General features: G+C 40.5%; 4 protein-coding genes and 1 non-coding gene across 6 annotated transcripts; 4 read left to right on the top strand and 1 right to left on the bottom strand.

Annotated features, from left to right (window-relative positions):
• The first annotated feature begins 55,303 nt into the window (after positions 1–55,303).
• Positions 55,304–86,842, top strand: sdr16c5b (short chain dehydrogenase/reductase family 16C, member 5b). 2 transcript variants are annotated; one of them, XM_060933083.1, is made up of 6 exons: positions 55,304–55,843; positions 68,261–68,392; positions 68,534–68,633; positions 68,718–68,862; positions 75,137–75,262; positions 86,208–86,842. In XM_060933083.1, exons 1-6 carry the CDS (start codon positions 55,544–55,546, stop codon positions 86,302–86,304), a joined length of 900 nt encoding a protein of 299 aa, XP_060789066.1. In that variant the 5' UTR covers positions 55,304–55,543; the 3' UTR covers positions 86,305–86,842. The 2 variants fall into 2 exon arrangements, with proteins under 2 accessions (XP_060789066.1, XP_060789057.1); XM_060933074.1 differs by having other exon boundaries at positions 55,304–55,864.
• A 1,597-nt stretch (positions 86,843–88,439) lies between these two features.
• On the bottom strand, positions 88,440–120,496 carry chchd7 (coiled-coil-helix-coiled-coil-helix domain containing 7). Its single transcript, XM_060933094.1, has 4 exons — positions 120,394–120,496; positions 105,036–105,124; positions 99,543–99,641; positions 88,440–88,909 (listed from the first exon to the last, which is right to left on the bottom strand). Exons 2-4 carry the CDS (start codon positions 105,093–105,095, stop codon positions 88,805–88,807), a joined length of 264 nt encoding a protein of 87 aa, XP_060789077.1. The 5' UTR covers positions 105,096–105,124; positions 120,394–120,496; the 3' UTR covers positions 88,440–88,804.
• A 345-nt stretch (positions 120,497–120,841) lies between these two features.
• Positions 120,842–129,928, top strand: plag1 (pleiomorphic adenoma gene 1). The gene is made up of 3 exons (XM_060923374.1): positions 120,842–120,970; positions 125,789–126,127; positions 126,574–129,928. Exons 2-3 carry the CDS (start codon positions 125,892–125,894, stop codon positions 127,499–127,501), a joined length of 1,164 nt encoding a protein of 387 aa, XP_060779357.1. The 5' UTR covers positions 120,842–120,970; positions 125,789–125,891; the 3' UTR covers positions 127,502–129,928.
• A 4,835-nt stretch (positions 129,929–134,763) lies between these two features.
• On the top strand, positions 134,764–143,649 carry rps20 (ribosomal protein S20). Its single transcript, XM_060933051.1, has 4 exons — positions 134,764–134,874; positions 139,091–139,190; positions 139,364–139,437; positions 143,396–143,649. Exons 1-4 carry the CDS (start codon positions 134,872–134,874, stop codon positions 143,576–143,578), a joined length of 360 nt encoding a protein of 119 aa, XP_060789034.1. The 5' UTR covers positions 134,764–134,871; the 3' UTR covers positions 143,579–143,649.
• Positions 139,230–139,298, top strand: LOC132896791 (small nucleolar RNA U54). The gene has a single exon (XR_009656170.1). It is a non-coding gene; the product is annotated as a small nucleolar RNA U54 (small nucleolar RNA).
• Positions 143,650–144,179: the final 530 nt, after the last annotated feature.

Raw genomic sequence — 144,179 nt, 5'->3', positions numbered from 1 at the left:
GTGAACTATGAAGTGTGAACTATGTGAACTAGATCATCTTAATCTGTGTGAACTGAACTTTGAGCTAGCTCTTGTTAAGTATGAACTTGCACAACACTGAATAGATCCATCCCATGCTTACTGTAACAGTTGGCAAGGTGTTTTTTTCATCCAATATTACTCCTTTTTCTCCAAACATATCACCTTATTGTGGCCAAAGTGCTCAAATTTTTTATTTTACTAGCCTACAGCAATATTTTCCAAAATACCTCAAGCTTATTCAGATGTCGTTTTGCATACATCAGACGTTGAGCTTTGTGATGAGGTCACAGGTTTCCTTCTGATGACTCTTCCATACAGATCATGTAATATTAATAGTATGTACACGTCTTATAGTGTTGTAAGCATCAATTAGATTAAATTTCAGGTCCTCAGTTAACTGCTTCGAGGACAGATGATTGAATGTTAGCGTGATAAAAACAACAACAACAAAAACAACAACTATAATAATAATTATTATTATTATTGGATGGCACGGTGGTGTAGTGGTTAGCGCTGTCGCCTCACAGCAAGAAGGTCCGGGTTCGAGCCCCGTGGCCGGTGAGGGCCTTTCTGTGCGGAGTTTGCATGTTCTCCCCGTGTCCGCGTGGGTTTCCTCTGGGTGCTCCGGTTTCCCCCACAGTCCAAAGACATGCAGGTTAGGTTAACTGGTGACTCTAAATTGACCGTAGGTGTGAATGTGAGTGTGAATGGTTGTCTGTGTCTATGTGTCAGCCCTGTGATGACCTGGTGACTTGTCCAGGGTGTACCCTGCCTCTCGCCCGTAGTCAGCTGGGATAGGCTCCAGCTTGCCTGCGACCCTGTAGAACAGGATAAAGTGGCTAGAGATAATGAGATGAGATGAGATTATTATTATTATTATTATTATTATTATTATTATTATTATTAGGGCAGCACGGTGGTGTAGTGGTTAGCACTGTCGCCTCACAGCAAGAAGGCTCTGGGCTCAAGCCTAGTGGTGGATGGGGGCCTTTCTGTGTGGAATTTGCATGCTCTCCCCGTGTCTGTGTGGTTTTCCTCTGGGTGCTCCGGTTTACCCCACAGTCCAAAGACATACAGGTTAGGCTAATTGGTGGTTTTAAATTTTGTTTGTCTCTATATGTCAGCCCTGCGATGATCTGGCGAGTTGTCCAGGGTGTACCCCGCCTCTCACCCACAGTCAGCTGGGATAGGCTCCAGCTTGCCCATGACCCTGCACAGGATAAGCGGTTACAGATAATGGATATATATATATATATATTAGGTGGGTATTGTTGTCAACTATTCATAATAGTTAGCTAATTTGAGGAAGCACCACTGGGCACAATTATGAACTTGAGTGATGTTACTGAGGTTGAGGACTTGAATAAAGTTATGTTCTGCAAATTACTAGTTGGTACCATGCTATAGTGATCGAAAAAAGTTCTTGTTTAGGTCACACCCAATGGTTCAAATCTGAGACTTAATTTCTGGCATGGCTAATGGTGCCATACAGGCTGGTTTGTGAATTTTAGAAACTCTTAATTTCAAGGTATTTTCATGCACAACAGGCACTATTTTACATAGAATATAAAGAATATAGAATAAACAAACAAAACAGTGAGCCAGGAACAGGAATCTGAGCCTATAGTGGAGAGTTCAAGATTGGAAAAACCTTTTCCAATCTTCAACTGAGAGCTGAGGGCCACGAGCTCTGGGCCCAGGGCTACTTATTTGTGAGGCGAGAAGGTCATCTCAGGATGTGAAAAGGCAGAGTAAGAAGGTAACATTTCAATCTACTTGTATTTCTAGAGCATGCTTATATGATAGTTCTACTCACCTCTATTGGGCTAATTTCGTAGTTCATGGGGCTGATCCATTCTGTGATAGTGTAGAGAAAGGTAAAAAGATGTCTTTGGAACCTGATCTGTGACATATTACTTCATAGTAATTGCTTAGATAGTACTTCATATTCTGATTAAAAGATTGCAGGTAGACTCAGAATTAGTCTTTATTTATCACACATACACCCAAGCACAGACTTAAGCATAGTGAAATGTCTCCTCTGCATTTAACCCATCTGAAGCAGTGAACACACACAAGTGAGTAATGAGCACACACACACACACAAACCCATAGAACACGGCAGCTATGCTACAGCACCCAGGGAGCAGTTCGGGGTTAGGTGCCTTGCTCAAGGGCAGTTCAGCCCAACCTTCAGGCCATGGCTGCCCCATATTAACCTAACCATGTTTTTGGACTGTGGGAGAAACTGGAGCACCTGGAGGAAACCCACACAGACATGCCGAGAACGTGCAAGCTCCACACAGAAAGGCCCCCATCGGCCACTGGGCTCAAGCCCAGAACCTTCTTGCTGTGAGGCGACAGTGCTAACCACTACACCACAGCCAATCCATCTGCAGGTGATACCCCAAGGTTTGTATGTGACTTTCCTGGGGTTGCTAACACAATTATTTCACCAGTGACTGTACAGTAGGCTGCCCCAGAATAATGGCTTGTCTGTCCAGGATTCTCTGAGAACAAGGCACCAGTAGTTTTTCACCTTCTCATTGGTCTTATGCTAACAACTTTGGGAAAAAATAGCAAAGAGGGTTTGTATCTGTCAATTTCTCACCACATACCATGTCAAGGGTACTTGTGTGGCTCACACATCTTGTCAATAGTGTAGCCGCTGTCCATATTACTGATCCTGGGCACTTCAGTTATGACAATGCTCTACGTTAAGACCTGGCATCACATGTGTATATATATATATATATATATATATATATATATATATATATATATATATATATATATATATATATACACCTCACAAATGTAACTTGCAACACATCCCATAAAATTTGCCTTTATCTCGAGGTGTCTTTGCTCTGGATAAGAGCCTCTGCTAAATGCCTTGTGATGTAATGTCTTGAGTATGTTAGGTAATAAGGAGTCATGGTTTCTATACACTTCCCAAGCTCTCTACAGGTATATTAACCTTTGTACTGGAGGGGAAAGTGTGATCAGAATGAAGACCAAAGGTCAATCATCATTTAAATAAAGAGGAAATGAAAAAGCAGCAGCGCGGCACAGTGGTGTAGTGGTTAGCACTGTTGCCTCACAGCAAGAAGGTCCTGGGTTTGAGCCCAGCAGCCGCCGGGGGCCTTTCTGTATGGAGTTTGCATGTTCTCCCCGTGTCTGCGTGGGTTTCCTCCAGGTATTCTGGTTAGGCTAATTCAGGTTAGGCTAATCGGTGGCTCTAAATTGACCGTAGGTGTGAATGTGAGTGTGAATGGTTGTTGGTCTCTATGTGTCAGCCCTGCGATGACCTGGCGACTTGTCCAGGGTGTACCTTGCCTTTTGCCCATAGTCAGCTGGGATAGGCTCCAACTTGCCTGCAACCCTGCACAGGAGAAGCGGCTATAGACGATGGATGAAAAAGTGGCAATAGCTAACTCAACTTCTTGAAATTGCAACAGACTCTTTAGTTTCAGAGTCTCTCTCTCTCTCTCTCTCTCGTTATCTCTGTATATGTAATAATAATAATAATAATTTGTATTTGTCGAGCGCTTTTCATGATACTCAAAGACGCTTAACAAGCATAAAATAATCAGTAAAAGAATCATAATCAAGAAAAATCATAATAGTGGGGCTGTTAAGCTCTGATTATCAGAAGAATTGTGCACAAAATGAAAAAAGCATGAAACTTTCAGTTTGTTCTTGAAGGCATAAGCTTTAATTTGGGACGTGGAGGCATTCTCAGTTTGACCTCTGGGGTCAGCTAGAGGTCATTGACCTCCATGATGGCACATTTCTATGCATGAAATTAGAAAAGGCTGTATTTTAACACCTAAATGTGATGTAAATATAAAATAAATGTGTTTTTCCATGTTACTGGGCATGAAAAAATCATATATAATACTGATATTCCTCTTAGGGGTAACTTCAGGGGTCAGGTAGAGGTCATTGACCTTTGAAATTTGAAGTTTCTATGCATGACATTCTAGACGGGTGTATCTTAGGATCTAAATGTGATAGAAATGTGAAATTAATGTGTATTTCCTTGTTTCTGACCATGAGAAACCCATTTTTAATACTGGTATTACTCTTACAGGTCATCTCTGGGGTCAGCTAGAGGTCACTGACCTCCAGCATAATGCATATCTATGCACGAAATTAGAAACGGGTGTATCTTAGGTTCTAAATGTGATAGAAATGTAAACTAAATGTGTATTTCCATGTTTCTGGCCATGATAAACTAATTTCTAATACTGATATCATTTTTATAAGTCACCTCTGAGGTCAGCTAGAGGTCACTGACCTCCACGATAATGCATTTCTAAGCATGAAATTAGAAACAATCTATCTTTGGATTAAAATGTGAAATACTGTAAATGTAAAGTAAATATATGATTCCATGTTTCTGGACATGACACAACTCATTTCTGATAAGTAAAACATCTCCAGTGGTCACAAACTATGTCAGAAGCTGAACATAGTTGCCCCATTTCCATTGATAATTTCAAAGTGAGTAATGTTTTGGAGCATTTGCTCTCATTTGCACTAGAGTTGAAGAATACAGTATATTGTAGTTTAATTTTCAGTCATTTTAATGTTGGACATTGATAGGGCAATTCTAAATTCACAGGAATAACTATATGTCAGTCTAGCAGAGGTAGAGATTCAACGGAATTTTCATGTTCATGTTTTGTGTGTAGCCCATTATTTTCCCGCGGTTCAGAGTGGGGCAAGGGGTGTGGTTTTCCAGTGTTCTGTTTTCAGTGTTTCTGTTTCATTGTTCTGTTTTCCAGTGTTTTGTAGTTACAATTTGTAGGCCAACATTGTAATCCCCAAAGGTCAAGGCCCTTAGAATAAATGTAGATACTATAGTGATTTTAAAATGTTCTTTATGGAACCTGTTCAACTGTTTACACTGCATTTAGAGTTTTGATTGTAGTTCAAGTTTTTGATTAGTTAAAGTTTATAATTTCTGACAAGTTGAAGTATATTTCTGTCATGTTCATATTCATATGGAATTGTTTCTTACAATCCAAAACACATGAGATTTTTATATAGATTTATCAAAATGTGGGATGTTTCCCAACCTTGCCTGTTCTCCATGATGTTGACCTCTCAGAATGATATCAGTATCAAAAATGGGTTTCTCATGTACAGAATCATAGAAATACAAATTTAGTTTACATTTCTATCACATTTAGAACCTGAGGTACACCCGTTTCTAATTTTATGCATAGAAATGCATTATGCTGGAGGTCAGTGACCTCTAGCTGACCCCAGAGATGACCTGTAAGAGTACTATCAGTATCAAAAATGGGTTTCTCATGGTCAGAAACAAGGAAATACACATTAACTTCACATTTCTATCACATTTAGATCCTAAGATACACCCGTCTAGAATTTCATGCATAGAAACTTCAAATTTCAAAGGTCAATGACCTCTACCTGACCCCTGAAGTTACACCTAAGAGGAATATCAGTATTATATGCGATTTTTTCATGTCCAGGCACATGGAAAAACACATTTATTTTACATTTACATCACATTTAGATGTTAAGATACAGCCTTTTCTAATTTCATGCATAGAAATGTGATATCACGGAGGTCAATGACCTCTAGCTGACCCCAGAGGTCAAACTGAGAATGCCTCCATGTCTCAAATTAAAGCTTATGCCTTCAAGAACAAACCCTGAAAGTTTCATGCTTTTTTCATTTTGTGCACAATTGTTATGCTTAACAGGCCCACTATAAGAGAACACAAGAAAAATAAAATAAGAATAAGAGTCAGAGGCACTTGACTAAGGAGAGAAAAGTCATAAAATCAATGCAATAAAAAGGTAGGTGTGATCAAAGTGAAGACCAAAGGTACCAAATGTAGCACCAATATCGTTATCTGTGGTGCTATCTTAGTCTTTGATGCATACTTACCTTAGGCCATTTTCTAAATAAGGACATTTTAGAGCCATTATCCAAGTGAAATGCTTCTGTTATAGCCTATGGTAACTAAGTTACAAATCTTTCACCTTTGGTTGTTGTAATCATAAATCATAAAACTTTTAGTAATGTCACCTAAGGACTTTGTATGCCCTTACACATAACAACAGTACGTCATAACACTGACATGGTCTAATTTGCATGGCATAATCCAGTAACTTTACAATCTTTTTCCTTATGCAGTTTAAAGATAGTAACAGTACTGTGTAAAAGCCTTAGCACATGCAAAAGAATTCTCTCAAGCAAAGATGCCTTCAAAATAAAAGTAAACATGAAGGTAAACATTTCTACATGAAATTAAGAAGAACAGTAAACTGTAATAAACTAAACAAAGGCAATATTTGGTGTAACAATGCTTTGCTATTTAAAAACGCATCAGAAGTCTCAAGTGCACTTTATAAAGGATTATAAGGAAATTGGCTGGTAAGCATTTTAGAGAATCTGCTACAGTTCTTATGGACATTTTGACTGTCACAAGCTGATGGTTTTGTTTGTTTGCCTTAAAAGTGGTCTGTGATGTTAGTTTATTTACTGCCATTTTCTCTACTGTAACATCTTTTTGTTGGAAAAGTAATGCTTGGACAGCAACATTATTTTTACTGACTTAATGATGCAAAAGTCATAAAATAAACATCGATGACAAAATTAGTATTAAAAAATTAAGGTGCCTAAAACTTTAGTACAGTACTGTACTTAAGACAATTTATGTTATCCACAAAGAAATATTTGTGTTTAATTATATATACACCGCAATAAAGCAGTTCCCAAAGATACATAATGAATATGAATGAATTAACATAAATCACTTTATCCCACTCTATGTCATGGATAAGGAACCTACCTAGATAGAACTAGGAACAAAGTGGGAATGCACCTCGAATGGAATGACAGCTTTATAAGGAAATGGGCTGAGAACTTGTTCGAAGCATTTTGGAAACCTTGGACCAGTTCTGTAGGTAAAATCCCAGAAAGTCTCAATGGTGTTTTGAATTAGAACTGTGGTCTATGAATTAATCTGGTCCATTAGTTCATAAAATACAACAAAAATCTCTGTAATTTTATTGATTGAATGATTGATAGATTAATGTTTGGAAATCAAAAGGCTATGTACAGTGGATATAAAATGTCTTCAGGCCCCTGTTAAAACTTCAGGTTTTTGTGCTCAGAAATAACCAATCACACTCAAACTCCTGTTCAGAAGAACCATCCACCATGAACTATTTCAAGAAATTTAAGCTGAGGTTTTAGAATGGCCTTCAGTCCCGTGACTTGAACATCACTGAAACTCTGTGGGTAGATCTTAAACATACTGTGCATGCATGATGGCACAAGAGTATTTCAGAACTAGAAATGTACGGTGGCTGGGAAGTACAAAACAAAATTACAAAATGTGAAACACTTTTACATTTTATAAAACAAAATTACATTAGGGCGGCACGGTGGTGTAGTGGTTAGCGCTGTTGCCTCACAGCAAGAAGGTCCAGGTTCGAGCCCCGTGGCCAGCGAGGGCCTTTCTGTGTGGAGTTTGCATGTTCTCTCCGTGTCCGCATGGGTTTCCTCTGGGTGCTCCAGTTTCCCCCACAGTCCAAAGACATGCAGGTTAGGTTAACTGGTGACTCTAAATTGACCGTAGGTGTGAATGTGAGTGTGAATGGTTGTCTGTGTCTATGTGTCAGCCCTGTGATGACCTGGCGACTTGTCCAGGGTGTACCCCGCCTTTCGCCCATAGTCAGCTGGGATAGGCTCCAGCTTGCCTGCGACCCTGTAGAACAGGATAAAGCGGCTAGAGATAATGAGATGTAAATTACATTAGCAAAGCACTTTTACCAAGGACAAAACAAACTTACATCTTAGAAAACAAACTGACAAGATGCAAAACACTTTTACGGGTGCTGAGACAAATTTACAAGTGGCGGAACACTTTTACCAGTCCCGAAACAAATTTGCAAACGAAAATCTTCATGGAACGGGAATGTACCAAATGCCTCAAGCGACCCGGAAGTGATAGAGTGAGCAGTCAATTCATGTTCCCTCTGTCCAAAATTACTCACTACTCACTATATAGTCCTCGATATAGAAGTCCCTATATAGTGAGCAGGGAGTATGAATGAATGAATGAATTTATTTATTTATTTATTTCGAACATGTATAAAAATGTATGTAACTATTTGTACATACAAAAGAAAGAAAATGAAAAAAGTGACAAAAAAAGAATAAATAACATAAAGAGCTAAGACATTACAATACACCGCACATTGTTCGAAAAAGGAGTGGGAAGAAGTACAATACTTTTTTTTTATTTCCCACCCCTTTTTAACTACCCCAAAATCCAAACTACATTAATACACCTATAAAAATATATACCATATATACACTTCATGATTATCCATATAAATATATAATTACAAAAATAAATATATACTACATACCATATCCATATATATATATATATATATATATATATATATATATATATATATATATACACACACACACACACACACACACACACACACACATATATATATATATATATATATATATATATATATATATATATATATATATATATATATATATATAAATCTCCTTCTCACCCCCGGCGGGGGGGTGGTATCCATGTCATCCTCAAGCTCGGGTCCTCTACCAGAGGCCTGGGAGTTTGAGGGTTCTGCGCAGTATCTTCGATGTTCCTAGTACTGCACTCTTTTGGACTGAGGCTTCAGATGTTGTTCCTGGGATTTGCTGGAGCCACTCTCCCAGTTTGGGGGTTACTGCCCCAAGTGCCCCCACCACCACGGGGACCACGCAACCCTTGACCTTCCACATCCGTTCCAGCTGCTCTTTCAACCCTTGATACTTCTCAAGTTTCTCATGTTCCTTCTTCTTGATGTTGGCGTCAGCTGGGATCGCCACATCTATCACCACCACCCTCTTCTGCTCTTTGTCCACCACCACTATGTCCGGTTGGTTAGCCAGGATCTGTTTGTCAGTCTGGAAGCTGAAGTCCCACAGAACCTTGGCCCTGTTGTTCTCAGCCACCTTCTGTGGTATGGCCCATTGGGACTTGGGTACTTCTATTCCATACTGGTTGCAGATGTTCCTGTATACTATCCCAGCCACTTGGTTGTGCCTCTCCATGTACGCTGATCCAGCTAGCATCTTACACCCTGCTACTATGTGCTGGACTGTTTCAGGGGCTTCTTTGCACAGTCTGCATCTTGGGTCTGATCTACTCTGGTAGATCCTGGCCTCTATGGCTCTTGTGCTTATGGCCTGTTCTTGTGCTGCCATGATTAGTGCCTCTGTGCTGTCTGTCAGTCCTGCATTATCCAGCCACTGGTAGGATTTCTTGATATCAGCCACTTCCTCTATCTGACGGTGGTACATGCCATGTAGGGGTTTGTCTCTCCAGGTTGTCTGTTCCTCCTCCTCCTCTGCACTCTCATCAGGGTTCTGCTGCCTGAGACACTCACTTAGCAGTTCATCCTTTGGGGCCATCTTTCTGATGTATTCTCGGATTTTCGATGTTTCATCCTGGACCGTGGTCTTGACGCTCACTAGCCCTCGGCCTCCCTCTTTCCGCTTGGTGTATAGTCTCAGGGTGCTGGACTTGGGGTGGAACCCTCCATGCATGGTGAGTTGCTTTCTAGTCTTGATATCTGTGGCTTCTATCTCCTCCTTTGGCCAGTTTATGATACCAGCGGGGTATCTGATGACTGGTAGTGCATACATGTTGATGGCTCGGACCTTGTTCTTACCATTCAGCTGACTTTTCAGGACCTGCCTTACTCTCTGGAGGTATTTGGCTGTGGTTGACTTCCTTGTGGCCTCTTCATGGTTTCCATTAGCCTGTGGAATGCCAAGGTACTTGTAGCTGTCTTGGATATCACCTATGTTGCCCTCTGGTAGGTCAATCCCCTCAGTCCGGATCATCTTGCCTCTCTTTGAGACCATCCGGCCACACTTGTCCAATCCGAATGACATCCCTATGTCATCGCTGTAGATCCGGGTGGTGTGGATCAGCGAGTCTATTTCTCGCTCGTTCCTGGCATACAGCTTGATGTCATCCATGTAGAGCAGGTGGCTGATTGTTGCCCCACTACGGAATCGGTACCCGTAGCCGCTCTTCGTGATGATCTGACTGAGGGGGTTCAGGCCTATGCAGAACAGCAGTGGTGATAGCGCATCTCCTTGGTATATGCCGCACTTGATGTTGACTTGGGCAATGGGTTTTGAGTTGGCCTCTAGGGTTGTCTTCCACATTTCCATTGAGTTCTGGATGAAGGTCTTTAGGTTCCTGTTGATCTTATACAGTTCCAGACATTCCAGTATCCATGTGTGTGGCATTGAGTCGTAGGCTTTCTTGTAGTCAATCCAGGCAGTGCACAGGTTGGTCTGTCTCTTCTTACAGTCTCGGGCGACTGTTCTATCGACCAGTAGCTGGTGCTTGGCTCCTCTGGTGTTACTGCCAATTCCTTTCTGTGCGTCGCTCATGTATTGAGCCACATGCTTACTCATTTTTGCCGCAATGATGCCTGACAGGGCCTTCCATGTTGTGCAGAGACAGGTAATTGGCCGGTAGTTGGATGGGATGGGTCCCTTCTGGGGGTCCTTCATGATTAGGACTGTCCTGCCTTGGGTTAGCCATTCTGGGTGGGTTCCATCCCTCAGCAGCTGGTTCATCTGTGCTGCTAGGCGTTCATGGAGTGCAGTTAGCTTCTTCAGCCAGTACGTATGGATCATATCGGGGCCTGGTGCTGTCCAGCTCTTCATCTTTGACACTCTTTCTTGGACGTCTGCCATTGAGATGGTTACTGGTTCTTGTTCTGGGAGGTTGCTGTGGTCAGCTCTTAGGTCCACTAACCATTGGGCATCGGTGTTGTGTGATGCCTTTCTTTCCCATTTGTCTTTCCAGTATTTTTCCACCTCAGCTCTTGGTGGGTCTGACCGGTTGTTGTTCCCCTGCCACTGAGAGTACACCTTGGCTGGTTCAGTGGAGAACAGCTTGTTTATTCTCCTGGCCTCTCCCTCCTTGGTGTATCTCTTCAACCGGGTGGCCAGAGCTGTTAGTCACTGTTTGGCAGTTTCGAGTGCCTCTGGTATGGAGAGTGAGTTGTACTTCCTTTATTCACCATGTTCCCTTTCTGTAGTTCAGCTAGCTGGCTAACTTCTCTCCGTGCTGCCTTTATCTTGGCCTCTAATCGTCTCTTCCATGGTGGATACTGTTTGTTATGTCCCGAGCCCACCTTGTGTCCAAGCATCTCCATGATTACTGTTGCTGTACTGTGTATCAGCTTATTGGTCTCAGTGATGGTTTTTGTGGAGATTGTCTTCAGAGCAGCATTCATATCTACTAGTAGATCTTAGGCAGGTAGAAGGTACTTAGGTACCTTAGAAGGTACTTGGCAACTCAGCTTCGGTATTCGTCGGGGGCTCCAGGTTTCCAGTTGGGTCATGATCTTCCTTCTCAGGTCAGCAGCTCTTGTGTTGAGGCTGTTAGTTGTTGGGGCTTGGTACCCAATCTCTGGTTGTGGGGATGATGACATCTCCCCGCTGACCTGTCTTCCTGGCTCCCCCTTGCCATCGTTGTTGTATTTCATTAATCTGTAGTGATAGTAGATTTCGATTACGGATGTTGGAACACTGTTTCTTTGTTAGCCTTGATTGTGGGTTTCGAAGTATCCAATGGTCCCACATTCGCTGCATGTATCCCCTCTCTCTGGGATTTCTTGTATAGTAGCATTCCAGCAAATCCGTATTTTCTGTCCTCGTCCATCGATGTCTTGTTCCAGTAGCCCATTTCTCATCAGTTTGCCCTGGTTCCCTAGCAACTGACGCAGACCTTGTTGACCCGGGCGACCCTGTTGAGCCTGTATGACTCTATCAGTTATGTCTTCACTCATTCCTGAGGTAGGCTGATATATCATGAGGGGTTTTTGCCTAAGAACCCTTACTGGATGATGTTTTGCCCCGACCGGGATTCGAACCCCGATCTCCTGCGTCGTAGTCAGTGAGCGTTACCACTGTACTATCCAGTGTAATACAGTGTAATACAGTGTGTATGTGTATATACACACATATATACACATACACTTCATAAATATCTATATAAATATATAATTACAAATATATATATATACTTTATACCATATATACACTTCATAAATATCTATATAAATATATAATTACAAAAATAAATATCTACTACATACCTATCCCTGTAAATATGAAGATATCTATCCCCATAAATAAATATATACCATATACTAAGTTAGTTCTAATATAACAATCAACCCCATTCTATTTATCCCTCATCATCCTCCATTAACATACTTCCTCTTCAATATACTTATTTAAAAATATTTTTGTACCTTTTTTTAAACAGATTTATATTTGCACTTTGTTTTATTTCTGTCTCCAGTCTGTTCCATAAAGTCACCTCACAGCTCGATACGCACATGCTTTTCATATTTGTTCTAACCTTTGGTTTTTTAAAATTTAGGTCTCCCCTTAGATTATATCCCCCCTCTCTCTCACTAAACATTCCTTGTATATTTTTCAGCAATAGATTATTTCTTGCTTTGTACATTATTTGTGCTGTTCTGAATTTGACCAGATCCATAAATTTCAACGTGTGATTTTATGAATAGTGAGTTTGTATGTTCTCTGTATCCTGTTTTGTTTATTGTCCTTATTGCTCTTTTCTGTATTGTACATATCGGCTGCAGAGTGGTTTTGTAGGTGTTTCCCCAGACTTCGACACAATAGTAGTGAATGAGTGAGTGATTTCAGATACAGCCGCTGTCTTGTTCCCTGTGCACTTGGTCCTTCTGTCTGCTCCGTGTCCTTTAAAAATTCTAGAGACTGTCCACATGAACCAAGTTAAGCAGTTCAAGTGTTTTCCACAAAAGGGGCAAAACATCATTTGGTCACAGTCGATGTTCCGTCACCATAAACTCCACAGAAGACAACACAAATTGACCGCTCACTCTATCACTTCCGGGTCGCTTGAGGCATTTGGTACATTACCTTTCTGTGAAGATTTTCATTTGTAAATTTGTTTTGGGACTGGTAAAAGTGTTCTGCCACTTGTAAATTTGTCTCAGCGCTCGTAAAAACGTTTCACATCTTGTCAATTTGTTTTCTAAGATGTAAATTTGTTTTGTCCTTGGTAAGTGTTTTGCTAATGTAATTTTGTTTTATAAAATGTAAAAGTGTTTCACATTTTGTAACTTTGTTTTGCACTTCCCGGCCACAGTAGAAATGTTCTGCAAAGAGTAGTGGTTGAAAATTCCTAAAACAAGAATAGAAAGACTTCTATTTGTCAACAAAAAGAGCTTACCAGCTGTGATAGCAGCCAAAAGGAGTTTTAAGTGCTGACTTACTCAGGTATCCAAACTTTTACACATGCCAAAATTACTATTTTATTTCTAAGTTCCTGAAATACAAAATAACTGTGCATTAACATCTGAGTGAGTGATAGTTCTGTGGGTGGAAATGCCTTGCTGATAAGACAGATCAGAGGAAAACATCCAGATTGTTTTGAGCTGCCAGGAAGGATATAGTACCACAAATAATTACTCTTTACAGCTGTGGTGAGCAGAAAAGCATCTCAGCATGCACAAAACCTTGAACCTTGCAGTGGATGGGCTACAGCAGCAGAAGACCACATTGGGTTGTACTCCTGTTAGACAAGAACAAGAATCTGAGGCTATCATTGGCAGGGCCGCGTTAACCCTTGCCGAGGCCCTGGGCAGACACCCCCCCCCCCCCCCCCCCCGAGGCCCCCCCCCCGCCTGTTGTCAACTGCGCTCAGCAAATTCACCCCCTCAGATGTGCCTGTCTAACTAGACACAGAAACTTAAATAATGACAGTGGCACAATTAGAAATACTACTGAACGATAAAACTTTATATCCATCAACACCTATTTAATCGAGAAAAAGCAATGGTGAAATAGGCAATTGCATGGTGAAAAAATCCTTCAGACATCATGGTTAACAAGTCTGGTTAACTAAAGTTTAGCCTCAAGAAGCCTTTGAATGAGTGAGTCAATGAACAACATGTCAAGAACATAACCTCGGCCTACAACAGTTTCTTTAGTATTCAGAACAAGAGCATTCATTTGGTATATAACCGTTCGTTTTCATTTTGGAATCCAGGCGACTTTTAATTTGTGAAAACAAAGAGCGATAACAAAGAAAGAAAAATATCTTGCTTCTCAGAAATAAATCTCAAAATGTTAGGCTATGTGAAACATTTCATCCTTTCACACACGTAATGTCCCAAACAGCAGTGGCACACAGCTTTCCGCATTCAGTTTGACAGCCATGGGTCAACTTACAAGGGCACTTTCCTACTTTTCTGGAAAGTGAAGTCATTAATTAAATCATTGAACTCAAGCTGGCGTAGCGTGTGAAGACATGGTGGACAGTGATCATATTGACAATGACGGGTGATTTTTGCGACGGGACAAGGTGGGCTTCCTTACGGGTGGCGAAATGCATCAAAAATGTTATCAATATGATCAAAACGTCTGAAAATATCGTTTCATATTTTCCGATCTCGCTACCTCCGAGGCCCCCTAGTGATCGAAGCCCTGGGCAGCTGCCCATGAAGCCCATTAGGATAACACGTCCTTGATCATTGGTGCTTTCTTAGATGCTTTTTTGCTCATCACTTTTCCAACAAGTGATTATTTGAGTTACTATAGATTTCCTGTTTCACTCAGTCTGACCATTCTCCTCTGATCTTTCTCATCAGTAATGTGTTTTAGCCTGCAGATCCTCTGCACACAGGATGTTTTTTGTTTTCTGCACCATTCTGTGTAAAGTCTAGAGAATGTTGTGTGAAAATCCCAGATCAGCAATACTCAAATCAGCCCATCTGGTACCAACAACCATGCCACAGTTAAAGTCACAGGCATCACACTTCTTCTTTATTCTGATGTATGATCTGAACATTCCCGGAGGTGCTGGATCCATATCTGCATTATTTTAGGCATTGTCTGGTTGCCACATGATTGGCTGATTGGATAACTGCATAAAATGAGCAGGTGGACAGCTATTAAAGTAGACAGTGAGTATACATACACATTCTTCATTACTTATTTCTAAGTAAAACAAAATATTTGGGTGGGCAAAAATGGATGTGAAAATGGCATTCCAAAACTGACAGTTGACTATATTTTAAATGATTTATATGACCTAATAACAGACATTGATATAAAGAAATTTAACCAACAGAATAGGACTAAATTTATCAGTAATTATTTCCCCACCAATGTAGCACAATGTATACATTTCATTTGCCCTATCTATTTTAATCCCATCTCTAAATAGTCTTTTAACCTGTTGGATTACTTTAAATATGAGAGTCACTGTTTTTCCAGCTTGGTTTGTAGTTAAAAGAATAACACAATTAAGGTGACAGGTTTCCAACCCCATATTTGGGTCCAGTGCGTTTACTGGATGTTAAGAAATTTGCATTTGCCACATCTTGAACAGTTATATGCAAATGCACTGTAGCTCTTATGTGACAGAACATTTATTTCACTCCTGTAAACATGTCTTTAATGTTTATGTCCTCTAGGCAGGAGCAGCAGTAGGAATGTTGGGCCCCCGACAGGTTAATGGACTGCCCTCCATCCCAACTCCCCCAGGAAAGCTTTCATACCAGGGAGGCACTCTTGGGCCACCTGTAACCTTGGGTCAGCTTCTTTGCTCAAATGGAATTCTCTCTGTTTTAACCCTAGACCATACTGCTGGGTTTCACGTGACGTCACATCCGCCTCATTAGTTATTCAAAACTTTAGCTGATGGTCTACCAAAGCTCAGGTGACAAAACATTTGTATGGAGAAGGTGCATTACTCGCATGAAAAATGCCTTACGTTTGCATTGTTTTAGGTTGTTCAAATTGATCAAACCATGAAACTGATAAAAGTTTCTTCAGGGTTCCCTGTGAACTAATAAAAAAGGGAGACTGAACACAGGATTTCACAAAAAGACGTTGAGAAAGGTGGCTTTCGAACCTCACACTGAAATCGAAGAGAGCCGAGTCGAAGCATGCTCGAGTTTGCAGTGATCACTTCGTGAAAGGTTTGTATCTCCCTCTCAGCTACATTGTTAGTGTTTTCCAAGTACTTTTCTTGCTATCTGTCATTATTTTACGGTACTTTTTTTAGTCACGAAGCGCTAAAGTCCCCAGCTGTTTCTTTGTTTACTCCTCACGCCTCACAAAGTCCATACATATGAAGGTCACAACAAAATTCTTCCCCAGCCATACAGTTACAATGTACCATGATCACTTCTCCATCTTGTTTAACTAAGATCCAGGTCTTTAAAGGGGTTTCTGATGATCTTTGTGGATTATTTACCTGAGAGATAAGAGCCAACACAAGTGAGAATCAAGTGAACTGTTGTTTGTTTACACTTCAACTTGCAGCGCTTTTTTGTAAAGACGCAAATGAAAAGATAAAAAAAACAATACAGGATTCAATCGGCAGCGACTTGATACCGAGGTCCTTTACCCAGCCACATACAAAAAAGTTGTAAGCCTCCATACTCTTTCATACTTTCATTTCTTTTGTGGTGTAGAAGGACGTCTGCAGCACCAGATAGTTCGAGATGTCGGGGAACTCGATGGAAGGGTAGTTTTCGAGATCGTATGACAAATCCTTCTTTCCCAGACTGTAGGGGTCGATTCCGTTGCACATAGCAATCTTCTGAATATATCTAAAGCGAGCAGTGGCTTCTAGATTACGAGTGTACTCTGATAAGTTATTGCTAGTTGTTTGCACTACAGCAGCTATTTCACTTCTGGTAAAATCGCTAAGAAAAGTCACGTGACTAAAACCCAAAGATAGTTTAACTTACAACGTACTTAATACTCTGGGGTGAAGTAAGATCATTTTGAATATTTTACAAAACTAAAACGATTTAGTTTTACAGTATTATACCTGTTACCTACCGTATCTGCCTTTCCTGTATCCTGCTTGTTCCTTCCTCAGCCTATTACCTACTCCGCCTCTTATCCCATCAGGAATAATCCTGCCAAGTTGCTTTCCCACCATAGAGATTAGAGTGTTGCCTCTTGAATTCTTGCATGCTTTGAGATCCCCTTTCTTTGCCAGCTTGATGATAAGTCCTTTCTTCCAACTATCTGGGATTTTCTCATCTCTCCATATTTCCTTCAGTAGTTCATGGCTCTTAGTTGCTGAAAAGTCTACGTCTGCCTTCAGTAGCTCTGGCATGATGGAATCAATTCCTGCTGATTTTCCATTTTGTAGCCATTTTATAACTGTTTTTACGTCTCTTATAGATGGTTCACTGATTGAAATGTCCTCAATCATTTCCTCTACAGTGGTATGCAGAAGTTTGGGCACCCCTGGTCAAATTGCTGTTACTGTGAACAGTTAAGCAAGTTGAAGATGAAACGATTGCCAAAAGGCATAAAGTTATTCCCTTTATATTTAAAGCAAAAAAATTTTTTTATTTTCACCTTTTACATTTTCAAAATGACAAAAAAGGAAACGGGCCCAAAGCAAAAGTTTGGGCACCCTGCATGGTTAGTACCTAGTAACACCCTCTTTGGCAAGTATCACAGCTTGTAAACACTTTTTGTAGCCAGCTAATAACCTTTAGTTCTTACCTGGGGGATTTTCCCACATTCGTCCTTGCAAAAGGCTTCCAGTTCTACAAGTTTCTTGGGCTGTCTTGCATGCACTGCTCTTTTGAGATCTATCCACAGATTTTCAATGATGTTTAGGTCAGGGGACTGTGAGAGCCAGGGCAAAACCTTCAGCTTGTGCCTCTTGAGGTATTCCATTGTAGATTTTGAGGTGTGTTTTGGATCATTGTCTTATTGTAGGACCCATCCTCTTTTTAACTTCAACTTTTTTACAGATGGTGTGATGTTTGCTTCTAGAATTTGCTGGTATTTATTCAAATCCATGCTTCCCTCGACCAATGAAATGTGCCCTGTGCCACTGGCTGCAACACAACCCCAAAGCATGATCGATCCACACCCATGCTTCAGAGTTGGAGAGGTGTTCTTTTCCTGGAATTTGGCACCCTTTTTTCTCCAAACATACCTTTCCACATTGTGGCCAAAAAGTTCTATTTTGATTTCATCAGTCCACAGGACTTGTTTCCAAAATGCATCAGGCTTGCTTAGATGTTCATTTGCAAACTTCAGACGCTGAATTTTGTGGCTAGGACACAGGAAAGATTTTCTTCTGATGACTCCCCCATGAAGGTCATATTTGTTCAGGTGTCGCTGCATAGTAGAACAGTGCGCCACCACTCCAGGGTCTGCTAAATCTTTCTGAAGCTCTTTTTGCAGTCAGACGGTTTTTATTTGCCTTTCTAGCAATCCAACGAGCAGTTCTTTCAGTTTTCTTCATCTCCCAGACCTCACCTTGATCTCCACTGTTTCTGTTAACTGCCATTTCTTAATAACATTACTATCTGAGGAAACAGCTACCTGAAAACACTTTGCTACGTTCTTGTAGCCTTCTCCTGCTTTGTGAGCATCAATTATTTTATTATTCAGAATGCGAGGGAGTTGCTTAGAGGAGCCCATGGCTGTTGATTTTAAGGACAAGTTTGAGGAGTCAGAGAATTTATACAGCTTTGAAATCTGCATCATCTGACCTTTCCTAATGAAGAATTTGAACAAGCCACAGCTCAATAAGCTAATTAAGGTCTGGAACCTTGGTAAAAGTTACCTGAGAACTCAAATGTATTGGGGTGCCCAAACTTTCACATGGTGTTCCTTTTCTTTTTTCACTCTCTAATTGTGCAAAACAAAAATAATACACAAATCTTGCAGAAAACGCTGAAAAGAAATGTGTTGCCTTTACCTTTATGCCTTTTGGTGACCAGTTCATCTTCTGCTCACTTAACTATTCACAGTAACAGACATTTTCAGTAAGGGTGCCCAAACTTTTGCATGCCACTGTATATGTATCTTTTTGGCTCTAAAAAGGTACACATGGTTACCTTGAGGTCCAATAATGATCCCTGGGGGTACATTAGTGTAAATTGTATCCTGGGGGACAGAAATGGACTCCTACGGTACCCCTATTTCTGACAGTGTACATGCCCCTTAAATAGTTTATGTGAAGATATCAATAGTCACAAGGCCATCAAAATTACATGAATAATCAATTGAAATCTCATTTCCTGAATGTGATTTATCCTAAGATGCCATTCTGACACTTTGTACACTGTAAAAAAAAATCCGTTGTTTTTACGGAAAAACACTGGCAGCTGTGGTTGCCAGAATAATCCTGTTAAAAATACAGTGAAATGTAAACAACATTACAGAATAACTTGTACATTTCACTGGGATTCCATGTACAATTAATGATAACTAAATGTAAATTTTACAGGTATTCAATGTACAATAATCAATACATAACTGTTAATTTTACGGATATTCATTGTACAATAAACAATGATTCAAAATGGTTACAAGCAAGGATCTACAGATATTTTTTGGGGGGCTTTTTTCACCTTTATTGGATAGGACAGTGTAGAGACAGGAAATGAACTGGAGAGAGATTGGGAAATGACCTTGGGTCGGAATCGAACCCGGGTGCCCGGATTCATGGTATGGCGCCTTAGTCGACTGAGCCACGACGGTGGCCATTTTTTAATTTTTTTAACAGGGCAATGATGTAATTTTAATGATCACATTCTGTTTTAGTATTACAGTTTGTCTGTGTTTAAACTACAACAATTTGTAAATTCTACAAAAAAAATATGATCAATTCAACATATTCTTACTGTTAAATTAACAGTGGTATTTGGTTAGGAGTTTTACAGTATATTGATGTAAATTACACACTGCTTCATTGTTTTTGTATTTACAGTTTTTTATGTCATGATTTTACATAAATTCACTGTTAATTCTACGGACATTTTTTACAGTGTAGGTTAGATGTAACATGCTGGCTTTTTTTCAGTCAGGTTGAATCTGACAGGGTCTGAGAGGAAAGCAGACCTTTTAGTTTAGAAAGCAAAACTTTTAGTTTGGATTGCAAGACCCTACAGCGGATAGTGAGGGCAGCTGAGAAGGTCATCTCTTCCCTCCATCAAGACATTTACACCACACGCTGCATCAGAAAAGCTACCAGCATTGTGGCCGACCCCACACACCCCTCACACAATCTCTTCACCCTCCTGCCGTCTGGAAAAAGGTACCGAAGCATTTGGACCTTCACAGCCAAGCTCTGTAACAGTTTATTTTCGCACATGCCATCAGACTCACCAACTCTGAGGGACTGGACTGATAACATGGACTGTTGATCACACCACTCCCACTGCAGTCTTTGCACAGTGAACAATAATGCACTATCACTTTTTACAATGTTTACAATGCCTATCACATACACAGTGTTGACATCGATTTATTTCTTTTTACATATGGTGTAGTGGTTAGCACTGTTGTCTCACAGCAAGAAGGTTCTGGGTTCGAGCCCAGTGACTGACGGGGGCCTTTCTGCGTGGAATTTTCATGCTTTCCCTGTGTCTGTGTGGGTTTCCTCCAGCTACTCTAAATTGCCCATAGGTGTGAATGGTTGACAGGAGAAAACCTCTATAAAAATCCAGTAGAAGGCAGTGGGAAACCAGCACTGTAATTCTTCTCTTTGATGGCTGGTATTGTCAGAGCGGACCTGCCATCAGGCAGAACACTAAAGAAGACCTCAACTTTCTGCACATTAACAGTTGGCACTGTCTGTTTGTGCTCGTTGTCATTTTTGCACTGTCCTTGCTGTCTGCACTTTATGTTGTGTGTAGTTTATTGTCTGCAATGTTTGCACTCGCTGCACTCTTGCACTTTATGTTGTTATATGTAGATTTGTGGTCCTGAAGAAACGCTGTTTCGTTTTAACTGTGTACTAGAGCGGCGGCTACAATTATCGACACCTTAACGATCTTTTGGCTATTGCAAAAGTAGAAAAGACTTTCAATATGTAAATTGTGCATGAATAATTACTCAAACTTCCACTGGAAAAAAATGAGTTGATTCCCGATTACTTAGCATATCAGATCACGTGAAACCGTTCCACAATTATTGACACCTTTGTCCACAATTATCGACATCCAATTGATTATTTATAAAAAAAATTATCAGTATGTGGTATTAAGTTAACAAAACATAGTTTTTATTTAAAATTTGTTTTACATACTTATATATAGTACATAATATCTTTTATATAAATATATCGATGTCTGTGCTTACGTAAATGAGGAAGTAATTCTAATGTTTATAAACAAATGAACTGATAATGTTTAACCTGTCAGAAAATCTTTTTGTTCCACTTTCTCAGTATTTTCACAGATCACATTCTGTTAATCATTTGTTATTGTTTATATTAATTTCTAGTTTTGTAGTTTACCAATAAACGTCAACAGGCAACTGACATTGTAACCGCATGGAAATCCAGGTCAAAGGTCGCATGTCATTTCTTGAACCAAAATATAAAATGTCTGCTGATATTGTAATATGTGGTAGATGTTTACAACAAACTGAAGAAAAAAAATCTGAATGGAAAAGAAAAATCTGAATATTTCAAGCCTATAATTTTTTTATATGCTAGGAATGTAATTCTGTTCTAATTCTATTTATTGCAATCGGATTCCAAATACTCTATAAACATTCCATTCTGTTATGAATCAGAAAAAAATGATTATAAATCACAACACTTTTATTTTTGTAAAGTACTTCATCTACTTCAACAATGTTACACAAAGTTCGATCCATAACAGTTGTAAATGTCTCTTAATTCCACAGGGTGTCAATAATGGTGGACACTGGTAAAAGTGATCACTATTATCGACACCTCACATGATTCTCAAATGCACGTTTAGATACAAAATGGCGACTGTCAAATGAAAGAGTAAGAAACAAAGTAGGTTTCGACAAGATTATGAAATATTGGTGAATTTGAGAAGTAAACACATGTCCATGATCTTTCCACCATGCTTACCTGCGATGATAACGTCTGGATTTCCTCAATTTGGGCAATTCCATGTAAATGTCAACCTCACCATGCAAAAATAAAGCAACATGTAATACATCAAAACCACTCCCAGAGATATCACCTAGGCCTGTATTTTACAGATGTGAACAAGCTGAACCAATTTGTAACCAACCTAATATGTCACTGTCAGTCTTTCTTTCTTATAATGTAAACCCCAAGCTAAAATCAACTTTGATCATGTACAATTCTATATTATTGCCACAAGCCACAGAAATGTATGCTAAAATCCACAAAACAGCAAAACAATAGCCATCCTAAATATTATTTAAGAACTTTGATAGTTTTAGCTGATATTTAGAGAGTTTTTCAAAGGGTTATGGTGGTTAAATTGCTGATTTTCTAAACATATGCCATGTCTATTTCAGACGCGTCACATCCATAACGGAATTTCATCACATCCATAACGCTGACTTTTCCTTCCGAAACTCTGCATGAAATATAAAATATTTTAAACAAAGATTTTTTAATATTCACCTTGGACCCCTCTATCAAATGGATATCTCCATTTCGACATTAGGTTTACGATTTCACAGAGTTTGATAAAAATGTACAGTCACCCAAGAAAAGTGATACTTTTTCTGTCACATCCATAACGCATCTTTTATTGGCGTTTTCTGGCATGCCCTAGATGTACTATGGGAATTGTTCTTGTTCTATCACTTCTCCAGTATGGTACAGCCTTAAAATATGCAACACCTGTTTAAATACTGGGAGACAATAAAACATGCACTGGGTCATTTGTTGCCATTTTGAGTTCAAGTGTCACTTCCATAACGCTGGAATTGCTCATTTCCTGATTGTGCTGAAAAAAATTCCATCTCCGGTAACGAGCTGTGTCATCAGATGACAAGATCAAAGGGTGAGGCGGGTCTTCCAGTTGATTAATTAACCAATAATAACTGTTGTAACTGAAACTCACCTTTGTAAAATTGATTTTTATTGGTAAATCTGAAAAGGTGTCGATAATTATGGACTGTCGATAGTTGTAGTTGCCGCTCTATACCAACTGTATACGGTTGAAATGACAATAAAAAAGCCTTGACATTGACCTTTTTTAACTTTTAGTTCTTATTTAGTTATAATAGTTTTCTCTGTTGATAAATTGCATTCATAGCTTTTCATTCTGAAAACATACTAAATAAAATAGTACACAGCTTTGTTTTATAGCTTCTTAAAGCAGTATCCTTGACTTGCAAGTGACGTCAAAGCAAATAGAAACCCAGATGTCGGCCATGTTGGTGGAGATACAAATGCGGGGTAAAGCGACATTCCATACAAAACATAGTCACGTGTGCGCAACTCTCTTTGTTTTTCCACTGCTTTAAGCGTTCTTTTAGCTTTGCCATATCTTTGTGCTGTATATGGTTGTGGTCACAACAGTACTCGTGAACGTGGCACATTCCGATTTTTTAGAATTCCATCCGTGATTCAGAAAGAGGGCAAGGAAACTCTGAGGCTTAGTACGGAGAGGAGACGAGGGGATCAGTACACTTCATCCGATGACCATTTTGTCCAACAGTTAAGACATTCAGTCCAAAGCCTTTTTCAGACGCACGATCAATTATTTTATATTTCAGGTATTCTGGTGGTCACGAACAAAGCCCTCATGAGAGCGCTGCTCTGTGCCTAAAGATTTAACATGATCCAGCCAGCTTTAAAATTAATAACTCGGCCACTGGAGTTCACAGCAAAGCCAAATTTTACAGGCACCTCCCTCTAAGCCTCCCCCTTGGAAAGAGCATGGTCTCGGGTCGGTAGAACCGCGTTTTGGCCTGGGATTCGCAAACAAAGCCCCTGTGAGAGCGCTGCTATAATAATAATAATAATAATAATAATAATAATAATAAGTTCAATTTATATAGCACCTTTCTCAAAACCCAAGGTCGCTGTGGCAGTGGGGGCATGGTCAAGCATCGGTCTGTGACCGGAGGGCGGAGTCAGGGAAGGTAAGTGGCAGAATCACTGCACCTGATGTCTATTAACATGTGTTTGTGTGTCTTCCCAGTGACCGCGCCCTATTTAAAGAGAGAGAGAGAGAGAGAGAGAGAGCAGAGGAGGAGAGCTCTCTCCCCAGCCAGACGACCTGTGTGTGTGCGTCCGTGTGTGACTGGGAGACAATTAGATAAGCTAAAAAGCTGAATAAATATTTTTTTTCTGAACTCAGGTCTGGCCTGCCGTCCTTCTGTGCTCCTCCCACTCATACGAACTGTCACAGTCACTTTACAATTATAGGAAAAAAAAAGAGTCAACCAAATAAAGGTCAGGATGTCGTTCCACTAGTGTAGCAGCCAAAGTCCCACCAAAAAGCATATAAAAACACGTCCCACACCGCCAGCACAGCCGCCAAGACGGCACCAGGCAGCATTGCTTGGAACACTGTGCCATGGATCCACAAAGCCAGCACAGATGCACCACCACGCACAGTGCTGGTATGTCCCAAACCACCCTGCACAGCCACCACGATGCCACCGAGCAACATCGCTCGGAACATCACGCCAAGCACTAAAGCACCGCTGCACAGAGCGCTGGACAACCGTGATGTTAAAATGAGCAACGAGCTCACTGCAGTCCATAGCGAGGAGCACAGGCATCACCCACAGTTAACCTAGGCCTGGAGGGAACCAATGCCCAAAATTGGGTCCAGAGCTACACCACAACCGGCGGACAAAAACACTCAAACAAAAACAAACATCAAACTACACAAACACAAAAAAGAAAAACAAAATAACAAATAAAATAAAAATAAAAAGCTCCGGTGAGAAGCGGCAGCCAGAATGCGCACGGTGTACTCTCAACTGGAAATGGAAATGAAAAAGACCATATTAAATCTGCGCCTAAAGATTTAATATGATCCATACTGTGGCACTCATTTGCTTTACAAAAATGTGTTTTGCTTCGGGGCCTTTCTGTGTGGAGTTTGCATGTTCTCCCCGTGTCTGTGTGGTTTCCTCCGGGTGCTCCAATTTCCCCCACAGTCCAAAGGCATGCGGTTAGGTTAATCGGTGGCTCTAAATTGACCGTAGGTGTGAATGTGAGTGTGAATGGTTGTTTCAGCCCTGCGGCGGGGGATTCAGAATGACCAATTCTAAATTGACCGTAAGTGTGAATGTGAGTGTGAATGGTTGTTTCAGCCCTGCGGCGGGGGATTCAGAATGACCAATTCTAAATTGACCGTAGGTGTGAATGTGAGTGTGAATGGTTGTTTTCAGGAACCTGTGGCAGGGGATTCAGACCATCACAGACTACAAGCCCTCGCCACAGACCTGTGATAACTCCACCTCTCTGCTGAATCAGTTGAATGACTTCTTTGCTCACTTTGAGGCAGACAACAGCACCACGGCACAGAAGACCCCACCACCTCCCGACGACCAGGTGTTGACGCTGTCCCCAGACAACGTGAAGAGAGCTCTCAGGATGACAAATGCATGAAAAGCCCCAGGTCCTGATAACATTCCTGGTCTTGTCCTGAGAGACTGTGGCGAGGAGCTCACAGATGTCTTTACAGACATCTTCAACATCTCATTGAGCCAGGCTGTTGTCCCCATGTGCCTCAAAGCTGCCACCATCATCCCGGTCCCGAAGAAGCCGTCTCCCTCCTGCTTCAATGACTACCGCCCGGTCACACTCACTCCCATCCTCATGAAGTGCTTCGAGCGGCTAGTCATGCGGCATATCAAGTCTGCCCTCCCCCCCCACCCTGGACCCTTTCCAGTTTGCATATCAGTCCAACCGTTCGACTGATGACGCCATCTCCACTGCCCTCCACTCAGCCCTCACCCACCTGGAGACAAAAGACTCGCATGTCAGAATGCTGTTCATAGACTTTAGCTCAGCATTCAACACAATCATTCCTCAGCAGCTCATTCATAAACTGGACCAGCTGGGACTCAACACCTCCTTATGCAACTGGCTGCTGGACTTCCTGACGGGGAGACCACAGGCTGTATGGGTTGGCAGCAACTCCTCCAGCACCATCACATTGAACACGGGGGCCCCCCAAGGATGTGTGCTGAGCCCCCTCCTCTTCACTCTGCTGACCTACGACTGCACACCAACATCCAGCTCTAATCTCTTCATTAAGTTTGTGGATGACACAACTGTGGTGGGTCTCATCAACATTGGTGATGAGACAATCTACAGGAGTGAGGTGAGCCGCTTGGCCATGTGGTGCAAGGACAACAATCTCCGCCTGAATGTGGAGAAGATGAAGGAGATTGTTGTGGACTTCAGGAGAGTGCACACCCAGCATGCTCCACTAACTATCGACGGTGCTGCAGTGGAGAGGGTGAGCAGCACCGAGTTTTTGGGTGTGCACATCTCTGAAGAATTGTCCTGGAGCAAAAGCACCGCATCACTGGCCAAAAAAGCCCAACAGCGTCTGTACTTCCTCCGCAAACTGAGGAGAGCAAGAGCCCTGGCCCCCATCATGCACACTTTCTACAGAGGCACCATCGAGAACATCCTGACCAGCTGCATCACCGTGTGGTACGGCACCTGCACCGTGTCCTGCTGCAAGTCTCTGCAGCGCATCGTGAGAGCAGCTGAGAGGATCATTGGTGTCTCTCTCCCTTCTCTTATGGATATTTATAACTCCCGCCTCACCCGCAAAGCCATCAGGATTGCAGGTGACCCCACCCATCCATCTCACAGCCTCTTCAGTCTGCTGCCATCGGGGAGGAGACTGCGGAGTCTCCGGGCCAAAACCAGCAGGCTCAAGGACAGTTTCTTTCACCAGGCGGTCAGGAGGCTCAACTCACTCCCTATTCTGCCCCTCTGCCCCCTGCCACAGATTCTGCCTGCACACCCCCCTGCCCCCCCTTATCTGACATGTCACCCTCTCAGTTCCCCCTCCAACACACACACACACACACACACACACACACACACACACACACACACACACACACACACACACACACACTCTCTCAACGTTCATTCACACACTGAACTCAGGGACTGCACATTTCACTTTACCTCGCTCATTTGCACTATTCTGCACTACCTCACCTTAACAGCTATTAGTTTATTGTTTATACTGCTTATTTCATGTTTACCTGCTATACCTCATCTGCATATCTTTGAACTGTGGGAGGAAACCGGCGTGCCCGGAGGAGGCACAGGAAGAACATGCAAACTCCACACACACAGAAAGGCCACAGTCGGTCACAAGGTTCAAACCCAGAACCTTCTTGCTGTGAGGCGACAGTGCCTCTAACCACTGCACCACTGAAAGTGGCAGATAATTATTTCTAATTTTAGTTATCTATTTGTATAAAGAAGCAAAATTTACTTCCAACAGAATAAGAACATTTAAAAGAGTGAAATGAGTAAAAGCATCCAAAACCCAGCTGAATAAGCTTATATTTGATTTATAACAATGTCATAATGAGAACATTAGCTAAATTTCCCCATATTCCAGACATTTTCTTTTGTTACAATGTTTTTGCAGCGTGTGTATGACCCTGCAAGTTAGAAGATCAGGCTACATTGTGCCTGCTCATATTAATGATCATGCATCCAGTGGATCCAACCATACATTATCCATACCACTTATCTGTCAGGGTCGTGGGGGAAGCTGGAGCCAATCCCAGCTGACTTCTGGTTAGAGGGTACACCCTGGGCTAACCAGGTTTACCCTAATCCGCATGTCTTTGGACTGTGGGAGGAAACTGGAGCAAACCCATGCAGGCACGAGAACATGCAAACTCCACACAGAAAGGTCCTGGTCAGCCGTGAGTTTCAAACCTGGAACCTTCTTACTGTGAGGCGACAATGCTAACCATTGCACCACCATGCTACCTACATCAAGTAGATATATTCATTAAACCATGGTATATCCAAGACACTGCTGTGAGATACCTTCTTTATTAGAATGCATTCTAACAAAAAAGGGTAAATCAAGAAAACTTAAGACAGTGTGACAGTTAAAGGCCGAGAGAAATGCATTTTTTTTTGTGCTAAAACAGAATAGCAGTTAAATTCGGCGAGGTTTCTTGAGTCCCTGGACAAAGGCAATTGTTCTTTAAACCGCACGGTAGCGGATGTATTCACAGACAAAAGCAGAGTAAATTTAGCCCTTTTATAACCACCCGGAAGTAGCAGACGGGAGCCGCGTGACGTCACGGTTGTGTATCGGCCACGAACAACAACATGAGCGACCAAAGCGAGCAGGAATTTAGTGAGGGAGAAACTTTAAGTTTTAGTAGTTTTTCGTCAGTTCAAGTTGATGACAATGTACTGACAGAGGAAGAAGAAGTGGCCAGCAACAGGGAAGAAGAGAGAGGTATCGAACCATAACGATTCGAGCCAGAATTGTCCGATGAGAGCGGGGTCAGTGCCCTTGACTGCTTATTTGCTCCAATTTATGTGTGTGTGTATATGTGTATGTATATGTGTGTGTGTGTGTGTGTGTGTGTATGCCTGTGTGTGTTTGTGTGTGTATGCATGTGTGTATATGAGTGTTTAGTCTATGTCTAGTTCTTATCTAGAGTGTTTATACTGTTTATATTGTTAATTTCAATTATTCTATTTTTATTTGCATTGCCTGTTTGCACCGTGGGTCAGAGAGGACTGAAATTTCATCTGTGCTGTATGTCGAGCATGTATAGTATATTTTTGCAATAAAGTTGACTTGACTTGAAATGTTTTCTATGGGTGAAAGATCTGGACTGCAGGCTGGCCAGTTCAGTACCCGGACCCTTCTTCTACGCAGCCATGATGCTGTAATTGATGCAGTATGTGGTTTGGCATTGTCATGTTGGAAAATGCAAGGTCTTCCCTGAAAGAGACGTCGTCTGGATGGGCGCATATGTTGCTCTAGAACCTGGATATACCTTTCAGCATTGATGGTGTCTTTCCAGATGTGTAAGCTGCCCATGCCACATGCACTAATGCAACCCCATACCATCAGAGATGCAGGCTTCTGAACTGAGCGCTGATAACAACTTGGGTCGTCCTTCTCCTCTTTAGTCCGAATGACACGGCGTCCCTGATTTCCATAAAGAACTTCAAATTTTGATTCGTCTGACCACAGAACAGTTTTCCACTTTGCCACAGTCCATTTTAAATGAGCCTTGGCCCAGAGAAGACATCTGCGCTTCTGGATCATGTTTAGATAGGGCTTCTTCTTTGAACTATAGAGTTTTAGCTGGCAACGGCGGATGGCACGATGAATTGTGTTCACAGATAATGTTCTCTGGAAATATTCCTGAGCCCATTTTGTGATTTCCAATACAGAAGCATGCCTGTATGTGATACAGTGCCGTCTAAGGGCCCGAAGATCACGGGCACCCAGTATGGTTTTCCAGCCTTGACCCTTACGCACAGAGATTCTTCTAGATTCTCTGAATCTTTTGATGATATTATGCACTGTAGATGATGATATGTTCAAACTCTTTGCAATTTTACACTGTCGAACTCCTTTCTGATATTGCTCCACTATTTGTCGGCACAGAATTAGGGGGATTGGTGATCCTCTTCCCATCTTTACTTCTGAGAGCCGCTGCCACTCCAAGATGCTCTTTTTATACCCAGTCATGTTAATGACCTATTGCCAATTGACCTAATGAGTTGCAATTTTTTTTTTAATTAAGTTTTCTCTGCTCGGGGGTAGCACACAATATATACAGATTTCTTCAGTTAAGTCTTTGGTCAATCAAAAAAAAAAGAAAAAAATTATAAAACTAGATATGCTTCAAGGGTTGAATGAGTGTTATAGCTTTCAGTCCCATTTCTAGTGGTATCTAAGCAATACCTGTACATGCATCAACAGTCCACACATATATCACCATACAGTATGAATAGGTGAACTTACAAATGTCCAAATTATGTCCATCAACATAATTACTTAAACAAAACACATAATTTATCCATAATTTAGCTGCACAGATTCATACACATACCACCTTTCAAGGCCCTGTTACATACACACATATACCCCCCCCCCCACACACACACACACACAAAATGTACATCCACATATGCAAACCCTACTGTAGTATGAAATATAAGGGTATTCCTCCAGTAATACTACTTATTAGACAAAGTTCTGTCTGCATTATCCCATTATCTCATACATTAACTATAAACAAACAAAATTACCATAGATATGCTGTTTAATTTTTTGCCAAACGTTGGAGGTGCCAGTGTATATGGAGTTTGAAATTTGCTCTAGACTCAACATTGACTCAAAAACTTGTAACCAAGTTCTCTCATTAATGTTGGCTGTGTTCTTCCAGTTTACTGCTATTACTTTCTTTGCACTCATTAATCCTATGGATATTGCTTTCTTCTTAAAGGGTGGCCATTGCATATTGTCCATGTAGTTAAAAATGCATAACATGGGGTCTATGTTAATCTTCTCATTAGTAATTTTTGACAGGTTTAACATAACTTTTCCCCAGAATATTTGCAGTTGAGGGCATTCCCATATCATATGGAAGTAAGTTCCTTTACCAATATTGCAATGCCAACATATATCTTTATTTTGTGGGCCCATGAGAGCAAGTTTTTTGGGAGTATAATATATTCTGTTAATAAACTTATAGTTTATAGTTTTATTACGTGCAGAATTTGATATGTTGTGCATTTTCTGCCAGATAGATTTCCAACTGTCTGGTTCTATGTTTGTCTGTAGGTCTTTCTCCCAAATCTTTTCCAATGTTACAATAGCAGAGGTTTCAGAGTTGCTTATCATCTTATAAATTTTACTAATCAGGTGTGTGCCCCTTTTCATTATGTCCATTAGGTGTTTTTCTATATTGGATATTTTTGGGGGTTCTCCGTGTTGTCCAAAGATTTTTGTAAGTTGTGATCTAATCTGGAGATATAACCAAAAGTCTTTATTTGTTAGTGCATACTTCATTCTCAACTGTTCAAAAGATATTAGAATACCATCAAAAAAAAGCTTCCCAGTGAACAAAGCCCCCTTCTTTCCCACTCCTTGTTTTGCATTGGTTTCTTATCCACAGTAAAAGTATCATTACCCCATACTGGAGTGTTTGAGGAGAGATGAGGTTCAAAATGCAACTTATTGTGTAGGACTTTAATTATTTCACATGAGAATTTTATAATTGGACTGTCTTCATTTTTCAATTGTTTGTTATTGAACCACACTGACTTAAGAGACAATTTATGGTTATCTAAGGCAATTTTCATTTCTATATCTTCCCAGCTTGTCTGTTCCGAGTGACTATAAGCCCATTTCAAAGGATATCTAGAATTTATAGCTAAATAATAGTTTTCTATGTTTGGAAGACCCATACCACCTTTATCATGAGTAATATACAATTTATGTGTACTAATTCTTGCTCTCTTGTTGGTCCAAATAAAGGCAGATATCAAAGAGTTAATTTTTTTAAAGTATATTTTATTAAAAAGTAAGGGGAGAGCACTAATAGCAAACATTAAGCAGGGGAGGACATTCATTTTAATAGTATCTACTTTCCCCCACAGTGAAAGTGGTAGATACCTCCATCTGTCCAAGTCCTCCTTAATGTCACTCAGGATATTGGAAATGTTTACTGAGACTATCCTCTCAAGATCAGAATTTAACATGATGCCTAAATATTTGATACCTTCTGGGGACCATTTAAAAGGCAGATTTCCAAAGTCTTCCTCATGGCAGTATTTATTAAGAGGCATTGCTTGAGACTTTCCATAATTAATTTTATAGCCAGATAGCTGACTAAAATGTTGAACTAATTCTAGAGTATGTGTAAGTGAGGTGACTGGATTAAGTACCGTTAATAATATGCCATCAGCATATAAGAAAACCTTTACTGAGATGTCTCTAATAGGAATCCCAACAATTTCTTTACTGGATCTAATCTGACAGGCTAATGGTTCTAAAGAAAGAATAAAAAGCAGGGGTGAGAGAGGGCAACCTTGTCGGGTGCCACGATGCAAAGAAAACCCTTCTGAAATCAAACCATTTGTAGAGACCTTTGCGATTGGATTACTGTATAGCAAAGAAATATATTTAATATTTGAACCAAAACCAAACTCTTCTAAAGCTTTAAACAAAAAGTTATATTCAATTCTATCGAAGGCCTTTTCAGCGTCTAAAGAAACTGCGACTGCTGGGTCAGTTAAGGTCTTGGCATAATGAAAAGTATGCATTAGTTTCCGCATGTTATCTCCAATTAATCTATTTTGGACAAACCCTATTTGATCTTTATGTACTAGACTAGGCAGGATTTCTTTAATTCTGCCTGCAATTATTTTCCAAAGAATTTTATTGTCTACATTTAGCAACTGAATAGGTCTGTAACTTCCACACTGCAAGGGATCTTTTCCCGGTTTACATAGCAGTGTTATTATTGAAGTATTCATGTTGCGTGGGAGGGCATCATATTGTTTGGATTCGTTATATACTGTAAGAAGTTTATCTGCCAAGAGGTCAACAAAGGTCTTATAAAAATTTGTAGTAAATCCATCTTCGCCAGGAGCTTTATTGCTGGTTAGTAATTGGATTGCCTTTATCACTTCACATTTTGTGATATCTGCATCTATTTTATCCTTTTGATGTTTAGATAGCACCGGTAAATTTAGTTTCTTACAGAAACTTTCTAAATCTTGTTGAGCCGCTGTGACTTCACTTTTATAAAGATCTTCGTAAAACTCCTTGAATCTTTTATTGATACCTAGTGAGTCAGTTATGGTATTGTCGTTTAATTTAACAGCTTGAATAATTCGAGAATTTCTTTGTTTTTGAAGTTGTCTAGCCAGTATTTTCCCAGTTTTTTCTCCCATTTCATAATTTTTACTATTTAATTGGTACAAAGTAAATTTAAGTTTCTCATTCATCAATGTGTTTAATTCCAATTTAACTGTCGCCAATTCCTTGTATAGCTGGTCATTGTTCGGTGATTTTTTATGCTTATCTTCCAAATCTTTAAGAGTGGCTGTCAAATTTTCCATCTGATAGTTTGCCATTTTTTTCTTATAGGATGAGTAATTAATTATCCAGCCCCGACATGTTACTTTGTATGCTTCCCATATCGTACCAAAGTGTATTTCTGCAGTCATATTTTCCTTTAAAAAAAAGCTCTGTATTTTTGGTTATCATGTTCTTAAAGTCTGGGTCTGAGAGGAGAGAATTATTTAGTAACCATTTTGGTGATTTGAAGTTATTATTTGTGTGACAAAAAGACAGAGATGGGTGCATGATCTGATAGTATTATATTGTGAATTTTAGAATCACTGGTATTGCTTAATATATCCTGGGTTACCCATAGTGAGTCTATTCTTGAATAACTTCTATGAACATTCGAGTAGAATGTATAGTTTCTATCCTCACTGTGGGTAACTCTCCAGACATCAGCAAGTCCTGCTTCTCTACACAATTCTAGTAAAGCTTTAGATGTTTTCCAGTCATATTTGGAAGGTTGACTAGATTTATCCATAAAGGGTTGAGGGATAGAGTTAAAGTCTCCTCCAAGTACAGTTGGAATGCTATTATACGTTGTTAGAAGTTCTGAAATTGTGTGAAAGAAAGGGAGGTGATTTTCATTGGGTGCATATATATTCACTATTATTATGGATTTATTAAAAAGAGCTCCTTTTACAAGAATATACCTTCCTTCTGGGTCTTCTACAGTTTTTTCCACTTGAAATGATATATCTTTGTGGATTAATATGGCCACACCTCTACTCTTATTATAGCCAGCAAGAAAGGCCTGTCCCACCCATTTTTGCTTTAATTTTGCAGCATCTTGTGAAATTAAGTGAGTCTCTTGTAAAAGTGCTATATCTGTACTTAAGTCAGCTAGGCGTGTCAGAACTTTGCCCAACTTAATATAGTGATTGAGACCCTTGGTGTTCCAAGATACTAAATTAGATCTCTTAACATATGATTCAACCATTCAAAACAAACATAAAAGTAAACAATTGACCCTTTTTTCTTTTTTTAACAGTGTTCCCCGAGCATATTAAAGGAGTGTGAAAGCATGGCAGAGAGAGTAGAAAAAAATAAAAATAAAAAACAAACAAGAAAAAAACAAAGTGGATGTAAATTAATGAAAAGGGGAGGGGGTAAAATAAAAAACAAAAACCAAACCAAAAAGAAAACATTGAATAAAATTGGTCATTTTCATTGGCCTTGTTTCCAATACTCAGTTTAGAAGGTTTATCTTGGAGAGCTAGCTTATTTTATTTGCCCCCATCAAAGTATTAGGTTGTCTTATTCTCCATTTATTTTCAAACAATTAATATTCATGAAAAAAGGACTGAAACAGAGTCAAACTTGTTTCCACAAAAATGCTTGTAAAATCGTAGATGGAACTGTATCTTTTAATTTATTATTAGCCTATTTGTTTTATTTATCGGCCTGTATATTTAAATTGCTTTATTGTATTTTAAAGTGCTGATGACACGAACATGACTCTATGCAATTTCTTAAATAAACTATACAACATGGCAAACATGTTAGATTTCTGTTATAATTACGTGAAAAGAAGCTGTTGTTACGCAAATATCTAACTTTTAATTGCACAGCGCAAGAAAACTGGGTCCGTGGCTCGCGGCCATGCTGTGACGTCAGCGGAAGAACACGCTGCGGTTCACTGGCTGTCTACTCAATGGAAATGGCGCATGAAAACGCCGGTGAACTCTCTAGCTCTTCCTCTTCTGGGAGTCTAGAATTGTGTTGTGAGTGGGATAGATCGGAAGAATCAAGTGATGACGAACACGGGTGCATCCAACCGTACAGGTTTGAACCTGTTACTGTGCAATCTGAGAGCGACTCCGACCCCGAGATGGACAGCGGACAGGCAGACAGCCCAGCATTGAACACCACAAGGTTGGATAACAAGGATTGGTAGGTCAACCCGTATTTGTTCAAAATGTTACGGAATCAATATTTTAATATTGTGTATTGTTGTCTTGCATGTGTAAACACTGCTTATATCATGTAAGCCGTATGCTACACTGAATACATAGTTCCTAATGGAGCATGCAAACGGCTAACATAATAAGCTTACGACTATGCCTGATCCGTGATACATTTAGGATAACATTGGCAGGCACGTCTTCTAGTTTATGGCTTCTTAGTTTTATCCTTGAATGAAGCAAAATATTTGATAACCTACATCAGCGTAAGCAAATGACAATCTGTAGCCTACTTGTCTGGCTAAGTTAGCTTTCCCTCAGTGTTTGCTTTGAGAAACAAGCTTTCACAAGCAAATACATGACTGATATCACGCCGACTTTATGGTTACATTTATGATTATCATGAATGTGTACTCTATGATGTGTACTCGATGAGCGCTCTGGAGCGAGTCACTTCCAAGATGGCCGCGCAGACCGCATGGTTACTATTTTTAGCATCATGTTGGAGCACTCTATAGCTCTACGTACCTTTATCTTATGTCATTTCTCAACACATGTTCTGACAGTTGGACTGTCTTTGGAGGAGTCGCCTTGTCCCAGGCGACTGCTGGATCCGGCATAGCTACTAGTAGACCCCCTCCGGAATACTGTAGGCACTGCTGATGGTAGCAACACATGTTTGTGCTGAACTGAACACCCAAGAGATTCCTTTAAGCTGGGAAGGGTGTCAAAACAATCCAAATCGAAGTGTTCAGAGCACAGGACGGATGTTGGTGAGGGCTCCCACTTGTCACGAGTGCGCCTGACTTGCTTCACCCACTTCGCATGCAGCTCGGGATCTCTGGGAAACTTGAATAAACTTACCCCATCCTTGTGGGTTTTGGAGCAAAAGCCGGCAACACAACGCGAAGGCATAATAACTATATATATATAATAATGTATAATAATGTATAATAATAATACTAATAATGATAAACTGAACACCTCTCGCATCAACAACAAACTGGTAAGTTAGGAGGAAGGTTCTTTCGCTGACGTCATATAGCTCCTCCTCCTCTGTCTCCTGGGTGCTGCAGCCCTGTCAAATTTGCCCAAATAGCCGCGTTTTTTATCATAACTTGTAAAATAGGCGCCTTCGTGAATTAATATATGGATCATCGGGAATTACTTTTTATGTTATAAAACATCGCCAAAGATGTCAAAAACGTGTTATCAGCACTTTAAATTAAGAAGACAAGAAGAGAAAAAGAAAAAAGAAAAGTAGGCCTAAATAAATACGTAGACAGAGAGATAAAGAGAGAGAGAGAGAGAGAGAGAGAGAGAGAGAGAGAGAGAGAGACGAAAGAAATATCATAGATTGGCCAGTAAGACTTTCCATAATAAGTAGACGTCATGGCCAGTAAGACTTTCCATAATAAGTAGACGTCGTAAATTGGCCTTCCCCTTTAAACTAATTTATCTTTAAACAAAATTTAATTAATTGCACAAAAAAAAATTTTTAAACAGAAAAGACCAAGGCGAAATCGCAGATTGGGGCCTATAAGCCTACTTTTTCTGATTGATTTAGTCCATATTGTCTCTTTTCCCACCACACACAGTCTTATAGTTGTAGGCCTTGTCTCTCAAAAACAGTCACTCTCAAAAGTAAGCGTGAAGATCCTTTAACGAAGATATGAAGTCTACTAAAAAATTTTGGCGGCTCAAAGTTCATTCAAATGAAGGTTGTATGTCTTGAAGTAATACATCCGCCCGCGATTAAGAGGAAAAAAGACGTGGGGGAAAAAAGAGAAGACCTATAGGCCTACAGTTCCAGTGGGAATTCAATTGCAGTTCCCTTTTCTTTTAAAGTCATTTTTAGCGTGCCAATACAGCGTTTAAGGGCCCAGATAAAATAATAATTGAAAGGATATAGGCCTACCGGTTCTGTAGTCTTACTTGACCTTTAAGTCGTTGAATTTCTCTTTCATCTTTTCAGTTGCGTCTTGAACATTAGAGAAGTCTTGCCATTCATCGTCGATCCATATTCGAAGTATTGCCGGATCTTTCAATTGCGTCTTGATATCTCGTTTATGTAATTCTTCTCGAAGTGGCCAGAATTCCTCTCGGCGCAGTTGTGTTTTCCGCAAAAAGTCGGGAGTGATTCTCACGGTGTTCTCTTCAATGGTAAATCCCCTAGCAGACCTTGAAGCATTCAGGATGTCTTGCCTTTTCTGGAAGTGCAATAATTTCATAATAATACTGCGTGGTTTTCCCGAAGATTTTTCTTCTCCTATCCGACGTGCCAGCTCAATATCCCCTTCATCCACTTGGATTAAGTTTTGGGACAGAGTCGCGGCCAGGTAGGTGATCATCTTGGCTCCTTTGCTCTTTTCTGGTATATTATATAGTCTCAGGTTGTTCCTTCGTGCTTTATTTTCGATTTGATCTAGGTCATCTGTTAATTTAGAGAGTTGGTCTTCTAGTTGGTTTATTTTTCCCTGTTGTTCACTTAATTGCGTTGCCTGGTCATGGACATCTGCCACTATCACCTCGTATCGCCTGTCTATCGAGGCAATTGTTTGAGCCATCTGGTCAACTTTATCCGAAAGTACATCTATTTTCTCGATTTTCTTTGATATATTAGTTACCTCAGTTGAAAGTTTTTTGTTAGACTCAAGTACTTCTTGCATCATATTTTGTAGTTTCTCCATTTCTTTTGAACGCGACGAGGTCATTGCAGGTGAATCTAATTGTTTCCGGCGTGGGTGCGGAGATCTCAAGTTGAAAGCTACTTGTCTTCTTATATCGATACAGCTCACACCAAGGTTATCTTCCTATATCATTCCTTTTAGTTGTAGGCTACTAGAGTCTTTAATAAAAACGGAAAAATCATGGAATCATGGATCAAACATTTAAAAAGTTTCGGATGGGAGATAAGCGGCCCACCGCTACTCTCTCACGTCCACCATGTCTCCCGTCTCGAGACCTCTCTGTATCTAATGACGAGGGGAGACGAGGTACGAGAGATGATATGTTCAAACTCTTTGCAATTTTACACTGTCGAACTCCTTTCTGATATTGCTCCACTATTTGTCGGCGCAGAATTAGGGGGATTGGTGATCCTCTTCCCATCTTTACTTCTGAGAGCCGCTGCCACGCCAAGATGCTCTTTTTATACCCAGTCATGTTAATGACCTATTGCCAACTGACCTAATGAGTTGCAATTTGGTCCTCCAGCTGTTCCTTTTTTGTACCTTTAACTTTTCCAGCCTCTTATTGCCCCTGTCCCAACTTTTTTGAGATGTGTTGCTGTAATTTCAAATGAGCCAATATTTGGCATGAAATTTCAAAATGTCTCACTTTCGACATTTGATATGTTGTCTATGTTCTATTGTGAATACAATATCAGTTTTTGAGATTTGTAAATTATTGCATTCCGTTTTTATTTACAATTTGTACTTTGTCCCAACTTTTTTGGAATCGGGGTTGTAAATGTTCCCTAAAGTGGGAGATGGAGAGTTGGAGCCTCTGCTAGTTGCTTTTGATATTTTTTTTCTCTTTTAAACTTTATTAAGTACAATTAAACAGAGTGAAATCAAGAGGGAAATACAGATATGAACAAGACATTCCAAGAACAGACTTAAAAAAACAGAAAAAGAAAAAAAAAACAGAATCGACAAGAGAGTAATTAAGTGTGCGAGAGCATATTTCATGTAAATAAATGTAACGATTGTCCTCATATATTGTTCAAGTTCTTTTTTCAGTACAAAAAGAGTTCAGGCTTTCTGTTGATGAATTTGCACTTGTGTATGTGAAACGTTGCTAAAAATAAAAACATGTTTATAAAAAAGAATGCAACTTTATCTTTGTGATTAAAATTATGAAATCCAAAAATAACATTCTTGGAATCGGGGTTAAGGTGAAAATCAGAAAAGACAGAATCAGCAACATACCTGTGGAAGTCCCTCCAGAATTTATAAGTGAATTCGCATGACCAAAATAAGTGAGTATATGTTTCAGGATGCTTTTGGCAGAAAGAACAGTTAACATCAATATCATTCTTAAATCTTGATAAATATTGTTTTGCAGGGTAGAATTTGTGTATCAATTTAAATGAGATCTCTTTGACTTTGTTTGATAAAAGAAATCTTTGTGGTAACGTCCAAACTTTTTTCCATTCAATATCAGACACAAAATTGGCCCAATAAAATGATGCTGGTGGGACAGAGACTACCCTGGTGAAAAATAAATGTGCTAAGTGTACTAAAATTTAGCATACTTTTGTGTACTTGAAGCCACACTAATCATCAATATACTTCAAGTGTGTTTATGATTAGTTAACTTGAGGCATGCTATTTTGGAACAACTAATTTTGTACTAAATATATTTTAATTGTAATTAAATTGTAGAAAAGTGCAACTTGAAGTGTATTTAGTGTACTTTTATGTGCTAAAGTGGAACAACAAAGTATATTTTGTATACTTTAAGTATATGACTTTATATGTACTAATAAATGCTTAATTAGTACTTTGTATTATAAGTAGGGGAGAGCGGGGTAAGATGAGCCAGGGGGTAAGATGAGCCACCCCCTGTTTCTAAGAAACAGTAAACAAATGTGACCATGTGACCACATTCAAAGGGGGGCGGGACCATTTACTTACACTTGTGGAGAGGAGCACCACATGTCAAACTAGGTGAGGGACATATTTATAAAAATGTGTTTTTGTGCTTTCTAAGTCAATTCCATGTTTGTCCACAGTGAAGATGATTTAGAGAAGACAAAAGTAGAATAATATTTAGACACATTAGGGTTAAGTTAGTGGCTTTCTAAGCTATGATATGAATGCTAATAAAAATAATTTTGATTAGCCTAATCCCCTTTATTAGCATTTTTCTACAAAATGGTGGCCACGGGGTAAGATGAGCCATTAGATGTGGGGCAAGTTGAGCCACTGGCTCAACTTACCCCATTGGTGGCTGAGCTTACCCAATATGGATGACACTTAAGTTTTCACATTTACTGGTCATATATGACAACAACATATATATAAATATATATATATATATAAATATATATATATATATATATATATATATATATATATATATATATATATATATATGACATCAGATGAGGAAGACCAGTTGTTAGATGTGGAGGATTATGTTGTGGCAAAATACACAGGGAAGAAGAAAGTGCATTTCTTCATTGGCCAGATAATCAAATTGGATGTCTTCGAAATAGAGGCAAGATTTCTCAAAAGAAGCCGGTCATGCCATGGCTCTGCAAGAAAGCCAACCTTTGTCTTCAAAGAGAAAGATGAGGCTGTCCTGTCAAGACAGGATATTGTGAAAAAATTGCCCCGCCCCTTTACTGTTGGGGGGACAGCACAGAGGGAGAGGCAAATGGTGTTCCCTTGCGATTTGAACGCTTGGAACATTGAATAATGATGAAATGATTGAATGATTGATGGAATGATTGCTGCATGTTTTAGCAATGTTTTAACCTACTGAAAGAAATAAGATTTTTTGGCACTGTTCTACTGTTTTAGTAATTTCTATAATATAGTATATCTCTCATTCCCTCTCTAACCATCCCTCTTTCTATCTATCTACGCATATCTCTCTCTCTATCCATCTATCTATCCCTCCCTATCCCATCTCGTTATATCACCTCTCTCTTCATCTCCCCTTCTCTATGCAACGGCCCTATCCCCCACTTGATTGACTTGACTTGATTCATTGATTGCATTTCTAATAATAAAAGTTGTTTACTTTGTTAACCTAACATGTTTTGTGTTGACTCAATTTACCCCACACAGTGGCTCATCTTACCCCGTGCATGGGGTAAGTTGAGCCACTTGACATTTTTTTTTCAAGAGGTAATATCACTCTAACCATAAGAGCTTATCAATTATGTTTTGCTCAGATAGTAACAGTACACTTTGAAATTTGGTATGGTGTGTAGACTGGAAGCAAAAATGGCTTTAACATGTAGTTATGATGAAAAATGTAAAAAGTGGCTCATCTTACCCCACTCTCCCCTACCTTAAAAATTAGTACACTTTAGAAATTACACATAACTTTCACTTAAAGTATATTTTAGTATAATATATTTCTATAAAGTGTAATACAGCATAATTATTTTAAAGTGTGTTAAGTGCAGTGTTGTATAGTAACGAAGTAAAAATACTTCACTACTGTACTTAAGTACATTTTGGGAGATTTTGTACTTTACTTGAGTTTTCAAATTTTTGAGAACTTTCACTTTTACTTCACTATATTTTTTAACTTAATTGCATACTTTTACTCCGATACATTTTCAAAGAGCTGTTTAGACTACGTTCAGACTGCACCCTGAAACGACCCATATCCGATTTTTTTGCCCATATGCGACCTGTATCTGATTTGTTATTGACAATCTGAACGACACAGATCCGATTTTTTCACATGCGACCCAGGCCGCTTGGATATGTGGTCCTAATTCCGATGCATATCCGTTATTTTCACATGCGACTGCAGTCTGACCGGACAGGTCGCATTCATGCGACCTACACGTCATCAACAAGAGACAAACGTCACTATTCTGCGTTGGCTAATCCCGCCTCTTTGGTGGAAAACAACAACATTTGTACAGTTTTCAGAATTTAAATAGACTTTTATAGAATTGATCAAGCTAATGGTGGATTTGGTAGGGACCTGGATGTTGATCTGTTAGCCTGATTAAATAAAACAGTTTCTATAACTGATTTATAACTTAAACCATCCTGTATTACAAGATTATAAGATTGTTCTGGAAATTTCCAGTAATTTGACACCTTCGGTCTCATTAGTCTGCTGCCCACATTAATCAGATTATTGTGTGAGTTCCGCCGCCGCCACAAAAACCACATCGCCAGGTCTCGCCTCATCTCCATGCTTTACTTGCAAACTTGAAGAGTGCGCTTTTTTTTTGTTTACGTATTACGTACCGTAGATGTGCTTATTACATGTCAATTTGCGCATGTGGGACACTTTTGGGTCGTTTTCCGTTCATATTGGAGATCGCATACAAGTCTCATATAATTGGTAATGTGAACGGCCTAACAAAAAAATCGGATTTCACAACAAATCGGATATGGGTCGTTTCAGGTTGCAGTCTGAACGTAGTGTTAGTTACGCGTTACAAAAAAAGAAAGGAAAAAAAAGTGTTTTAACCCCACTGACTGCAACGAAGTCAGGACATGCCTGGGCTTGTTCACCACTTGCGCATGACAACCAATAGGCTATACCAGCTGCTTTTGAAGATGAACAGAAGTGATGGAGGGGGTTATGTGCAAGGATGACCTCAAAGGAGGTTTAAGTTAGAGGGGAAGAATAAAAAGGTCAAGGGCAAAAGTGTGTACTGGGGATGGGGAAGTGGGGCTTGAATGTGCAAAAAGAAAATCTGTTGGTGCTATGTTAAATGTTAAGATTTAGTTTATAAAGTGCAATAATGGTAGCAGCTCTTTTTTGTTTTATATTTTGTCTTGATGGTGTGATGTACGCCTCATTTTCAGTACTATTTTATTTTTCAAAAAAAGGTTTCAAACTGTGGTCACCCTCTTCAGAGGCCAGATAAGCTTCAGTTTTCTCCAAATTACTTTTTTCTTTTGATTATTATGACAGCAATTGGTCATGTATGCACCTCCATAGTTTATAAAGTGTAATAACAGTAGCAGCTTTTTTTTTTATGTTTTTTTCTTAATGGTGTGATGTATGCCTAATTTTCAGTACTTTCTCTTAGTTTAAAAAACAAAGGAAAAAAATGAGAAAAAAAGTGTCAAAACTGTTGTCTCCATCTTCAGATCCCAGATAGGCAGCTTCATTTTTCTCCCAATTTATTTTTTTCTTGTTTCTAATGGTTGTGTGTGCACCTCTATTTTCAGCAGTGTAATTGCTTGTCATGAACCATTGGTGACAAATTACCTTCAGTTTACCAAAATATTAAAAATATTACAAATTCAGATTGCCTTTGCTTGTTTACTTTTACGTGTACTTTTAATTACATTACTTGAGTACATTTATTTTTGCATTACTTGTCATACTTAAGTGCAAGAAATGTCAGATACTTTAAGACTTTAACACAAGTAACATTTCAGTCAGTGACTTTGACTTTTACCAAAGTCATTTTTTGGAAGGGTACCAATACTTTTACTTGAGTGGGATTTCCCAGTACTTTATACAACACTGGTTAAGTGTTAGGGTGAAAGCATGATGTTAGTATACTTTTTATATATTTATAAAAAGTACAATTTGTGTAAGTACATTTTCAATATACTATTGAAAATATGAATATACATTTCCAAACTAAGAGGACTTATGTCAAAAAATGATCTGGAAAAACTTATACATGACTTCATCTCCAGTAGGGTTGACTACTGCAATGGCCTTTTCACAGGCCTGCCAAAAAAGACCATCAGACGACTTCAGGTGATTCAAAATGCAGCGGCGAGGGTTCTCACACGAACAAAAAGAACAGAGCACATTACTCCAATTCTAAGGTCCCTTCACTGGCTTCCAGTAAGCTACAGAATTGACTTTAAAGTATTGCTGCTGGTGTACAAATCTCTAAATGGTACAGGGCCCAATTACCTCTCTGATATGTTGCAGCGGCCTAACCCAATCAGATCTACCAGATCGAAACAGAAAAATTTATTATTAAAACCAGTTGTTAAAACAAAGTGTGGTGAAGCAGCTTTTAGCTACTATGCAGTACAGCTATGGAACCAACTCCCAGAGGACATTAAAAATGCTCCTGCTGTTGGCAGCTTCAAATCTAGACTAAAGACCAAGCTGTTCTCAGATGCTTTCTGCTAACTGATAAATATCATCTTTACATGTTTTAAACTTTACTTAACTTTTACAGTCTTTGCATGTTTTAAATTTTACTTAACTTTTATTCCATTTTATTCTGCTGTTTTTTTACTGAACTTTTACTTCATTTTATTACTTTATTTCTACTATTGTTTAATTCTCATATTATTTTTATTTTTCTCTCCTCTTCCCCCTTTATTTTATGCAATTTTATTTTTTATTGTTTACTGTTTTGCCTTTACCTCTGTAATGCACATTGAACTGCCACTGAGTATGAAATGCACTATATAAATAAACTTGCCTTGCCTTTAAATACAATAAAGTACTTTTTTTTTTTTTGCCAGGGTAGGCCATCCTGAAACATGGCTCTTACTTTGGGGTTAAAAAGCTTACCAGATGAAAAACAAACCCCACCAAGAGAAGACTGTGATACATCAGGAGGATTGAATGATAAGGGAGGAGAGCTGTAAGAGTCCCTGAATAACATACACAGACCAGAAAGTAGTTGCTTTGGATCAGGGGCGTAGCCATCATTTTATAAGTGAGGGGGACAAATTGTTCAGAGGTCTATTGATTGATTTATCATCCTCTCACATTCAATTGCACCTCTCCTTAGCAGCTAAAGAACCACATCACCACAAACAGCACAGCACCGGGGAACCGACTTTAGTTCTTTAAAATGATATACTGTCAAAATCTATAAAGTAAAATTTATAAATAGAAATAGTAGTAGTGACATAGCTAGTTATATTCTCTTCTCACCTGTGACCCTGCATAATCATCCCCGTTGGCCTCTGGTCCACTGTCGCCTCTCTCACCCTGCTCTTTCTATTGTGGCAATAAAGATTAAAAAATATGTGGAAAGCAACATTTTGAAATAGAATTAGGAATACAGTAATAATAATCAGCAAATTCATGGACTTTAAACTTTAACTACCGCAAAAATAAATTAAATCTTTACAAAAATAACAGTCAAAGGAACACAAATACATTTATATTCTTATTTTCTACCCAGAAGTGAGTAATCTTAGAGTAGCCAAAATAGTAACGTTACTCAAGTAAGAGTATTGTTACTTTAGGATAATATTACTCAAGTAAAAGTAAAACAAATTTTGCAACAAAACAACTCTTAAGAGTACAATTTATCCAAAAAGTTACTCAAGTAAATGTAACGGAGTAAATGTAACTAGTTACTACCGCCTCTAAGTTAGCTAGCTAGCTTAACTAACTAAATTGACATCTATTTGTCATCTTTTCGCTAAACATTATCTACATTCAACAGCATTACTCAATTTACACAGTTTGTTTGGAAAAAACTGTCTAAAGTCTTTAGCCTCTTGGCTGGTTTGCTGAACATACAGAAGTGCTGCCCAGATCTGAATCACACCAAAGATACTCGTACGATATTTTCTAAAGCGTCTCTGATCACACACCACAGTGGGGTTTGTTTACCGCCTGAGCGCCGCCTGCTCATGATGCGTTTAGAGGCGGCTCGGAAAAACCCGTTTCCACATGTTAAAAGGCAAGGCAAGTTTATTTATATAGCACATTTCATACACAATGGCAGTTCAATGTGCTTTACAGAAGTAAAAACAAAAACAGTAAACAATAGAGAGATAAAATTACATAAAATAATTTTATTTTTATTCTTAAACAATTAATTAAAAGAATTAAAAGAATTAACAGAAAATAATAAGAATTAAACAATAGTAGAAATAAAATAATAAAATGAAGTAGAAATAGGAGGAGAAAAAAAGAAACCAGCAGAATAGAATAAAGAATAAAATAGAATAAAGTTAAAATTAAAGTAAATTTAAAACATGCAGAGAAAGTAAAAATTATAAAAAAAAAAGAAGACAATATTAATTATTTAACAGAAAGCATCTGAAAACAGCTTGGTCTTTAACCTAGATTTAAAACTGCCAACAGCAGGAGCATTTTTAATGTCCTCTGGCAGTTGGTTCCATAGCTGTACTGCATTGTAGCTAAAAGCTGCTTCACCATACTTTGTTTTAACAACTGGTTTTAATAGTAAATTTTTCTGTTTTGATCTGGTAGATCTGATTGGGTTAGGCCGCTGCAACATATCAGAGAGGTAATTGGGCCCTGTACCCAGGGCCGTCGACAGGGGGGGACAACCGGGTATTTTGTCCCGGGCCCAGGCATGAGGGGGGGCCCAGAACTGGTGATGAAGATGCCATTAATCATTCTATTTCATTTCAAAATGTGTTGATTTGGGGGAGAAAAATGTGCTATATTTGCATTCAATGAATGATTTCTGGTTCTTTTGCCTTTATTGTCTTCGAAAATAGATTCAAGAACCCACCTACCACCCCTAATGCAGAAATGGTTTGGTCTTTGATTAAGGCGCCAAATAACACGGCACTATTCCATCATAACGCTTCGACAATAAGCGTGCGAGCCCATTTGCCAACATGCACAACTCAGGAGCAAAGAAAAGAAAAGAGAAAAAGAGATGAAGAAGCCAAGAGCCTCAGGGGCTCACTGCATAGATATTTTAGAAAAGATTCAGATGATGCAGTGGGGCAGCTGAGCCAGGTAAGACACAGATAACTTTTTTCCAGCCCCGTAATGTAACCCCAGCACGCGCGACGCGCCATTCATAATTATAAAGTAGGGGATAGCAGGGTACACTAAGTGAACACTGAAATGCACAGGGCATTGAATTATTTCATAAACATATCGGTTTAATAACACTGTGTTGCATATATCTCAATGAAGCAAAGAATAGCACATTGGCCCGCAATCATATCCAAATGTTTTAGGCACGCTTGCTGAGCTGCGCTGAGCTGGACTCCGGTTAGCTGAAAGCCCGTGGAACGCTGCCTCTTGTTAATTAAACCTTATTTTGTTGGAAATCATCCCGTGTAGATACAACGGCATGTGAAATTGCCAGCTAGATAGAGTTTAATGTAACAAATGGGCTATAAATGGGGTGTTTTGAGGTTAGTCTGTTGCAAAACATTAAACTTTCGCTTAGACTGGATACTCTTCAAACAATTCCCTTGCTCAAGTGAAAAATGATAGGCCTGTATGAAAAGCGCAATTAATGAAAGTAGCCTAATAAGCCCTAAATGAATAAAACAACCTCTGTTTTATTGTTGTTGCTTACACGTTAAGATTTTGAAATCTTCTCGGTCCAGTTCTATATCCAGGGAATGTTGTAATCCTTTTGGTTTATCCGTAATAAACGTGTCAGCCCCCAGGTCAGATAGGCTAATGTTACGTGGTTGGGAGGGTGTCAATTTTTTTTGTAACTAAATGGGCTCAGGAATATTTCCAGAGAACATTATCTGTGAACACAATTCATCGTGCCATCCGCCGTTGCCAGCTAAAACTCTACAGTTCAAAGAAGAAGCCGTATCTAAACATGATCCAGAAGCGCAGACGTCTTCTCTGGGCCAAGGCTCATTTAAAATGGACTGTGGCAAAGTGGAAAACTGTTCTGTGGTCAGACGAATCAAAATTTGAAGTTCTTTATGGAAATCAGGGACGCCGTGTCATTCGGACTAAAGAGGAGAAGGACGACCCAAGTTGTTATCAGCGCTCAGTTCAGAAGCCTGCATCGCTGATGGTATGGGGTTGCATTAATGCGTGTGGCATGGGCAGCTTACACATCTGGAAAGACACCATCAATGCTGAAAGGTATATCCAGGTTCTAGAGCAACATATGCTCCCATCCAGACGACGTCTCTTTCAGGGAAGACTTTGCATTTTCCAACATGACAATGCCAAACCACATACTGCATCAATTACAGCATCATGGCTGCGTAGAAGAAGGGTCCGGGTACTGAACTGGCCAGCCTGCAGTCCAGATCTTTCACCCATAGAAAACATTTGGCGCATCATAAAACGGAAGATACAACAAAAAAGACCTAAGACAGTTGAGCAACTAGAATCCTACATTAGACAAGAATGGGTTAACATTCCTATCCCTAAACTTGAGCAACTTGTCTCCTCAGTCCCCAGACGTTTACAGACTGTTGTAAAGAGAAAAGGGGATGTCTCACAGTGGTAAACATGGCCTTGTCCCAACTTTTTTGAGATGTGCTGTTGTCATGAAATTTAAAATCACCTAATTTTTCTCTTTAAATGATACATTTTCTCAGTTTAAACATTTGATATGTCATTTATGTTCTATTCTGAATAAAATATGGAATTTTGAAACTTCCACATCATTGCATTCCGTTTTTATTCACAATTTGTACTTTGTCCCTACTTTTTTGGAATCGGGGTTGTACCTCAAGTGCCCTTGACTGTTTGGTTATTTGAACCAATTTGTGTGTGTGTATATCAGTGGCGGCTGCTGGTTTTTAAAACGGGAAGCCCATTTTACGCATTCATCGTAAAACCTGTAGGCGGGATATCAAAGCATAGAAAGGTGTGCCCCATTAGCATAGTGAACTAGACAACCCTACCTAGTGGCAGAAAGTATTTTTGCTTGTACATTTCATGTTATAGTCTGGCTTGCCAGGCTAGTGCCTCATATCCTTAATCAAAAATATCAAACATCCAAAAATCACTGGCTATTCAAGGAAGAGCCTTGAACATCATACCCTGATATGCAACACAGAGTCTTTAACACAACACCCAGCTGTGCAACACATCCTTGAACATCTTCTGCAACACAGTCTGGAAATTCATAACCAGGTAGGCTATGCAACACACAGAACCTTGAATATTATACCCAGGTATAACCTATAACACAGAGCCCACCATTCTCTTAACATTACTGAACAATATACACACTTCAGATCAAGGGCGTAAAAACGGTGTTGATATTGGTGGGGACATAATTTGGCCAAGCGCCCCAGTGCACCATGGTTGTCGCACGAAATGTGGCCTACACTGTACAAATGATTGGTTGTCCATTCCTTTGTGTTATTTTGATTTTTAGCACCAGGTACACTTAGTCTTAGACTTAGGCTAACATCTGCATGTATACGGGCAATACATTATCACACAGAGAAAGTGGACATTGAAGTTGCTGTGAATTTCGCTGTAGTGGATGACCTACCCAAAATACAACAATACAATCAATCAAAATTATGTGCTGCTGCTTCATTTTCACACAACTTTTACTATTTTCACACATTTGAAACATCATGTGCTTCCTTTTGAGTTACTGCAATTTCAGAATCTGGAAGTAATGTAGGTATGGGTGGTAGAAGTGTGAAGAGTTTTGGTAGTTGTAGTGCATTTTGCAAAAATGTTTATTCATTAAGTCGAAAGGGTTAAGTGACAATTGTTTCACATTTTTGCATTTTCACATTTTATTGCAGAGGTTACATACATACGCATATACACATGCATATACATGCAAACAATGAGCAAGAAAAAAGTAAATATAAGTAAACATTTAGCATTGCCTACAAGCATTTATTTGTGTGTGTGTGTGTGTGAGAGAGAGATTGCAAACAGAAACTCCTTGCTGTTACAGTAAATATAAGTAAACATTTAGCATTACCTACAAGCGTGTGTGTGAGAGAGAGAGAGAGAGAGAGAGACGGTGTATACAACTGCTAGATGTTAAGGTGTTTTTGCCTTCTGAGGCAGAAGCTAAACAATTGGAGTCGAGCGCTTGGCAGAAGAAAATGTCACTGTCTGAAGAGGTTCTCTAACAAGGCTATTTTGTTTTGAATAGCTTACCGTTGACTCGGTAAAATAATGTCTTATGTCCTCCTTACATTTTCTTTTATTGCCCGACATCACTGCCTGTGTGCTGTTTTGCTGTAGCAGCGAGCTGGATGCTGATTTTACCGCTTGCTACTGCTTACAGCCAATGACAACAAAAAACCATAGCAACGTCAAGGCAACGGGAGGTGGGCCAATCAAAAACCATAGCAACGTCAAGGCAACGGGAGGTGGGCCAATCAAAAACCATAGCAACGTCAATGCAACGGGAGGTGGGCCAATCAAAAACCATAGCAACGTCAAGGCAACGGGAGGTGGGCCAATCAAAAACCATAGAAACGTCAAGGCAACGGGAGGTGGGCCAATCAAAAACCATAGCAACGTCAATGCAACGGGAGGTGGGCCAATCAAAAACCATAGCAACGTCAAGGCAACGGGAGGTGGGCCAATCAAAAACCATAGCAACGTCAAGGCAACGGGAGGTGGGCCAATCAAAAACCATAGCAACGTCAAGGCAACGGGAGGTGGGCCAATCAAAAACCATAGCAACGTCAATGCAACGGGAGGTGGGCCAATCAAAAACCATAGCAACGTCAAGGCAACGGGAGGTGGGCCAATCAAAAACCATAGCAACGTCAAGGCAACGGGAGGTGGGCCAATCAAAAACCATAGCAACGTCAAGGCAACGGGAGGTGGGCCAATCAAAAACCATAGCAACGTCAATGCAACGGGAGGTGGGCCAATCAAAAACCATAGCAACGTCAAGGCAACGGGAGGTGGGCCAATCAAAAACCATAGCAACGTCAAGGCAACGGGAGGTGGGCCAATCAAAACTTCATAAAGTTTTTTTACCTGCTGTCCCCACCAATAGTCAGCCGTCTTTGAGAGGTCTGTTCACAACTGAAAATCAGCTGGAAGCGATACCGCGTTTGGTGTTTTTATTCAGCGTTTCCTGCATCGCGGCTTCTCCATTCAAAAATGGTATGGACATTTTAAACTCAGCTGAATATTGGTATGGACGCGTCCATACGCATTTTTACGCCCATGCTTCAGATTCATGAACATGAACACTATTTATACACAAATTCTGCCCTCCGCTCCTTTTCCAGAAAATGGTCTGTGACCCTGTCATACCAGCTGGTTGTGCTTTCCAGAGACTTCACCAATTTCTGTTATCAGCTAGCACTGCAGATCCCAATAAGGCTCAAGCTAGCCTACAACCAGATTGAACTACAAATGAAATAAACGAGTGAATTCACGAATGATCAAACTGATAGAATGGATGAAAGTCAACGGAGCACAACGAGTAATATTTACATTTATTTACAGAGTAATGTACAGAGACATCAATGAGAAGAAACGTTTATATGAAAAGAAATTCGGACAGCACTTAGGCACACGACTGCACTTTCTCAACATCCGCTAGGGACTGACTGATCATGCTTCTGTGTTCCTCGCCGAAGTACCGCCCTCCTCATGTCTTTCAAACACTACCTCCAATAATCCTTCATCAGCCCGGCTTCTTGCCCCTCCCACTGTCTCGTTTAGTCCCAGAGAAGCCCGGCTTCCCTGGAAGTGACGATTTTGTTGATTTTAACCAATAACAACTAGCCGAAATTGGCTGTTCAGAGCCGTCTCGTAGACTGCAACGGATACCCGGCTGCCAGTCAGTGTTGCCAGATACTGCTGACGTTTTCCATCCCAAAATATGTTCAAAACCCGCCAAAATGCACTTAAAACCGCCCAATCTGGCAACACTGCTGCCAGTCCATAGAGCCCATTGAAATAAGAAAGGTTACAGCCTGGCAGCAAAGGTGATTCTCATAACGAACTGCAAGTTCGTCAGACATCACTCAAATAAGTTACAGGATAGTTATGAACATAAATACAATCTTGGGCATATATTATGTTATGCAAGTTATTGTTTTAATGAGAATTCAACGTCGTAGACGCCACAGTTTGGGGAGAGAATTTTAGGGGAAGCTTGGCTTCCCTTGTTGTCTCTGAGAAATCGCCCCTGGTGTGTGTATATATATATATATATATATATATATATATATATATATATATATATATATATATAATCTCATCTCATTATCTCTAGCCGCTTTATCCTTCTACAGCAGGGGTCACCAAACTACGGCCCGCGGGCCAGATCCGGCCCGCCACCCCCCTTTGACCGGCCCCCCCAGCCCCTCTGCCCCCCATCACTTGAACCGGCACTATGAGGCAATCCCCAAAAGTGGTCATGGCCTATTTTTTTAAATTGCTTTTTGGCAAATAATAACATGTCTGCATCTTGTATTTTGTTGATTTTATCAATTAAATTGATATTTAGTTATAAAATGAACTATTCATATTTTCCGAATTTTCGTCATATGCTCGCAATCAAGCAGTGACAGGCAGCGCATGCGCAGAGAACTGTCAGTGTTCAGGACAGCAAAATGGCGAGCGGTCAGCGAAAAGCTGACAGAGAGTGCAGAGTTTTTAAAGAACAGTGGACCACCGATTATTTTTTCGTTCAGTGTAAGCAGGGTTCGAATTATAAATTTGACCCTATGGGGGTCTCTATTTAAAAAAAAAAAAAAAGCAATGCATACTCGCTCTCCTGGACCAGCGCACTTTTGCGCACTGCAGTGCACAGCTTTCACACACAGGCGCGCGCATGCACGCACGCACACACACACAGTGTTGCGCATATATATATATATATATATATATATATATATATATATATATATTAGTTAAACAAATTATATATATTATATATATATATATATATATATATATATATATATATATATATATATAATTATATATATTGTTAAACAAAGGAAGATCGTTGTGAGATAGAGGACAAGTCTTCTTCGGACTTAACTTCACATTCGATTTCGCAGGCTGCAAATTTCAGTTTGCGCGCATAGTGGTGTGGTGGTGAAGTACAGCCGTACATGTTGTGGTTTAATAACACGTTCAATACAAAGTTATGGCTGCATGGTGATCGGAAATGAAATGAGTTTTATTTATATTTATATGGTGATATAGGCTATTCAAGCTTATTATGGTGATATATGACGTATTTGAGAGACTTCCACAGAAAATTAAGTTTGCTTCTTTCATGGGAGCCTGAGGGAATGGGAGCTCAGCTCCCATTGGCTCCCACGTAATTCGAACTATGAGTGTAAGGACCGTGCAGTTTGTCTTGTATGTAAAGAAAGTGTGCCGGTTTTCAAAGAATATAATCTGCGTCGTCACTACGAAACCCGCCACAAAGAGTATGCTAGTTTGTGAGGGCAAACAAGAGAAGACAGGATTCAGAGGATGAAATGCGGACTGGCTGCACAACAGAATGGATTCCTTCACCAAACCCAGATCAACCAGGCTGCTGTCCAAGCTAGCTATAAGGTAGCTCACCTACTAGCTACCCATGGAAAGCCGTTTACTGATGGGGACTTTGTTACAGTATGCATGCTTGCTGTGGCCGAGGAGGTGTGTCCCGACAAGAAGGATGCGCTCGACGCAGTGAGTCCCTCCGCACCTACTATGACCAGGCGAACCGAAGATTTGGGGGACAACGTGTATGACCAGCTGAATGAGAAAGCGTCAGAATTCGAGTTTTTTGCTTTGGCCATGGATGAGAGCAAATGATGTGCAGGACACAGCACAACTGCTGTGATCTATTGCTCATATTATTATAATTTCACTGTTTTTTAAAATGTATTTATTTTATAGGCCTATTTATTTGACCTTTATTAAGTGCTGCATACAATTATTATTTATATTATTAATAATATCAACAGGCCTACCTACAATTTATAATTTTCCACTCATCTTTGCCAGTGTCAATCACCTCAAATAGGCAGATGTTTCTTACCTTGACAGCTTTGATGTTATTTTTATTAGAAAACAAATAAATGGAATATCTGTGGTATTTCAAATTAAAACAAAGTGTGAAGACTCAATTACTACTTTTGCAAACCACTAGTAAAGATAAACAAATATGTGCCAGGAATCAAGTGTTGATATAGTAGTGGGGGATATAGTAGTGTTGATATAGTAGTGTTGATATAGTAGTGTTGATATAGTAGTGGGGATATAGTAGTGTTGATATAGTAGTGGGGATATAGTAGTGTTGATATAGTAGTGGGGATATAGTAGTGTGGGGATATAGTAGTGTGGGTATAGTAGTGGGGATATAGTAGTGTGGGTATAGTAGTGGGGATATAGTAGTGTGGGTATAGTAGTGGGGATATAGTAGTGGGGATGGCTGTGCCAGGCTAGTAATCTCTACTACACAATGAGGCCTGCTGGTGGTCATATTTGTCTGGGTCATACAATTCTATGTGATATAGCTGACCCGACCCCGGCCCCCCATCACAGTCAGGAACGACAATGTGGCCCCCAGAGAAAAAAGTTTGGTGACCCCTGTTCTACAGGGTCGCAGGCAAGCTGGAGCCTATCCCAGCTGACTACGGGCGAAAGGTGGGGTACACCCTGGACAAGTCGCCAGGTCATCACAGGGCTGACACATAGACACAGACAACCATTCACACTCACATTCACACCTACGGTCAATTTAGAGTCACCAGTTAACCTAACCTGCATGTTTTTGGACTGTGGGGGAAACCGGAGCACCCGGAGGAAACCCACGTGGACACGGGGAGAACATGCAAACTCCGCACAGAGGGGACCTCGCCGGCCATGGGGCTCGAACCCAGGACCTTCTTGCGGTGAGGCGACAGCGCTAACCACTACACCACCGTGCCGCCATATATATATATATATATAAAAGTGATTCCACGCTTATGGGTACTGAAATGGGGACATGAACTTATTTTTAAAAATTCACCTAAAACCATTTCTTTTTTTACCATCAGGTCACAAAACATGTAATCTTTAATGAATGATATGTTAAAAGATAACTTTAATTTTCTGAGATGTAATAAAAACATATTTATATGCCAAAGTCAGAACGTAACAGAAGTGTTGTGGACATATATATTCTCAATTTTAACAATGTAGAATTACTTTTTGAAACATAGGAAGGTGATGTTTTAGCAAATATAATTAATAAACATGTGTAGTAGAATAAACATACACATTCTTTCAATAAGATTAACATGGTATATAGCTAGATTGTAATTAATTTGTAACAGACGCGAGATGGACAATCGTAACAGAAGTAATGTAACAGACATCATTTTGGAACTCATAGGCTTGACTTTGGCATATAAATATGTTTTTATTCCATCTCAGAAAATTAAAGTTATCTTTTAACATATCATTCATTAAAGATTACATGTTTTGTGACCTGATGGTAAAAAAAGAAATGGTTTTAGGTGAAATTTTAAAAACAAGTTCATGTCCCCATTTCAGTACCCATAAGCATGGAATCACTCATATATATATATATATATATGTGTGTTTAGTCTATGTCTAGTTCATATCTAGAGTGTTTATACTGTTTATATTGTCTGAGTGTTTAGTTAGTGTTAGTGTTTAGTGTCTATTGTTAGAGTGTTTAGTGTTTATTGTCTGAGCACGGTGGTGTCTAGTATCTAGAGTGTTTATACTGTTTATATTGCTTGTTTTTTTTTCAATTATTCTGTTTTTATTTATTGCATTGCCTGTTTGCACCGTGGGTCAGAGAGGACTGATATTTCATCTGTGCTGTATGTCGAGCATGTATAGTATATTTGACAATAAATTTGACTTGACTTGACTATGCCGCAGCGGTGCAGCCGCATGGACTCTGGGGCCTGTGATTGTATTGCCCAGGCCAGTTGGTCTCCTAGTGGAAAATCCTTAAAAAATGTTCTGCCCTGATTGTAAAACAACCCTTCTGTTACAGTAGCACATTTTGATCACGTGGTTGCAAGTCAGGTTTAGAGCGCAGTGCGTTGTGGGTCTTAAACAGTTAACAGTGAGGCCCCGCCTTCCACATCCTGTACCGTTACAGAGAGCCGCATCTCCGACCTTTGTATTGGAAGTAAACACGAAGGTTTAGCGGATGAGTGAGCGGCCGAAGGTCAGCTGTGAGTCTGCATAAAGGGAGCAGACTCATCACCTGTCCTCGCGCCTGAGGTGAAGCTCATGACGTTGCGCTTTTAGTGTAAACGCGCTGTTATTCATTGAGACTCGGGTTGAATCTCACTCCTCGTGTCCAGACGGTCGCCATGAACTTCTTCTTGGAGACTCTGAAGGTGCTCGGGTTGTTGGTGGTCTACTCCCTGGAGGCGTTTTTGCGGCTGTTTGTCCCGGTGAGGAGGAAGAGTGTTGAGGGAGAGCTGGTGCTGATGACCGGTGCCGGGGCGGGACTGGGCCGGAGCATGGCGCTGGAGTTTGCGCGTCTCGGCGCGCGCCTTGTGCTGTGGGACATCGACGAGACGGGGAACCTGGAGACCGCGCGCCTCATCAAAGAGACGCACGGCGCGCGAGCGCACACCTACACCTGCGACTGTAGCAGCAGAGAGGAGGTGTATAAAGTGGCGGACAGGGTACACACACACACACACACACACTGGCGGTGTACATGTGTATTACTGCAGCGACTAAGCTTCTCCAACAACCCTACACCTGTTGGTCTGGAGCTACACTACCGTTCAAAAGTTTGGGGTCACTTTGAAATGTCCTTATTTTTGAAAGAAAAGCACTGTTCTTTTCAATGAAGATCACTTTAAACTAATCAGAAATGCACTCTATACATTGCTAATGTGCTAAATGACTATTCTAGCTGCAAATGTGTGGTTTTTGGTGCAATATCTCCATAGGTGTATAGAGGCCCATTTCCAGCAACTCTCACTCCAGTGTTCTAATGGTACAGTCAGTGCGTTTACATGCACATAGAGAGAATCGAATTTCTGCCGTTGCTCGACTGAAATCGAAGTTCAAAATGCCATGTATACACCTTAATTCGGCTGAAATTGAACCGAACTTGATTTCTCGGAATCGAGCTACACGACCTAGATTATGCGATTTCTGCCGAGCTACTTATGGCCCTTTTCCACTACCCTTTTTCAGCTCACTTCAGCCCGACACAGCTCGCGTTTCGACTACCAAAGAACAGCACGACTCGGCTCGCTTCAGCCCTGCTTAGCCCCTAAAACTCGCACGGTTTTGGAGTGGGGCTGAAGCGAGCCAAAGTGAACCGAGTGAGGCTGGGGGCGTGAGCAGACACTCCCCTGTGCACTGATTGGTGAGGAGGAGTGTCCTCACACTCCCACACACCCCGCGAGCACGCTGGGATCTGTAAACACCGTAAACCCGGAAGAAGAAGAATTACGAATTACGAGAATTTCTGAAGCCTTATGTGCCTCGCCTCATCTATACGCTCTTGCCAGTATCTGTTGGCGTTGTCGGTGACAACAAGCCACAGCACCAAGACCAGCAACACTAACGACTCCATGTTTATTGTTTACTATTCGGGTCGTGAGACTACCGCTTAAAAGCTCACTGATGTCACTGTTTGCGCTGCTTAACGACATCACGTGACGTCCACCCACTTTCGCTAACTCCACCCAATGTGTCCACCCACTTCCAGCCAGCACGGTTCAGCGCGGTTGTAGTCGAAATGCAACTCCAACAGCCCCACTCAGCCCGACTCAGCCCAACTCAGCACGGCACGGCTCAGCCCGACTCAGCTGCGTTTGTAGTGGAAAAGCGGCATTAGTGCATGTAAACCCTATTGAGCTACGTATTCGAGCTACTTACTTCAGCACTGCCCCTTCCGGAAGTGACGAGTGACAAGACCACAAGGGAAACACAACAGCCTCGGTCGGCGGGGGTGTCATGGCTCAGATGGCTAAGGCACCATACCATAAATCTGGGGACCCGGGTTCGATTCCGACCCGAGGTCATTTCCCGATCCCTCTCTCCCGCTCATTTCCTGTCTCTCTACACTGTCCTATCTATATAAAAAAAGGAAAAAAAAAACAGCCTCGGTCGGCATGAATCTTTTCTTTTTGTGGCATTGTTTGCACTGTTAAAATTTAGCTCACTTACTGTATCACCAAATACATCTGTACAGCTGTTGCATAGCTGTGAATTGTGTACATAAACAAGTCATTGTATTTGTGTGTGTGTATACACACACAAATATGTCCAACATCTGAAGAATGTCAATAAAAACAAAACAATTGAACTTTTTGTGTGTTTATTAAGACATAAGTTAAATTGTAAGCAAAAAAAAAAAATTTTTTTGTAAGCAAAAAATGGACTTTAGAAAAATATTAGTGTGCAAAATAAGTTGTCTTACAAAACAGTGGTCTGCGCCGGACAGTTTGTAGCCATACAGTCTGTTAGAGCAAGCCTAACAGCTAGAACACAGAACTGCCAGTGTTGCCAGATTGGGGGGTTTTAAGTGCATTTTAGCGGATTTGAACATGTTTTGGACTGGAATACGTCAGCAATATCTGGCAACACTATAGCTCTTCTTCATGACGACAACCGGAAGTGTACCAACACGATGGGGCGTGTAGCGCCACGTGTGGCTCGGGTGCACAATGCACCTTGCACAATAGCCCGATTTCACTTGTGCATGTAGGATTGGATTTCTCTGGCACCCCTGCTGGGACCCTTTGCTCGATTACCGACAGTAGCTCGATTTGGACGTGCATGTAAACGCACTGACTACGTTTACATGCACATCCAAATCGAGCTGCTGTCGGTAATCGAGCTGAAGGTCCCAGCAGGGTGCCAGAGAAATTCAATCCTACATGCACACAATGAAATCGGGCTATTGTGTGAGGTGCATTGTGCACCCGAGCCACAGGTGGCGCTACACACCCCATCGTGTTTGGTACACTTCCGGTTGTCGTCAAGAAGAAGAGCTATTCAAGAGTGTAAAAAGTTATCAGTTCCGTGTTCTCCATTGCGCGTTTTTCTCCCGTCCATGAATTTTAATATATTCAACTCCTTAAGCTGAATGAGCATGAACTCTGTCTCCTCACTGCTCCAGAAGTGCACGTTTCTGCTTGCCTGTGGCAGTGGGGGCGTGGTCAAGCACCGGTCTGTGACAGGAGGGCGGAGCCAGGGAAGGTGAGTGGCAGAACGACGGTACACCTGACGGTAATTAACCTGTGTTTGTGTGTCTTCCCAGTAACCGCGCCCTATTTAAGGTTGGCAGAGGAAGAGCAGAGGGGAAAGCTCATCCCGGGACTAGAACACAGCGCGCGCGCGTGTGTGTGTGCGTGTGCGCGTTTCTTTCAAGAATAAAAGTAGGCTGTTAAACTGAAAAGTCTGACAATAAAAAGCCTATTAGTACCAGAAGCTTTGTCCTGCCGTCCTCTGTGCTCCACCCACACTTCAGAGAGCTCTACATCGCCATTTTCTCTTCTTCGTTTGTTACTCCTGACCTCTTCTGCTGCTCGCTACTACTGTTGTCATGCCGACCGAGGCTGTTGTGTTTCCCGCTTGTGGTCTCATCACTCGTCACTTCCGGAAGTAGCTCGACAACTAGCTCTATAGGGTATACATGCACAAAGTAGCTCGGCAGAAATTCAGGGGTGATAGCGTTCCGGCGCCGCGCCGGATTTCCGGCGTACCGTGGCTGGGGAAAAAAAAAAATCTAGTTCGCCCATTGTCCTGTGTCATTCTGAGATGCGCAGATAGACAGTAAAGGGAATTCGCATGATATGGAACTAGTGGGAAAAAAGTGCCGTGCCAAATTTCGTGCGTTTTCGCCCATGGCAAGCGCCCCGAAAATGGCCCAACAGCGGAGAAAAATAAAGAAGAAGAAGAAGACGGAAGAAGAAGAAGAAGAAGAAGAAGAAGCCGTCACGGCACTTTTTTCCCACTAGTTCCATATCATGCGAATTCCCTTTACTGTCTATCTGCGCATCTCAGAATGACACAGGACAATGGGTGAACTAGATTTTTTTTTTTCCCCAGCCACGGTACGCCGGAAATCCGGCACGGCGCCGGAACGCTATCACCCCTGGAAATTGCATAATCTAGGTCGTGTAGCTTGATTCCGAGAAATCAAGTTCGGTTCAATTTCAGCCGAATTAAGGTGTATACATGGCATTTTGAACTTCGATTTCAGTCGAGCAACGGCAGAAATTCGATTCTCTCTATGTGCATGTAAACGTAGTGACTGAATGTGTTTGCTCATTGCCTCAGAAGGCTAATGGATGATTAGAAAACCCTTGTACAATCATGTTAGCACAGCTGAAAACAGTTGAGCTCTTTAGAGAAGCTATAAAACTGACCTTCCTTTGAGCAGATTGAGTTTCTGGAGCATCACATTTGTGGGGTCGATTAAATGCTCAAAATGGCCAGAAAAATGTCTTGACTATATTTTCTATTCATTTTACAACTGATGGTGGGAAATAAAAGTGTGACTTTTTTCATGGAAAACACAAAATTGTCTGGGTGACCCCAAACTTTTGAACGGTAGTGTACATAAATAATTAAAGCAGCCAAATACAGTGGTGCTTGAAAGTTTGTGAACCCTTTTGAATGTTCTATATTTCTGCATAAATATGACCAAGTCCTAAAGAGAACCCAGTTAAACAAATGAGACAAAAAATATTCTACTTGGTCATTTATTTATTTATTTATTTATTGAGGAAAATGATCCAATATTACATATCTGTGAGTGGCAAAAGTATGTGAACCTCTAGGATTAGCAGTTAATTTGAAGGTGAAATTAGAGTCAGGTGTTTTCAATCAATGGGATGACAATCAGGTGTGAGTGGGAACCCTGTTTTATTTAAAGAACAGGGATCTATCAAAGTCTGATCTTCACAACACATGTTTGTGGCACGGACAAAGGAGATTTCTGAGGACCTCAGAAATCAGGCTGGAAAAGGTTACAAAACCATCTGTAAAGAGTTTGGACTCCATCAATCCACAGTCAGACAGATTGTGTATAAATGGAGGAAATTCAAGACCATTGTTACCCTCCCCAGGAGTGGTCAACCAACAAAGATCACTCCAAGAGCAAGGCGTGTAATAGTTGGCGAGGTCACAAAGGACCCCAGGGTAACTTCTAAGCAACTGAAGGCCTCTCTCACATTGGCTAATGTTAATGTTCATGAGTCAGGAGAACACTGAACAACAATGGTGTGCATGGCAGGGTTGCAAGGAGAAAGCCACTGCTCTCCAAAAAGAACATTGCTGCTCGTCTGCAGTTTGCTAAAGATCACGTGGACAAGCCAGAAGGCTATTGGAAAAATGTTTTGTGGATGGATGAGACCAAAATTGAACTTTTTGGTTTAAATGAGAAGCATTATGTTTGGAGAAAGGAAAACACTGCATTCCAGCATAAGAACCTTATCCCAGCTGTGAAACATGGTGGTGGTAGTATCATGGTTTGGGCCTGTTTTGCTGCATCTGGGCCAGGACGGCTTGCCATCATTGATGGAAGAATTAATTCTGAATTATACCAGCGAATTCTAAAGGAAAATGTCAGGACATCTGTCCATGAACTGAATCTCAAGAGAAGGTGGGTCATGCAGCAAAACAACGACCCTAAGCACACAAGTCGTTCTACCAAAGAATGGTTAAAGAAGAATAAAGTGAATGTTTTGGAATGGCCAAGTCAAAGTCCTGACCTTAATCCAATCGAAATGTTGTGGAAGGACCTGAAGCGAGCAGTTCATGTGAGGAAACCCACCAACATCCCAGAGTTGAAGCTGTTCTGTACGGAGGAATGGGCTAAAATTCCTCCAAGCCGGTGTGCAGGACTGATCAACAGTTACCGGAAACGCTTAGTTGCAGTTATTGCTGCAAAAGGGGGTCACACCAGATACTGAAAGCAAAGGTTCATATACTTTTGCCACTCACAGATATGTAATATTGGATCATTTTCCTCAATAAATAAATATCCTGGATGTCACAATTTCAAGCTATACAGCTGACTTGAGTCACAGCTGTGGCTCTGCAAGCATTTCTGTGTGTGTATTGTATCATGATCACGTATCATGATCATGCCTAATGAGGCAGAATTAGACTTCTAATCATTTTTTCAGGTTTATTTCTAATTTTTTGTGGTTAACACTTGGGTCATTCCATGCCAAATCAACAAATATCTGACAAATTTATGCTCGACCATTTCAGATTTCAATGAAATTTGGAGTGCTCAGAGATACTATTAAAAGAAGTTCATCTCATCTCATTATCTCTAGCCGCTTTATCCTTCTACAGGGTCGCAGGCAAGCTGGAGTCTGTCCCAGCTGACTATGGGCGAAAGGCGGGGTACACCCTAGACAAGTCGCCAGGTCATCACAGGGCTGACACATAGACACAGACAACCATTCACACTCACATTCACACTTACGGTCAATTTAGAGTCACCAGTTAACCTAACCTGCATGTCTTTGGACTGTGGGGGAAACCGGAGCACCCGGAGGAAACCCACGCGGACACGGGGAGAACATGCAAACTCCGCACAGAAAGGCCCTCGCCAGCCCCGGGGCTCGAACCCAGGACCTTCTTGCTGTGAGGCGACAGCGCTAACCACTACACCACCGTGCCGCCCATTAAAAGAAGTTAATCCCCCAAATTTGAGCTTCCTATCTCCAACGGTTTCAGAGATACAGGCATTTGAATTTTTCGATTTTTTTTTGCATTTTGCTCAAAACATACATATTTCAAAGTGTAATATAATCTTTATTATGCAAGATAGAAACCTAAAATTTTGCACAGAGAGACTCAATGTCTTGTACTACAAGCTTCAACTTAGTATTTTAATGGTCATTGTATATTAGATGGTGATTTTAACAAGGAAATTAAAAAGACAAATTTGCATTTTTAACTCATTCTGGAAGCTTGCCTGTGGCAGTAATGCTTAAACTAAGAATGTTATTCAAATCTACAGAGAAATATCTACCAATTTCAGTTTTACCAAGTCTCCACTATTCCTAGTTTGTCTGTAATAGGGTTTTGAAATTCGCCGATTTCTAAAACATGCCATTTTCAGTAGCAAGAAATCCAATGTGGGATAGCAGTTAGGAACTTGTAAATTTTTTTCAGTAATCCCCAAGACCCATATTTTATATTTCCAAATTTTTGTTCTGTGTCTCTCAAGTATTTTTAAACTACAGGGGTTTAAAAAATCCATTTTCACCAAATTCGAATGTTTGATATATTTTCATATAACTGATATTTGAGGGTTAATAAATGCTTCAATAAGGCTCAAGTAGGTTAGGAGACATGTTTCTTCCTCAATTTTAAATAAAATTTCAATTAATGCTCAGTATTAATTATTTGTAAATTGATTTTAATCTAAGACTGTGTAACATTAGCAATCAATGACCAGCTATTGTGTACCAGTCAACAGCCAGCCTTATCAATATCAACACAGCACAATAGGTGACCTTTGATACCAGAACAGGTGGCTCATATCTTATAGTTTTTGAGTCTGTAAACTGCATACTTGTTCAGATAACATTGTATTGTTTGGATTATATTAAATACATTGTAATACAGAGCACTGAGAAAATTTACCAATGTTATTAACTGAATGTGCTTCTTTGCAAGGATTGGATATTTTGAATAGTTGATTAGGGAATTTAATTGTAGTTGCTTTCAATTTGAGATCAGTATGAATGAGTTTGTTCTTAGACATCTAGAAATGGCTGAACTTCCTCCCTGTTCTATAGGAATTGGACTAAAGAAAGATTCTGACTGCCATAAACTAACATACAGTAAATCCTCTAATACTGGCCTGTATTCCATTACTGGCCGGGACTCTAATATTGGCCGGTCTCGCTGTCAGAGGAGGTAAATAATGGCCGGACTCTAATACAGGCCGGGGCTATAACCAACGATGTTTCTGAGATCATAGTAGCCTTACACAATCGTTCCGATCTGAAAGACAATTGTGATCAGTGGCGCCGCCAGGCGTATGGCCGTACGCACTAGGCGTACCTTGGGGAGAGAGATATTTTTTTAAAATTATAATTGTTACCTGAATGCTTTGGCAATGCAACATAATTTGAGAAAGAGAGAGAGAGAGAGCGAGAGAGACGTGTGTGTGCCGGCACATTTGTGTGCTTCAGGAGTGGGCGGGGTGTGCGTGACCAAGAAAGCTCATTGGTCAATGCAGATATACTTTTCTTGCACCACTGAGATTCTCTCCAGTTTTGAGAAACGGAGACACACAATCGTCAGTAGTCAGAGCTTGTGCGAGAATTTATTGAGAAGCGAGTCAAAAATGAGTAAACGAACCCTGAAACAAACGAGCTTGTTTCAGACTTTTACGAAAAAGTCCAAAAGCAGTGATCCAGGGGTGTCATCTGCTTGCCAGTCCTCTCCAGTATCAGCTAGTAACACGGCACCGGCAGCTTCCACTCCTCCGCAACCTAGCAGCAGTACGCTGCAGCTGGATGCGAGCTCAGTTCCTTTGAGGGAATTGCCTTCATCTACCTCTGAGTTTGAAACTAGCCATACATCCAGTGAATTTCATATAAGAACACCTACATCTCCCCATGTCCCTTACGATCAGAAGTAGATGGTTGCTCCACCTTGCTGACAAATGAGCCATCAGATAGCTTTACTAATGAGCCACGAGTCAGCCCGCTATCACTGACATCAGATTTATCAGACATAGGTAAACTTCAACCAGATGCCTTAAAATGTGCACCGGACTCTGTAAAGCTCAATGTCCTACAGAACCGCTTCAAACCAGACAGAGGGTGGGTGGCTCCTTCTACTCTGATTTTCGGTAAACTCAGAAAAATACCCGAGGAGTTTTTCAGCGAGTCTGTGTACCCCACGTTGCGCTACAGTGTGTGTCAGAGTCGTGCGTGCGGTAGTGCTGAGCAAGTTCACTAGATTCTAATCGAGGCTATGAAGAGTTTATTGTTTATTGTCGTGTGTAGTTCACATATGTTGTTCAAATATCAGCCTGTGTTCATGGAAGGCTATTGTTCAATTTCAAGTTAAAGTTCTATCGTTGTTTTGTGTATAAGCCTATAGATCGACTCTTCATAGAAACTGCAGCACGCAGTTTATAGGTTCAAATAGACACAAAATCTCGTTTTTATTCATTCCACTGGTAGTCTGTTTTGCTCAAATAGAAATAGAGGCCTGCCTCTAATTCTGGCCTCCTTCCAATAATGGCCTGGACCAAGATGCACTTGAGTGAAATAAAGGCCCCGGCCTATATTAGAGGATTTACTGTACAACAGAAATTGTAAGTTAAATACACTCTCTCAGTATAGTTTGGAGCAAATTTCATTAATTAATAAAATTTCATTTTAGAACGTAAAGTTTCTTCTACTCGTTGCAGCTTTGCTTTGCCATATGCAGCTTTCTGTTTGTGGCTATACTTGGCAATTTTCAGTGGAGAGCAACCGATTGACACAAGGCTTTTGTCAAGTGATTCAGCTACCTCACCAGTGTATGTTGGATCCACATCTACACACACGCTCTCTTGTTCTGATTCTGTAGAACCTGCTGAATCTGCTTGGCTTAAATGTTCTTTCACTCTCTGTGAACATTTAGAACACAATTTTTGTCCAGGTTTAATATTTTTATTTATCAGTTTTGAAAGTGAATCTGCTGTTTCAGGAAGAATTGAACGTAATTCTGTTTTAACTTTTTTCTTGTGCCTTTCATATGGATCACAACAACTTTGCTGTAGCTCTTCATATTTCATCAGAAACAGTTTCTCATGATGCAGACATACTGTGTCTGTGCTTGAAATGTTCTCAAGTTCAGTTCTCTGTTTAATTAATGAAATTTGCTCCAAACTATACTGAGAGAGTGTACTGTATTTAACTTACAATTTCTGTTGTATGTTAGTTTATGGCAGTCAGACTCTTTCTTTAGTCCAATTCCTATAGAACAGGGAGGAAGTTCAGCCATTTCTAGATGTCTAAGAACAAACTCATTTATACTGATCTCAAATTGAAAGCAACTACAATTAAATTCCCTAGTCAACTATTCAAAATATCCAATCCTTGCAAAGAAACACATTCAGTTAATAACATTGGTAAATTTTCTCAGTGCTCTGTATTACAATGTATTTAATATAATCCAAGCAATATAATGTTATCTGAACAAGTATGCAGTTTACAGACTCTAAAACTATAAGATATGAGCCACCTGTTCTGGTATCAAAGGACACCTATTGTGCTGTGTTGATATTGATAAGGCTGGCTGTTGACTGGTACACAATAGCTGGTCATTGATTGCTAATGTTACACAGTCTTAGATTAAAATCAATTTACAAATAATTAATACTGAGCATTAATTGAAATCTTATTTAAAATTGAGGAAGAAACATGTCTCCTAACCTACTTGAGCCTTATTGAAGCATTTATTAACCCTCAAATATCAGTTATATGAAAATATATCAAAAATTCGAATTTGGTGAAAATGGATTTTTTAAACCCCTGTAGTTTAAAAATACTTGAGAGACACAGAACAAAAATTTGGAAATATAAAATATGGGTCTTGGGGATTACTGAAAAAAATTTACAAGTTCCTAACTGCTATGCTACATTGGATTTCTTGCTACTGAAAATGGCATGTTTTAGAAATCGGCGAATTTCAAAACCCTATTACAGACAAACTAGGAATAGTGGAGACTTGGTAAAACTAAAATTGGTAGATATTTCTGTGTAGATTTGAATAACATTGTTAGTTTAAGCATTACTGCCACAGGCAAGCTTCCAGAATGAGTTAAAAATGCAAAAAATGCAAATTTGTCTTTTTAATTTCCTTGTTAAAATCACCATCTAATATACAATGACCATTGAAATTCTAAGTTGAAGCTTGTAGTACAAGACATTGAGTCTCTCTGTGCAAAATTTTAGGTTTCTATCTTGCATAATAAAGATTATATTACACTTTGAAATATGTATGTTTTGAGCAAAATGCAAAAAAAATCAAAAAATTCAAATGCCTGTATCTCTGAAACCGTTGGAGATAGGAAGCTCAAATTTTGGGGATTAACTTCTTTTAATATTATCTCTGAGCCCTCCAAATTTCATTTAAATCTGAGATGGTCGAGCATAACCTCTTGTTGATTTGGCATGGAATGACCCACTTTTAGTTTGGAATTTTTTGATGAGGGATATAAATCAAATATACTATGCACTGAGAGAGGCACTGGCAATTATGGATTCTCTTCGGTGACTGGCATAGTACTTCGGGGCTGTGCCCCTCACAGAATAGTACAATGCCAGTCACCTGAGAGAATCTATAATTTCAACCGGAGTCTCTCAGTGCATGGTATATTTGATTACTATTCAAAATAAAGTGCTCTAGAAAGCAAGTTTTAAGTAATCCTGGGATCAGACTACACAAATACAGCTCAATTTTGCCGTGACCGACAAATTTCCAGCATGGGGTCCGAATATGAACATCAGGAACTAGGAACGCTCCTTGTAGTGGGACATAATTGAAGAACAGTGATGTGGGGTCTGGGATGTCCCATGATACCCTGACGAAAAGTCCAGCATGTAAGAATTTTTTTTTTGCACTTGTATTTTCTTGCCTAGTTTGACACATCCTATGACATCCATGATTGACAATTTCTTGACCCTCCTTCCTGATGTCACGCAAGGACGTGAATGATGATTGGTTGAGGTCAAACTTGTAGTGTCGCCAGTCTCCCGACCAAGATATCAGAATTTATGGAGCTATGATTACCTAATCTGACATGATGACTATCGTGAAGGACAAAAATATAGTGTCGTCTGATCCCAGCTTTAATTAAGTCTTGAAAGTGTTTGACCACTCACCTCAGGGCTATTTTCAGTTCAGTACTACGAAACAGAGGCAAAGCGAGACAGGAAATGAACTAACTACCTGGCCCACAGTCCTGACCTTGATATTAGAATAATTGGATTTTTGAAATTTATTCCACTAGACATGATGTGGATGACTGAACACATACATATTTTAACATAACCTATTACACAGTCACAGACACATATTTCAAAATAACCTAATGTTGACATTGGGCAATTCCATGTAAATGTCAACCTCACCATGCAAAAATAAAGCAACATGTAATACATCAAAACCACTCCCAGAGATATCACCTAGGCCTGTATTTTACAGATGTGAATAAGTTGAACCAATTTGTCACATTTTGATCACCTAATATGTCACCGTCAGTCTTTCTTTCTTATAATGTAAAACCCAAGCTAAAATCAACTTTGATCATGTACAATTCTATATTATTGCCACAAGCCACAGAAATGTATGCTAAAATCCACAAAACAGCAAAACAATAGCCATCCTAAATATTATTTAAGAACTTTGATAGTTTTAGCTGATATTTAGAGAGTTTTTCAAAGGGTTATGGTGGTTAAATTGCTGATTTTCTAAACATATGCCATGTCTATTTCAGACGCGTCACATCCATAACGGAATTTCGTCACATCCATAACGCTGACTTTTCCTTCCGAAACTCTGCATGAAATACAAAATATTTTAAACAAAGATTTTTTAATATTCACCTTGGACCCCTCTATCAAATGGATATCTCCATTTCGACATTAGGTTTACAATTTCACAGAGTTTGATAAAAATGTACAGTCACCCAAGAAAAGTGATACTTTTTCTGTCACATCCATAACGCATCTTTTATTGGCGTTTTCTGGCATGCCCTAGATGTACTATGGGAATTGTTCTTGTTCTATCACTTCTCCAGTATGGTACAGCCTTAAAATATGCAACACCTGTTTAAATACTGGGAGACAATAAAACATGCACTGGGTCATTTGTTGCCATTTTGAGTTCAAGTGTCGCGTCCATAACGCTGGAATTGCTCCATTACAGCTGGCATAGAAAATGCTGTACACAAGCCTCTTTATGCCAAACATTGCTAAATTGTACTGGAGATTAGAGCTGTGATTACTGAAAGCATTACACCACTGTATGTTGTCCAGTGGGAGATGTATAAAGCTGATTCAGTGTGTTTGGCTTCTTAGGTCAAAAGGGAGGTGGGTGACATTACTATTTTGGTGAACAATGCCGGCATTGTCACGGGGAAAAAGTTCCTGCAATCTCCAGACTCGCTTATAGAGAAGACTATGGAAGTCAACAGCATGGCCCATTTCTGGGTTAGTGACTATGACGTACCCTCTCAGTCTCACTTTCTCTTCCATATACACACCTGCAGATTTGTAGATTTACACTTTTTACTGCAACAACAAGCACAATGTGATCTTTCTGCATCACACTGATCTCGCTTCTTTCTTTAGACATACAAAGCTTTTCTCCCAGCGATGATTGCTGCAAACCACGGCCATGTGGTCAGTTTAGCTAGCTCAGCTGGACTTATTGGTGTCAGCGGACTGGCAGGTATACACTCATAACACAGTTTGTGTGACAGTAAACACTAACTTCACGCCCATCCAGTCTGACAGGTTTGTGTGTTTTTGACAGATTACTGTGCTAGCAAGTTTGCAGCAGTGGGCTTTGCAGAGGCGATAGCTCTGGAGATGGTGGCTCTGGGCTGTGATGGAGTGAAGACCACCATAGTGTGTCCCTTCTTCATCAACACTGGAATGTTTGATGGGGCTAACACAAAGTAAGAATCACAAAGTATTTCAGCATGTAAAACATTCGATTGGAGACAGTGCAGTCGCTGTGTTTGATATGAAATAAAAAATCCGAATGCTTGCTAACATACAAGAATTAGAAGTTTTACTTATAGTACCAGTTTGGACACACATTCTAATTCAGTGGTTTTTCTGTAATGATGGACGTCGTTTCTCTTTACTTAGTTGAGCGGTTCTTGACATAATATGGATCACTACAGTTGTGGAACAGGGCTGCTTACTGTATTTTTATTATTTACTGTTTAATGGTTTCAAATGCATTACGAAGGTAAGAAATTGCACTAATTAACTTTTGACGAGGCACAACTCATCTCATCTCGTTATCTCTAGCCGCTTTATCCTGTTCTACAGGGTTGCAGGCAAGCTGGAGGCTATCCCAGCTGACTACGGGCGAAAGGCGGGGTACACCCTGGACAAGTCGCCAGGTCATCACAGGGCCGACACATAGACACAGACAACCATTCACACTCACATTCACACCTACGCTCAATTTAGAGTCACCAGTTAACCTAACCTGCATGTCTTTGGACTGTGGGGGAAACCGGAGCACCCGGAGGAAACCCACGTGGACACGGGGAGAACATGCAAACTCCGCACAGAAAGGCCCTCGCCGGCCACGGCGCTCGAACCCGGACCTTCTTGCTATGAGGCAACAGCGCTAACCACTACACCACCGACAAGGCACAACTGTTAATTGAAAAGCATTCCAGGTGACGACCTCGTGAAGCTGGTTAAGATAACGCCAATAGTGTGGAAAGCGTCATCAAGGTGGCTACTTTGAAGAATCTAAAATATGAAACATTTTGTTTAACACTTTATTGTTTACCACATAATTCCATGTATGTTATTTCATAGTTTTGATGTCTTCAGTATCGTTCTACAATGCAGAAAATAGTCACAATACAGAAAAAAACAATGAAAGAGTAGGTGTGTCCAAACTTTTGACTGGTACAAAATGTCAATATTTAGTTTGGGCTTATCTCCAAGCACTTATTTCAGCTTTTGAAAATAGATTGTGCAAGGACAAAAGAGAGCTGGAGGTGTACTGTGTTACTAGCCCAGAGCAACGTCTGAAATGTCAGATTTTATTTGAATGATCAGCGTGTGGGGTGGCATGGTGGCGTAGTGGTTAGCGCTGTCGCCTCACAGCAAGAAGGTCCGGGTTCGAGCCCCGTGGCCGGCGAGGGCCTTTCTGTGTGGAGTTTGCATGTTCTCCCCGTGTCCGCGTGGGTTTCCTCCGGGTGCTCCGGTTTCCCCCACAGTCCAAAGACATGCAGGTTAGGTTAACTGGTGACTCTAAATTGACCGTAGGTGTGAATGTGAGTGTGAATGGTTGTCTGTGTCTATGTGTCAGCCCTGTGATGACCTGGCAACTTGTCCAGGGTGTACCCCGCCTCTCGCCCGGAGTCAGCTGGGATAGGCTCCAGCTTGCCTGCGACCCTGTAGAACAGGATAAAGCGGCTACAGATAATGAGATGAGATGAGATGATCAGCGTGTGTTCGCTGGATGTTACATATGTACAGTAAGTGAGTGTTCATTGCAAAAAATGACAGCAAGTAAAAATATCTTGAATCTATTCAAATCTATCCAATATTTCCTATTATAAGATTACAATATACCAAATACAAACCCCATTTCCAGAAAAGTTGGGATATTTTCCAAAATGCAATGAAAAGAAAAATCTCTGATTTGTTCATTCGCGTGAAACTTTATTTAACTGACAAAAGTACAAACAAAAAGATTTTTAATCATTGTACTGACCAACTTAATTGTATTTTTGTGAACATAAATTAAGTTAGAATTTGATGCCTGCAACACACTCAAAAAAAGCTGGGACAGAGGCAAAATAAGACTGAAAAGTTTATAGCATATTCAAGTAACACCATTTTGGAAGATTTCACAATAAGCAGGTTAATTGATAATAGGTGAGGGTATCATGACTGAGTGTAAAAGGAGCACCAAAGTCTCAGTCTTTGCAAGCAAGGATGGGTCGTGGCTCACGCCTTTGTGCTAAAATTGTTAGTCAATTTGAAAATAACATTTCTCAGTGCAAGATTGCAGAGAATTTGTGTCTTTCAAAATTTACAGTACATAATATTGTGAAAAGATTCAGGGGATTCTGAGACATCTCGGTGTGTAAAGGGTAAGGTCGGAAACCACTGTTGAATGTGCGTGACCTTTGAGCCCTCAGGCAGCACTGCCTGAGAAACCGTCATACTAATGTGACAAATATAGCCACATGGGCTCGGGAGTACTTTGGAAAACTGCTGTCCGCCGCTGCATCCAGAAATGCAACCTGAAACTGTATTACACAAGAAGGAAGCCATTCATCAATTCTAGGCAGAAACGCTGCTGATTTCTCTGGGCCTGAACTCATCTCAGATGGACCAAAAGACAGTGGATAATGTGTGCTGTGGTCAGATGAGTCCATGTTTCAGCTTGTTTCTGGGAAAACCAGATGTCAGGTTCTCGGTGCCAAAAGCAAATACGACCATTCGGTTTGTTCTCAGAGAAAGGTGCAAAAGCCAGCGTCTGTGATGGTATGGGGGTATCAGTGCCCACAGCATGGATGAGTTGCATGTGTGTACAAGGTACCATTGACTCGGAGGTGTATATTGGGATTTTAGAGAGACATATGTTGCCATCAAGGCAACGTCTGTTCCCTGGAAGCCCATACTTATTCGAGCAGGACAATGCCAGGCCTCATTGTGCACGGGCTACAAAAGCGTAGCTTCGTAGACACAGAGTGTGTGTACTTGACTGGCCTGCTGCCTGTCCAGATCTGTCTCCTATTGAGAATGTATGGCGCATCATGAAGAGGAGAATCAGACAACGGCGACCACGGACTGTTGAAGGCCTGAAATCTTGTATCATGCAAGAATGGACAAAAGTTTAAATTGCAAAACTGCAACAATTAATCTGTGGGTGGTAGAAAAGGGCAACTGGACTCAAGTCCAGTTGCCCTTTTCTACCACCCACAGTTTACTATGACCTGGATGATTGAGAATCTTCACAGACATGCAACAATTAATATCCTCATATTTACAAAATACAATTAAGCTGGTCAGTAAAACTATTGAAAATCCTTTCTTTGTACTTTTGCCAGTTAAATAAAGGCTCACGTGAATCAACACATCACAGATTTTTGTTTTTATTTCATTTTGGAAAATATCCCAACTTTTCTGGAAATGGGGTTTGTATATGAATCAGACTCAGAATCAGAAAAAGCTTTATTACCAAGCGATTGTTGCAACTACAAGGAATTTGGCTTGGAGTTAAGGTGCTCAATAAATAAATGCTAAATAAAGACAGTATATTCTAAGATATTAAGAAATAAGGAATAAATAAACAAGATAAAAATAAGATAAAATAAATAAACAACTGTGCAGGTAAACAAATGTGCAAATTAGGTAAACAATAAGATGAACAACTGTGCAAATTAGGTAAACAATAAGATAAGATGGTTTTTAAACCTGGACAGCCATCTATTATCTATAGCAGGTCATGGAGGAAGCTGGAGTCAATCCCAGTCTGTCACAGGGAACAATGATTCACAATCACACTCACACTATTTGACCTCATCTGCATATCTTTGAACTGTGGGAGGAAACCGGTGTGCCCGGGGGAGGCACAGGAAGAACATGCAAACTCCACACACACAGAAAGGCCACAGTCGGTCACAAGGTTCAAACCCAGAACCTTCTTACTGTGAGGCGACAGTGCCTCTAACCACTGCACCACTGAAAGTGGCAGATAATTATTTCTAATTTTAGTTATCTATTTGTATAAAGAAGCAAAATTTACTTCCAACAGAATAAGAACATTTAAAAGAGTGAAATGAGTAAAAGCATCCAAAACCCAGCTGAATAAGCTTATATTTGATTTATAACAATGTCATAATGAGAACATTAGCTAAATTTCCCCATATTCCAGACATTTTCTTTTGTTACAATGTTTTTGCAGCGTGTGTATGACCCTGCAAGTTAGAAGATCAGGCTACATTGTGCCTGCTCATATTAATGATCATGCATCCAGTGGATCCAACCATACATTATCCATACCACTTATCTGTCAGGGTCGTGGGGGAAGCTGGAGCCAATCCCAGCTGACTTCCGGTTAGAGGGTACACCCTGGGCTAGCCAGGTTTACCCTAATCCGCATGTCTTTGGACTGTGGGAGGAAACTGGAGCAAACCCATGCAGGTACAAGAACATGCAAACTCCACACAGAAAGGTCCTGGTCAGCCGTGAGTTTCAAACCTGGAACCTTCTTACTGTGAGGCGACAATGCTAACCATTGCACCACCATGCTACCTGCATCAAGTAGGTATATTCATTAAACCATGGTATATCCAAGACACCGCTGTGAGACACCTTCTTTATTAGAATGCATTCTAACAAAAAAGGGTAAATCAAGAAAACTTAAGACAGTGTGACAGTTAAAGGCCGAGAGAAATGCATTTTTTTTTTGTGCTAAAACAGAATAGCAGTTAAATTCGGCGAGGTTTCTTGAGTCCCTGGACAAAGGCAATTGTTCTTTAAACCGCATGGTAGCGGATGTATTCACAGACAAAAGCAGAGTAAATTTAGCCCTTTTAGAACCACCCGGAAGTAGCAGACGGGAGCCGCGTGACGTCACGGGTGTGTGTCGGCCACGAACAACAACATGAGCGACCAAAGCGAGCAGGAATTTAGTGAGGGAGAAACTTTAAGTTTTAGTAGTTTTTCGTCAGTTCAAGTTGATGACAATGTACTGACAGAGGAAGAAGAAGTGGCCAGCAATAGGGAAGAAGAGAGAGGTATCGAACCATAACGATTCGAGCCAGAATTGTCCAATGAGAGCGGGGTCAGTGACAGTGACAATGATGAACCTTAAGTTTCAATTTAATCCACGGCTTCAGCCAGCCTTTAAATGCTCATAACTTGGCCACCGGAGGTCCCAGCAAAGCCAAATTTTGCAGGCACCTCCCTCTACACTATCCCTTACGAACCAGCACAGGCACGGCCCAGTAGGACCGTGCCTCTGGACGTTATTCACCCCGGTGCGGGCTCTACTCTGCACCTTGAGTTTCCATATGATTCACTGATCCAGGCGGACTTTAAAAATTCATAACTTGGCCAGGGGAGCTCACAGCAAGGCGAGATTTTGCATACACCTCCCTGTCCCCTAGCCCTCACGAACCAGCATGGGCACAGCCCGGTAGGACCGCGCCTCGGGATGTTATTCGCCCTGATGCGAGCTCACCTCTGTGCCTTAAGGGGTTTGGATGACTGGAAGCTGAAGATGCATTCCTCAAGTTAGTAGTATTCCAGTATGTTGGAAACAAAATGCTTTGCAGTTCATTGTAGCAAAGTCTTGACTAATTAGTGATTATCTTTATCTTTTGGGAAAAGGAACAGGGCCACTCCCTCCACGGCATTTGTGTTGCTGCACCCGGCAGCGATACATCGCTTTCTGGGCACTTTCTCTTTTTTCTCTCCCCCTTCTTCTCCATCACAGTCGTAGATTGTAGTTTAACGATTTGTCTGTCTTTCTATGTCGTGTTCTGTCGCAAGTTTCCGTCAAAATGAATGTAATCTAGCAGAGAGTCGGACAGAAGCTTCACTGTGTGGATGTAAGTGGAAAAAACGCCGGTACACACTCGTGACATCATGTGAAAGCCAGCTAATAATGACGACGTTGGTACCGGGATTCCCTTGGCGGGAAATTTAAACTCGACAAATTCTGAATGTTCCTGACATTTGCGGCGTGGGTTTCTATTGTAAGTTTTCATTATCAGGACTTATACTATTATTATCCAAGGGGGAAAGGGGTACATTTCTCTCGGCCTTTAAACAAAGCTGTTGGGCTACAAAGAAGAATCACAAGATAAAAAAATGTCATTCCACCCAATCATAGCCTACTTAGTCTATTAGTAGTTAACAAACTACTAACTAACTACCAGTTTGTCTGAGACAACTACATAAATCATACAAAAATGAAGCCTTACAGGGATATGACTTTGTATTGGAGTCCAGTTGCTCTGAGATAGCCAGCCTTAATGTGACTTTCTTCAAGATGAATGAAATTCACATTTCATGAATTCTCTGAGTCAAGGAGGTCAGGTCTGTAAGAAAAAAAATGCAGTTGTACATTTTCAAGGGCCAGGAAATGCTGATGTACTTGAATAATTATTCAACACACACCGTACCATATGACACCTGATTAAAATGACTCCTAATGGTGTTTGTGTGTTTTTGTAGGTGGCCGAGAATCATGCCTATTTTGGAGCCGGATTACGTGTGTCGAAAGATTGTGGATGCTGTTCGGAGAGATCAGGTCTATTTATATCTGCCTCGGAGCATCTATCTATCCATCGCTCTAAAAAAGTAAGTCACATTTATGCTTTAAGTCATTCCAGGAATCAACCAGCCCTGCTGTGTTTCACTGAGTTCCCATATACAGTGGGGCAAAAAAGTATTTAGTCAGCCACCAATTGTGCAAGTTCTCCCACTTAAAAAGATGAGAGAGGCCTGTAATTTTCATCATAGGTACACTTCAACTATGAGAGACAGAATGGGGGGAAAGAATCCAGGAAATCACATTGTAGGATTTTTAATGAATTAATTGGCAAATTCCTCGGTAAAATAAGTATTTGGTCACCTACAAACAAGCAAGATTTCTGGCTCTCACAGACCTGTAACAACTTCTTTAAGAGGCTCCTCTGTCCTCCACTCGTTACCTGTATTAATGGCACCTGTTTGAACTCGTTATCACTATAAAAGACACCTGTCCACAACCTCAAACAGTCACACTCCAAACTCCACTATGGCCAAGACCAAAGAGCTGTCAAAGGACACCAGAAACAAAATTGTAGACCTGCACCAGGCTGGGAAGACTGAATCTGCAATAGGTAAGCAGCTTGGTGTGAAGAAATCAACTGTGGGAGCAATTATTAGAAAATGGAAGACATACAAGACCACTGATAATCTCCCTCGATCTGGGGCTCCACGCAAGATCTCACCCCGTGGGGTCAAAATGATCACAAGAACGGTGAGCAAAAATCCCAGAACCACACGGGGGGATCTAGTGAATGACCTGCAGAGAGCTGGGACCAAAGTCACAAAGGCTACCATCAGTAACACACTACGCCGCCAGGGACTCAAATCCTGCAGTGCCAGACGTGTCCCCCTGCTTAAGCCAGTACATGTCCAGGCCCGTCTGAAGTTTGCTAGAGAGCATTTGGATGATCCAGAAGAGGATTGGGAGAATGTCATATGGTCAGATGAAACCAAAATAGAACTTTTTGGTAAAAACTCAACTTGTCGTGTTTGGAGGAGAAAGAATGCTGAGTTGCATCCAAAGAACACCATACCTACTGTGAAGCATGGGGGTGGAAACATCATGCTTTGGGGCTGTTTTTCTGCAAAGGGACCAGGACGACTGATCCGTGTAAAGGAAAGAATGAATGGGGCCATGTATCGTGAGATTTTGAGTGAAAACCTCCTTCCATCAGCAAGGGCATTGAAGATGAAACGTGGCTGGGTCTTTCAGCATGACAATGATCCCAAACACACCGCCCAGGCAATGAAGGAGTGGCTTCGTAAGAAGCATTTCAAGGTCCTGGAGTGGCCTAGCCAGTCTCCAGATCTCAACCCCATAGAAAATCTTTGGAGGGAGTTGAAAGTCCGTGTTGCCCAGCGACAGCCCCAAAACATCACTGCTCTAGAGGAGATCTGCATGGAGGAATGGGCCAAAATACCAGCAACAGTGTGTAAAAACCTTGTGAAGACTTACAGAAAACGTTTGACCTCTGTCATTGCCAACAAAGGGTATATAACAAAGTATCAAGATGAACTTTTGTTATTGACCAAATACTTATTCTCTCTCTCTCATTATCTCTAGCCGCTTTATCCTGTTCTACAGGGTCGCAGGCAAGCTGGAGCCTATCCCAGCTGACTACGGGCGAAAGGCGGGGTACACCCTGGACAAGTCGCCAGGTCATCACAGGGCTGACACATAGACACAGACAACCATTCACACTCACATTCACACCTACGGTCAATTTAGAGTCACCAGTTAACCTAACCTGCATGTCTTTGGACTGTGGGGGAAACCGGAGCACCCGGAGGAAACCCACGCGGATACGGGGAGAACATGCAAACTCCGCACAGAAAGGCCCTCGCCGACCCCGGGGCTCGAACCCAGGACCTTCTTGCTGTGAGGCGACAGCGCTAACCACTACACCACCGTGCCGCCCCCAAATACTTATTTTCCACCATAATTTGCAAATAAATTCTTTAAAAATCAATGTGATTTTCTGGATTTTTTTTTCTCATTCTGTCTCTCATAGTTGAAGTGTACCCATGATGAACATTACAGGCCTCTCTCATCTTTTTAAGTGGGAGAACTTGCACAATTGGTGACTGACTAAATACTTTTTTGCCCCACTGTAGTGTATGCAAGATTCGGTTTGTCTTTATAATATATATATATATATATATATATATATATATATATATATATATATATATATAAATAAAATATTGTGTGTGTGTACAACCCCGATTCCAAAAAAGTTGGGACAAAGTACAAATTGTAAATAAAAACAGAATGCAATAATTTACAAATCTCAAAAACTGATATTGTATTCACAATAGAACATAGATAACATATCAAATGTCGAAAGTGAGACATTTTGAAATTTCATGCCAAATATTGGCTCATTTGAAATTTCATGACAGCAACACATCTCAAAAAAGTTGGGACAGGGGCAATAAGAGGCTGGAAAAGTTAAAGGTACAAAAAAGGAACAGCTGGAGGACCAAATTGCAACTCATTAGGTCAATTGGCAATAGGTCATTAACATGACTGGGTATAAAAAGAGCATCTTGACTAACGAGGAGAAGGACGACCCAAGTTGTTATCAGCGCTCAGTTCAGAAGCCTGCATCTCTGATGGTATGGGGTTGCATTAGTGCGTGTGGCATGGGCAGCTTACACATCTGGAAAGACACCATCAATGCTGAAAGGTATATCCAGGTTCTAGAGCAACATATGCTCCCATCCAGACAACGTCTCTTTCAGGGAAGACCTTGCATTTTCCAACATGACAATGCCAAACCACATACTGCATCAATTACAGCATCATGGCTGCGTAGAAGAAGGGTCCGAGTACTGAACTGGCCAGCCTGCAGTCCAGATCTTTCACCCATAGAAAACATTTGGCGCATCATAAAACGGAAGATACGACAAAAAAGACCTAAGACAGTTGAGCAACTAGAATCCTACATTAGACAAGAATGGGTGAACATTCCTATCCCTAAACTTGAGCAACTTGTCTCCTCAGTCCCCAGACGTTTACAGACTGTTGTAAAGAGAAAAGGGGATGTCTCACAGTGGTAAACATGGCCTTGTCCCAACTTTTTTGAGATGTGGTGTTGTCATGAAATTTAAAATCACCTAATTTCTCTCTTTAAATGATACATTTTCTCAGTTTAAACATTTGATGTCATCTATGTTCTATTCTGAATAAAATATGGAATTTTGAAACGTCCACATCATTGCATTCCATTTTTATTTACAATTTGTACTTTGTCCCAACTTTTTTGGAATTGGGGTTGTACATGTGAGCCCATGGACACACACACACACCTCTCTGCTGCTTATGCTGAAATCTCTTTGAACTCTAAAATAATTGTGTGCTCATTTAAGATTTTAATTAGCGAGACCACACTATGATGCCATAATGGATAAACCACTTACGTGACTGACTGATCTTGTGCCAAGGTTCTGCTGAATTGTTATTTTTGTGTATGTGTGTGTAGGAGTGTTTGGTTATTCTGTCTCTCTGATTTACAAAGCATTACTCCACCACAAATATTGACCTGCCGTTATATTTTTCTGCCATGAAAACATTACATGAGCCTTGCAGCAAGTGTGATAAAGGCCATTATAGATCATGTGAATTCTTTTAAACACAAAGCAGCAGTTGTGGATTTTGCAACATGGATAGTCTCGAGACAGTCAGCACATCGTTACATCTCCTTTTCTTCTCTGATGAGTCAGTCAGCTGTTTGGTAGAACAGTTTTAGGGTTTACAGTACTAATTCTGTTACACGTGTCTGCCTTAAAATCTAACTGAAGCACGAACGCTACGTTCACACTGCAAGGCTTAATGCTCAATTTCGATTTTTTTGTGAAATCCGATTTTTTTGTGAGGTCGTTCACATTAACAAATATATGCGACTTGTATGTGATCCTCAGTATGAACGAAAAGCGACCTAAAAGTGTTCCGCATGCGCACTGCAGGATACGACGACGTCACACGCAGTGAGCATGGCCAGTGTTTACGGAAGTAAAACCGCCCGGTTGCGGTATGACCCATCCAATCTAGCTTGAATAGCTGCATCCCCCCAAATGGAAATCAGCTCCCTAACCTCTGCGTCCTTCCATTGAGAAGATTCAGAACCTTCACAGCCCGAAGCGTCCCTCGCATTGATGTCATGCGCAGGGGCGCAGATACGTTTTTTGAACTGGGGGGGACAAAAAACTGGGGGGGACAAAGCTGCCAGCAAACCAACCCCAACCCCGATATGCCTGTCAAACTTGTTGTTAGTAACCATAGCAACCAAGCTCGAGCTCGCAACCTGTGCAGTCTGTGCAGCTCAACCAACCAAATATCAGTCTTTGTTTTATGTGAGTTGTTGCAACTATGTATACACTGCTGTGCACCTTAATAAACCGAATGGTAATTAGTCTTTTGATTTTTCCGTGAGGTTTGCCTTATGCAAAGAAAGACAGCATAGACGTTTTTTCCTCCCTATAAGTGGGGGGGACCGAACGAGGTGAATTTAAATATGACTCGTCCCACCCTCTATCTGCGCCTGTGATTATGCGCCATGTTGTTGTAACTTTTTTTGAGAGACCCGCCGCCTACTTCAGCGCAGAATAGTGACGTTTGTGGCTTGTTGATGACGTGTAAGTCGGATGAATGCGACCTGGCGGTTCAGACTGAAGTCGCATATGAAAAGAGCGGATAGGAATCGGAATTAGCACCACATATCCAAACGGCCTGGGTCGGATTTGAAAAAATCGGATCTGTGTCGTTCATATTGTCAATAAAAGATCGGATGCAGGTCACATATGGGCGAAAAGATCGGATTTGAGTCACTTCAGCCTGCAGTTTGAACGTAGCCTTATTTAAAGTGTTAGCAGCATACTTGATGTTAGAAATACAGAATGCAAATGCATTTTGCAACAAATGATATCCCCCCACATCAATTAAATACAAATACTATTTTGTATTTTATAATGGACAATCCAGACACATGTACAGTATGAGAAAGTACTTTGATTACTTTTACTGCCATTCCTGCATGTTTCCACAGCATGCTCAGTCATGTTTCAACCAAAATAACTTCCTGGCTTCTTCTTCTTCCAACTGTTCCCATTAGGGGTCCTCACAGTGGATAATATCCCTCCATCTCCTCCTTTATCTTTTTCTGTCACACCAACCGTCCTCATGTCCTCCTTCACTACATCCATAAATCTCATCCATCAATCTCTTCCTCTTTTCCTTCTACTTGGTCCATCTCTAGCATTCTTTTCCCAATTTATGTCAAGTCAAGTTTATTTGTACAGCGCTTTTAACAATAGACATTGTCGCAAAGCAGCTTTACAGAATTTGAATGACTTAAAACATGAGCTAATTTTATCCCTAATCTATCCCCAATGAGCAAGCCTGTGGTGACGGTGGCAAGGAAAAACTCCCTCAGACGACATGAGGAAGAAACCTCGAGAGGAACCAGACTCAAAAGGGAACCCATCCTCATTTGGGTGATAACAGACGTGATTATAACATTTTTAACAGTTTTAAAACATGAAGTCAGTTTCGTTGATGTTATAAACTCTTCATTGATGGAAACTTGAGTGCAAAACTGTTCATGACAACTGCAGTCCTAAAGTTAGCAAGTCAACTGTAGTCGTCAACCATAAAAGCATTACTATAAGAGTCCAGAATGTCCTCCAAGTGTGACTTTCAACTGTCCATATGGGGCCGTCCTCCACAGGACAGATGCGATGAGACTCCAACCAGACATAGGGCACCAGGATGGATCAGGCAGGTCTGAGGAGCAGAACAGGTCAGCAGCTTGATCTCAGGATTGACACGTAACTCAGAGGGACAGACTGGGGGGGGACACAGGTTGTTAGGTATGCCCAGTGTCACCTGATGAGTAGGAACAGTATACATTTTGCACTGAGCGCAAGCAGGAACTCCGGCAAAACTAACTATGACAGCATAACCCCAGATCTCTCCTCTGTACTTGTCCAAACCATCTTAATCTCGCCTCTCTCACTTTGTCTCCAAGCCGTCCTACATGTGCTGTCCCTCTAATATTTTCATTTCTAATCCTATCCAACTTTGTCACTCCTAATGAAAATCTCAGCATCTTCAGCTCTGCTACCTCCAGTTCAGCCTCCTGTCTTTTTGTCAGTGCCACTGATTCCAAACCAGAGGCTTAGCCAGGATTGGGAAGGTTGGGAGTGTTTTTCTGAAAGTAGGGAGTCTAACTTGGGCACGCACGGGTTGCGGCCTTGGTCATGGGGGATGGGGTGGGGGGTCCTCCCCCAGGAAAATTTTGAAAAGTTAATCTTTTTTGGTGCAATCTGGTGACTTCTGGAGCTGCAATTGAGCCTTAAAAAGAAATGAAAGAAAGCATTAATTTTAAGTGTGAATTATATTTTATTAGGCATTTAACACAAATTTTTTCTTTGCAGGAGGCTGAGGGTCTTCATTATCAGTCTGCCTTGGTCTCTTGGCAGAACTTTGCTTTCCCAGTGGTTTCTTCTATTAAAACATATATAAAAATACTTAGGGGCGGCATGGTGGTGTAGTGGTTAGCGCTGTCGCCTCACAGCAAGAAGGTCCGGGTTCGATCCCAGCGGCCGGTGAGGGCCTTTCTGTGTGGAGTTTGCATGCTCTCCCCGTGTCCGCGTGGGTTTCCTCCGGGTGCTCCGGTTTCCCCCACAGTCCAAAGACATGCAGGTTAGGTTAACTGGTGACTCTAAATTGACCGTAGGTGTGAATGTGAGTGTGAATGGTTGTCTGTGTCTATGTGTCGGCCCTGTGATGACCTGGCGACTTGTCCAGGGTGTACCCCGCCTTTCGCCCGTAGTCAGCTGGGATAGCCTCCAGCTTGCCTGCGACCCTGTAGAAGGATAAAGCGGCTAGAGATAATGAGATGAGATGAGATAAAAACACTTCTTAGTAATGCAGGGTTGAACTTAAAGCTGTCCCCACTGGGAAAATACTCTACAAAATCATAAAGGACTCCATTTTTGAAAGACCATGGAGTCCAGAGACTCGAAAATTTGAAAGTCTTAGTCAAACCCTGTACCTTCTGCATGGACAAAATCTTGCTGTATTTGAATATTAATCAAAAGCAACACAGTACATCTTTCAGAGACAGAATACTCACTGTTACTTTGAAATTTGGTTAAAAGTTCCTTTTTGATCAAAGGATTAGTGTTTTTCATGACCCAATATTTCATCTAGATTATAACGTAACAAATACAGATGTCACAAAAACCTATATATATATATATATATATATATATATATATATATACACAGTATATTGCAGTACATAGGTACTTAGTGGGCACATTAAAAAAAAAGTTTTACTTCCAAATAGCCTGAACTTTGTCTGACTGATTTTATCCTGTTTACGGTGGGCGTTCCCACCGCGAAAGAGAAACCAATCGAGACCGAAAGAGTGAAAGTGATTCTCATGCCGTTACCATGGGAGCAGTCTTTTATGAATGTGTAAGTGCACGCTCAGCGCTCCGACTCCGGTGTGACTGAGTAAGATGACAAGTTTTATGTTTCATCTAATTTAGGCCATTTAAAAACTATAATATGATTTGGCAGTGGGCACATAGGAAAGTGTAAAGTATAAAGTTTCTGTCAATATGTTTATCATGCTTGTATGATGAAAAACTCGAAGATATTTATCTAAATACATATGACCTACTCATTCTAAACCTGCCGAGCTTCGCCGGCGAAGCTCTCAAAACTCGTAGCATTTTGCTTCCATTCAAGCCTCGTTTCGAAGTCTGACCAATAAGAATGCTACATTTTTAGCGGTAGATTTGATTTTCTTGATTTAATTTCCATATATGGAAAACAGGCCTGCCCCGGGAAACCTCTGATCGTCGACAAAAACGTCCACAGAAATGCACAAAAATACTTCACAAAATGACAAAATTTCCGTTAACACGGGTTAGCATAAAATTTGTAGGCCATGTTTGGGGATTTATGGTCGTGTTTTTTGAAAATTGGCCGTGGAAAACACAGCTGCACCGCTCGCTAGCTAAGCCCATGCTCCAAACCATACACCATCGCTGTTCTTACTACTGTCTTGTACACTTTCCCTTTCACTCTTACTGGCAACGTTCTGTCACAAATAACTCCTGATGCACTCTCTTCTTTACTTCTCTTCCACACTCGCCATTACTTTGACTCCAGATATTTGAACTCCTCGGCTCTGACCACCTCTGTTCCTTGTAGCTGTACCATTCCACACTGTCCTCACCCTCATTCACGTACACATACTCCGTCTTGCTCCTACTGACTTTCATTCCCCTTCTCTTTAGTGCATACCTCAGTGGCTGGATTTTCCTGTTTTCTTGTACAACCCCTGTTAGATTTAAAGCCATGATTTAAGTTAGTTTTATAGCTACACATGATTTAGGATTGTTAAGACTTTATGATTTAATATTTTAGAGCTTTTTAAGATCCTTTATTATAACAGTGATTTTAAACTATCCCTGTGTAACCTGACCTTCCTCCAGTAGAGAAGACACACACTTCTTTGCTAAGACTAAACATCGTAGAATTGTCGTAAAAACATTTCGCGCTTTGACATGCATAAATGCTGAAATTGCTGAAACATCCGTTGATATGAAATATTATATTGCTTATGATTGAAGGTTTCATTTACACACACATTAATGGAATTAAGGAACTCCATGATTGCTGACTTAGCACAAGATATCCTTTCCAAACACACACACACATCCTACACCCACCCCTCTACACGCACGTACATAGCCAAGGCCACACACACACATTTTACACACACCCTTTTCACACACACACACACACACACACACACACACACACACACACACACACACACATTCGATAGACAATACATAAACACAGCTGCCGTTTAGAGAGATTATAATTTGTTATAAAAGGTTGTTTGTAATATTTCATCTTTGGCGAGAAAACTGTGAATAAACAGCAGTGAAACCGATCTCTGGTTCTCTGTTTTTTCGCGGTGTTTTTTCGCCCCAGAATTCTGCAGGTGGCACGAGGGCATTGGTCTCGAGAAGTTGACTGTCCCAGCTGGGGGAACCCTTTCAACCCCGATTCCAAAAAAGTTGGGACAAAGTACAAATTGTAAATAAAAACGGAATGCAATAATTTACAAATCTCAAAAACTGATATTGTATTCACAATAGAACATAGACAACATATCAAATGTCGAAAGTGAGACATTTTGGAATCTCATGCCAAATATTGGCTCATTTGAAATTTCATGACAGCAACACATCTCAAAAAAGTTGGGACAGGGGCAATAAGAGGCTGGAAAAGTTAAAGGTACAAAAAAGGAACAGCTGGAGGACCAAATTGCAACTCATTAGGTCAATTGGCAATAGGTCATTAACATGACTGGGTATAAAAAGAGCATCTTGGAGTGGCAGCGGCTCTCAGAAGTAAAGATGGGAAGAGGATCACCAATCCCCCTAATTCTGCACCGACAAATAGTGGAGCAATATCAGAAAGGAGTTCGACAGTGTAAAATGGCAAAGAGTTTGAACATATCATCATCTACAGTGCATAATATCATCAAAAGATTCAGAGAATCTGGAAGAATCTCTGTGCGTAAGGGTCAAGGCCGGAAAACCATACTGGGTGCCCGTGATCTTTGGGCCCTTAGACGGCACTGCATCACATACAGGCATGCTTCTGTATTGGAAATCACAAAATGGGCTCAGGAATATTTCCAGAGAACATTATCTGTGAACACAATTCACCGTGCCATCCGCCGTTGCCAGCTAAAACTCTATAGTTCAAAGAAGAAGCCGTATCTAAACATGATCCAGAAGCGCAGACGCCTTCTCTGGGCCAAGGCTCATTTAAAATGGACTGTGGCAAAGTGGAAAACTGTTCTGTGGTCAGACAAATCAAAATTTGAAGTTCTTTATGGAAATCAGGGACGCCTTGCCATTCGGACTAAAGAGGAGAAGGACGACCCAAGTTGTTATCAGCGCTCAGTTAAGAAGCCTGCATCTCTGATGGTATGGAGTTGCATTAGTGCATGTGGCATGGGCAGCTTACACATCTGGAAAGACACCATCAATGCTGAAAGGTATATCCAGGTTCTAGAGCAACATATGCTCCCATCCAGACGACGTCTCTTTCAGGGAAGACCTTGCATTTTCCAACATGACAATGCCAAACCACATACTGCATCAATTACAGCATCATGGCTGCGTAGAAGAAGGGTCCGGGTACTGAACTGGCCAGCCTGCAGTCCAGATCTTTCACCCATAGAAAACATTTGGCGCATCATAAAATGGAAGATACGACAAAAAAGACCCAAGACAGTTGAGCAACTAGAATCCTACATTAGACAAGAATGGGTTAACATTCCTATCCCTAAACTTGAGCAACTTGTCTCCTCAGTCCCCAGACGTTTACAGACTGTTGTAAAGAGAAAAGGGGATGTCTCACAGTGGGAAACATGGCCTTGTCCCAACTTTTTTGAGATGTGTTGTTGTCATGAAATTTAAAATCACCTAAGTTTTCTCTTTAAATGATACATTTTCTCATTTTAAACATTTGATATGTCATCTATGTTCTATTCTGAATAAAATATGGAATTTTGAAACTTCCACATCATTGCATTCCGTTTTATTTACAATTTGTACTTTGTCCCAACTTTTTTTGGAATCGGGGTTTGTAAGAAGTGGATTTTTCTTTCGCATAGATTCCTATGCGAGTTAAAAGTGTCTTCCATGCAACTATTTGCTTACTGCTTGAACCGGTCCAAAGATCACACTCCATTCAATGTCTCTATTAATATTACGACATTTACATAAACATGGAAATATAAACATGTTGTACAACTGTAGTAGATTTTCCTGCTTATGCCATAAACAATGTTATTAAAATGTACAGACTGATTGATTTATCTTTGATTTGTTTATCCTTCTATGAACATATAATGACATTATTTTTCATATTTTTTTCTTTTCATAGCATATTGCCTGTTAAAATAGGAGTTCTGCTTGGTGAATATCTGGGAGCATTTGACTTTATGGCGAAGTTCCACGGGCACGGCAAGAAGAACAACTGAAGTCTGGGGAAAAATTAGCCCCATCCGTAGAGCTTCAGGGTTAGGGTTATCATCAGCCATGTTTTCAGTGATAACAAACTGAAATTATGAATGGAATAGAGCAAAGCTGCATCGAGAAGAAGAAATCAATGAAGAATTATTATTTAAAAATAATGTAAGCATTGTAATGCAAACTAATGTTGGCTCTAAGCTATAAGCACTTAAAATGGAACGCACGTAAAATGTACCAGGATAATAGTTGTGTATGTGTACATGTGTATAACCGTACTGTTTGTATTTTATGAAGACAATAATTTGTAAACTGATGAAGATAGCACATACTGATACATATAAATGTAGTATCATGATATACTTTTAACGAAGGGCATACAGTGCGGAAAGGTGCCTTGACTGAGTAGTTTCTGTGTCTCTTTTTAAAAAGTCTTTTTTTTTTTTAAATTTCTTAACTAACTGTAATATGTACTGACGATTTTGGTATTAAACCAAAACAAGTTCAGCAACTATATGCTATTCACTGTGAAACCCAATAAAACTTATAAACCACTGATGATGTAAGCACATTGATTTATACAGCTTATACATTGTGATGTTATTGTGCTTTTGTTTGTTCTTCTGATTTATAGCAAGCCTCTTTGATAAGCATGTAAATTTGCTTGTGTTACAGTCTTGCTGGATCGGATTTTTTTTTTATTACGCACAGACCCATGAAAGCAGCGGATTTTCTATCCATCCATTATCCGTAACCGCTTATCCTGTACAGGGTCGCAGGCAAGCTGGAGCCGATCCCAGCTGACGATGGGCGAGAGGCGGGGTACACCCTGGACAAGTCGCCAGGTCATCACAGGGTCGACACAGCAGCTGATTTTGAAATGTATAATTTTGTGTTCAACTCCCTGGTATGAAATGTCATTTGCAAGTTTCACAAAGCCTAAAGAACTGTTATGCTAAGCATTGCGTTTCACAACCATTCATCTTCGAGATGGATTGCACGCCTTCGGGGAACACTTGCTCTGTACAGATGATTACTGAGCTAACAATAATAGTGAACACAAAGTGGTGCAATCAAATCACTCTTTATCCACCATTATGATAATAACATACCATTACACCATGTTTGTTTATGATCACCCATTGCTATTTAAGAAGAATGTCAAATGATTGCTCATTTATGTTTCAGTAGCAAATTTGGAAGCATGGGGCTTTACAACGGCCCTGAGTCTGAAGCAGCAGGCCCGGGACCAGCAACTCCTTTCAAACGAAAAGAAAATGATTGTAAAATTGATAATGACTTCAATGTAGTTTTTATTTTATCTACAGTATATGCTGCTTACAGCACCGTCAAGCGTGAATCCCACTAACACATTAATCATAAGGTGTCGTGACTTGAGTAGGAGATGACAAACACAGCGCAACAGCTTGTCTGATTAGTAACAGATTGGCTGTTCTCAGTGCTTAATACAAAACACACAAGGGACAGTTGAGACATTTGTAATCACTTGGACTGTCACGGTCAACTTGAAAACCATAAAATCACAGCCAGTTCATACGCCGAGTCTGCTTGAACCAAAAGTTGATTTATAGTCAGCTACTAATATATGCACAGCGGGATCCTATCACCAGTGGCACGGTGGTGTAGTGGTTAGCACTGTTGCCTCACAACAAGAAGGTCTTGGGTGGAGTTTGCATGTTCTCCCCGTGTCCGCGTGGGTTTCCTCCGGGTGCTCCGGTTTCCCCCACAGTCCAAAGACATGCAGGTTAGGTTAACTGGTGACTCTAAATTGAGCGTAGGTGTGAATGTGAGTGTGAATGGTTGTCTGTGTCTATGTGTCAGCCCTGTGATGACCTGGCGACTTGTCCAGGGTGTACCCCGCCTTTCGCCCGTAGTCAGCTGGGATAGGCTCCAGCTTGCCTGCGACCCTGTAGAACAGATAAGCGGCTAGAGATAATGGATGGATGGATGGATGGGATCCTATCACCCTCATGAGGCCACTGCGAGAAGTGCAAGCCTTCACAGACGACAGAACTGTTAATTAAAACATACAGCACACTCATTTTGTAGACGAAGGTACTCGTTTCCTTCTGGAAAAACAAACAATCCATTACAATTTATAGTGAAGTGAAGAAGACAACAATGATTTTACTTTCATTATTTATTTGACTCTTGATCATATTCACACTGAATAATCATGAGACATTATAACTGTACATGATTTGTATGAACTGTATCTGCCGGATTCACAAAATGATTAGCACAGGATCTCTGTGCAAGCATGTGTTCAAAAACATCATGGAAGCACTTGCACTCTCTCAAGTACACACAAACAACTCCATACAAGTATGTGCACACAAATACTCACACCAGCGCGCACACACACACACACCACTGGGCTAAAGTGTAAATAAAGTTTTTAAGGCTTCCTATTTGAAGGATTCACTCATCCACACATACTTCATCTCAGAGAGGCACAGTCAGTGTTCTGCTATTAAAAGTCAGTTGGTTTCAGTAAGGTTTCCCTCCCAGAGAAGTTAGAATTTCTTCCCTCTCTCGAGCTGTAGGCATATCAGGCTTTATACCTTCACGCCTGCGTTGTAGCATCACAGTATGCTGAGGGGGGGAAAAAAAAATTGTGGTTTTACATACATTCATAAAAGACATACATGTCCATGCATGCATGCATACATGCCATCTGGGCTGTTTCACAATTCAGGTCCACAGTAGTCCAAAAATCAAAGCTCATTTTTGTGTTTCTCTGCTGCAAAAATGACCCCTTTCAGAGCTACAGATCATACACCGGGCGTATTACTTGTGGTGAGAAGATGGCATATCGTGTATTTCTAAAACTGACCCACTTGCTGGGTTTCAGTCATGTGACTTTTCTTAGCAGTTTTACCGGAAGTGAAATAGCTGGTGGTCTAAACAGCTGCTGTAGTGCAAACAACTAGCGATAACTTATCAGAGTAGGCTCGTAATCTAGAAGCCACTGCTCGCTTTAGATCTATTCAGAAGATTGCTATGTGCAACGGAATCGACCCCTACAGTCTGGGAAAGAAGGATTTGTCATATGATCTCGAAAACTACCCTTCAGTTGAGTTCCCCGACATCTCGAACTATCTGGTGCTGCAGACGTCCTTCTACACCGCAAAACAGATGAAAGCGTGGAAGAGTATGGAGGCTTACAACTTTTTTTGTATGTGGCTGGGTAAAGGACCTCGGTATCAAGTCGCTGCCCAATGAATCCTGTATTGTTTTTGCCCGTGTAAGTTTTTTTTAACCTTTTTGTTCGCGCTGCAAGTTGAAGTGTAAACAAACAACAGTTCGCTTGATTCTCACTTGTGTTGGCTCTTATCTCTCAGGTAAATCATTCACAAAGATCATCAGAAACCCCTTTAAAGACCTGGATCTTAGTTAAACAAGATGGAGAAGTGATCACGGCACACTGTAACTGTATGGCTGGGGAAGAATTTGTCGCGACCTTCATGCGTATGGACTTTGTGAGGCATGAGGAGTAAACAAAGAAACAGCTGGGGACTTTAGCACTTCGTGACTAAAAAAAGTACCATAAAATAACGACACATAGCAAGAAAAGTACTTGGAAAACACTAACGACATCGCTGAGAGGGAGATACAAACCTTTCACCAAGTGATCACTGCAAACTCCAGCATGCTTCGACTCGGCTCCCTTCGATTTCAGTGAGAGGTTCGAAAGCCACCTTTCTCGATGTCTTTTTGTGAAATCTTGTGTTCGGTCTCCCTTTTTTATTAGTTCACGGGGAACCCTGAAGAAACTTATCAGTTTCATGGTTTGATCGATTTGAACAACCTAAAACAGTGCAAGCGTAAGGCATTTTTCATGCGAGCAATGCACCTTCTCCGTACAAACGCTTTGTCAACTGAGCTTTGGTAGACCACCAGCTAAAGTTTTGAAGAACTAATGAGGCGGATGTGACGTCACGTGAAACCCAGCAATAGTCCACAAGAGTAAAGTATACAAAGTGAAAAACTTTTGACATGTATGTGAATTTAAAGTACAAATTTTCAAGTGCTGTGTAGCAGTGTTTGTACAAAGTGGTAACTGTAATAACAACTGAAGTGGGGACGAGTCCCTTCAAGTCGTGGTTTTCCAGAGAGGACACTTTTTGATGGACTCACATTTCAACCACATGTGAAGCTCTGCTGCAAATGTGTCTTACATCTGTTTCAAGTCTTGTTTCTTACTGTGCAACAACAGAGTATTCTGTTTTAAAAGAGACAATTTTTTCTTAATAAATCATTTACAACCTCAGCATATGGTGAGTGTTTTCCGGAGAGGACATTTTTAACAGACAGACATATGGCCCTTTTCCACTACCCTTTTTCAGCTCACTTCAGCTCGCTTCAGCTCACTTCAGCCCGACACGGCTCGCGTTTCGACTACCAAAAACCGGCACGACTCAGCTCGTTTCAGCCCTGCTTAGCCCCTAAAACTCGCACCGTTTTGGAGTGGGGCTGAAGCGAGCCAAACCGTGCTGACTGAGGTTGGGGGCGTGAGCAGACACTCCCCTGTGCACTGATTGGTGAGGAGGCGTGTCCTCACATGCTCACACACGCCCCGCGAGCGCGCTGGGATCTGTAAACACCGCAAACCCGGAAGAAGAATAATTATGAATTACGAGAATTTCTGAAGCCTTATGCGTCTCGCCTCATCTATACGCTCTTGCCAGTATCTGTTGGCGTTGTCGGTGACAACAAGCCACAGCACCAAGACCAGCAACACTAACGACTCCATGTCCTCCATGTTTATTGTTTACTTTTCGGGTCGTGAGACTACCGCTTAAAAGATCACTGAATCAGTGACATACAGAGCATCGTGGACGAGTTCGCGGAGCGCAAGGCTCATCGTATGCCCTTCAAATAATGCGCGCAGGAGGCTATTGATGTTTTATTATGAACCATGTACAGTATGTCGCCGAATGTTTTTTTGTTTGAGTTACATGTTCGTTTGAAGGACTTAATGTACAAAATAACATAGTTGCACCCCGTAGTGTTGAAATTGGTAAACACAGTGCATTCAGTGAGGTTTGCACCGCCCTCCTTTTATTTCTGACTCTTCCTGTCACCGTTGCAACCTCTGAGCGCTCATTCGTATGCCCTTCAAATAATGTGCGCAGTATAGGCTATTGATGTTTTATTATGAGCCATGTACAGTATCCTAATGTTTTTTGTTTCTGAGTTACATGTTCGTTTGAAGGACTTGATGTACTAAATAACATAGTTGCACCCGGTAGTGTTGAAATTGGTAAACACCGCAGTTGCGGACATTTTGTAGCCTAAAATGATGTTATGATAAGCTTTAATAAAATGCCCGGTCATTTGCCCCGCCCCCGGCCCGGCTCTGACTTGTTCCGCCACTGTCACTGATGTCACTGTTTGCGCTGCTTAACGACATCACGTGACGTCCACCCACTTTCGCTAACTCCACCCAATGTGTCCACCCACTTCCAGCCAGCACGGTTCAGCGCGGTTGTAGTCGAAATGCAACTTCAATAGCCCCGCTCAGCCCGACTCAGCTCGACTCGGCACGGCACGGCTCAGCCGCGTTTGTAGTGGAAAAGCGGCAAAAGGATACTATCGGAGGCACTTAGTTTACAAAAAAAAATGTAGCTTCCACTTAAATATCTTTATATTGTGAGTGAAAGTGCTGTATACATCCTAAAGTAAAACCTAGTTAGTGCAAAAAAAAAAAGCAATTCTGAATTTACACCAGTAAATCTAAGTGCAATAATTAAAGTAGAACTAAATTAAATGACCACAAGGTTAAAACTGAGGCCGCATTTGACTCTTACAAACATATTTATAGGAACTTATAAGAGACATTAATGCTGTAGGTAGGGCTGGTGTGTCTCTGTAAAATAAGGTAGAAGAAACTCCAGCATACTGTACACACACTGGACCTAGCTGCAGGAGTTACTTGGTGTTATTCAAAAAGACAACCGTGATTGTGAAACAGCCTGTATATGGATCTAAGACAAAAAAGCTTTTAATATTATCAAATGTAGGACTTTTGGAGGACATGTTAAGTCATTTGGTTGTAGAAATGTAATGGACAGGAAGACATTTTTTGCACTTTATAACTTCATTTCACTCTTAAAGGGATTTACAATGGGTTTGGATAGTGTTCAGGTTTTTTTTCTTTTCATTATTCTACATCCATAATGACAAAGTAAAAATGTGTTTTTAGAAAGTTTTTGGAAATGTATTTAAAATGTACATAAGTATTCAGACCCCTGGCTAAGGCATTCCAAATTGAGCTCAGATGCATCCTGAGATGTCTCTCGAACTTACCCTGTCCATCTGGTTCAAATCGAATTGACTGGACATAATTTAGAAAAAAAAAAAAAAGTCATACACCTGTGTGTATAAACGTCCCATAAGGTGCACGCCAGACCAAATCCGAACTTTAAAGTCCAAGGAACTCTCCATAGACCTTGATCAAATTGTGTCAAGATATAGATCTGGGCAAGGGTATAAAACCATTTCTAAAGCTTGGAATGTTCCAAGGAGCACAGTGGGCTCCAGCATCGTGAAATGGAAAGCGCTTGGAACCACAAGAACTCCACCTAGAACTGTCCATCTGGCCAAACTCAGTAACCAGGCTATAACAGTCTTGATCAGGGAGGTGACTAATACCCCCTTTCCACCAGCATGCACTAGGTGCTAGTGCCAGTTTGGAGTTGCGATTCAACTTGCGAACCTTCTAAAAGCCGCTTTGTATTCCCACGGGCTAGAGAGCCACTTCATTACGTATACAGTGACGTCTCTGCTTTCCCAGCAACACGAGCACCAAGCACAAGTGTTTCCCACACATGGATAAATAACAATGAATGTAAAGTTCTTTATCGCTAAAAGGAACTGTGCTGTGCTGGAATGATTGGCTAAATAGCCAACCACATGAATGGAGAGCTTTCACATTGTAAACAAACAAACAAACAAACAAACAAACAAACAAACAAACAAACAAACAAACAAACAAACAAACAAACAAACAAACAAACAAACTTAATCAATCAGTGTGCATGTTATATGCAATGTTATCATGACAAGATGGAGCGCTTGAGTCCGGTCAGCATATTGTAATAGCACTTTTTTCCTAGCCTATTTAAGTGATTATTAAAAGGACATTAACAGTCGATGTACATTTGTTCATTCTGTTTTGTGCCATTAACAGAAATGGATAGGCAACTTTTTTTTTTTAAATCAGAAATCGCAGATACAAAACTTAAAAGCAAATTGTTTTTCTGAAACCTGTGGTTGTCACTGATAGATAACATGTACAACATTCACAGCATGACTGGAGCAGATTCCAATGCAATCCAAAATCACATGTAGTATTTATTTCTATATCCATTTCAGACCTATGGATTAGGTGGACTAGATGCTATACTAGCTCTGGTTTTTTGGTGGTCACACCATTTTAGTTGATCCTGCTGGTCACAATAATCCTACCCCCAGCCCCTAACGTAAGCATTTCTTGTTTCTAGACCAGCAGAGTATTGGTGCCGCTCTCAAACAAGTTTTCCTGACCAACAGCCAGTTCTTTGTTTGTTGAAACACAAAAAACTGGATTAAGATTAGGCACCGGTTCTGAACCAGCCCTTGAACTGCCTTGGTGGAAAAGGGGTATAAGAAACCAATGGCCATGCTACCAGAGCTTCGGAAATCCTTGGCGGTAAGGGGAGAACCTGATGGAAGGACAACTATCTCGGAAAGACTCCATCAGGCCTAAATGAAAGCCATTTCTAAGTAAAAGGCACCTGGCAGGCATTTAAAGAACTCTGAGAGCATGAAGAAAATATCTGGTCTCATGAGACAAAATTTTTACTTTTGTGCTGAACTTCAAATGCTACTTCTGTCAAAATACAGGTACTGTTTGTCAACTGCCTAATATCACTATGGTGAAGCATGGTGGTGGCAGCACCAAGCTATGGGGTGCGTCTCAGTGGCAGGGACAGGGAGACTGGTCAGAACTGAGGAAAGCCTGAATGGAGCCAAAATACAGAGAGGTCCTTGAAGATCACAGATGCTCCCCAGCCAATCTGATTGAGTGTTAGAAGATCTGCCAGGATAAATGGGAGAAAATCCAGTGACCAAATCCAGGTGTGCAAACTTGTAGAGACTTACCCAAAAAGACTTGAAACTGTAACTGCTGTTGTAAAGGTGCTACAAAAGGTCTGAATATTAGTGGTTTCAGTTTCTGATTTTGAATACATCTGAAAAAAAAATCGTAAAGACTTGTTCTTACTTTGTCATTATGGGTTGTGTGTAGATTGATGGCCAAAAAAAAAAGTAAATTTAATTCATTTTAAATTAAATCCATAGCACAATAACATGCATAAAAAGTGAAGGTGTCTGAATACATTACATTAGAGGCATTTAGCAGATGCTCTTATCCAGAGTAACATACAACATACCCAGAGCAGCCTGGGGAGCAGTTGGGGGTTAGGTACCTTGCTCAAGGGCACTTCAGCCATTCCCTGCTGGTCTACGGAATCAAACCTAAAGCTGCTTCTCTAACCATAAGGCCATATCTTCAAACTTTGGAAGGCTTTCCAAACCCACTGTATATGGTATTAATGTTTATCTGAAATGAAAAAGACACAGCTGGTCTTTGTCCCATATGTGTGTGGACAGTATCATTACTGAGTACATCTTTCAAAAAAAAAAAAAGAACAAAAAAAGAAAAAAAGTGCATCAGAAGCAGTCCTTTAAGGTTTTGAGCTATCCTGCCAAATGATTTTACAATCTGTGATCTAAATTAAAATCATGTTGTAAATCATAATGGGCTCACTGCACAAACATTTCCTTGTTCTTCTGTAGTGCTCCTATGGTTCTTGCACTACAGTCAGAGCTTGCAAGAGCTCCGAAAGGTGAACGCCAATGACGTTCATCAGATGTGTAAGAATATTAACAAAGACCCTTTTAGCAAGCCCAAGACTGGCTTCAGATTGTGTGCTACATCAAGCAGCACATACACAAGAAGGGGGAAAACAACAACAACAACAACCCAAAACTATTAACAGAAATGAACTCCCAAACAAATACTGTACCTAATGTTAGCCCACATATTTCACTAGTTCAGCTCACTGATATGGTGGGAAATGTCTGCTACAGATCTTTGCAGGGGGTGAAGTTTTTGTGACGTACACTCTCCTGTGTGCACAGAGGGACACCGCAGTGCTTAGAATATATTTCTTCATTGGTTGTTGAAAATGTTCGGTCTTAAATACGTTATGACAGACCCTCACAGTGACGTTGTGTTGGACAAAACCTGAAAGACAAGTTGCTGTCTCACTGTACTGATGAATTTAGACAACGCTGCCAGAAACAAGTGAGCCGCACAATTTCAATATGTCAAAAGACTCAATGTGAAGAGTTCACTGATTTGAAAGACTTGGGGGGGGGGGGGGGGGGGGGGGGGGGAATCCAGTGGGGCAAAATAAAGCTATAAACGCCATTTTATTAGCAAGCTGAAAATCTGATATTGTAACCAGGTCGCTTTCCAGAAGAACTAATGTAATAATTTCACAGTAATGGGGTAAATGAGGCGGCACAGTGGTGTAGTGGTTAGCACTGTCGCCTCACAGCAAGAAGGTCCGGGTTCGAGCCCCGGGGCCGGCGAGGGCCTTTCTGTGCGGAGTTCGCATGTTCTCCCCGTGTCTTCGTGGGTTTCCTCCGAGTGCTCCGGTTTCCCCCACAGTCCAAAGACATGCAGGTTAGGTTAACTGGTGACTCTAAATTGACCGTAGGTGTGAATGTGAGTGTGAATGGTTGTCTGTGTCTATGTGTCAGCCCTGTGATAACTTGGTGACTTGTCCAGGGTGTACCCCGCCTCTCGCCCATAGTCGGCTGGGATAGGCTCCAGCTTGTCCGCGACCCTGTAGAACAGGATAAGTGGCTACAGATAATGGATGGATGGATGGATGGATGGATGATGAATGACTGTGAGCTGGCCTAGTGGTTAGTGTGTCTGCTTCTTGACCGGTCATACTAAAGACCATCATAAAAATAGGTACCCTATGGGTACATGTGGCTACTGCTTATAAATAAAATTGTTTTCTGATACCATGTCCATACAGTAAATATATTTACTCTATGAGGCAGTAGCCACAAAAATGAAGCGTAATCCAAAAATGAACAATTTAAAAATCATAGAAGTAAAATATACCAAGTGTCTGTACTTTATATTATTCTACTCTTACAGTTTTCGAAACTGAAACCTCCGAACCGAGGCCGACATACACACGCTGTCGCTGTGACCAAAACTCTTATTTCCCGGAAATGGCCCGGCGCTAGAGCTCAGTGGTCTCAATACTCTTTTTGACAACTTCCTGTTACAACTCAGAAGTGCATCATATCTACATCACACATGGGACCACTGACCGAAGAAGGCGAGGAAAGGGAGACAACTTGAAGTAAATTTTAAAATAGGAACGCAATTTCAATCGGTCATAAGCATAAACGTGTGAAAGCGATTTCTTTAGTCTAGTCCATTTATTTCGAATCGTGAACCGAATTGTATACACTCACCGGCCATTTTAATAGGAACACCTGTATGCACATGCGCAGTGAGCAATTGTTACACACATATTCTTACAACACAATGACATAGTGGCTAGCGCCTCTATGAGGCAGTAGTCACAAAAATGGTACCTACTGCCATCTGGCAAGGCACGCTGTAATACAGATGTGAGTGGGGAATCAAACTCTCATGGTTACCAGAGGACTAGCCCCCCACTGTAACCCTAGCTGTGTAATAGGCGAGAGGCTAAGGGCTACCGAAACAGAGATTGGTGCCACACCCATGCGCCTTAAAGAGTTGGGTAGTACTGGGACAGGAAACTGCCTGGGAAGAAAGAAGAAACCTTTTTTAAAGAAGAAACCTTTATTATTCGTCACATGCACACTTCAAGCACAGTGAAATTCATCCTCTGCATTTAACCCATCTGAAGCAGTGAACACACGCACACACCCAGAGCAGTGGGCAGCCACACACAGCGCCCAGGGAGCAGTCAGGGGTTCGGTACCTTGCTCAAGGGCACCTCAGCCCAAGGCCGCCCCATGTCAACCTAACTGCATGTCTTTGGATTGTGGGGGAAACCAGAGCACCCAGAGGAAACCCACGCAGACATGGAGAGAACATGCAAACTCCACACAGAAAGGCCCTCGCCGGCCGCTGGGTTCGAACCCGGAACCTTCTTGCTGTGAGGCAACCGTGCTAACCACTACACCACCGTGCCACCCTGGGAAGACCAGATCCTGGCACAGAAGAGACTTTGACTTTTGAATGGGGGTGAATACTTATGCAATCATAACTTGTGTATTTTTATTTATAAGTAATTTTAACCACACTGATTCCCCCACTTATATAATCCCAATTCTTATGGGTGAATATTTAAGCAATTTACTGTGTACATATGGTAAATCCATAATTTGTAAAATGAGATGTGTTTTTTTTATTTTTGGTAATGAACTGCAATATGGTTTGTAGGCAATATACGTTTAATTTGTTGTGCATACAGAATTTACCTTTCAGATAATCAAACACATTTAATAGGAGTTGCTGATGCGTTATTGGTCACTAAATTGATTTTTTTGGTGTGGACCACTTGATACTTAGACCCTGGTTTTAAAATGCGTCTTGCGCGATCAGATCACAAGTGGACAGCACTAAATACAAAGTGTAAACAACCACCAAGACGCAGTCACTCAAACCACTTGCTGAGGTGACCTGGGACATATCATTTGGGGTGCAAACGCTAATGTGTCCGGATGCATCCCCAGCAAGGACACAACAGGAAAACAAATCATTAATGCAGGACGCGGTGGTTGTTTTGGTCAGAGTGGCAACTCTGGGGGGAAAAAAAAAAAAAACGGAGAAGAGCACTGATGTAGAAGAAAATAACAAAGGTGTGTTGCATGTTTAATGTTTTTACATAACTGTGCACAGGGCTCTTTGACCTTCTAGCGGAACTGACGTAGGCAGTAACGATGACATCTGAACACCTTAGAGTAGCATGATAGACAGCTGTAAACGGCTGTCTGTCTACTTGTGACCACTTACGAAATTGTGCAAGGTGCAGTTTAAACCCAAGTGTAAACAGGGCCTTCGACTAAATGTTATGTAGCCGGTTACTTAAATTAGCTTGACACTGCTTTACATTACATGCATTTAGCAGACGCTCTTACCCAGAGCAACATACACCATACCCAGAGCAACCAGTTGAGGATTAGGTGCCTTGCTCAAAGGCACTTCAGCTATTCCTGCTGGTCCAGGGAATTGAACCAGTGACCTTTTGGTGCCAAAGCTGCTTCTCCAACCGTTAGGCTATGGCTTCCCCATAGCTTTAGGATTTTCTTTTAGGCCTCAGCACTAAATGCCTGTGTATGTGGCTCAAATTTCACCAAAGTGTACAGTGGTGCTTGAAAGTTTGTGAACCCTTTAGAATTTTTTATGTCTCTGCATAAATATGACCAAAAACATCATTAGATTTTCACACAAGTCCTAAAAGTAGATAAAGAGAAACCAGTTAAACAAATGAGACAAAAATATTATAATTGGTCATTTATTTATTGAGGAACATGATCCAATATTACATATCTGCGAGTGGCACGTGATCTTTAGCAAACTGCAGACGAGCAGCAATGTTCTTTTTGGTGTTCTCCTGATGGTGGACTCGAACATTAACATTAGCCAATGTGAGAGAGGCCTTCAGTTGCTTAGAAGTTACCCTGGGGTCCTTTGTGACCTCGCCAACTATTACACGCCTTGCTCTTGGAGTGATCTTTGTTGGTCGACCACTCCTGGGGAGGGTAACAATGGTCTTGAATTTCCTCCATTTGTACACAATCTGTCTGACTGTGGATTGGTGGAGTCCAAACTCTTTAGAGATGGTTTTGTAACCTTTTCCAGCCTGATGAGCATCAACAACGCTTTTTCTGAGGTCCTAGTATAATATTCTTGTCTCATTTGTTTAACTGGATTCTCTTTATCTACTTTTAGGACTTGTGTGAAAATTTGATGATGATGATGATGATGTTTTAGGTCATATTTATGCAGAAATATAGAAAATTCTAAAGGGTTCACAAACTTTTAAGCACCACTGTACGTCGATGTAAACAATATACTGTCTGCAATCAGGAGAGCTTTAATTTGTTGGGAGAAAGTGAAAGCTGGTGTTCTGTACGGAGTTAACATACTCACCCAGTACTTCCTGCAATTCTTATACTTCAAGAAGTATGCAGAGCACATGGCTTTATCATAGTTATACACTTCCAGGCACCTTTGAGAACCATCACTCTCCTGCACAGAGAAGGAGTAATAAACGTTAATACTTGTTATGGGACGGGGAATTCATATAATCTGTACAAGACATATTACAAATTGTGACCATGTACTTTTAACTCTCATGAGTACCGTACGAGCACTTGCTGAGTCTCTCTCAGTCGCTGTGTGCGAGTTTATGAGTGAGTGTGTGTTTATCTGAGGCTCCCTCCAGTCCTTTCTTCGACCAATCTCGACGTGTTCGTGATCAATTAGAGAGAAAGTAGCCTACGTGGTATCAATATGAACTCCCTTAGCAAATAAATGCTTGGATTGTATTCTGCATTGCATTTAAGTAGCTTTGGTAAACATGACCACCAAATGACCAATGAGATATAATAAACAGTAGAAAGTACAGTTTTCATCATACTGTACATCTTCAGCAATTAAATAATTATAATTCATGATAATTAGAGGCAAAGATACAGTCTACATGAGAGTAAGTATGTAACCTAGCACGGATGCAGCATAATTCTCAGTTATTTGGCAGTCAATTGTTCTTGTGTATATACACTCACTGTCTACTTTAATACGTTCATTTAATCAGCCAAATCATGTGACAGCAGCACGATGCATAAAATCATGTAGATACAAATCAAGCGCTTCAATTCATGTTCACTTCAAACATCGGAATGGGAAAAATTGTGATCTCAAAGTGTGACTTTCACTGTGGCATGGGTGCTGGTGCCAGATGGACTGGTTTGAGTATTTCAGAAACTGCTGATCTCCTGGGGTTTTCACACACAACAGTCTCTAGAGTTTACATGGAATGGTGCGAAAAACAAAAAACACTAAGTGAGCGACAGTTCTGTGGGTGGAAATAAACGCCTTGTTGATAAGAGAGGTCAGAGGAAAATGGCCAGATTGGTTTGAGCTACCAGGAAGGACATGGTAACATTCAGTGGTGCTTGAAAGTTTGTGAACCCTTTAGAGTTTTCTATATTTCTGCATAAATATGACCTAAAACATCATCAGATTTTCACACAAGTCCTAAAGTAGATAAAGAGAACCCAGTTAAACAAATGAGACAAAAATATTATACTTAGTCATTTATTTATTGAGGAAAATGATCCAATATTACATATCCGTGAGTGGCAAAAGTATGTGAACCTCTAGGATTAGCAGTTCATTTGAAGGTGAAATTAGAGTCAGGTGTTTGTAATCAATGGGATGACAATCAGGTGTGAGTGGGCACCCTGTTTTAGTTAAAGAACAGGGATCTATCAAAGTCTGAGCTTCACAACACATGTTTGTGGAAGTGTATCATGGCACGAACAAAGGAGATTTCTGAGGACCTCGGAAAAAGCGTTGTTGATGCTCATCAGGCTGGAAAAGGTTACAAAACCATCTTTAAAGAGTTTGGACTCCACCAATCCACAGTCAGACAGATTGTGTACAAATGGAGGAAATTCAAGACCACTGTTACCCTCCCCAGGAGTGGTCGACCAACAAAGATCACTCCAAGAGCAAGGCATGTAATAGTCGGCGAGATCACAAAGGATCCCAGGGTAACTTCTAAGCAACTGAAGGCCTCTCTCATATTGGCTAATGTTCATGAGTCCACCATCAGGAGAACACTGAACAACAATGGTGTGCATGGCAGGGTTGCAAGGAGAAAGCCACTGCTCTCCAAAAAGAACATTGCTGCTCATCTGCAGTTTGCTAAAGATCACGTGGACAAGCCAGAAGGCTATTGGAAAAATGTTTTGTGGACGGATGAGACCAAAATAGAACTTTTTGGTTTAAATGAGAAGTGTTATGTTTGGAGAAAGGAAAACACTGCATTCCAGCATAAGAACCTTATCCCATCTGTAAAACATGGTGGTGGTAGTATCATGGTTTGGGCCTGTTTTGCTGCATCTGGGCCAGGACGGCTTGCCATCATTGATGGAACAATGAATTCTGAATTATACCAGCGAATTCTAAAGGAAAATGTCAGGACATCTGTCCATGAATCTCAAGAGAAGGTGGGTCATGCAGCAAGATAACGACCCTAAGCACACAAGTCGTTCTACCAAAGAATGGTTAAAGAAGAATAATGTTTTGGAATGGCCAAGTCAAAGTCCTGACCTTAATCCAATCGAAATGTTGTGGAAGGACCTGAAGCGAGCAGTTCATGTGAGGAAACCCACCAACATCCCAGAGTTGAAGCTGTTCTGTACGGAGGAATGGGCTAAAATTCCTCCAAGCCGGTGTGCAGGACTGATCAACAGTTACCGGAAACATTTAGTTGCAGTTATTGCTGCACAAGGGGGTCACACCAGACACTGAAAGCAAAGGTTCACATACTTTTGCCACTCACAGATATGTAATATCGGATCATTTTCCTCAATAAATAAATGACCAAGTATAATATTTTTGTCTCATTTGTTTAACTGGATTCTCTTTGTCTACTTTAAGACTTGTGTGAAAATCTGATGATGTTTTAGGTCATATTTATGCAGAAATATCGAAAATTCTAAAGGGTTCACAAACTTTCAAGCACCACTGTATTTGCTACACTTTTCAGTGACAAACACACGACGGGGTGGCGCAACTCTCTCTCTCATTCCTGATTGTCTGAAAGACACACAGAGACACAGGTTAACAGACAGCCAGTAATTTGACACAGGTGCACCTCATCACATGTTACCTGCTGGTTCAACCTGCCTCCTCGCCGTTCACAGCCGACGCTCGACCACGCCCCCGCTGCCACACTATAGTCTTACTGTCAGCTCAGATCAGGGGTGGGTTTCCCAAAAGCATCGTAGCACAATGATCATCATTAAATGGTAGCACAAGCATCACAGTGAACACTCTCTCCCCCCTAGTTAAGATGCTCTTAGTGTTAAGAGGCTTTTGGGAAACCCACCCCAGTCCGGTCGTTCTCCTCAGATCTCTCTCATTAACAAGGTGTTTCAGCCTGCAGACCCTCTGCTTTCATGATTTTTTTTTTTTACACCATCCTGTGTAAACTCTGGAAATTGTTGTGTGTGAAAGTCCCAGGAGATCAGCAGTTTCTGAAATGCAATCCAGCTCATCTGGTACCAACAACCGTGCCATGGTTACAGTCACACAGATCACAATTTTTCTGATGTTTGAAGTGAAGCTCTTGAACTGTATCTGCTTAATTTTATGCATTGTGCTGTCGCCACATGATTGACTGATTAGATAACTGCATAAATGAGCAGGTCTACAGATGTTCCTATTAAAGTGATAGTGTATATTCTTTAAAAAAAAAATTAACTATTCTATTAATTTGTTTTCTTGCACTGATCGATACATGTGACAATGAATGATTAAATGACATGTATGTCCATCTCAGTGGACTTAATCTGCTGTGAATCAGACCAACGTAACATTCATGATCACTCTATATAAATTTCCATTTTAGGGCTCGACATTAACAGTTGTCCGACTGTCCGGGACAACCAAATGTTTGGTCTGAAAAAGTCGAATCCGCATCTGCCTGTCTGATGGGACAAGTTGAATATTTGTTGAAAATCACCATTTTTATAGTAATTATTCAAAAGTTCCATCAATAAAGTTCCAACAAAACTAGTTCAATCACTTCGATCTGGCCATGTTATTGTTTACGAAATTCCGGGGGAACAGGAGTACAGCAGGTGTGTGTGTAAAAATAACCACGTCATAATATCTAATTACAGAGATTAGACTCTGGATTCATTGAAATCGGAGAAATGGCGATCAAATACTTCAATAAAATAAATATTTGTGGTGAATCTTCATTTCATTCGGCCATTCATTGTATTTTTCTTTTGCATGGTTTACATTAACCATCACACATGGCGTAAAATATTTGGTGGAAATTTTACGACAGTGCCGAACTCACTTACGGTTTGTTTTCCTTCACAACGTGATTCTGTCACCCTTATCATATCCAACTTGTTTTCTTTTGGTTTTGCTTCTTTAAATTAATTTATACTTCATGTTTTACTGGATTAATCAAGATTTAACTTTATTTCCTCTACAAACTTTGAGGCCCACTTTACACGGCGACGGTCTGAAACAAAAACGCAAAAGTCCGTTTTCGTTCTCACTTTTTTCCGCGTCTACACGACCGTTTTCAAGGAGGAAATCTGCGTCTATACGGTGACGCATAAATGTGTGGAATTCAATTGGATGTGCATGCCAGGCGGCTAGGTGGTGCTGTGAAAGACCTCCGCTATGTCTGCACGCATGCGCAACATCTTCCGTCTTGTCTGATCTGCACATCTGCGCCGCGAAAACTTTGACTACTCCGGCTATGGTAAGTAAGAAAGTAAGTAAAAAAGTAAGAGCATGCTATACCCGCCTCTGTTCATTAACGGTATATGTGCAGATTCGGTATAGATGTTCGAAGGACTCCTGGACGTTTATTAAAGCTGCCAGAGCAGCTTGAAGGTCCGTTGGATCGATGTAATCAGACATGCTCTTACTTTTTTACTTACTTTCTTACTTCCCGGGCTGGCATGTACAGTATATGACATATGTATGACGTAAACGCGTACCCGACGTGAGCAGATCCGAGCAGAGTTTCGCGTATTGGGTAGTTTAGACGGATATGCAACGGGGGTTGTTTTTAACTTATCCACTCTGGAAGGCGTTTTCAATTTTTTCCGTTTTTCAGCCTCGGAAATGCCGTCCCCGTGTAGACGAAAGGCACTTCCGATAAAATATTTAGTCGTTTTTACCCGACAGCGTCCTCGTGTAAACGGGCCCTGAATTTGGGTGAGTCGAACGCTTAAAACTGTAGATCAGGTAATGGGTTACAACAACACATGCACCATAATGGGGAATTGGATAGTTTTTTTTTTTTATCATTACAGTTAAAAAGTTTGAGTTTTATTGACAAATTATGAATATTTAAAGCATAATTATCATAACTACACCTGCTTTTTGGTAAACTTTTTTAATCACTTTCCTTTCATTGAACTAATAAATACATAGTGATAAAAAGGGTACGGTCAGGACAAGTGAAAAAATCTTGCTACTTGTCCGAGTGGATTAAAAAGTTAACCGTCGAGCACTGCATTCATCAAATTTTTTTTTTTTTTATCTTTAATTCAAATTTATTGTGCAACTTACAACTAATTTACAATGGCAGCTTGTAAATATGAATCAGCAAAGCCATTCTGAGAAGAAGGGAAATACGAGGAGAAGAGGAGAGGGGAAAACAAACAAAAACAACCAACAAGCAAATAAACAAACTAGAGGAAATAAAACAACAACAAAAGAGCTTCCAAAAAAAGAGAATATGCTGCATTTCGTTGTAATTATTTTTGAATCTTGGTTGGCATGATATTTAATCTGAACTACAATGCATTTTAAAACAAACAGCTGAAAGTTTGATATGAGAAAAAGAAACATGCGAGGCTATACTCATAACCTGACCTCTATACAGGGGTTACTGTCTGCATTCCGAACTTTTCCAGCACTCGACTTGGTGCTCATCCTTCAGACGCATCCGTGGTCCGTGTGTGCTGAAATACAGGAGTTGTGGTCAGAATGAGAGACGGCATATTTACATACAATTCCAGTATCGTACACAAAGTGTCACTTTCGATCTATGCTTTGCAAAGCAACATGCTGCCGGAGGTGAAACCAGCCGAGTCGCTGCAAATTTCTTTTAAGAAGCATTAAAAAAAGAAGTCTTATGTGATTTTATGGTCTTCTTTAGAAATTATCATGAAGATCAGTTACATGCAAATTTGATATGGATTTTTTTTTTTTTTTGCCATATATACACATTTGCAGGGCTGGAAAAAACAGGTGTAGTACAACCAGTTTCTATAGAAAAGGTTTCAACTTCCTACTTCCTCACTCTCTCCATAACCTGTTGAAAAAATAAATCCTGTAGGCAGAGTGAGATACACAGGTAGAGTTTTCTGTGATGTACTGTAAACAATCTCCTACAAGTAACATTTGCTCCTGTTCCAGTGATGAGCAGCAAAGCAGACGCACTCCTGACCATAAACCCACAAGCAGCTCTAATAGACTTTACACACGTTATGTTATTACTACATAATAACTTTGCGCCATATGACAAACATGCTAACGTCTGTGGAAATCGACAGTACGAATCAAAACTTTGGGCACACCCACATATAGAAGGAACTTTTATTTATTTTCCACATTTTAGACGAACTGTGAAGACAAATATGAAAGTGCACGTTTGTATTTATGCACTCACCAAAAACAAGCCACAAACGTCTTATCGTCTTATAAATGTCAAGCCACAAACAGCTTCCGACATTTACACTACCGTTCAAAAGTTTGGGGTCACCCAGACAATTTTGTGTTTTCCATGAAAAAAGTCACACTTATTTACCACCATAAGTTGTAAAATGAATAGAAAATATAATCAAGACATTTTTCTGGCCATTTTGTAGCCTAGTAAACTAGATCCACCCGCCTAGCGGCCAAAAATATTTTTGCCTACGAGTGGGTCTAGCCTCGCACCATATCAACAAAACACCCGGGCATCAAATCGTGCCCGCCAATCACAACGCAAGGTTTTTGTTTGGATTCTTTGGACGGGCTTTTGCAGGAGTGACGACAAAGCTGCGCGACGCTGGAGAAAGCGCAGCAGGAAAGATGGCTACGGCTAGTGAACAGCGTGCGTTTGACTCCGCTTTGGAATCAGTTTTAGAAGAATTAGACTTGGAGTTTTCGTTGAAACATGAGCAGGAAGAGGCTCTCCGCTCATTCCTTTTCAAGAAGGACGTTTTCGCTGTTTTGCCGACCGGCTCTGGCAAAAGTCTGATCTACCAGCTGGCTCCGCTCGTAGCCAAAAGGATGGGCTAGTTTGTGCAGTACGAAGAATTAATAAACAGCTTTGAAACATTACTTTTTGATTGTTTCTTATTTTCCCGTTATTTTAAATTTAAGGGAAATTATTTCACCAAACACCACTAAATAAAAACTCTCAAAAACAGTTTAAGCAAACCCTTGAAAAACACTTGGAAAAAAAATGAGTGTTTGTGGTACAGACTCCAAACTTGTGGTCATTATCTCCAAACTTCTTAATATCTAGAACCTGTTTATTAATTAATACGCATTTTGAAAAATTATTTATTTCAAGGCCTCCCCCACTGCTTTCTGTCGCTCTGACTACGTCACAGTCACTGTTGCGCTGATTGGTCAGAGCGTTGGCCTATACGCACAGAGACAGTTTGAAAGACAGTGGGTTGTTCCTCCCACACCCTTCGGAAACATTTACGACCGAGACCAAACTAAATATTCACATTTAGTCTGGCTTGCCAGGCTAGCCATTTTGAGCATTTAATCGACCCCACAAATGTGATGCTCCAGAAACTCAATCTGCTCAAAGGAAGGTCAGTTTTATAGCTTCTCTAAAGAGCTCAACTGTTTTCAGCTGTGCTAACATGATTGTACAAGGGTTTTCTAATCCTCCATTAGCCTTCTGAGGCAATGAGCAAACACATTGTACCATTAGAACACTGGAGTGAGAGTTGCTGGAAATGGGCCTCTATACACCTATGGAGATATTGCACCAAAAACCACACATCTGCAGCTAGAATAGTCATTTACCACATTAGCAATGGATAGAGTGCATTTCTGATTAGTTTAAAGTGATCTTCATTGAAAAGAACAGTGCTTTTCTTTCAAAAATAAGGACATTTCAAAGTGACCCCAAACTTTTGAACGGTAGTGTATTTTGGAATTAAGTTTTATTTTTCAAAAATTATTTTGGTCATTTTTCACTTTTGTGATGAATGATGCATGTTTTCCTCCTCGAACAGTGAAGTATACAGTCTGTGTTGCATATGTAACAAGTGAATATGTCTGTATGTTGGCTTATCTAAAGCAAATACTTTTATCTACAGTGTAACTCGTTTAAGCCAAGTGTGTTTATTCTGATGCCGTGTGCAGTCATGATGATTACACATCGTTCTGTAAACTGAGAAGCAACTCGTAGTTGAGAATTAGGAATTTAGGGCGGTACGGTGGTGTCGCACGGTCGCTTCACAGCAAGAAGGTTCTGGGTTTGAGCCCAGCGGCCGGCGAGGGCCTTTCTGTGCGGAGTTTGCATGTTCTCCCCGTGTCTGCGTGGGTTTCCTCCGGGTGCTCCGGTTTCCCCCACAGTCCAAAGACATGCAGGTTAGGTTAATATGGGACGGCCTTGGGCTGAGGTGCCCTTGAGTGCTGTTAGCATGGCTGCCCACTGCTCTGGATGTGTGTGTGCGCGTGCTCATTGCTCACGTGTGTGTTCACTGGGTTAAATGCAGATAGGAATTTCACAAGTGTGTGATGAATAAAGTTGTTGTTCTTTTATCTACGGCGTTTAAAGCCAAGTGTGCAGTCATGATGATTACATGTCACTCTGTAAACTGAGAAGGAACTTGTAATTGAGAAGTAGGAATTTCAAGTCAAGGGGGTGTTTTCTTTGGCTGTTACTGGCTGGAGATTGGAAATTACAAGCTGTGGCCTTGAGTTGAACACAGCATTACATCTTGCTTCTTTTCCAGGCCGATGCAGCAGCGCTTTAGTCCTTCAGTCTGTCCAGGTCTCCCACCTGTACACTCTGCTCAAACTGATCAGCTTCCAAATAAATAAATAAATAAATAAATAAATCAACTTTCATGCTATTACCACCGTAAATGCCATCATACCCTTCATCTCATAAATTGCCAACTATCCAAGCCGAGTCTCTGCCATAACTGTGTTGCATTCTGGGACTTGAAGTCCCATATTCTCCACTACTTTTACACCGGATTTGTCATTAATATGAGGCTGAACATTGCTGAAAACGGTGAGTGAGAAAAGAAGCCCTTGGCACCCTATTTATTTATTTGAGTGCAAACTGGGCGGCACAGTGGTGTGGTGGTTAGCGCTGTCACCTCACAGCAAGAAGGTCCGGGTTCGAGCCCCGTGGCCGGCGAGGGCCTTTCTGTGCGGAGTTTGCATGTTCTCCCCGTGTCCGCGTGGGTTTCCTCCGGGTGCTCCGGTTTCCCCCACAGTCCAAAGACATGCAGGGTTGCAAGGAGAAAGCCACTGCTGTCCAAAAAGAACATTACTGCTCGTCTGCAGTTTGCTAAAGATCACGTGGACAAGCCATAAGGCTATTGGAAAAATGTTTGTGGATGGATGAGACCAAACTAGAACTTTTTGGTTTAAATGAGAAGCGTTATATTTGGAGAAAGAAAACCACTGCATTCCAGCATAAGAACCTTATCCCATCTGTGAAACATGGTGGTGGTAGTATCATGGTTTGGGCCTGTTTTGTTGCATCTGGGCCAGGACAGCTTGCCATCCTTGATGGAACAATGAATTCTGAATTATACCAGCGAATTCTAAAGGAAAATGTCAGGACATCTGTCCATGAACTGAATCTCAAGAGAAGGTGGGTCATGCAGCAAGACAATGACCCTAAGCACACAAGTCGTTCTACCAAAGAATGGTTAAAGAAGAATAAAGTTAATGTTTTGGAATGGCCAAGTCAGAGTCCTGACCTTAATCCAATCGAAATGTTGTGGAAGGACCTGAAGCGAGCAGTTCATGTGAGGAAACCCACTAACATCCCAGAGTTGAAGCTGTTCTGTACGGAGGAATGGGCTAAAATTCCTCCAAGCCGGTGTGCAGGACTGATCAACAGTTACCGGAAATGTGTAGTTGCAGTTATTGCTGTATAAGGGGGTCACACCAGATACTGAAAGCAAAGGTTCACATACTTTTGCCACTCACAGATATGCAATATTGGATCATTTTCCTCAATAAATAAATGACCAAGTATAATATTTTTGTCTCATTTGTTTAACTGGGTTCTCTTTGTCTACTTTTAGGACTTGTGTGAAAATCTGATGATGTTTTAGGTCATATTTATGCAGAAATATAGAAAATTCTAAAGGGTTCACAAACTTTCAAGCACCACTGTATATAAAAAAGATATTTTGTACTAAATATAAGTCTATGCAAAACTAATTTTAAATAAAAACTATGTTTTGTTAACTTAATACCACATACCGATTATTATTATTATTTTTTTTTTTTTATTTTAATAAATAATCATCTGTGTGTCGCTAATTGTGGAACGGTGCCGATAACTGTGGACAAAGGCGTCAATAATTGCGGAACGGTGCCAATAACTGTGGACAAAGGCGTCGATAATTGTGGAACGGTGCTGATAACTAGGGATCGACCGATATGTTTTTTTTCTTGGCCGATACCGATTATTATGGAATTGGGATGCCGATAACCGATATGTGCAACCGATAAATGTAAACATTATAATTCACATGAAATTAAACATAGCACACACTGACACAGACCTTCATATCCATGAAATGTATGTTTAATTGTAAAATTGAACATGAAATTTTGTGCAGGGAGATGCCAGCAGCATTTGTACAATAAAGTCAAACATTAGTTAGAATAAAATGAGAAATAAAATAATAATAAAATAAATATTCACCAATAAAAAAAAGTAAATCACTCCCTACTATATTACAGCTCACCATTTTCAGTGGAAAATAAATGAAAATACACTCTGGATTCTTTTACACTAAGAACTAAGTAAGACTTACCAACTTCAAGTAGTTTTTAAATAACAAAATCAAGTGTAGGGAGCTGCCTGCAGCATTTTTTAAAAAGTAAAATCAAACATAAAGTAGGCTATCACTCCCTATTATGTAACAACTTAACAAGTAACCATCTACGGCTCTGCTCCTTTAAGAGTATATCGCTTTCCGAATCAGAAGCGCTAGCGAGGAGAATCACTTGCGCAAGAATTATAAATACTCACATTACAGCGCAATGTGAAGTAGCATAAGAACATTTAAGTCAAGAGTTTAATTGATGTATTTCGTTCATTACCGTTTATCCAAGCAAGTGCGCATCCACGACACAATTAATTACTGAGCCCACAACAAGCGTCCTGACAAACTCCCTACAGTATTACACAGCCTACTAGCACCAGATCACACCTGGCTTGTTTAAATGTTCAAACAGCGCTTTATAAAGTTACCTAACATATACAAGTGCAATGCGCTTTTTGAGCACGAGTCACATCATGAAGTTTACTCATCACCATAACAAATAGCCAGTAGGCTTGCGCTAGCCTACAGAACACAAACACTACGTTTTATTTGGTCTTCCCTTGACCACCTCTCTGTATGGCTGTCATTCTACTGTTCGAGTAGAACTACTGACACATTCACAACGTTTCCAGACGGGGATTTAAAAATGACTGCAGCCTACGTTATGCTGGGGACTGCTTACAACATTACATGTAGTTTCAGCGAGACTAGTTGGTTGTAGGCTAATTCAAGTGCTTCCTTCCGTAAGCCAAGTTTGCCTGGCTACACAGATGCAAATGGACAATTTTAACGAGTAGTAGATGAAGAATGTAAACATATAATGATGTTGTGCTTTTGCAACTTGTGTGTTTGTGACTTATTGCGGCAAAAGCAGCGTGTCCTTACCTTGAAGTGGGATCTACTTCTGCCCAAGTGCCCATACGGCCGCCTTGAAACAGTTCACAGCGTTTAGCTACACGTGTTGATTGGCTATATCCCTTATGCCGCTTCTGCCCGAGTGCCTGTACGGCCGCCTTGAAACAGTTCACAGCGGTTAGCTACGCGTGTTGATTGGCTGTATCCCTTGTGCCGCTTCTGCCCGAGTGCCCGTACGGCCGCCTTGAAACAGTTCACAACAAATCAGATGTTGTGGTGAGCGGGACCGTGTTCTTGAACTCGGAGAGGCGAGTGCAGGAAAGGACGTGCAGCGACAGTCACGTTAGGAACGAAATGGCTGCAAAAAGGCATGTTATCGGCATATCGGTGGAAATTATGGCCGATACCAATAACCCTAAAAATGCAGAATACTGGCCCAATATATCGGCCAGGCCGATTATCGGTCGACCCCTACCGATAACTGTGGACAAAGGCGTCGATAATTGCGGAACGGTGCCGATAACTGTGGACAAAGGCGTCGATAATTGTGGAACGATGTCGATAACTGTGGACAAAGACGTTGATAACTGTGGACAAAGGCGTCGATAACTGTGGAGCAGTGTGACATGATCTGATACGCCAAGTAATCAGGAATCAACTCTTTTTTTTTTTCTTCTCTCCAGTGCAAGTTTGAGTAACTATTTATGCACAATTTATGTATTGAAATTCTTTTCTACTTTTGCAACGGCCAAAAGACTGTTGTCGATAATTGCAGCCGCCACTCTCCTACACTTTAAGCAAACGGAATTCATACCAAACATTGACTTTTTCATTTATTACTGTTTACTGCTCTTTATAGTTTATGTAGAAATGTTTAATTTCTTTGCAGGTGTCTAAGACTTTTGCACAGTGCTGTATTTTCCAGGGTATTTGTACAAGTAAGAAAGTTAAAAAAAAAAAAAAAAGGCCTATAGAGATCTTGCATGTGATGTCACAGCCGATCCAGGTTGTGACAGACGCCATCTTGTAGGTCAAACGCCATATTCCGCCTTCTACTTCTACTTCTGCTTTTACTTCTACCTTTTCTTCTGGAAAACCCTACTATATACAATTCTACTACAACGGCTGCGGCTACAAGCTCTCCCTACCTGTGCACGTTTATGTTTTTTGTGTGTATTTTTGTGTGTTGTTCGTCTGTACCGGACTTCAATATCCACTACAACCGTATGGACTTACTGGACATTGGTTTCCAGCAGAAAATGACGGTTTGTAGCGATTTCCATCGCATGCACAACATTCCGGACGAGAAAAAAAAAAAAAAAAAAACATTCCGGACGAGACCAGATTGCGAGACCAGCGGGGTCTCCGTGGATTGTTATTGTAAGCAAAGTGAAGGAGGCGGCGCCGGGAGCCGAAGCAAAAGCGAGGCTACAGGCAGAGCCGGCCTGTTGACTAAGCTCAGAAAACAGCTACTCAAATCTCCACTGCCAAGCCTCTACCTCTCCAACGCCACATCCATGTAAACAAGACGGACGATTTGGAATTACCTTATTCTATTCTATAATCGGCTGGTCAGTGCTATACTCAATACTTAAGTGACTTACCCATCCAGTGAGGATCATTTTCTTGTTTACAAGATGCCACATCTGAGTCGCTGACAAATCCTGAATTTCTGTAAAGAAAACTGTCCAGAGATTTATAAGCACGCAGTGCTTCACCACTGAACAGCGAGAGAAAGTTGATGAGGTAATCATACACGTCCGGGTATTCCGTTGGCAGTTCAAAATCCGGTCGTGAAAACTCCGTCCGGAAAGCCATAAGGGTCACAAATCTGTAGATCGTTTATTTTAGACATGTATCTAGTTATCTGTTCATTAGAAAAATGAGCCGTGTAGTCCGTCGGTTGAAATTGATCCATTCTGTACACGAGTGCAGCAGTATTCAGCGGTGTTTTTGACCGACACGATGGCGGTTGTGTACTTTCCGGTCACGTGACTGCAAGATCTCTATTGCACCTTTAATGTGTTCCAGGGTGGAATTTGTTTTTTAATGAGTCTTTAAGAAATGTCCCATACATGTCAAGTTATACAGTTTCCTCGTATTTTGTACGGGAAAATGCAATTTTTTGGCTAACACGGCATATATTGATTTTCATACGGGAAAATTACGTTTTGTATCAGAGATTTTTTCCGTTACTCTGAGAAAATTTTCTTAGCATCCACCATTTATTTTTTCAAACATGCATGCCCAATGAAACAACTATTTTCGATTTATGTGGTTTTATAGTTGCACGTGGTTTTCTCAGTCCTTTAAGTACATCGGCTCGGACTGCCTAGACTTCTGTAATGGCTGCAGAAGTTATGTTCTGCCAATTTCTCGTGGAACACAACATCCCCCCCGACTGTGGCAGACCATTTTTCGCAGCTAGCAAAAAAAAAAAGTTTCCCCATTCAAAGACTGCACAGGTAAGCATTTGTGGGGGGTTTTTTTTCAAGTTTTTACTGTTTGCATGTAGGAAAGCTTCCTCCATTATGATGATAATTTAGGGAGGCGATACTGGGAGTCGCCGTTTATACAACGGCAACTGTAGTTACCCAGCGATTTCTGGTTTCGCTTCCCTCAACATTTTGATTGCTGATAGACATTATATGTAGACACAGATGACCAACACTCATTACTATCATCAGTCGTCAGTAAACTGGAAAAAGTATTGAATGAAGATTAAATGGTGGTAACGACCGTTGGTAACCTGGCTCTAAAATGTGTAGTAGGGGATGGAAGCAATTTAACACCAGCTACATGTTTGCCGTGCTCTGAATTTCTTTTATTGACCAGGAAAATAATAGCTGTATATTGGGGAAAGGTCTTCGATGTAAAATCTGCTCTGGGTGTTGCCAGGTTTCCAATGCTGAAACAACTTTTTACTGCTTTGTTGCGCCTCCCACATAGCAATGCAGATAGTGAGAGGGCTTTTTCATTGGTTAGGAAAATTCATACTGAGGACAGAAAATATCTGGCTGCAGACACATGAACTGCATATCTGCAAATTAAAATGAACTGTGATGAGGAGCTACAACTGCTACCCAAGCAGTGATATTATAGCTCGTGCCAAATCTGCAATATCTTTGTACAACACAGAACACTCCAAAAAGGAATACGATTCAAATTCTTGTTATAAATTACTGGGAAGATTTTCAATTTAACTTCATAATTTATTAATATTTTCACTTATCCTTGTTTACATAATATACTTGATGTGGTTCAGTCATCTTTAGTTGGATCTAACACTGCTTGTGGTGTCGACACTTTTTTCTCAAATGGAACTTTTACTAATTGTTAGACATGATTATATATAATTTATTACATGTAACCTACTATTTTAATTCACATACATACTTAGTGCTGCTGTTATATTTCAAGTAATTTTCTTTGGTGGAATGTAATATTGTAGGTGATGTCAACACTTGTCAAACAGAACTTTGTGTAATTTTTATGAACTATTTAATATTAATAAATTTTATTTGCAAAATTTACATCAATAATTCTGGTATTACTGATACAATGTATATTAAATAATTAAGTTTATAGTTCAGTCAGTCATTCTCTTTAGTAGATAATTGTTTACTTGACTGGACATATAGTCCTTTTTAATTCAGTTGTTTTCTCTGGGATCTAAAATTGCTTTTTATTCAGTACATGCTTATTTGATCCCTTTAACTTGATGCAGTGTGATGAATATGCCTATTACAATAGGAGTGCATCATGTGGAATAAAACAATCGGTGCTTTGGATTATATATTGGGTCATTCCATGCCAAATCAACAAATATCTGACAAATTTATGCTTGACCATCTCAGATTTCAATGAAATTTGGACGGCTCAGAGATGCTATTAAAAGAAGTTAATCCCCAAAATTTGAGCTTCCTATCTCCAACGGTTTCAGAGATACAGGCATTTGAATTTTTCGATTTTTTTGTTTTTTGCTCAAAACATACATATTTCAAAGTGTAATATAATCTTTATTATGCAAGATAGAAACCTAAAATTTTGCACAGAGAGACTCAATGTCTTGTACTACAAGCTTCAACTTAGAATTTCAATGGTCATTGTATATTAAATGGTGATTTTAACAAGGAAATTAAAAAGACAAATTTTGCATTTTTTGCATTTTTAACTCATTCTGGAAGCTTGCCTGTGGCAGTAATGCTTAAACTAAGAATGTTATTCAAATCTACACAGAAATATCTACCAATTTCAGTTTTACCAAGTCTCCACTATTCCTAGTTTGTCTGTAATAGGGTTTTGAAATTCGCCGATTTCTAAAACATGCCATTTTCAGTAGCAAGAAATCCAATGTGGGATAGCAGTTAGGAACTTGTAAATTTTTTTCAGTAATCCCCAAGACCCATATTTTATATTTCCAAATTTTTGTTCTGTGTCTCTCAAGTATTTTTAAACTACAGGGGTTTAAAAAATCCATTTTCACCAAATTCGAATTTTTGATATATTTTCATATAACTGATATTTGAGGGTTAATAAATGCTTCAATAAGGCTCAAGTAGGTTAGGAGACATGTTTCTTCCTCAATTTTAAATAAGATTTCAATTAATGCTCAGTATTAATTATTTGTAAATTGATTTTAATCTAAGACTGTGTAACATTAGCAATCAATGACCAGCTATTGTGTACCAGTCAACAGCCAGCCTTATCAATATCAACACAGCACAATAGGTGTCCTTTGATACCAGAACAGGTGGCTCATATCTTATAGTTTTAGAGTCTGTAAACTGCATACTTGTTCAGATAACATTATATTGCTTGGATTATATTAAATACATTGTAATACAGAGCACTAAGAAAAATTACCAATGTTATTCACTGAATGTGCTTCTTTGCAAGGATTGGATATTTTGAATAGTTGACTAGGGAATTTAATTGTAGTTGCTTTCAATTTGAGATCAGTATGAATGAGTTTGTTCTTAGACATCTAGAAATGGCTGAACTTCCTCCCTGTTCTATAGGAATTGGACTAAAGAAAGATTCTGACTACCATAAACTAACATACAACAGAAACTGTAAGTTAAATACACTCTCTCAGTTACACAGTCTTAGATTAAAATCAATTTACAAATAATTAATACTGAGCATTATTTGAAATCTTATTTAAAATTGAGGAAGAAACATGTCTCCTAACCTACTTGAGCCTTACTGAAGCATTTATTAACCCTCAAATATCAGTTATATGAAAACATATCAAAAATTCGAATTTGGTGAAAATGGATTTTTTAAACCCCTGTAGTTTAAAAATACTTGAGAGACACAGAACAAAAATTTGGAAATATAAAATATGGGTCTTGGGGATTACTGAAAAAAATTTACAAGTTCCTAACTGCTATCCCACATTGGATTTCTTGCTACTGAAAATGGCATGTTTTAGAAATCGGCGAATTTCAAAACCCTATTACAGACAAACTAGGAATAGTGGAGACTTGGTAAAACTGAAATTGGTAGATATTTCTGTGTAGATTTGAATAACATTCTTAGTTTAAGCATTACTGCCACAGGCAAGCTTCCAGAATGAGTTAAAAATGCAAAAAATGCAAAATTTGTCTTTTTAATTTCCTTGTTAAAATCACCATCTAATATACAATGACCATTGAAATTCTAAGTTGAAGCTTGTAGTACAAGACACTGAGTCTCTCTGTGCAAAATTTTAGGTTTCTATCTTGCATAATAAAGATTATATTACACTTTGAAATATGTATGTTTTGAGCAAAAAACAAAAAAATCGAAAAATTCAAATGCCTGTATCTCTGAAACCGTTGGAGATAGGAAGCTCAAATTTTGGGGATTAACTTCTTTTAATGGCATCTCTGAGCCCTCCAAATTTCATTGAAATCTGAGATGGTCGAGCATAACCTCTTGTTGATTTGGCGACCCTATTGGAATTTTTTCTCGTGTATAAAGGGCACATCTTGGGTATATTTAGGAGCAAGATCAATGTAATTCTCCTATTTTATATTCAACTTTGGTCAGATATCTGTCACATTTTGCACAATTTTTTTAGCTTGTGCAATACCAGAAAAATTCAGTTGAAATCAAGCCATTTGAGGTGAATTGGTCCACCTTTGAAAAAACTTGGCATTTGGATTTCCCGCCAAACATTGATTTTCATGACGTCATGTGCGGGACGCCTCCCTCTGAATTCTACGTCAGCGCTGGTTTGTTTATGAGAAAACGACCTGGTGGTTTTCTGCAAATTTCTTCAACGTTTTCATGTAATTATTAAAATGGTTAACAGATGTATCGTAGGAGGGTGTAGCAACACCAATCTTGATGGGATTAGTACTCATCGTTTTCCAAAAGACCGGACAATGAGAGAGAAATGGGAGCGCTTCGTGTGAGGCTCCCAGAAAAACTGGCAACATGCAACAGACCACAGCATCATATGCAGGGCTCACTTCATAAAGCCTGATGACTTTGAGAATTATTTGCAGTGGGAAACGGGCTTCAAGAAGCAACTTGATCTGAAAAAAGACGCAGTTCCATCTGTTAGAATGCCCAAAGCAACACCGCCTCCATCTGTGTCAGCATCACCAAAGGAGCCAGCCGTGTTCGTCTCCCCTGACAGAAGGCAAAGTGCCGCATCCACTGAGACCCTCGAAGCCAAGGACCAAGCAGAGCCGAGAAAAAGGACAAGAAAATCAGCGATTCACAAGTTGACTGTTGCCAGGGTAAGAAATGAGAGACTATACTCTAAATTAGGTGTTCCTGTGTTTGTGTGGTACACGGATAATGTTATTCATTGATGCACACAAAAGTAAACAACACGAAAGCTCTGGGCGATAATACACTTACTTCACATGTATCAAGGGACATGCGTGTCAGGGCTTGAGATCTTGGGACCTGTCAAACACATTAAATGTATATACAACCCTGCTTAGCCGATTCCATGTGTGTAGCTTATGAAATCTTTCTCCTACAGTAGCCAGTACTCTTCTAAATGAAGAAATATATAAATACATAATATTTTTTAGTGGTCCAAATCCTGCGCTCTGATTGGCTGGCGAGCGGGTCCGTATTCTACGGGACGATCCCGGTTACGGACCTCTGGCGACTCGCTCGTTCACAACAACAACAAACATAGTAGCATTTTTTGTCAACATTTATCTTTTTTTTATAAGATTTATTTCTACGATTATCAAAAATCTTATAAATTTTTGCCAGCATTTCTCAGGAGAATAGCATTAATTTTACAGCATGGATAGTGATAATGACAGTGTTCACAGCGAAAGCGAGTTTTACTACCCTGAGGAAGAAGAAATAAAAGAAAAATTTTCAGGAGAAAGCTAAAAACTGTAATTTGCTAACGCCGAGCAAAAACATGGCTGAATCCTGAATGACTCCTATTTGTATAAATAGGGGACTACATAGGTGGCAAAATGTAGTTGTTTTCCTGCCATGGAAGTGCACTTGTATACCGAGGAGGAAGCCATTTGCATTACAGCCATGAATGAGGATTCAAAATGGTGGCTTGGCTCGCCTCGGTTTTCCCTTTCGGGCGCTCTTGTTTACTGTTAGAACTTGGTAAAGAAAAAAATAAATATATTATTTACCAGCTTAAGGTCGGCCCGTATGGTGAAATACCGTGACCTCGGCCTTAAATACTGACCTCGGCCCAGACGGCCTCGGTCAGTACTTTCAAGACCTCGGCCACGGTATTTCACGATACGGACCTCCCAGCTGGTAAATAACGTATGTAATTTTGAATTACTATTGAATACTTGAATCATCATCAAATCCAAACAGATGAAGCCCCAATTCTGACATCTGAGGTGCCCTTGAGCAAGGTACCGAACCCCTGACTGCTCCCCGGGCGCTCTGGTGTGGCTGCCCACTGCTCCGAGTGTGTGCGTGTGTTCACTGCTTCAGATGGGTTAAATGCAGAGGATGAATTTCAGTGTGCTTGAAGTGTGCATGTGACGAATAAAAGTTTCTTCTTCATCCGAAGGTGAAGTAACATTGCGCTCAGGTGACAATTCCATATTTCAGCGCAAAATCGCTCGCTGCTAAACTTGATCTACACGGGCTGTGCACTGAAACCGTGCAAGCTCGCGCAGCCTGCTCGCGCTTCCGCAGGTGACGTCACGAATCCGGCTCCAGACTCCCTTGGGATTTTTCCAGACATGTTTTGTTATTTTATTTTTTTCTGCTGTAGACAGATGGCCTTGTGCAAAATTACCCTCCTGGATGAGTGTGTAAAGGGACATACACTACCGTTCAAAAGTTTGGGGTCACTTTGAAATGTCCTTATTTTTGAAAGAAAAGCACTGTTCTTTTCAATGAAGATCACTTTAAACTAATCAGAAATGCACTCTATACATTGCTAATGTGGTAAATGACTATTCTAGCTGCTGGTTTTTGGTGCAATATCTCCATAGGTGTATAGAGGCCCATTTCCAGCAACTCTCACTCCAGTGTTCTAATGGTACAATGTGTTTGCTCATTGCCTCAGAAGGCTAATGGATGATTAGAAAACCCTTGTACAATCATGTTAGCACAGCTGAAAACAGTTGAGCTCTTTAGAGAAGCTATAAAACTGACCTTCCTTTGAGCAGATTGAGTTTCTGGAGCATCACATTTGTGGGGTCGATTAAATGCTCAAAATGGCCAGAAAAATGTCTTGACTATTTTCTATTCATTTTACAACTTATGGTGGGAAATAAAAGTGTGACTTTTCATGGAAAACACAAAATTGTCTGGGTGACCCCAAACTTTCATATAAAAAAAAAACAAAACACTAAATTGGTCCAGAATATGCACTTAAGGGCTCATGGGTGTATGTAAGGGAAAAGTACAGATTTTGTAAGGGCATGGGTTGACATGGTTGACGTCCACACATAAAACTCATGGACATTAAACATTCATTCAGTCAGGTTTAAACCTCATGATTTCCGAGTAGAAAGTGAAAGCTCTGTTCGAGGCGGTACTTCATTCAATCCAAATGACCTCCAAATAAACAGGTGAAGCCCGCTAGGCTAAGCAAAGGCTATGACAGTAAAACAGCATCTGACATGAACACAAATAGCACAGAGGGTGGTGTGGGTGGTTCAGACAGTCTGCAGAAAGTTAATCGGGGTTTATATTCATTCATTCATTCATTCATTCAGAAGTTGCCAAGCAACAGTGTCAGAGTCCTATAACGTTATCATTGTCATTAGCTTTAGCAGCGGTTAGCCTCAGACTCTCAGCACAGTGTTAGCTATTACACAGTGTCAGGCTTACGCTTTAAACCGCCTGCAAATGAACAAAAAAGCGTTTTTAACAGTTGTACTCACCGGTTAGTACACTTCAGGCAGCGTATGTCAGCACATCTCTGAGTTACAGAGACACCTAGCAGCTTTACCTCATGTCAGACGAAAACACAACCCAGCACAAGTCCCGCCCCTTACATGATTGACAGCACACTTTGACCAATAAGCGGTGTGAGTTAAAATAAACCGGCAGCTACTTAGTAGACTGACAGGTCTTCCAGCCACTAATTTGGAGTCTCGGGCGGTTTAAAACCCACCTATTGTTTTAAGTCGAACTTACTGAAGTCACTTCGATTGACAGAATCGCCGACGAGTCCGAAATTTTTGATTTTCTGAAAGGTGACAGTGAAATATGAAAATGACAGGGTTATACACAAATCACAGAGAGCGAAGGGGCGGGGCAAGCGCGTAGGCGTGGCCAAACGGTGTTTGGTTGCACCGCAGCGCATAGCCTACACAATGGCTGCTGGAAAGAGGAGAAAGCAAACAATTTTCAGGCCCGCCGCGTCCAGCAAAAAATATGAGAAAAAAAATTATTAAAATTCGGAAAATAGGTGAAAGTCAAGGAAAACGCCCTAGAAAGGATGTTAAGGCTCCTACGGTAAGTTTTGCGCAAATTAAGTAAATTGTTACAGTGTTCTTGAATTAAAATATCGGCGTTATTCAAATTATGAGAGTCAGGGTGAGCTAGGGAAAAAAGTTCGCGTTAATCAGCGCCCAGTCTGGGACCTGAGAGAAAAGCAGCGGAAAATTCATAGAAAATTAATATAAATTAAGTTGCTCTGTCTTGTCACGTCGCGTTCGCTGCAAATCAATGTCAACAAACGGAGGAACTCCTGGAGGTGTGAAAAAGTTGAGGAAAAGTTGTGAATTTGGGTTGAGTGAAAGGTTTTTGTTTTTCCCCCTGCGAATATAATAACAGCGCTCGTGCAGAGGGGCAGCTCTCGCCAACGCACGCGCGTTTGAATATGGTGTATACGAGGAGAAGAAGAAAAAGCATATAAAATGCACGCGCCGCTCGCGCTGCTCGAATTTTGACACATACATGCGCGCGAGACCACAGTAAACACCGTGTGCATGTGCCATATTACATGCGCAGTGCCGAAATTGCACCAAACGCGTTTTCACTGAACCACGTGATTTGCAAAACTTGTTGGTTGTGGACGGAGATCACATACATACATACATACACGGCGTTTCCGTGTGGTTTCAGGGGGCGATCGGCTGCCGTGAGGAACTCTGCTTGTCAATATCGCAAACAACCAAAATGGAGGGAGAAGTTTCAGGGGGGACTAATTGGCTCGATGCTAAACATTTTCTCCCGCCAGTTACAAAACCCAGTTTCGGTCCATAACACCCGACAGCGTCCTATTACTCACTTATATTCAGTGGCGCGAGCGTGGTGTCAAATCGAACTGATTATTATGGATCGCAGCCCATAGGGTGGTCAGTCATCATCAGAGGGGTCCATGTGTGTGTGTGTGTGTGTGTGTGTTGGAACGACCATGCGGTTCTTATCACATGAAACTCTTGCTTTTGCATTCATGCATGCGCTCCATCACTACACCATCCATCCACTATTATTATTATTATTATGCAAACACATTTTGGAGTTGTTCTGATGCGTGCGTGTGAGCTAGGAAACGCATGTTGTGTGTTAGGGTTCACGTGGCGATTGGAAAGTCGCGGCTTGTTGGAGTGCGCGTGAAGCAGATGCAGCTCCACGTGCGGGATATGCAAATTAAAAGCCGACACTTTAACCCGCGTGGCGTCTCAACTTGTTTGTTTGTGTGTCACGTTTCCGCTCGAGAGATATTTGTAGCCTGAGCAAGCGCATGGCAACGTCCTAAACCGCACAGGCTACTACCGCACTAAGTAGTGTGTGAAAATAGCACGCGATTTTCTGGTAACTATGGTAACCCATGATGTAGTGCGGTAGTATGCGGTTTGAGAGGCGGCAGCAGCACGTGCACTCCAGAGCCGCACGTTACAAATCATTCCTTTGATCGAAAACTATTTGATGAAGTGATTTCGGATGGTTTGTGGCATTCCTACTGTTCTGGATTTGCATTTAAATATTTAAACAATTATTCATTACTGTTTGATTGTTCTGTTCTGGTTTGTGTAAAAAAAAATCTGTTTTTTTTTTAATTCAGTAATTTAGAGATTATTATTGTTTTGGTGTGAGGTGCTTCATTCCTGAATTTCTAAATAAGAGAAATGATTTCTGATGGTTATAACATCTTGCCTGGTTATAACTATAATTTCCTTTTGTTTTGTTGTGGCTTGTTGTTGTGTGTAGATGTGCTGTTTGATGTGACTTTAAAGGAAGTGATTTAGGATTTTTGAGGTTTGAAAAATGTTTTTTGTTTTCAGTATGCTCTAATCAAATATGAAATTTTTAGCAAAAAGTTTTTTTCTTTTAAAAATTAGATGTAAAATAATCTCTCCTAGCTGATCAGTTAGCTATTTTACGAGAAAAAAGTCATTGCTGTCACAAACTGTCAGAAATGTTTGCGTGTGTAGCTGTTTTATATCTTTTCCTTTTGGTGGTGGGGGGGTATTTAAATTTGCTGAAATGATCCCGGATGCTAACGAATCGTTTAGGAATGCTGAACAAATAATTTTTATCTGAATTTATCAGTATATAAAATTTACAAGTATGGTTTCTAATTTGGTGTGTATCTAGTTCTTTCTGTGCAGCAAAACATTTTCCTAAGCTGTTAGTTAAGTATCTCATGATTAAAGGTTTCCTCAACAATTTGGGTAATAAATTTACTGAATTAATGTCAGATTAATATGTATATTTATAAGCAATGTATATGAAATATAATTATGTAGAATGTGCATTCAAGAGTCCTATTTGTTGGAGATAATTTCATCTGATGTTCACCACGAGCAAATTTGTTTGTTTGTAGTTAATAATTAGCACTGAAATAATGCTAGCAATTTAACACGAATAAAAAAAAGTACAAAATTCTTACCAGTGTTTTTTTGTTCTTGAAATAAAAAAAAAATTGTCAGTCTACCTTTCTGACAATTTTACAGTGCAGGTTGTAAAATAAAATGTTTATCAGGTGACATCTTGCTGTCTTCTGAGGAAAGTCTGGACTAATGCAATCGTACAGCCAAAATGTCAGCCTCTAAATTCATGAAAAATGCTGATCATTCAATCCATAGCTCATGAATAACACTGAAGTGGGATAGAGAAATATCGAACAATTGTACGCTGGTATATGGATAGTTACAGATTCTTAGACTTTGATAAAGAATCACACTGCTGTAAGGTTCTGCAAAGAATGTTTATTGGTTCTTTGTGAGGAACAAACTGAAGAACCATTCAGGGTTCGAGATACAGCCTTAGGGTCCGAAATGTAAGAGTTTAGTACTAGTGGGCAGATATTGAGTGTCTCTGTAGTCCTTGGTACAATATCACAGGCTGTCCATGTACAACTCAATGGATAATGATGGAAAGAAGTAGAAGTGAGTAATGATGGATGCAGATTGGTGTGCAGAGATAGATGGATGAAATCGGTTTTGCCCCAAGATTCTGTAAGAAGAAAAAAAATTTACTTATCCAACAGTTTGACGAGCAGCACCACGGTGTTGCCATATTTCTGACTTTTGTTCTTTCGTTGCATTCGAGTCAGAATATTTAACTCCTTGATCTGCCAGCTAAATGTTTCACCCTTTGTCGTAAAGCATATTATTCAGTAACTACCATTTAATAACTACAGTGAAACTAATACAAAATGTTCATAGTTACAAGAGTGAGAAAGTCACTCTGGATGCACTAACAGATCCTGAAGGTTTTTGTTTTTTCCTATTATAATCACTATTTCATTTATATATATATAATTTCTGATATTTCCCATCATCCCACTGGATGGATGCTCTATGGGATAATGGTGTATGTATAGTAGTAAATAATTATGATTTGAGATTTTGTATTGAATCCTGTAATGAACTGAATTGTCTAAAGGTTTCTCCTTAAACTGAATGTGTTGCAAGACGAGGATTGATGCCCATAAAAATGTGTAAGCTTGTGCATTTGCAGAAAATTGCAGTCATTTTTACTCGAAGCTGTGAACATATGCATTTTATTTACTCAAGTCCAATAATATAGACATACAGTGCGGTCCATGCAGGCTTTTTGCTGCTTTGGCCATGTATGTGAGCGCTGTTCAATCTGAAATGAAACCATATTTATGAAAAGGCTTTAATATCAAGTATATGTAGCCTACATTTATATCAGGCGACCCATGTAGGAATTACACTCGTTTTCATACATAGTTCTCTCATTTTATAATCCCAGACGTAATTTGGTAATTGACTGTTCAGTTATTTCTTGGCCAGTTGTGTGTTGTTACATCACTAAGCGCAAGAGAGCTGACAAAAGGTCTAGAGTGGATTCAGGATTTCGTGTATACATCTGGAGTGTGTTACTGTTGTCAGTGCCAGTAAAGGAAGCCATCGTGAGACTGAGAAGCAGAATAAATCAATCAGACAAATAGCGAAGATAAATCACCTGTTTGGTACAGTGTTTGGTATACATGCTGGACAAAACCCCTAAACACATAGTTCTTCACCATGTCCTCAGAGAACTTAGCCCAGGTAACCACTGGTACCTTTTGTAAATGTGCTTTAAAAGTCTGTCGAATTCTGATCTAGTTCTGTAGCTACATGAGATGGAGGTGAAGTTGTACCACGAGTCGTGGAAAGAGGAAAGGTTGGGGAAAACGGAACTGCTTACAATATAAAGCATACTACCTCATCAAACATGAAAGATGGCGTTATGACCATGTATGGCCTAGAATGCATTACTCTGACAGAAGGCAAAAGTCCCCCAAACAAGCAGGAACTGAAAACAGCCTGCAAAGAATAACCAGGAAAGATACCCAGTGTCTGGTGATGTCTGAGAGTCACAGACTTCAGGAAGTCATCAGTCGCAAGGGATTTGCAACCAAGTACTCAGTTACAGTTTTATAAATTATTGCGTTCATCCACTTTCTTGTATTTCTCTGAGCTATTAAGGGGGACTGTGTATTTAAAAAAAACCCCAAAATGTGATTGCTGTTTGTCTGACTTGAAATAGATATAAAGGCAAAAGATAAAGTCAGGCTCACGTTTTGCATTCTGTAGTCTTTTTTAGCTCATTCTAAATATACCTGCGTACAGACACAACAAGAGTTCATCTTCCATTTATTTGTCTGAACATGTTCACCGTTGTATATCACGTACGTTAGTGTTTCCCTGACTCAAGACACAGATCTGTGAAAAAAACAAAGCTTTCAGTTCAGTCAGGTGCAACGGAATTAAGAAACACTGTTATATCAAACAGAAATGCAGTATGTTTGTCCAATCTGCTTTTTCCTTTATTCTTCTGGAACCCTACCATCATCCTCTCTCACTTCCTCAGTGCCTGGCGTCTCTGTGGTGTTGAAGATTCAGCCTCTGTCACTCTGTCAGTGATCGGACACATCGCTTGTGTCCGCTGCGTGGCTGGCCTGCGCTAAGTCGCCATGGCCACAGTCACCCCCGATGATGACTGCCCCAACCCGGCAGAGCATGATCGACTGAGGAAGAGAAGGCCAGATGGCAAAGGGAGGAAAAACTTCCCCTGTCAGCTTTGCGAGAAGGCCTTCAACAGCGTGGAGAAGCTGAAGGTGCACTCCTACTCGCACACAGGAGAGAGGCCATACCGCTGCACACACACTGACTGCACCAAGGCATTTGTCTCAAAGTACAAACTGCTACGGTAGGTCCCATTGGGATCCACACACTCGTTCTGACTAACAGATGCTTAGAAACTGACTACTAACCCTCATGTTCTGTTCAAGACAGAATTCAATCAATACTGATTGATTTTATAGCAATGCAAATATTTCTTGTCTCATACCTAACAGTTAAAATCAACATAAACCACACTGGAATCAGACTTGAGAAGCTCTTCATGCACATAGTGATCCTCCCAATGGAATGTTTGTGACTGGGCTCTGATTTTGCTTCATTTTAACAAAGACAAGTCGGTTGAATTGAGCTGGGTTAGAACAATAGATCACTTATAAAAAAAAAAAAATATGGGAAAATGTGCTGTTGTATAATATTTCAATGCTTCTCATATACATACAAACACTACACACACACCTTTTCTTGCTCCACTTTTCTTTCAGTATAATAATGCACGTCAGTTTGTGTCCACAGCCACATGGCCACACACTCACCTGAGAAAACCCACAAGTGTAACTACTGCGAGAAAATGTTCCATCGCAAAGACCACCTTAAGAACCACCTGCACACACACGACCCCAACAAGGAGGCCTTCAGCTGTGCTGAATGTGGCAAGAGCTACAACACCAAGCTGGGCTTCCGAAGACACCAGGCTCTGCACGCAGCACATCGTGGTGACCTCACCTGCCAGGTGTGTCTGCGGCCATATCCCAGCACCACCCTGCTGCTCGAACACCTCCGTGCCCACGCTGGCAAAAGCGCCACGGCTGCAGCCAAGGAGAAGCGGCACCAATGCGAGCATTGCGAGCGCCGTTTCTACACACGCAAGGACGTGCGGCGCCACCTAGTGGTGCACACGGGCCGCAAGGACTTCTTGTGCCAATACTGCGCGCAGCGCTTCGGCCGCAAGGACCACCTGACACGGCATGTAAAGAAGAGCCACAGCCATGAGCCGCTACGTGTGAAGGCGGAGCCGCTGGAGCCCTCAGAACCACACCCCTACCTGTTTGGCCATGCCTCCTACTCTCCTCCGCCACCGCCACTCCGTCCCGAATTGGAGAGCTATCTCCTGGAGCTGCAGGCAGAGGAGGTGCCGAAGCTGAGTGCTGCTACCACATCGTCTGGAGAAACACCTCCATCTTTGGACTTCCTGTCTCCTCTGTTTAACTTCTTTCCCTATGGGCAAGGAGCAGGGCCAGCCTTGGGGGTTTCCTACAGCCAGGAGGAGGGGCTTCCTGTGATGACACCTTCTCAGGATGCTCCTGATGCTCTTGGCTCAATTCACACGCTCACGCATCCACACACGCTTTCACAGACACACACACTCACCACAAGTTATACACACTCGCCAAGCCTGAGTACAGCCACCACCCTGCCTCGCTTTCACCAGGCCTTCCAGTGATCCAAACGTACACAAGCACACACATTTAGCTACCATAGCACTTACACACACACTTACATCAACTTAATTTGAATACAAAAAAAAAACCCACACCAAGACAACACTTATTACTTAAGTCGGTGATAATTGTTAAATTATGTGCCTTTGAGAACACATCATTTGCTCATTTAAATATGTTCAGTATACATTTTAGGAGTTAGCAAAAGAAGATGTTGAACATCTGACAGCTGTTATTCAAAACAATCAGTCTGGTTTACGAATGTGTATGTGCCTTGGTTTGCAGTGAAGTTTTGCTCTCAGACACTGAGTGCATATTAGTGGTGCAGCTTAGCTAAAAATTCCATAACAATCGTCCATTTTGTGATAAAAGCATATCATTTGGTACCGAAAACCAAAGGCATTAAAGAATTGATATTGAGCCATCTTGAATTTTCAATATGTCGTCCATGGCAGCCATTTTTCAAATTGGCCACCAGTGACCACTGTTTTCAGATCGATTTTCTTATCAGCGTTAGATATTTAAGTTATTCCACGAAATCGAGTCGTACATGAGCAGACGGCTGATGAGGCGTGTAGCACTGAGTCGGCTATAAGCCACGTATGACGAGTTTGAGCGGAACAACTGTTCTATTCTATCCACATTCACTGGATTTTGAGAAACAGCATTTTTATTTTTGCAAATGCAATCAATAAAAACTTTATACAAAACGTCTGACAAAATCCTTTCCGCATACAAACCGGCGAAATGACAGTAGCAATTAGTGAAAAATGTGATGATAATAATAATAATTCTTGAAAAATTTGTATTTTTGGGGGTTTTGTCTTCATGTAGAGTTGTTATTTCGTCCTCGGTTGGTTCAGCAATGCGCTCCGCCATTTTGTTTTTCTCTGCTCATGGTATATGAGCTGATAGCCTATTAGTAGAGTAGCCAATCAGAGTGTGCGATTGCTCATATCCAGTGAATGTGGATAGAATAAAATATGATATTAAGGACTACATTTATTTATAGTTCTTGGGAATTGCCTTTTTGATATTATATGCAAGTCATTGAAAATTCAAGATGGCAGCCATGACGAGTATGAAAATTGCAATAAAGTTGCAGGCTCATCTGATATGTATGATCTCTGTGTCAAATTATACATTTTATTATGATGCAAAATTAAAATTTGGAACTTTAGAATTGCCCAGAAGCTTCCTTCTATCTCACAATTCAAGATGATTACTATTTTTTTTTTCCAAGATGGCAGCCATGGCCGGCTTAAAATTGAAAATTCATGATGCCTATATCGATATCTAGATTTTTTTTTAAATGTCTTTGGCTATAAGTGTACTAAATTATTATTATTTTATTATCACAAAATGCACAATTGTTATGGTTCTCTGCACCACTATATAGCTTTCCCATTTAGCACTTTGAATTTTTAGTGATGTTCCATCAAAGCTAGACATTTTCTTTTCCTGATATTTTTGTTGATTACTTTGTTTGTTGGTTCACAAGCTGATGGGTACTGAAATGCCAGCATCTAAGTGACTATACACAGCCAAAGGCAACCAAACCCCTCAGAGCCAGAGTGTGGACGGCTCATCTTGTTTTGCCTTTCTTTTTCTTTTTTTTTGTTCTTTTTTTTAAATTTTATTTTTAAGGCCGTTTGCCTTCATGCTGCTGCTCGTTTTAAGGGCCTTAAACTTTATCAGTGCAGATCTGCTTCACTATACAAAGCAATAAAGGGAAACATGGACTGACTTTACAAAGACTATCGTGTAGACACAAACAGCTCTTAAACACCCCCTTCAGTTTTTCCCCTGCCGTTTGTCTTTTTTTTTTTTTAATTTAATTTTATTTTTTTGCTCCTGGACTTTAGACACCAACACAACCTTCAACCTCATCTGCCAAAATGCTGTCCATTGCACTGATTCTGAATCTCATCAATAATAAAACAAAAACATTCAGTTGTATGGATCTGTGCTGTCGCGTCTAAAGCACACACAGAAGTCTGAATGATATACGCAGTCTGTGAAGAAGCTCTGTTGTGAATAAGATACATTTCTACAGATCATTTTACCGAGACTATAGATAGCTCCAGAGGCTGTAAAACACACCTATGGTTGGCACAATCCTTTTCCCAAAACACCCAGCCAAACCCCTGTCCAGATGTGTGTGTGTGTGTGCGCGCGCGCGCTGAGTGAATGTTAGGGTCTTGTTGAATCTACATTGGGAGCTGAAGGTTGATGGATGCTGGAAAGCCTCCAGGCTGGGCATATTTTTCATAATAGCACTTTCTAAAGAATCTGATGCCTTGGTTTTGTCATGTTATGAATATGTATTTTATGTTAAATAACCTTTTGCATAAAATGTTTAGATGTCATATATAGCTTTTAGCAGATTGTTAGCATGTGTATATATATATATATATACAGTGTGTATGTGTGTGTGTGTGTGTGTGTGTGTATATATATATATATATATATATATATATATATATATATATAATGCTATGTGTGTGATATTTTTACAGGTACACTTTATACAGTGTTTAATGTTGTAAATGTCTCCTGTTTTTGCTTTATTGCACAAAACGTCTGTGTCTCTCACTGAGACTTAACACGATGGTTTATTCTACCCGTACTTCTTCTTTAAAGCACTTCCATCATTCGTTACGTTTTCAAACGGTTTTTATAAATATCTTCATGAATCTGCAGTTTGTAAATACTTCAGTATTGAGAAAAGTGTATCAAAACTGGGAAGACCAGAAAGCCTCAATGTTTTAAGGTGTGAAATGGTGATGTCATTTGATGCTGCTGAGTGGCTGACGGATTACACAGAGAAGCTGGTTGAAATGCTCTGCGTTCGAGCATGTTTTCATTGGGAGACACAGACCTTTAGCAATTCTCCTATTCAGTTTCAGTGGTACCATCATGCAGTGTGTGTATGTGTGAGAGTGGAACAGTCTCTGGACTTGGATAATGCTGCTAATGGACATGGGATTGCCCATGATGGCGCAACAGAACTTTTAGTTTTTCTCCTTCTTTCAAATCGACGTAATGTTTGAAGAGGGAGCGGACATGTGTCCACGCGTGTCATATTTTGACGTGTCAGTAAGGCGATGTAGTTCTTATCAAAGCCGATTAGGAGCTGGATGTTGCCGCAGCCGTGTTTCGAGGGAAGGGTCTTTGCAAAACTGAACTCTGAGTGACCTTTTGAAGGCGAGAAGAAAAGAAGAAAGAGTGTTCGAGAGACAGCATTCCAGCCGTAATGGTGTTTTACATGGTGTCCTTATAGTTTTAATCACCTTTCTGTAATGCCATCCTGTGATAGTGGCTTTCGCTAATCAATGTATATGTTACCGTAATGTACTTTTACAAACTACTGTTGTATGTGTATATCCCAAGACAGAATGATTCATAATTATCTGTGTGTGTGTGTGTGTGTGTGTGTGTGTGTGTGTGTGTGTGTGTGTGTGTGTGTGTGTGTGTTGAGAACTTGCTGCTGCAGCCTGCGTTTTCTTTTGTCTCTAGATGACATCATCCAAAGAGAAAGTTATTTAGTGGCTGGCTGGATGAGCCAGTTGTGTGCTGTAGAAGGTGAATGGCAATGTGTGAATGTGTGTGTGTTTTGTGTCTGAGAAAGAGTGTATCTGTGTGCATTCAGACGACCTTTGCTGCTATGTGAGGAGAGGAGAGATTTGGTCCAGTGTTAATACTGTTCACAGTACTGAGAGCTCAATAAACATACCAGAAGGACTCATGTTACAGACTGTTTTTTTTTCCTGTTCCTCATTGTGTGTCAATACACCGTATGTAAAATGTATTAAAGAAGAGAAACTAAACTGCAAATTGCATAGTGGGAGCTTTGGAATAACTGGTTTTGAGCAAATTGGAAAAAATGGGAGTGGGAAAGAAAAACTCAAGAAAATATCGAGCAGCTGTAAAATACTTGTGCAGGACTGAAACAAGGTACATGGTGCATGAAGTAAAATAAAGCATCATGGTGGTCAGAGGGAATGTTTTTGCTGGGTTTTTTTTTAATTAACTGACTGGTAGCATTATTTATTGTTATTACATTATATGATTTATTTATTTAATTGAAAGCATTATTGGGAACAGCCACTGTGATTATGATAGGTTCATGGAAGCCTAAAGTTTTTTTTAATGAAGTTGTATGACCTGTAGTATCTATTCTTGCTTAGTTTATAAGCACTTAAAGAAGTAAAAAGAATGACGATTATTAAATGCACATGCAGTTTACAGTCTAGATAAATCTAATAAAATTTAGTGCTTTGATTTTGTTTAGATTTATGGTATTGTATGCAGATTCATTCATTCATTCATTCATTCATTATCTCTAGCCGCTTCATCCTTCTACAGGGTCGCAGGCAAGCTGGAGCCTATCCCAGCTGACTACGGGCGAAAGGCGGGGTACACCCTGGACAAGTCGCCAGGTCATCACAGGGCTGTATGCAGATTTATTATTATTATTATTATTATTATACTAGAAGTCTATTCCTATATAACAGAAACACACTGAGGACAAAATAATGAAACTGTATTCAAATAGAATAATGTTAATATATGCTTTTAGACAATAACTAGCAGGTTACCCGGGCATTGCTTGGGTTTTGCAAAATTCTGGGCTGCCCCCAGACTTCCATGTCAAATTTGGTGCAGATCCATCGAGAAATGGTGATGTTAACCCAAGACAAACAACAATCCAAACATCCACCACCCAGGGGCCCACTGGGGATCCCCTGGGGACCAAATATGGAATTTCTGAGTTCTGCCAAATTGTGGCTATCTCCTTTACCTACGTGCCAAGTTTAGTGAAGATCTATCGAGAGTTTGTGTTGATAAATGTAATGTGAAAGGCATTGAGGGAGGGGGTGGGTGGATATTGTGCCCCCCAGTGACCTCCCTGGAGCCCGTATATGAATTTTGTTTATATCTGCAAAATTCCGGGTCATCCCCGGACCTACTTGCCAAATTTGGTGAAAATCTGTGTAGAAATGGCGACATTAGCTCAAGACAAACAAACTTTGCCGCTTATTATATAGATAAGACGTGCTATATTATCTTATATCCATTAGATGCTTTCCAATAGCTTGGCAATGCTGCAATGATATTAGTTGTATGTGCTGAAGGATTTCTGACTGTGGTCTCTCTCTCTCTTAAGTGCAGTGTGCTCTTTTTTTTTAATTCAAGAATTGATCTGAACAGTCCAAAATATTCCTCTTTTCCTCACTCACATGAGCACATAACTATGGGTACTTTTGATGTTTTGGGAAATTGCCTCGCTTTAGGCACTTAGTGATGCAGTGCTTAGAGTTGACATGTCCGAAGACAAAATGGTTGATGGGGATAAAAAAATGTTTCTTCTGTCCTCTCCTGAAATCACTGTGATGATGTTGTAGAGTGACATTATCTATAAAAGTCAGTGAGCCTCAGGTTGCTCTGAATGACTCTGCTATACACAGCATATGTATCTGCCTGTCTTGAATATATGCTTTGCATCATCAACAATTTTTCCCCTGGTCATTGCTGAACATGCAGCACAACATTCACTGTATTGTCTTTTTTTTTAAATTGTTTTTTAGGGTATGAAAAGTTGTAAATGTTTCTTGCCCTGATATCTGTGGTGAGTATGAAGCCCTTTATACTATTCCTTACTGTCTTTCATTACTAATTCCAAAGACTATATACAAACAAAAGAGCAAAAAAACAAAAACATCCCATTGGTGTGTATGAAATAAATTCTCCCGAATGCATATAATACATTAAAATCAGCTGACTGTGCCAATACCTATGCTCCCTGAAATTAAGGGTTTGGATGCATGATGCTCCAAAACGTGTGCAGAAAATCCATCCATCCTTCATCTGTAGCTGCTTATCCTATTCTACAGGGTCGCAGGCAAGCTGGAGCCTATCCCAGCTGACTGGGCGAGAGGTGGGGTACACCCTGGACAAGTCGCCAGGTCATCACAGGGCTGACACAGAGACAAACAACCATTCACACTCACATTGACACCTACGGTCAGTTTAGAGTCACCAGTTAACCTAACCTGCATGTCTTTGGACTGTGGGGGAAACCGGAGCACCCGGAGGAAACCCACGCGGACACGGGGAGAACATGCAAACTCCACACAGAAAGGCCGTTGCCGGCTGCTGAGCTCGAACCAGGACCTTCTTGCTGTGAGGCGACAGTGCTGCCGTGCAGAAAATCCAAAATGACTAAATGATTCTGTATTTTGTGTATCTTATTTATTCTTTATTCTCCCATGATGAGTCCATATTCTCATCTCATCTCATTATCTCTAGCCGCTTTATCCTTCTACAGGGTCGCAAGCAAGCTGGAGCCTATCCCAGCTGACTACGGGCGAAAGGCGGGGTACACCCTGGACAAGTCGCCAGGTCATCACAGGGCTGACACATAGACACAGACAACCATTCACACTCACACCTACGGTCAATTTAGAGTCACCAGTTAACCTAACCTGCATGTCTTTGGACTGTGGGGGAAACCGGAGCACCCGGAGGGAACCCACACGGACACGGGGAGAACATGCAAACTCCACACAGAAAGGCCCTCGCCGGCCATGGGGCTCGAACCCAGGACCTTCTTGCTGTGAGGCGACAGCGCTAACCACTACACCACCGTGCCGCCCCTGAGTCCATAGTGTTGTGCTATTTATATTTGTATTCATTCGAAATGCCTTTTATGGCTTTTATTAATCCTTGGCTTTGTGATCCTTATGAATGAAACATTATGGTATAACGGCCATGAAGGCCTTTGATGATCTAATTTGTCTCTTTGATGAGAATGAAGTCTAGCACTGCCTTTGCTCCAGGCTGCTCATGTTGTTTACTTGGTGTGTGGTCCCAGGCTTTTATACGGTTTATTTACAAGTTGCTAATGTTGTTATCTTGAGAGAAAAGTTTGTTCTGGTGAATGAATGAAATCAACGAATTGGTAATATTTTCTCTCCTTAATAGCTGCAGTGATACACAACATGGCAGTCAGCACTGGACTTCACAGTGCGTCAGTGAGCGCATATCCTGAAGCGCCCAGTGAACCCGCTGACCCTCTGTCCTGCTTCTGGACGCTGACGTCAATGGGCGGAGACGCTGGCAATCATTTGTCGTATCAGCCAATCCGCTCACGAGCTCCTCTCCCGCCGTCTAAGCTGCGCTTTCTATTGGTTGGATATGAACGTGTACAGAGGTCACGCAGTACCCGGATGTTGTATATAAGGCTCTGAGGAGGCTCTTAGTACTTCCTTTTCTTTCAGGACTGAGGAAGCGGAGAGTGTCTGTGCTTCCTGGCTCACCGCTGTTCGCCTCCTTTTCCCACGAATAAGTCGGTCAGGAATACTCAATTATGGTAAATGCTTTATTTTTTTAATTTCTCTATGTTTTTAACCAACTATGTCGAATTATTTCCGTGTTTTTTAAAATAAATGTATTTTTCTTCGGGCACGTGCGACTCTTGTTAGCTGGTTAGCTTGCTAGCTTGTCGTTGGCGGTGTTTGAGGATTAATTGTCCAGTATGTGTGGATGTTTTTAGAGAATTTAGTAACTTTCTCTGTTAGTGGTACTGATAAATTGGCTTAACACTACCATGAGTTTAAAAAAATCACTGTGGACTAGACTTGGGGCGGTTACTTAGTTTTTTTTTAGATTACAATTACAGCAAATACTATGCTAAATTCTGTTCTGGGCAAGTGCTTTTGACCTATTTAGGCATTTATGAGCAATACTAGTCAATTAAGTAAATGAAAATAAAGGAAAAACGAAAAATAAACGGCAGTTTTACTTGCCACTTTTATTATAATTTTATGTATATTTTCACAGGGCTCAATTCCGATTGGTCAATCAAGGAGGGCTCCCCCCCCCCTTAACACGGGGCCGTATTTCTGAAATGCTATTGGCTAGTTCGTTGCTTGGTTACGGTTACAAAAATTAGCAAATTTTGTCAACAAAATGGCTGACTCAGCAATGCTGTGTTTCACTATTAGATAAAACTTTATTGTTCCATTTGGGAGGGTTCCCTCTGGGAAATTAAGATTCCAGCAGCATCATTACAGGTAAATGGAGAACTTCTAGATAAATTAGTATTTTACATATACAAATATAAAAAGAATAAGATCTGGGGAATGAAGGGCTTTCAATTGGTTTCTCGTTTGATGAAGAAACGATAAACCAATTGGAAGCTGCAAGTAAAAATGAAAATGCCAAAAAAAGAATGTTTGGCTTTCTGTGTTTAAGAAATGGGTGGCAGAAAGATAAATAAACGACTCTAGTGGCATTTGAATGCTGGGAGTTAGACAAGGTGCTATCGCAGAAGTGAGGAAATAAAATGGGGGAAACTACGAGCCAGACTCTCTTAAAGTAATGCAGGCTTTTGTAAAGTAGTTCCAATAAAATTTTGTAAACCACTTTAAAAATCCTCATGTGTTGCCGTGTCATGATGAAAGATGCTTTAGAAACTGATTCAAATGTGCCAGATAGTCTTGTGCCCTGATTGGTTCAGAAAACGTGAATGGCAAATCTTGTGAACTTGAATGGCTTCTGAAGTATGAATTTGGCTGTATATATTATAAACAAGTAATTGTATGTATGGTTCCTCGTAAAATTAAGGATCAATTGCACTCATGATTTCAAAGTTTTGAAGTTGCCCTCTAAGTCACTCATGAAATTAATCCTTAATTTTACAAGGCCCCATACGATTACCTATACAAAATGTAATGTAAAACTGCCCAGTGTACATTAAAGTGCAAGAGACTATATATGAAAACATGCATAATTTCTTCTGTTTCTGATGAGCAGATTGGTTGTGTGCTGTAGTACACATAGGGAAAAATGACTGAACTTTTTTTTTTTTTCCTGCCAGATTTAGTTATCTTCTGCAAAATAGTTTTGCTCTGTTTTGAGTTGAGAAACTGAGTGGGAGCAAAGTTAGAGTAACTGTGTAATGGATGGTTGTGGCTCTGAACTGAGTAATTTCAAGATGCACTGAATAGTCAAATACTAGATAAGTGAAGCTGTTGTAAAAATTGGTTTCGTTTTAGAATGGTGTTGGAATGTGTGTGGGGGGACATGACCTTACCCATTATGATATGACCTGATGGGATTAATAGATGGCAGTGGGATGGGTTATCACTTCTCATTGAGTGGAATGGGAATTTTTACTCTCCTCATTGAATTCCTCTCCCACTGCCAACCCTTTATCCCAAAATAAGATGTAATTTTTGTTTGATGGCCAGTTAACTGTCCAAATCAATGGAGCAGATTTAAGTTTTTGTGCTTGATACATTCCTAAGACTGAACAGAATCACCAAGTGACCAAAACAGTTTGACAGAAGGGTAAGGCAGGCCTTTCAATTACATAATTTGGGCTACACTCCTGTAATTTCTGAATTTGGACTTTTTCTGTCATGATACAGGGTAATTTGGGCTTTTCTGCATGTGCAAAGTGCTGTTTTCCCAGCCATCTGTGTTTTAAACCTGCTGCTGTTTTTAGCTACAAAGTTATGTTCTTGACAAAATAATTAGAATATGTTTAGTAATTAAAAGATGTGTTGGGGTCTGAGGAGAGTCTGGAGGAAAGGAGTCTGAATGAAAAAGCAAGTTACACACTTGCCATTAGAGACAAACCTGTAACAGACCTGTGACACAAGGTTTTTCAGTCACATCACAAGAATTGGCCATGCAATTCAGTATGTAGTCAGGGAAAAGATCTTAGTTTAAATGAAAGGTCAGTGTCTAAGACATCAACAAGAGGACCAAGCTCCAAGTCACTGATTTCCACCCACACTGTGTATTTAAGATGCAAGCTGTATCTTAAATGCGAACAGCTGTGTCCTGAATAGCTCTTTTATTCAGTCTTTTACCTGATTTAAATCATAAAACACTAGGTATCATAGATATTGCAGTTGAGGTCAGATAATGTGGGATATAGGGCTGTTTTTAAATGATACAGGAATTATTAGGAGAATTTAGCACAGTAAGGTAGTAAGCATTCTGGTTCACGGTCCAGAAGGTGGCAGTAATGCACCTAAAAGCTGTTTGCCAACTGCTATAAAACAATATGAAAGATTTACCTAATGTGGGAATCCCACTCTGGTCATTGGTATGCGATTCTCACTCCTCCACAAAATCATGGTGATGAAGAATTCGTGCTCTGCGAGGCTTACGGCTAGTTTGACGAACCAGAAACATGGGAATGGTGTGGATTTCGCGTCAGTTATGAGATGCATGCGAATTCTGGCTAATTTTGGTGTTTTTAAAGACGAAAGTCAAGACATTAGATTTTACACAGCCAAGTTTATTTAATCAACATTTTGGGGTTTTACTTTTGGTAGCATATTTTGGGCGCTTGACCTTAATTTGGGTTTCATGTAATTGAAAGGTCTGTAAGGTCCCCCCCCCAAAAAAAACACACATTCCAACACTGTTCTAAAACTCCATTTTAGATGATGACATGCATACTACATGGATATTATTGTAGCTGGACTTGTGCTGAATACAAAAGTCATGATTTTGAAAATACTGCTTAGATTTGTTGATGTTAATAAAATCATTAGAGTGCCAGAAAATACCCTCAGAGCCCAGAGTTAGTCTACTGACCTTGCAGGTAACTGGACCCAAAGATGTTCAGTATACGCAAGGTACTGATGACCTTCACTTGTATTTTTACCATCATGTAATTGATTACCATTATTGGTTACTACAGTTACAGCGTGTTTAAAGAAGGCATAACTTTATTCATCACTTGTGAAATTCCTCTCTACGTTTAACCCATCTGAAGCAGTGAACACTCACCTGCGCACACGTGAGCAATGAGCACATGGAGTAAATTATGATTTAGATAAAAAAAAGTAGTTGATTACCCCATGTCTCCTGTAGACGTATTGTGTTTAGTAGCATGTTATGAAAGTGTTATTTCGTGTTTTGGCCAGTATTAAGATTTAGTCCAATCTGTGGTTTGTATGTGAAGTTTGTGGAAATTTGATCATGGCTAACAGGAGAAGAAAAAAGACTGAATATTTTGACAAACTTGGGTGAAGCTTGATCACGGTCTCATTCTCACAATCCACTTTGAGAGCTGATATTTGGGCTGATTGCCTTCCCACTGCACATGTAGTATGAAAGTGTATATTTTAAAGCGTTTTGTGTGTTTTTATTTAGTGTCTGGTTCATTTAGATGTCAATGACATCTGAATACTTCACAGCTCAGTTTAACAGCTTGCACAAATGAGCTGCCCATAACCCAAAATACACTGTTCACTTGCATGCATTTTCATTGATTCAGGGTTGGATTGCTTTTTGAGCAATCAAACAGTTGAGTTTGACTGGGGCAAGGTCACCTTGATCAGACAAGTTGCTTTGGTCTGCATTGAGTTTCTTGTTCAAGTCCCTCAGTGTGACACCAGGGTTCAAGTACAGACTGGGCTGCATATTGTGTGTGAAAGCGGGTTTTTTATTTTTTGTGAGAACATGCTGAGTAATGAATTGAGAATTGCTCTGCATGTGAAATGCTGTACATCTGATTTAATTTGTTTCTAGAAAATGCCCCGTTGACTGCTTCTAATTTGCAGGCATTCAAAGACACTGGCAAAGCTCCTGTTGAGCCTGAGGTGGCCATTCACCGCATCCGGATCACCCTCACCAGCCGTAACGTCAAGTCTCTTGAAAAAGGTTGGGGGTTTAAATTCTTTTTCCTTTTTTATTATCCAGTGGCAATGAGGATAATTTGCATTAAAATGATTACGTATGAATTAAATTATACGCTATTCTGAGCTGCTGTTCAAATCCAAACCCAGGATTTTCCTTGTAGATTTTTGTTTCTGATGTGCCTCTTGTCCCTTTAGTGTGTGCTGATCTGATCCGTGGTGCCAAGGAGAAGAGCCTTAAGGTGAAGGGACCTGTGCGCATGCCCACCAAGGTAAATAATACAGGGAGGGGGGGAGAGACACTGTCTGAAATCACTCCCTAAACAGTGAACTATGGCGGTTGCACTGAAAGTGTGTTGGGGTGAATGGATGGAGGAAGAAACGCATTATAAACGGACGTTCAAGTACAGTTAAAAATAGCAAGAGAATAGAAAATATAGTGGGTTTGTGTAGTGAGAATTATTGCACCCTATATAGTGCACTCAAAGTATCTCATAATGCATCATGAAAAGTAGTGTAGAACCGATGGTCACTAACCAAGCAATATATCATGCATTGCGGTTGCACTGAAAGTGTGGGGTGAATGGATGGAGGAAGAAACACACAAATGGCCATTCAAGTACTTTTAAAAATGGTAAAAGAATAGAAAATGGTCTAAAATTGAGAGAGAAAATACAAGAATAAGTTGCAGTGCAGAGTGAGGAATTAATCAAAGCCTCGAATTTGATTTAATAAAAGGCAGGGGCAAAGAAGAAAGTATTCAGCCTTGATTTAAAAGAACTGAAGGATGCAGCAGACACGGAGTACCTTGTATTTATTAATGTGGGAAATGCACTTGGTATATGTATTTCACAAAATGCATGCATGCATTTTGAAAACCCACCAGCTGACTGTGAAATTGGGATAAACCTTGCTCCATGTTGCACTTTAAATCAATAGAATTATTGCTAATTGTGTATATTAACATGTACTATGAAAATTGGGCAAGTCTTGGATAAAATTGACTGGTGTTCTTGCTGCATGTGACACTCGAGTCTGACTATTGTCTTCATTTTTACTGTTTGAAATGTGTGATGACTAGCATTTAATTATAAATATTTGTGCTGCACTCTGTTTATGCAGTGTAGATGTTTCCCCACATCTTAGTATTCTGTATATTGCCTAGTGTCCTTTCAGTTAATATAGGGGCGTTCACACAGCAACTTTTACTCTGGTGTAGCACCGGGGCTGCCCTGGTAGAGCATTCACACGGTACAAAGTTATACTGGTGTCGCCCCTGAAAGCTGCTTAAACCGGCACAAATCTAACCCTGCTCAGGAGGTGGTTTAAGAAATTTACTCCGGAGTAAATGCTAGTTTGCGGGGCAGCACCGATATAAAATGGGACGTCTGAACGCTACAGGGGTAGACTTGCTACGCGTGAGGAGAGTTGATTACATACGGGCATTGCATAATTTGCATCCTGGTATTTTGCGCTTCCAAAATAGCGAATATCAACAACAGAACTGTGTCTTCCGGTGTTGCCAGATTGGTCAGTTTTAAGTGCATTTTGGCAGATTTGAACATATTTTGGGCTGGAAAACGTCAGCAGTATCTGGCAACACTGGTGTCTTCATCCACGTTGTTCTCCCGGTGCTTGGTGATGCCAATGACAACTGCGAAAAGGAAGTACATTTTCACGCATGCGCATATTTCATTTCCGCATTATTACGATCGTATAGCACGGTCGCAAAAACTGCCGTGTGAACGCAAGTGGGGCTGCACCGGTGCTAACACGCTTCTCTCTAGTAAGCAGGTTTGTGATGTGTGAACGCTCCACAAAATTTACACCAATGTAAGATATATCGTACAAAATACATCAGTGCAGCATCGATGCAAATATGTGCCGTGTAAACACCCCTATTGCCTAGTAAACATTGTTCCTACCAATTGGTTCAAATTAAGTTCTTTTCTCTCCTGGGTGCTGGTTAGTGAAATTAGTGTTGACTTAAAGGTCATAGGCAATGGTCAGAGGTGAAACGTAGAATATCAACTTTATTGTCTAGAAGAACGACCCAAAAAGCGAATTCAATCTTGGTGTCTAATTTGCACCCTAAAATTGAATAAAACAGTTAAAATATACTGTTTTGCTCAATTTCTGAAGGTTTGTTTACATCTCACTTATGCGCACTTTCACCGCCAGGGGACCGTCATCATGATGTCATTTAAGGCAAACAGACCAGGAGCAGCTCTGTGTTTACCTGTGAACTGAGCACATGTGTACAGACTTTGGTCGTGAGAGGTTGTGTAAAATCTCTGAAAGCGATTTTGAAGTAGGAACTCTTCAAATTAAATATTGAGAGCTGAAACCATACATGTATGAACCTATGGCCGTTGCGAAGCAATCAGTGAACGTGGCTCACCGTACGGCCTCGGAATCAGACAGCGACTCGGCTGACTCTGATCGTGGTGACCCCAGACCTCAAGAAGACTCGCGCCTTTATCCTGGTAGTTATGATAAATTCTTACTTTCGTCGTAATACTAAATAAGAGCCCTTTTGAAGAATAATTAAACCGCCCTCCTAGTGGATATCGGGAACGATTACTTGACAGTGTGCCGGTAGGCCACATTAGCCTGCCATCCGCAGCATTATACTATTTATAGCCGACTAAGCGAGGAAATATCCCTTTCTTATTTCCACAATGATTGTACAGGATCCCTCAGGATTCTTGACTTGTCAATTGCAAGCAAAAGTAAAAATGTTTACCTTTAATCTTCTCCTTTTTGCTTGAGTGTTGCTGCTCTGTTTCTTCAACTGCTTGATTTTGTTTCACGTGCACAATCCACTCTCTGCCTCTTCTCCTCTGGAAAAAAACCCCCACAACCCTCTGGCTTCACGCGCACAATCCACTCTCTCTGCCTCGTCTCCTCTTCTGAAAAAACCAACCCTCTGGCTTCACACACAAGCCACACACACTGCCTCGTCTCCTCTTCGGGGGGAAAAAAACAAACCTCTGGCTTCATGCGCACGATCTCCTCTCTCCCTCGTCTCCTTTTTCAGAAAAAGCCAACCCTCTTGCTCCGCCTCTTCTCCTTTTCCGGAAAAAGCCAACCCACTCGCTCCGCCTCTTTTTCAGAAAAAGCCAATCCTCTCGTTCCACCTTTTCTCTTCTGGAAAAAGCCAATCCACTCTCTCTCTGCCTCTTCTCTCTCGGAAAAAGGTAAAAACTTCCTGAACCGGTCCTATTGTTAAAGTTCACTGCACAACAGTAAGGCATGTGTGGTGTGTTTTTTTTTTTTTTTTTTTTTTTTTTGAAATTCCCGAATGCATGTCTGCAATCAAGCCGAATGGCAATGAAAATACACGGAAGTGGACTCAAGCGGTTTGTCTTAAATGAGGTCATGCACCAAGTGGTCACAAATAGCTGAACAGAAATTCGCCATGATCTGCGTTAACTTAAGTAATTAAAATATTTCTTGGGACCAGAAGAAAATTAGAGGGTTTTTTAACATATAAAGTTTCAAATGTGCATAAAATTAAAACCGTTGCCTATGACCTTTAAGTTTACTGAACCTGTTTATCCACTGGGCAGGTTTTAGACTAGGGGGAGGTGGAGAAAGTCTGGGATGTTTGAAGAGAAATGTATGAATTGAATGAACGTAACATGGGCCCTGACATTAATCTGAAGGTTGAGTACAAATTGCAGCATTGAGCTGCCACTGCTGGGCTCTTGAGCAAGGCCCTTAACCCTAAACTGTTTGGTTACATAAGATGTGGGCCACTGTGGATAATTGTCTGCCAAGTGCCATAAATGTTTTTCTTTCCATGGCCCATTTTATAACTTTACAAATCAACAAATTTATAAAAGGAAAGTCTGCAAACGTGATCTGGAACAAACCTTAAAGATCTGGAGGTTTTTTAATATGAGGAATGGACAAACTTTAAGAGCACTGCCATCTGAAATGTTTATTCATCAGTTTTGTGGAAAAATGGGCCTTAAATCCAGGGTGAACATGTGGTATTGTGACTACCATGTAATGCACTGCTCTGTGCAATTGCATCCAAGTTGTCTTGATATTCTTGACAATATGTAAATTGGCTACCAAGTATCCTGTACAGAGAATTCAGCCTGACTAGACTTTTTTTTTTTAAAACCCTCTAAAATGTTACATTTTGTTTGAATTTGCAGCAATTTAACTAAATGTTGGTCAGTTTTGTGCTGTAATCCAGGCTTTTTCCCCTCCTTTCAGACTCTGCGCATCACCACCCGTAAGACTCCTTGTGGTGAGGGTTCCAAAACCTGGGATAGGTTTCAGATGAGGATCCACAAACGCCTCATTGACCTTCACAGCCCGTCTGAGATTGTCAAGCAGATCACCAGCATCAGCATCGAGCCTGGTGTTGAAGTCGAGGTTACCATCGCAGACGCATAAGCTGGTTTGGGTTGCCAGTGTGAACAGCACTGTACTATTCATGTCTGCTCAATAAAAGAATTTGAATAGAACATGCTGTGGTTTTGTGTGTGTGGTCTGATGCAGCATTGAGTTGCATACCTTGTCTTTACTTTGGTAGCATGATGTAAGCACAAGCAAATTTAGCGGATGTGAGTGGGTTCCCTACATGCAGCTGTAATGGTTGCAGTAAATATGAAAACTTTAAATAACTCAAGCGTGCATATTGAACATTGTCCATTTCTAGTACATTGTAATTCAAACATGTTCAGTGAAGGTTGTTTGACAAACATAGGGCTGTTGAACCCTTTGTTCAGATGGGGTTCAAACATGCTTGCAAACTAAATCCTTGAACACTGGTTTCTACAAGTAAGCACCATTGGTAGTGCAGAATGATTTCAGGGATTCAAATTTGTGCAAGAATTTTTATGGATGTGCAAAAAGCATGTTTATTTGATAAGTATTCTTATGACAATGCAGACTTCAATAGGTGGCCCTCGAGTGTTTCAGATTGCAAACTGACCATGTAATATGCTGTAAATGATTAGTGCTATTGTTTTATAAAATGGCAATTAACTAGCCT

The sequence above is a fragment of the Neoarius graeffei genome, chromosome 1 (genome assembly GCF_027579695.1).
Source record: "Neoarius graeffei isolate fNeoGra1 chromosome 1, fNeoGra1.pri, whole genome shotgun sequence".
In the NCBI taxonomy this organism is placed as follows: domain Eukaryota; kingdom Metazoa; phylum Chordata; class Actinopteri; order Siluriformes; family Ariidae; genus Neoarius; species Neoarius graeffei.
Note: the sequence above shows the minus strand (reverse complement) of the source record. Positions and strands in the feature narration are given on the sequence as shown.

Coding starts and splice junctions, on each gene's coding strand:
- rps20 (XM_060933051.1), top strand. Junction 139,191..139,363: donor CGTCAAGTCTCTTGAAAAAG/GTTGGGGGTTTA, acceptor TTGTCCCTTTAG/TGTGTGCTGATCTGATCCGT. Junction 139,438..143,395: donor CTGTGCGCATGCCCACCAAG/GTAAATAATACA, acceptor CCCTCCTTTCAG/ACTCTGCGCATCACCACCCG.
- sdr16c5b (XM_060933074.1), top strand. CDS start 55,544: ATGAACTTCTTCTTGGAGACTCTGAAGGTGCTCGGGTTGTTGGTGGTC. Junction 68,393..68,533: donor ACAGCATGGCCCATTTCTGG/GTTAGTGACTAT, acceptor TTCTTTCTTTAG/ACATACAAAGCTTTTCTCCC. Junction 68,634..68,717: donor TGGTGTCAGCGGACTGGCAG/GTATACACTCAT, acceptor TGTTTTTGACAG/ATTACTGTGCTAGCAAGTTT.
- plag1 (XM_060923374.1), top strand. CDS start 125,892: ATGGCCACAGTCACCCCCGATGATGACTGCCCCAACCCGGCAGAGCAT. Junction 126,128..126,573: donor TCAAAGTACAAACTGCTACG/GTAGGTCCCATT, acceptor TTGTGTCCACAG/CCACATGGCCACACACTCAC.
- chchd7 (XM_060933094.1), bottom strand. CDS start 105,095: ATGAGCACCAAGTCGAGTGCTGGAAAAGTTCGGAATGCAGACAGTAAC. Junction 99,642..105,035: donor ACAGTAACCCCTGTATAGAG/GTCAGGTTATGA, acceptor TTCTCTGTGCAG/GAGAGTGATGGTTCTCAAAG. Junction 88,910..99,542: donor AGAATTGCAGGAAGTACTGG/GTGAGTATGTTA, acceptor TCCCCCCCTCAG/CATACTGTGATGCTACAACG.